Raw genomic sequence first — 118,158 nt, forward strand, 5'->3', positions numbered from 1 at the left:
TCACATCCAATGGCCCCATATGTGTTCAAAGAGCACCAGCCGCCAGCACGTGCCGCTCCACGCTCTGTTTTAAACCAGACCTATCCCTGGTTCTGGGGAAAATGAAAATTCCCGCTGGCACCCACAGGTCACATATTTTACATCCAACGCCATCGCCTCAGACAGACAGCACCAGCAAAAGACTCTCGCTGTCTGCATGTAAAGCAGCTTATGATCGGAGTAAAGCTCCAAGCAAGTGGAAGGGACACCAAGAACAATATTTCCAGACTCTCCCAGCCACGTGTTGGGCACTTTCCTCATTTGACACAAGCAGACCTCAGAGGAAGAACCTGTTTGGGTGACCAAAGCACTACCACAGTTCCTGTCACAGTGAGCGCAGATTGCCTGGCCTGTGAAATGTCCCATTTGTCTTGCTTCTGCAGAATTCCTGAGACAAAGGCCATCAGGGAGCCACACTCCATGTTGGAACTAGATTCTCTCAATAAGTTATGTTCCAAAGCTTAATCTATTGCCCATTTTCAAAAGGGATGAAGACCACAGACGCTTCCTGAGCTGCTCCATGTCCCTCAGCTTCAATAATTCTCTGTAGTGACCATCTCCCAACTGCAAAAATATGTTCCTCTCTTGCCCCCTTTCCACAAAGATCCTTGGCATCTCTCTGGGTTTGCTTTGACCTCGCTCGGGAACCCTTTACCTTTGGCACCACCTTTGCCACTGAAGAGGACTTTTTTGGGAACCTGTCAACAACCACGCATTAAGAAATCCCAGCCACCGTGCTAGTGCTCATTTTCCCACTGATTAAAAAAAACACAACAACTTTTGAAGTTGTTTTTTGTTTCTCCCGTGGAATGGGGAGGATGAGAAGGGAAAGATTTCGGAGAGCTATTACGAGCAGCCTTATTTTCATCGCTCCTATTTTAAAAGGAATTTAGTTACAAGAGATTTTTTTTCTTCCCCTAATACTTCCTTGCTTTGCTGGAAACAAAATCCCACTGTCAGCCAGAGATGAGGAAATTAAAATGAGTGCGCTATTTTTAGCATCATTAAGAAAAAAGGCAATTACATTTCTAAAATGCTATTGTTGTTTTAATAAGGTGTTACTCAGAGGGTGTTACACATTAGGGCTCTTTAAAATACTTGTGCCTTGACCATGCTCCTTTAATTATCGCATCGCCCCGGTACACATGCAAGCAGAGGAATTCTGTCACGGTATCCACTCACGCATTCTCGGCCATTCGGCTATTACGTCAAAGCAAAGCTACCGAATCATGTGCGTGTGGGGAGGGAAGGAATTGCCAGGCTGCTGGGACAGAGCTCATTTTGCTGGGTTATTTAATGCCAAGGAAGGGCAGTCAGGTTATAATCAGGTGTAATTAACACTGCCATACCCTGAATCCTCTTTACATTCGAGTCACATGACGACCTCAAGGAAATGAAAAATTCTTTCCTGCTATTGAAATGGGCAAACAACATCTCCAGCTGATCCCTCTAATGAGAAAATAACAGCTCCTGTGCAGATACCACTTCAGAAGCAGGATTTTGGCTATGCAGCTCCCTCAGGGAAAGCTCACAGGAAACCTCAAGGCCTTTGCCTGCCTTTGGGGTGTTTTGAAAAGAAAGATAATGCTTCAGGTGGAGGGCTTTGTCAAGACAAGGTCTGCATGATTCAAAGGACCAGAGGTGTGTTACGGAGCTATCTGTGGTGGTAGCTGAGGCCAGTAGTTCATCTGAAGGGGCTTGTAAGAGGGAACATCTACATTTCAGAATGCAGCCATGCCTTGTTAGTACTGGCAACAAAGAGGCCGATTACTTAATAGGCCAAGAGGTCCCATGTTCCTCCCCTCAATGTCAATATTTGAAATAAAAGGATTTTTTTTTACTTATTACCTAACATCCTTTTGATTAAAAAAAGAAAAAGAAAAAACAAACGATAACCCTACCTAGTAAAGTAATGGCAGGAAGACACATTCAGCTCCATACAATTGGGATTTGCAGCCAGCACCACAGGGGTCCAGCTGCCACAGAGATGCAGCCCTCCCTCTCTCTCTCCCTTTTTTGCATTTGTCATGCAAGTGCTTCGCAGCTGGCAGCCAGGGAGCTTAAGACTCCAATGTCTGAGGAAGCCCTTCCAGAGCTTGGAAAGCACAAAGTAGTTGGATGTGTCTGGTCTCATTTTCCCCGTGTAGGGAAGCTCGTCCTTTTAGCACGTGCTCTGGTCCCCAGTACTACCAGGAAATCTCCTACTAGACAAGTCCTTTAAAATCCATTTAGGTAAGAAATATTGTGCTTTTCTAGGGGCCCTGCCTGGGTTTCTTTTGCTGGTGAAGAGAAATCATTACCACACAAGCAAGGCTGAGTTTTTCTGGGCTACCCAGATATATTCATTACCCTTGTCTGATTTAGCAGCTTCAGGGCAATGTCCCATCCGTGCTCTGCAAAAACCAGAAAGGCGGAGGCGCTGAATCAATCTGAGCACCGGCAGCATTTGGCATTCTCCCCAGAGCTGTCTGAGCAAACAAGGCAAAGGGGAAAAAGCCCGTCCCTCCCTCTCTCCACCTGCCCAGTGACTCAGAACAACTAGAAATGGCAGCTTAACTCTCATTGCTGCCAGAACGCAGCCCGATATACCCAGCAGCCAGAGTGAGGGCACCAGAGTGCCAAGAAAGTAAGTACACTCAGCCGGTTTTGGGGGTGGGGGAAGGGATGGGGACACTCTTATCTCTATAGCAACCCCTGCCTGGTTGATCCTACTAAATGATCAGGAACACAGGCTGCTCTAAAATTAGATCTTCTAGGGGTCCCTGCCCCAGGGGCAATAACTCGGAGACAAAAGAAATAGCTCTAACTTCATTTCCCTCTACCTTCACCAGACTACTTTTGTTATCTTAGAAACTTCCAGGAAAGGAAAAAAAAAAAAACCAACCTATAAAGCTTCTGCGTTCCCCAGTGTGATAATTTGGGCAGCCTGACTGGGAGCAAGTGATAAATTCTGGTTGAAGTGATAAAGTTCCAGGTACAAAAAAAATCTGCATGTCATGTCCTGCTTGTAAAGAAATACAGAAGTTAACACGGCTGATAATGGCTCTGACATGGGCAGACAGGAGCAAGAGGCAGCTGCTTATTCAGGAAGAATTCATTTGAGAGAGTGGGGTTTGCTGGAACCAAAGATCCAATTTGCCCTGAACATCTCGGCAAATGGAATCCACGCTAGTAAAATTAACGAGAACCTGTGAAAGGGAAGCGTGTGCAGGGAAAAAGACACAGATACTCTCAGGACTGCAAAAAGCTTTCAAGAGAAACATGACAGAATTACTAGCTGAGGAGAGGAGAGGGAGGAGCAGCCGTAGGACCAGTCACAGCTAGAGGCAGCTGCAGCAGGAAGAGATGACTTTTAAGGGAAGGATGATCACAACTTGTCTGCTTGTTTTCACTCTTATTCAAATCGCTTAAATGGCTGGAGCAGGTAGGAGAGGAATTTATATCACAGACGAGTTAGAGGATCAGTACTAACCTCGGGGGAACAACTGAAATCCTAGAAAGGGCACAAAACAGGCTCTGCACCCCAAGACTGAACAAAGAGAATCCCATTACTGGAGCAGACGCTCTGCTCAGATGATGAAGACTCTGAAGACTACAGAGCATGTGGTGCTAGGACACCATTTAACCATTTGAGGAGTGCGTGCCCTAGTAGGGAACTCTGTTCCACCTCTGCGTAAAGGCTTCCATTCCCAGATCTCTGCTGAGCAAACAGACTGCTTTTAGCCTGTACTGGTATTTGACAAACAAGCAGCCTCTGGTTTTCAGCGTGCACACAGCCAATAGCCTAGAACACAATAGTTGGTTTCCAGTTACAGCAGGGAAGGCTTTAACTTATTCACAAGAACAGGATGGCGAGTCGAATAGCTTAGTAGGTTTTAGAAAGGGATTGGATGTTTGCATGGTGAAACAACATCCACAGCCGTATTAGCTAGGATAAGGGTTACAAGCTCAGCGATCCTCACGCTACGGGACAAAATGATGAGTGGCTGGGATCACAGGCAGACAAAAGCGATAGCCATTCCCTGAAGCTCCTTGCAGCAAGGTCACATGGCCATAAGCAGGCCCTGTCAGAAACCAGATAACCCATTGTGCAGTTCTAGTTGGGCTAATCCTGTGTGTCCCCAGAAAGGTCCAGAGGGGCTAGGCATGGAGTGAATCAGAGAGAAATACTTGTTTTAAAAAAAAAAAAAACCAAAAGAAGAGCTTTATTGGTATGCATCCTACAGAAACGGTTACAAGAAATGGCCTTGGATTAATCTGTCAAAGAAAACACGGAACAGCTGGGCTCTCCCTAGGAAAGCATCAGCCATGAGCAGGTTCCTTACAAAACAGGACAGTATGGAAATATACTGGAGGAAGGAGAGGGGGAAGCAGACACACGGGATTGGTGCTCTGTTCTTCAATACTGGGGCATGGGGTGATTTCAAACAATTGAGAGGAGGCCTGGTAAAAACCACTGCAAGATGTTTTCCCACAACAGAAATGGCACTTGCTTTTCACTGAGCCAGTCTCCTCCGTGTGTAAATAATTACTCACTAGGATTTTTAAAGGAAGCTGGGGTACCTACTAGCAGGGCTTCTGAAAAGAAAAAGAGATAGTAGTCCTCATTTGCTCTTTCTCATAGTTCTGATCAGGTTTCAGTCCCCATTTGAACAGTTACTCTCCAACCCCAAGTATACTACGGAACTTGTACTGTTTTAGAGAAAAATAATCTATAGGTATTCAACAATAGTGAAGTCCGGAGAAGTTCCAAGACACTCTTGCCAACCCAACAGGAGGTGTAGCCACGTATGGATAGGATCACCTCTTCTTGAAGCCATATTTCTTCCTTTCATAGAAGAGATCTGTCTTGGAACTGCCCAGGTTGACGATCTTGGGGCAACCATCTCTCTGTAAGAAGGAAAGACAATGTAAGTTAGGAGATGGACAAACAGAACAACATTATCACTTACATAGTTCTGGTAAGTTCTCAGTTCCCATGCTCCTCACTCTGTCCTCAACACATGCTTTAAACAGCTCTGCAGACAAACTACCCTCCTGTTCTGGTTACTACCAGCCAGAGAGTGGAGCAGAGAAGAGGATGGATGCCTTATTAACAGTTGCTCAGGGTGAAAAAGGAAAACAGCTCACATAACACCCACGGTTTAATGAAAAGGATGCTCAGTGTCTCAAGACTAGATTCTTTCTAAATTAGGATATGCAGGATTTATAGAGCCCAGGGAAATAACCTTTCCTCTTCTTGGCCAAAAAGAATCTTGTTGTTTTAGATGTCGCCAAGCCATTCTTGTGTTTAGGGACCCCCCATAGCTGTGACAGAAGAACTGAAGCTCAGGTTTCCTCCATCCTGGATGGACTACTGTAGAGGCTGGATGGTCATCTTGAGAGAGAACAGCTATTCAGAGCAGCTACAGAGACAAGTTCTTGTACCTGAACTCTAGTAGACAGTGAGAAAAAAGCTACAAGAAAAGCAAGAAGGGGAGCAGGGAAGATCCACCTCAGAGGTGTGGTTGCAAAGATAAATTAAAGATGCACCCTCTTGGAGTACCAGTGAACGTTTGTCCGTCAGCCACCTGAGCCCAGCACCTGCATAACTCACAAGGGCAAAATGTTGTGGCTGGCAACAGCAGCTGTGAGGAGCCCAGGAGGCAGAGGAACACATGCCCTTGGCTGTTGTGTAAGCTCAAATGGATTAGATTTAGAAAGATGTCTCTGGGCAGATGTCAGCTGCTGTAGAAACTGCACCCAAGCTGCCCCACCGACACCTGCTCCTGTTCAGGAGATGCAAGCCAGTGGGCAGGGTCTGCATAGTAGAAATAACAGAGAGAGGGTGGAAAAGAAATCATTCCTCCCCCATACACTTGCCACAACCCATCTCTAGTTACTGCCTCCTTACTTAATTTTGAACTTCAACAGTAGGACTCTTCCAAGCCTTGCCTCCCACGATCCAGGGAGTCTGTGACAGTCTTGACAGCATTATTGCAGGGCTCTATTCATTCTTCCACCTCCTCCTAAGGAGGCAGCACATAAGCATGCTCCTGGTCCCAAGAAGAGACTACTTATTGCAACTCACAGCTGTTCTGGGTGACAAGACAGGACTTTGACCCTTACTTACAGATCAAAGCGGGATGCTACAATACCTCATTCCTCCTTCCATAGAACAAATGAACCGAGAGTAACCAGGCCCTTTGCCCCGTGCCCAACAGCAGTCCACCTTCTCCCTCCATTCAAGTATTTGCTTTCCTGCTTCACTATCTTTTCTAGTCTTTCTCTGAGGATGATGAAAGTGCCGTGACTGAAACCGTGGAATGTTAGAGCTTCAGGTATAGAGCTCTGTCCATCTGCTTGTCTCATTGACACCAGCACCGGCTACCATAATTGTGACAGGCAGCACACAGCTTTTCCCATTCCAAGCACCCCACATCTGTGCCAACGCTTTTCAATCCTGCAAGTCAAACATGTCAAATTTGCTGTTTCAGATCTGCAACTCCACACCTGCAATAATTCCTAACATTCGAATTTGCTTATATAGAGCAAGTGCCTTCACCCGCAGCAGACTTCACCTCGCTTTCAAAATACTCAGTTCTTATTCTGCTTCTCCAACTCCACCTTTTCTACAATCCTCCCTTGCATAGCATCTGGATATTTCACAACTGAACCAGACACAATAAACTAAAGGTGAGCTTAGGTTATGGAAAATACCTTTTGGGAATCAATACAGAATCACAGAATGGGTTGGGTTGGAAGAGACTTTAAAGATCATCCAGTTCCAACCCCTTGACAGGGGCAGGGACACCTCCCACCAGACCAGGCAGCCCAAGGCTCCATCCAGCCTGGCCTTGAACACTTCTAGGGAAGGGGCATCCACAGATTCCCTGAGCAACTTGTGCCAGTGCCTCACCAGCCTCATTGTGAAGAATTTCTCCCTAAAGTCTAATCTAAGTCTTCCCCCTTCCAATTTAAAGCCCTTCCCCCACATGAATTCATAATTTACCAATGAATTTACCAATATGAATTGGTAAAAATAAAACCCAGCCTATTTTACTCATAACTTATCAAGGCAAGTATCTTGGTTCCAAAAGCAAGGGAACGAAACTACTGTTTCTCACAGCATTTCTAAAGTAGGAGGCAGCACCACCGTCACAGCATTTATATCCATATTTAGATACTAAGAAAGTTTCTGGTGCTGTCAGATCCAATGATTAAATCTAAATGAGGACCTGCCCCTGTCCTCGCTTTAGCTGCAGGCCTTCAGAGAAAACATAGACATTGCAGAGAATTAAGGCAGCAACTCCCTCAGCTGAGCGTGTTTGTCTAAATGAATCTGAACCATTCCCTCAGCATGTTCTCCACTGTCATTAGGGTGTGCTGGAGATGGCATTTGCAAAGCACAAACAACCTCTAACAGACACTCTTACAGCCATCAGGTCCAGATTCTTGCGATACTGCAACTGTAAGCACCATGTTTTTGCTTCCCCCTAAGGTTTTTCTAGCACTTCATTTGCAGTTGTTCACGTCCTGCACTCATCATGTTGGATATTAACAATTAACTTACAAGGGGTGAACAGCTGCCTCATTTCTCATGTGCAGAGACTATCTTTCAGCACAAGAAGATTATAAAAGGATTATAGCACTGAGTAGAGAAATAAGGGATCGTTACACCAAAAAGTGTTAGCGGAAAAAAGAGATGACTACGACACAGACCGTTCCAGACAAGCATAAAAAAAAATAAGTCGTATCTCACTGAAATTGTACAAGAAACTTTAAATTTGTAAAATACAATTAGTACAGACACTGGACACTAAGATCTAACTTTATGTCCCAACGCAAATGAAAACACAGGTGGTGATTCCATAGGCTCTACAGTACCACACGTGCCCTTGGTCAGTGGCTGATGATGGACTTGTAGTGAGGAGGTTCTCCTACCACTGCCTCCGCAGTGCCTGGAATATCTCTGACTCTGATAGAACCCAGGCTGAATGATCTCATAAGAGAACAACTTAAAGCAGTAACTCACAGCGTGTGGAGGAAGCGAACCCTGAGTGTGCAGTGCAAAGCACTCCGAGATGAAGACAGTTACAGTACCTCAAAATGCTACGATACCTCAAAATGCTTTGCAAACACAGGGAACTAACAACAGGGAAAGAAAGGTGTGAGGTAATGAAAACCAGTGCCCATATTGGTAGAGGAGCCCAAGTGTCCCATGTCCCAGCACGAACCTCTGTAGCTCCAAAGCCCTTAAAGGTAAGCTAAATAAGGACAGAACTAATTCAACAGGAGACTAAATAACAACATACATCTTTTTCCTGGATGGTGCACTCCTTGCAGTAGTAGGCATCGGACACTCCTGGGCCCCCACAGATCACACAGCGCCCTTGGTACGAGCCGTAGTTACACTCATCACATATGCGCACCAGAGTGCAGGGCCGCACATAGGAGTCACAGATCACGCATTTGCCATCACCTGCAAGCAGAGCAGAGCCTTTGGTTATAGAATGTTCTCTTCTTCACATCAAACAGGAAAAGCTTCCTAGACAAAGAACTTGCCTGTACACTCAAGGACAATACACTTGAACTGCAGAAATTCAGCTTGAAGGCATGGGGTGCAACTTTGTATTTGCATACAGACTGGAAAAGAACAGGGGCAACTAGCCTGCAATATTTGACATTTTCTATTTATTCATGTGTTCGCAATCAGAGAAGAAACCCAAAGTCACTTCTGTGATTAGCCAACACCTGCTTACATCATACTATTAACTTTTTTACTCTAGAACTTCTGAATTTTTCACTTGTGAAAAAAATGCTGGACTGACAAGACTAGCGTCCTCACCTACACAGAAGCAGCAGTGTAAGCTTCTCCAACAGTGCCACATCCACAGAAGTCTGGAGTTACTATTCTCAAAGAGATGAGATTAGCGATCGTACTCGTGGCCCCTTTAATCCTTCATCTGTGAGAAGGCCAAGGAAAGAATAAACTGGCATAAACAGCCATTTCGCAGAAGTTGCTCTTGCTTTCTCACAAGGAACCGAATGAAATTCTAGTACTTGTATCATACAGGCAAGCAGCCATCAGATGCTATTGACAGTCTCTGTTGTGTTGGACTTTATCCAGAACATTGACCTAGGGATGAAAAGCTTCATATCCTATTACCAGTTCCCAAGGCATCTAATCCTGACTCCTCCAAACAGCTCATCTAACCTGCTCTTAAATCTCCAGCACGACAACCCTCAACTACTACCAATGGCAACCTGTTTCACTGCTGAGCGCTCTTGAAAACAATCTTGCTGCCTCAGACTGTGCTTCTCCCCACTTGGCTTATTTTCATACTATATTTAAGTCAGTAACTAGTCATCTTATTTTTTCTGTTCCCCTACAAGGATCCAATGACAGCTCATAATCTTTTTTCTTCTCTCCTACAGCTGAGCACTGGCACTTGATTCTGTGTTGCCTTTTCTGCTCTAATTTTTATGTTCCCCGCTGCCACTGCCACTTCTTATTCTTCCAGAGGCTAAAGGGAACCTCTCTCAAAGTATGAAGAAGTCAGATTCCAAAAATGCACTTTTTTTCCTGCTTTGAAATGATCAGGCTGATCATTTGTATTGCAGATCACAAGGAATCAATCAAGGAATCACTGTAGCCTCAGCTACTGAAAATGCTGGTGGCACATACTCCAGAACAGCAAGCATTTGTGTGACAATCTCTTTGAGTATGCAACTTTGTGAGGACTCATTGATTTACAGCCGCAATACACAAGTAAATTTTCCTATCTCAAAGAGTGACATCAACTTCATGGTTAAAGCAAAACCAGAATCCAATCCCCAAATCCAAACTGCACGCTCTAACCACAAGACCGTATTCTCAAGCAGCTATATGTAGAAGCTATACTTACATTTTTCACAAAGTCTTCCGATTGCTGTAAGACAAGAAAAGAAGAAAAAATTTATTTGAGGCAGTAGCAGGAGAAAAATATAACTACAAGCTTGAATGTCAAATAATTATCCTTTGCTGTGAGCAGTCTTTAAAAAGAAATTAAACCACAAAAACAGTTTGAGCATAAATACGAACACATTTTACGATCATAAAATCACAGAATGGTTTGGTTCAGAAGAGACCTTAGAGATCATCCAGTTCCAACTCCCCTGCCATGAGGGTGTTGATAAACAATATATATCCTCCTGCAGACATATGCCAAAGTGTACATGCACTGTTAATGTGCAACGACACCCACTGGTTGCTCTGGGTTGGGGCAATATGCAGTTTCAATACAGGGTGGAAGATGATGTCATTGAGAGCAGTCCTGTGGAGAAGGGCTTAGGGGTGCTGGTGGATGAGAAGTTCGACATAAGCCGGCAACGTGCGCTCGCAGCCCAGAAGGCCAACCGTATCCTGGGCTGCATCAAAAGAAGTGTGGCCAGCAGGTCAAGAAAGGTCATTCTGCCCCTCTATTCCTCTCTTGTGAGATCTCATCTGGAGTACTGTGTTCAGTTCTGGAACCCTCAATGTAAGAAGGACACGGAGCTGTTGGAACAGGTCCAGAAGAGGGCTACAAAGATGATCAGAGGACTGGAGCACCACCCGTAAGAGGACGGGCTGAGAGAGCTGGGCTTGTTCAGCCTGGAGAAGAGAAAGCTTCAAAGTGACCTTCTAGTACCTGAAAGGCCTACAGGAAAGCTGGGGAGGGACTTTTTACAAAGTGATGGGACAAGAGGAGATGGCCTCAAGTTGCACCAGGGGAGGTTTGGATTGGATACGTGGAAAAGTTCTTCACCAAAAGGGTTTTCGGGCACTGGCAGTGGCTGCCCAGGATGGTGGTTGAGTCTCCGTCCCTAAAGATATTTAAAAGACAGGTTGATAAGATGCTCAAGATATGGTTTAGTAGTGGACAGGCACAGTTGGTCTCAATGATCTCCAAGGTCTTTTCCAGCCAAACATTTCTATGAGAGCAGCCCAGAGCACCCGCACCTCAGGGTGGACTCCCGGGAGCAGTGCCAGAGCCTTTCCTCATGGAGCTTCCTCTCCCTCTGCAGGGCAAAAACCACAGAAAGCCACTGAACACCAACACAACAGTGAAATTAAAACAGGGAGGGTGGGAGCATGGGAGGAGAGCATGTAATCTTGTGTAAAATTTCTCTCTCTTTATGATCTGACCTCTCATTCCTGTCCCCACATGCCCTACACTTTCATTGAGAGAGTTTTGTGTCCAGAATTACTTAATTTGCTTATTGACTGTTGTATGGAACACTGAAGCTTTGTGATTAGTTGATCACGCTGTGTACCCATGCTGGCAAGCACTTCTGTGCCACATAGGGCTGAGATTTCTGTTTTCCTCACTTAAAAAGATCATGCATTAAACCAGAACCACTCGGTTCTCCTGTTCAACACATCCATAGGTTTTACTTCAAATAATGAGCGTTTCATATGTATCCACGTCAGACTATATTTCAAAAGATACTTGCTAGTTTCAAGTGCTCTTCAGCCTCATCTGTTCCTCCTCAACAGCCAAGAATTACATCAGGACAGAAAGCTACCAATGGTCTGAACAGCCCTGTGGAAAGACTATAGCCAGCCTACTATAAAAAGAAAAGATTCTTCCAAAGGAGATAGCACTTGAAGCATTGGTGCCTGTGTGAAACTACTCGTGGCTGGTGCTCCTTGCTCAAAACTCTCTCTCCTTTCCTCTCTCTCCCTCCTCTTTCCTCTCTCTCCCTCCTCTCTCCTCCCTCTTCCTCCTCTCTCCTCCCCATCCCTCCTTTCTCCCTCTATTTCCTTCCCTCCCCCCCCACTCCCCACGGCCGGTGTCGGCTCACTCGAGGCAGCAGGAGGCCGGGACTCCCCACCCCGAGGCCCCACTCGGGACTCACCCACGCCGGCCTGTTTGCGGCAGAAGATGAGATCCGGATGGTGCTTGGCCATGGCGAGGGAGCCGCGCGCGCTCTCGCCGACAGGTCCTGGCTGCGGTGAGGGGCGGTGCCTGCAAAACTACCGACCCCAGGCGGCGAAGCCAAAGTGCGATCGCGAGAAGGGCTGCCAAAAAAAAACCCCAAACTTCTCCCACAGAGCTCCTCTATCCTTAGCCTCTATGATCCCTTCAGGTCCCGCGTGGCGGCAGGCGCCGCGCTTTTCCCTCGTGTCTGGTGCCTCCCTGTCAAGACCTGCGCGAGCCCCGCCCCCCCGCGCGCCGGAGGTGTTAAAGGGCGCCGCGTGACGCCATCGCAGCGCGACCTCATCTTTGTCAGTGAACAAAATGGCGCCGTACTGCGTCCTGGCCGCCCGGCTGCGGGTGAGCGGGGGGCGACGCTGAGGCAGAGGGAGGGAAGGAGGGAGTGCGGATAGGGAGAGCGAAAGAGTTCGCGGGGGTGGGGGCAGCGCTACGGCGGGGGTGCGTGGGGACATGGGTTGTCAGGGCCGCCACGCGCCCGGGTCCCCACTCGTGGCCGCCCTCCCTCCCACGCCCCCGTGTAGGTCAGCGCGTCCCCGTCGCGCGGCGCGGCGCCCCTGTTGCCATGGAGATGGTGATGGCGGGGCTGGTACGTGTCAGTCCGCCCCCGGGCCCAGGGCGCCTCCCGGCGGCCTCAAGGTGAGCGCAAGGTTAACGGGGCCGCCGCCACGGGGCCGGTGCCAAAGCCTGCGAGGGACACTGAGGGCGCAGGCCCCGATGGCCAGCGAAAGGCGTCCCCGGGGGCCTGCTTTTCCGTAGGATCCGGTGGTTGGGAAAGAGCTTGGAGATCATCGAGCCCAGTTGTGCCTGTTCTCTGCTGAACCACGTCCTTGAGCATCTCGTCTACCCGGCTTTTAAACACCTGGAGGGATGGGACAGCCACCTCCCTGGGCTGCTGTTCCAGTGCCCAAGAACCCTATCCAAGACCAAATTTTTCCACATATGCAATCTAAATCTCGCCTAGTGCGGCTTGAGAAGATTTACTCTCATCCTATCACTTAGGAGAAGAGACCAGCACCCATCTCACTATAATCCCCTTTCAGGCAGTTGTAGACAGCAATGAGGTCTTCTCAGGCTCCTTTTCTCCAGGCTAAACACCCCCAGCTCCCTCAGCCGCCTCTCATAAGGCTTGTGCTCCAGCCCCTTCACCAGCTTCATTGCCCTCTTAGTTCTCTTTGTTGCCCTTCTTTGCGCTCTTTTGTTCCTCTCATCTTCTCTCTCCCTTATCAGCTGCAGCAGCAGCACAAGGTGACTCCTATTGTGACCCAGTGCAAAGATAGTGCTCGCTATCTTTTGGCTACTTTGTTTCAAAATTCCTACTTTTAGTGAAAACTGAGGCCCTTGGTGAAAGAGATGCCAGAATCTGTATTATAACAGGACCTAGAAAGACTGGAAAAGCAGCTTGGATTTTATGTGCCTATGTAAAGTGCCTTTTCTAAGATGTTGGTAATGATTTTCACAGTCTTCTCTATCATGATCTCTAAAAATCAGCCTCTAATATGAGGTCACCACAGAAATTCTGTTACTTGAGACATTAAGGTGTTTAATATCTACTCAATAATAAAGGTTTAATAATCTTTTAAAGCCTGGAAAGCAAATATCAGGATACATTTTTTTATTTTTAGGGCTGCTAACGGGGATAAGGAAGCCTGTGCTCCCCTTAGTAAAGCATGTGATGCAGTCAGGCAATTTAACTTCCCAGTTTGCCATTTACGACCTTGGCCAATGTGTTCTGTTTCAAAGGAAGCTGAAGAAAGAACTTGGCTTCTAGTATTCTGGAAGTACTTTGTGAAGCTTAATTAATGTTTTGCATTACTTCCTTATTTTAGAGGTAGATGTTTTGGTAGAATCTAACATTTTAAATTTAAACAAAAGCTATAGAATAGCACTATTTCAGTTATTGTATTCATTCTTAATTCTTAATTAGTTTTTAATTTGTCATTTGGACAGAAATGACTCCTCATGAAGTGAAGAAAAATCCTTTATTAGGATAATGAATTTGTTCTCATTTTATGGTACGTCACCATAGTAATTTGCTAAAATTAATATTATATGAGGACAAACAAAGGCTGTGCTAGCACAGTGAATATGGGGAATTTAGTATTCTGGGAGGCTGTCTTCTATTATTGGACTCAGAGAACATGTTTTTCCCCCTGTGAAAGTTGGATCTTGGTGGTAATCAAACATGTTTCTGGGTGATGTCTTTAGGAGACGCCTTGGGCTTTTTTCACACAAACCGTAGCAGCCTAGAGATTAATGAATATGCGAATCACCTTGCTGGTTGCTGTGATAGGGAAGCGTTGGGCATGGCACATTTTAACTGCATTGGTCCTGCTTATCTCCCATCCTAGAACTGTTTTAAGATTGGAACTGCATAAGAAGCTTACATCTGAGGGAAATAAATTGAAATTAGCCAGGTTCGTGCTGGCTGTCATATTTAAAGGACAGTTCTCATAATAGCCTCAGGATCTTTTGCGTGCCTGTCTGAGAGATGTTTTTAATAGTGTTCCGTTTCTTTAGCCGCATTGGCTAAGGATTGATTGAATAAATGGTACTGTAAAACTAAACTATCTGAAGTACCAGGGGGTTGTCGAAGGCCTTGTAGGTAAGTACTAAAATTGTGTATGGAAGCCTTTGTATATGCTGGCAAAATGCGATGCTAGCTAGAGCTAAACTGGTCTTCAGAACCCTAATTTTGGTTGCTCTTTGGAGGTGGGTCTAGAAAATTAGACTGTGTTTACGATTTGATTATACCACACTGCTTTTTTTTAGGCTGAATTGTGGTGGATGTTGGAAACTTGGCCAGTATTTTTAGATCTGGGAAGGTGAGGAAAGGTGGTGTTTGGGTTTCAGCTAGGATTTCTACAACTTTCCCAGATAGAAGTGCACGTAGCACAGTTGCTGCTCTTTTGAACATCAACTTTTGATTACTTGACTCAGGTACCGTATTTGCTGCTAACAAGTAAGCTAGTTTCTGAATTCGGACTTCACTTGCATCTGGACTGTTCATTGTAGTGAACTAAATGTGAGACAGCTAGCTTTTTGAGATGAGCTTTTAACATCTATAGAGACAATACCGGCTTCCTTAAGGACATTTCAGAAATAATTACCCATCTAATAGGCTGGCTTTTCCATGTCTTTTAAGGAAGCTTTCATCTGCCAAAGTACTGATGGACTTGGGTGCCCTGTAACAGTTGCTGCCTTTTCTTTTACTGAAATCTGCATAAGGACACTTGGGTGCTGGGGTAACAAATTCAGTGCCACGTGAGAGGAGATCACTTGGCAGCTGTTTGCTGAGTGGTCAGTCCTGGATTTAACAGTTCCTGGATAACAGGGAAAACGTATAGATTGCTGGCTGCTTACTTCCCTTGGCTGTTGATCTCCAGGCACTTCTACTCAGTTAAAAAAAAATATCACAGAATTCCCCCAAGCCCCCTACTATTTCAGAGAGGAGTGGCAGGGAATAAAGCTGGAAATTGTTAGGCTTGTGTCTTTTCCTTAATCTTAGTTCTGCTGCCCCATTTTTGAGGATACAGTGGAGAAGGACAGGCACAGAGAATTGACAGGTGTGATCAGTGATGTATTGTAGAGTATTTATAGGAGGGATCAGACTTTTGAACCAGGCAACGTATGCTGTCGCTCATCACTGGTGGTGGATCCTTAGGCTTGATGAGTGCCAATATGAGAACGACCGTATTGAATCAAATTAATTCCCTGCAGAATAGAGGTGTGGGATGAATTTTAGATCTCAGTAGAATGAATATACTGCTCTTTTAAAGGGTGCCTTTTAAAAGTCTTATGTAGGCAAAGATTATTGTCTAGTCTTCTGAAACTGATTTGCCTTGGCAATTGTTGTCCCCCAGTCTTACTGGCCATCATAGAAACAGACCTTCAATTTTCCAGACATCTCTTGCTGATCTCCATGTCCAGACAGAATCCTACACCTCAGACATGCTTATTTCTCACCCTTTCCATTTCCAGTAGCCTCAAGCTGTGGTCAGGCAGAAGTCAACTGCTTTGTATTGCTGCTTCTGCAGTTATTATTTGAATATTTATGTAGTGGTTGAATAAATACTACATTTCATTGAGCCATTTCATGAAGGAAAAAGATAGTAGATGTGTTCAGATTTTATCTGGATTTTATCTGAGCACTTTATTTGCGCCTTTGTTGAGTGCCCTGCTTCAGATTTTTATCATAATCAGGTCCCAGGCAAGACTAGAATGCTATGAATCCTCTGCCATTGCTTTAAATTGCAGATCTGTTCTTTGCTCCGAGATATGGTGACGTTAGTGTTCAGTTCACTGGGTGACACAGAAGAACTCCATTAATCTGTTGTGTCACAGGATTAGTTTATGAGGGGTGAAGGAATTACTGTGTTAAACAAAAATACCTTTCCTGATCTGAGGAAGAGATTGTTTTTCCATGACCATTGATGAAATCAGTGTTTTTTTCCAGCCACTCCAGCAGTTGGAGACTTTCACAAGATAATGGATATCTTGTGAGATAAAGATAAACAAATAAAAGGCAGACCAAAACCACCATGGGAGTTACGTGGCTACTAGGCAAAGAGCAGCTTATGAATGCTTACCACGGAGAAGCTGGGTGGTGGTTGATTTGGTTTGGTGGAGTTTTTTTGGCTGATGGAGGAAGGAAAAGTCTCACCTCTGGCACCTGTGATACGTTCTGGAAGTTTTAAAGTGCAGCACAGTAAAATTTGATGACTGGGTTTTATTTGAACTCCTGAAGGAGCAATGCCCTCGTGTACTGCCGTGTTCACTTCATATTTTCTTTAATGAAAATGGTGTGCAGCTGCTGTAGGTCTGTACTGCTTCTACTGAAAGTTTTATATCTAATAGCTTAGGATTGTGTGGTAGGAAAGCAAAGTACATCCTGATTGGTAGTGTGCTCATCGTCTCGCTTAGATTGCCTCAACATTTTATTGTGTAAGATAATACCAAATGCTATCAAACCGACAATAAAACAAGAGACTTGGAGAAAAATTAGTAACACCATCTCATTGATCGTGAATATTTTCAGGCATTTTTTTCAATGCTGATAACAAGAAAACTGGAAAAACGTTCACAGGGAAAAAATAAAAATGCTTGAATAGATCTAAAGAATTGACTAGCACTTTTGATAAGGCAAACCCAGTGGTCTGTACTGTGATTGTGTTCTGGTTTACAGTTGTACATACAAAAGGGATATTTATTGCAATATTGCCATGATTATTAACCTGTACTGATCAAAACCCTGTAACACTAAAGTAGAGGATAAATAGAAAAGAAAAAAGAATTAAACTTGAAGTGTAACACTGGAGGGAGGAAGAATTCTGAACTCTTTACTTCAGTCTGTTTCCAGACTTCCTACTGCCAATGACTGAGACTTTCGAAGGATGCAAGAAATGCATGAGCCAAATCCTTGGAAGTTTTTATGGAGGCTGTCCTCTGACTCAGTTTTCAAAGCTTTGTGAGAGCCTTTCAACCCTAGACACTGACATGTCTCTCCTAAGTCGGGTGCTGTCAAGGTGTCTTGACACAGCCTGCCCTTCTCCCATATTCCAGGGAACTGTTTCACTGTGGAGGCTGCCAAGCGAGATCAGGCTTTTTTTTTTTAATGGCATTTTCTGCTGATGTGTTCAGCCTGCAGCATAGTTCATCTGTCCTGCTGTTAATTCACCTGTGGGGTGGGTGCACGTCTGTTCTTAGGGCAAAGGTGAGGATGCCTTTGCAAGGGCAAAGATGAATAACAAATGGATCAGCACAGCCAGGTTGGTTTGTTCAATGTGTTTGTTCCACAGCTTACCTTTCTTCAGCCATGCAATGTATCGTAAACCAGGCACGTACATCCCAGTCACTCTGGCGGGCGTTATGGCTCACTTTATGTGAAAACATAATAAGCTTTGTAACAGCATGCAGGGACGCTGCGTGGGGAATTTACGAAGGTGGAACAGACAGGTGTCTGCTCAGTCACGTACTGTCTCACCTGCCAGTCCTTCAATATAAACCCATTACCAGTGAGAAACTACAAATCTAGGGTTAGCTGGCTTTGGAAAATTCATAGATTCTTCGACACCACGGCTGTGGTATGCCAGGAGTAGAGTAAACTGCTCTTTACTTGGGGGTTATTTCAGCACTGCCTGAAAGCAGATTTCTCACTCAAAGTGTAAGGCATCTGGTACAATAAATAGAAAAGTAAAATAATTTGGTAAATGCTACCCATTCTGGGTAACCTGGTGTCTCACTGTTTCACATAATATGCAATGTTGTAATAGTCAAATGTTCATTGGGTGACTTTAAAAACATTTGCAATTTTTCTGTTCCTCAGCCTGTAAACTCCCAGGAATAACAACTGAAAACAATTGATGTGTTACAGGAATTTGCTCTGCAAAATTCTTGTGCTAATATTTTCCTTTTTCCAGCATGCCTTGAACTGTGGGATACGACGCTACCATGTTGCTCCTGTCCTGTGCCAGCGGGCCAAGGTGGCTATGAGCCACTTTGAGCCTAATGAATACATAAATTATGAAAAGCTTGAGAAGAACATCAACATTGTCCGTAAGAGGTAAGAGTGGAGAAGGTAAGGGGTCAATGTGCAGAATTTAGATCTGCAGTGATGGGAGAGGAGGAAGAAAATGTTATGGCACTCTGGCGTAGGGAATATTTGTTACGGGGAACAGCTTTGAGCAGTGCCAGTTGCAAATGTGATGAAGCATGAGTTGTAGTGTCTCCATATAGTGATTGGGCATTGTGGGAAGGGTTAAAGGTTACGAAGAAGCACTGGAACATGCAGAGAACCAGGCCAGTGCAGAGGAGGTGTTAGAAAGGACTCTGTCCTCTTTGTTTAATGCCCTCTTTGAGGAGCCTTCATATTTGCCCTTGCTCCTTTCTGGGGAAGCAGCATGTGGGTGGTGGTTGTTATAGGCTAATGCTCCTTTGCACTGTGTTTTGACAGTGAACGAATGCTCTCCTGTGTTCCACCGTAGGCGTTAGGCACGGAAAGGAGGGCTAGGAATTCATAGCCTATGTAAACATGGTGACCTTAATCTGCTGATAAAGGCTTGTGTGCCTGCTAAGGTGTCGTTCCTGCTCCACTTACCTCAGCAGTGGTTTGTATGACATGTCCTTCAGTCTCTGTGCCCTTTTTTAAATGCAGTAGCTCTCATTTCAAGTCATTGTATCTACTTAGTTACTTCTGGGAAAATCACACCACTGACACAAACAGGTTCCTCAACTGATACAGCTGCAAGATGAAAGATCCGAGGTCATGAAACTCAGCTTAGTTGTACTTGCTTACTGTGAGATCTGGCATTTGTGAATTGAGTCTGACCTCTGTCCCACCTCCACATTTGCTGTCCTGAGGTGTGACTCAAGAAATGAGCAGAATCAATGTTTCTTTTGCTGTATAGGAAGGTTATAAAGGAAAACATAAAGTGGCATGAATCCGTATACTTTAGAACTTCTTGCATGGAGCCCTTGTTTTATCCAGCTGCCAGCTGATATTTTAGTGGTGTGTTAATAGGTTTTAACAGTCTGAGCGGTACAGGGAAGCATTCTCTTATGCTTAGAAGGGCAAATGTTGAAGTACACAAGACGCAGATACTGAACTTTTTCTCCCTAGGCTTGACCGTCCCCTCACCTTGTCTGAGAAGATTGTATATGGACACCTGGACGACCCAGCGAAACAGGAGATTGAGCGGGGCAAGACCTACCTGCGCCTACGGCCAGACCGCGTGGCCATGCAGGATGCCACCGCTCAGATGGCGATGCTACAGTTCATCAGCAGTGGGCTGCCAAAAGTGGCTGTGCCTTCCACCATCCACTGTGATCACCTCATTGAAGCCCAGTCCGGTGGTGAAAAGGATCTTCGAAGAGCCAAGGTCATTAAAAGATGTAAATTCTGTCTATTTGAAGGCCTTTTTTCCAGTCAAAGGAAGACATTCCCACACACACCCACCACCTGAAAGACAGCCGTCAATTGGATATGGTGACAAATTGTCTGTGGTTGTCTCTGTAGATAGAACAGATGCAGCAAAGAAACAGAGTAAATGGATCTTTGGGTGTTTTTCAGCTGAGATTCATCCATTACGTGGTTTAAAGGACCATGACTGTAGGAAAAGCTACTCTTAATCCGTCAGTGATGGGAAGCCTGGGTCATGTGTGCGATATATGTATTCTGGAGAGTGAGGAGATACCTCACGTAAGGGAAGAGGAAAAACTGTTTCAAAGGGGAAAAAAAGAGCACAGATTATCCTAGAGAATTATGCTCTTGATACCACACTATGGCAGTGTGAAGAACTTCCTGAAGATGTCTGCATTGCACTGGTGTGTATCTTGAGGAGGGAGCAATTAACTACTTTTGTTTCCCAAACCATTTGCTAGTGATTAGCTGAAAAATGCTAACTGAAGTGTGTGCAGCTTTCAGATCTAGTGAGGGTAGGAATAAATGTGTAAAGAAGCATGGAGGATGTTTTCCATTTGGAGATGGCAATGTGAACTGATTCACTGCCTTTTTTAAATTTCATGCACACTGTTTTACCTGTTACTCCTCTGCAGGGGCTTCTGTTAAATATAGACACATTCACCTCTATCCTGCATACCACAATGCATCTGCCAAAGAAGAACACGCTCTTAGCATAGCAGGGAGGTGGGGGAAATCTTGTTATTCCAAGCGGACCTAGCCTCAGTCCACTGTCAGAGCCAGGAATTGTCCCTTGGATGTCGATGCCAACCCTTACAAACAGTGAACAGTTTGGGGAGGCTCGACTGCATTTTAAGAACTTAGTTTGTATCTATTCTCAGAAACTCCTGATGTTGAAGTAACTGCTTTTGGCGTCCTCCTTCAGGTCCCAGCAAAGCAATTCAGAATTTGAGACTTACTAAATAAGACAGTTTATTTTTTTCCTGTCACCTCCTGTCTTTCCCTTTCCCCTGTTCCTGCATTTGTTCTCTGTAGTGCAATTATATTTGCGATAGCCCTGAGCTGAGCAGAGTCTCTCCTTTGCCATCCGCTCAGTGCAGAGCAAGTAAAGGTCCTGCCTTCTTCTGATTGGGTTCTGCTTCTGCTGCTGCCAGTTGGCATACAATGAATGCTGGCAGGCTGGAGAGTGGTTTGGATCTGCTCCTGGCCCATCAGCATGCTTTGCAGGGGAGGGATGTACAAACTGAGTGAAGTGACCCGACTCACAGTGGAAAACAAGGCTTAGAGAACTGCTGCTGCCTCATGGGAAACTTCAGCAAATGTGTGCTTAGACAATTCTTCCATTATCTCCAGTTTCCCCTTTCTCTTTATTCTGAGGCGTAGCTGCATGAGAACAGTCTGTAAGAAACTCTCCTCCTAGTGCTTATCTTATCTACTCTGCCAGTCCTCTGCCAAGAATCGTCAGGACATAATAGTGTCATACTTCCTTGGTAACCGTGGTTATTCTCACAAGCAATTTTCACAGCATTGACCTCCACCAATAATGGTGGTGGTGCAGGAAGAAAGGCAGCATTGTTTGAGTCTTAAGCAGGGGATGTGGTAGAATGAGAAATGACACCCACCAACTCCCCTGGCAGTGAGCAACTTCCACTTCCATTTCTTAATCTGTAAAAATAAAGCTGAAATGCTTATCTAAAGGGTTTGAAATGCATGTAAAGCATCTGTAAAGCAAAAGGAACAGCTGGCAGAGAAGGAGGAGGGGTTAGAAGAGGAGAGGGAATGAGGTTAAAAAAAACCCCTGAGAATGCAAGAAATGAGCAGAGTATTTTTAAAAGCCCTATTGGCAGGGTTTTCCTTTAATTGTGCTGTTTCCCTTGTGTTATTTGGAATTGGAAATTAAAACAAATTCTTTAGTAGAGCTACAAGCTGGATGAAATTAAATGGCTTGTTACATCTTACTGGCAAACAGTCTTGATCCCTCTTGGTTTTAGAAGAGTGATGTGTACTTTCCTCAAACTGCTGCAAAACTGTGGAGCAAACAGGACAGGGATGGGGGGGATGAGGGTGTGTTTGAATGAGCTCTAGATATATTGAAGAACAGAATATGTAACTAATGCTATGCATTTTCCTGTGTGAACAGGACATAAACCAGGAGGTGTACAACTTTCTAGCAACTGCTGGCGCCAAGTATGGAGTGGGATTCTGGAAACCTGGGTCAGGAATCATTCACCAGGTAAAGCTTGTGTGTGTGTTTGTAGTCTTTCAACAGGCTCATTTACCTTATGGTAAAGAGAGAGCTCAAGTGTAAGCCCTTGGAGAGTTTCACCAGCTTAGGGAAACAACTTGCTTTTCTCGTGGCAGGTGAGGTTTCTTGCTTGCTTTCACAGTTCTCTTGACAGCAGTGGGTTTTCTTTAAAGGTTATTTTGGTCAAACTGTAACCTGATGTGTGATTAGGCAGTGCCAACAGCATGCCATGTGAATCACAGGAGCTTGAAATACCTTAACTGCTTGTGAGCTGGCTCCTCTCAGTAGAGATGGGACGGTAAGGTGATGCCATGAAGCTGGCTACAGAGGGCTAATGTGAATTGCTTTTCAGGGGTAAGGAAAGCGGCTTTGGAAATATGCTTTTTTTTTAGGCTTATTTTGTATGCATGTGGTTCCACGAAAACCAGGAGAGTATATGAGGACACCAAACAAAACAGCTTACTTTAAGTACTCAGAAATGGCAACGCATAATGAGTTGCTATGTGAAGTGAATAAAATGCAAAACAGTTTCCAAGTGTAAAGTTTTCTTGTTACAGCACTTGCACCTTAGAAGAACATGACTGTCTCAAGATAACTTGCCACTTAATGAGGCTCTTTGGTTTTTAAAACCAACGCTTCTGGCAGGATTTCCCTAACTTGCTCTTGATTGATTTGCTCTGTGGGTCCAGTAGACAATTTTTCATTGTTCCTCTGAGTCACAGGCAGTGAAAATTGCAGTGCAGCACAAAGCAAAAGGAGTGGAGAGGAAAACGGATGACTGGTAAGCGTCCTGTCAGCAGGAACTTGTGACAAGGTGCAGTGGAGAGCTGTGTTTTCTTAGCTGCAAAATGAGTTACTAATGTTACTTTAACTTGGTGTGACGCAACACAGAAAAGAACAGGTGAACTCCCCAAAAGGTTATGGGAACACCTCAGGTTATTTGTGCTCTGAAACCACTCCGAACATTGTCATGTGGCAATGAAGCTCCATGCTGTGGTTACCAGCTTTCTTGGGGCTGACTTTCTCCAGCTGCAGAAAATTGGGTATGTTGTATAGCTTCAGAGTCCAACTCTGGCAAAGTGAGGCCTTGAACGTGACCTTTCTTGCACAAGTATATTAATGAGAACTACAAGCAAACAAAGTAGGAACTACTAGATGAAAAACCTTCGTCTTCTCAATGAAGAACCACTTTAGTTCTGTCCAAGCTTTTCTGTAATGCACATGCTGTGAGTTCTACCCTTCCCAGAAAGGCTGTCCATAACTTTGGTATGGCACATACGCAGCAAATTCATTAGCTTGAGTTTTCTACTGTTTTACTACCATTGAAAATTCATGATTTTTCATTAAAGAACTCTTCTGTGGCTTTGCTAGTGGTTGAAGAGTCTTGCATGGAATCAGTAACAACAATAAGGGAAGGGGAACCTCTTGTCTATGGGATTAGATTTTGGTTGGCAGCATGGACTGGAGGAGCCTGTTGGTATTCTACTGCTGTGGAACCATAAGTACTCTGAAAGGTTTTGCTAGCATTGGAGAAACAAACTGGCTTGCTCAGCAGTTGATCAAGGATTTGGAAGCTCAAGGAACAGATTCTTGAGCACCAAGAAAGGTAGCACCTTAGCAAAAGCCTAAACTGGAATGAAGGGGTCTTTCAGTGAGAGAATGGAAATCACTATGCTAGGGTGAGCAAGGATTCTGGATCTGAGTCTTTGTACCTCATTCAGTCATCACATCCCCCAAAAGGAGTTTGAAACAGAAGCAAATTTACAATCCAAACCAAATTAAATTACTTCCTTGCTACTGAAATCTGCAGATAGAAACTAAATCTAATCTAAATTCTTGCTCTTGTCTTGTTTCTTGCTGTCTCCCTCTTTCCCCAACAAATAAGCAAACAAGCTGTTTTTATTTTCAGATCATTCTGGAGAACTACTCCTACCCTGGGGTTATGCTGATCGGCACAGATTCACACACCCCCAATGGAGGTGGCTTGGGAGGAGTCTGCATTGGTGTGGGTGGAGCTGATGCTGTAGATGTCATGGCAGGAATCCCTTGGGAGCTCAAATGCCCAAAGGTAGGAGCAAAAGGAATACTAATCCTCGATTTGAAGGGTGAGATACAAGATACGCAAGAAAAGTTGATTTCCAGGAACTAATAGGGCATTATATACCATCACAGTCTTGTTTGTAATTACACACTAGTTTAAACAGCAAGTCTATGATTCATTGGTAGTTTTGAGTTTGCATTTCCAGCCTTTTTATTGAGAGACAGAGAGTATAAACAAGTAGTGGTCTCCCTTTGGTTGGCTCTGTCAGTGATTTCAGCCCTTTTGCACATGCCCGGATACTTCAGGATTGTCTCTTTTTTGGTATTGTGACCACACAGATTCTTAGGAAAAATTCTGAGGAATTGTTTTGGCTGCTGAAAGGAAATGGTGTCAGTGCTTTCTTTTTTTTTCCCCCATCGATGTTGCTCAGGTGATTGGTGTAAAACTGACTGGCAAGCTTTCAGGGTGGAGTTCTCCTAAAGACGTGATCCTGAAAGTGGCTGGCATCCTCACTGTCAAGGGTGGAACGGGTGCCATCATCGAATACCATGGGCCTGGTGTGGATTCAATCTCTTGCACTGGTAAGACAGCACAGATTTCTTATCTGGAGTGGATTGTTGTTGGAGCCAAGTGTTGAGTTGTCTGTGGAAGCTGGGAAGGGAATCAGGCAAGAAGTACTAAATGTTCTCCCTTAGCCTGGCTGGGTGATAAGTACATGGCAAACTAGGAGAGTGGGAGAGAGTGGTGTGACAAGATAGCACGCCCTCTCGGTGAAAATGTGACCTTTCTTTGTTAAATCTTCTTGTGACTTTGAGAACACTGCATGGTTAATTGTGAAGAAATCCCTTAAGATTATGCATCAGGATAAGAGTAAGGATGGAGGTGTTTGGGCAAATACTTTGGGGATGGAGATGTCAGAGAGAGAGGATGACATTTTCATTTTAACCTAAAATAGGCTGTGGATAGAGGAAAGAAATTGATTGGAGGAGGTACATATGTAACAGCTGCTAAAGAAAAAGGTTTTTGGAAAAGCAGGGCAGAGGGGAGACCACAAAGCAGCGGTTTGTAACATGCAGCCTTACAGTAGCTAATTGTGGAGCATGGGTACTAAACTGAACCACCAAAAGTTGCGGTTGTCTGCAGTGATGCTAGTTAGGACCAAATTATGAGAAGCTTTCCTTCCTTTGGCTTGAAGCACACCCTTCCAGCTGGGCTCCTCCTCTCCATTAGCGTGACTTGGCTACAACTTGAAATATTTAATTTTACAAACTGAGAGCAGTTTGGCATTTTTCTTCTCTCAAATTGGAGGACTTTGAGCTGCAGTATCTGCTTCTAGCTTGTTAAATGTAAACCAGCAGCTTCTGCAGCTTCATTGCTGTGTCCTTGAAAGGCATGGGTGATCCCAGTGCTGTGAGCAGATGCTTGAGGTTTTTTTTAATTGTGTTCTGTCACTGGAAGCTTTTTATTCAACCAATTCAATTTCTTGCAAATTTCTGGTTCTTCCAGTAAAGATAAATGTGATGGTCAGAATGGGCAGGGCACTCACTGCTGGTGGCAGAAGCACTGCTCACTGCTGGAAATGTAATTGGTGCTCAGTGCAGGCAGGGAGTTCTCTGTCATCCCTTCCAGTATCTGCAAGAATCACTGTGTCTTTTAGCTGCCTTGCAGAAAAATCTGGTCACAACCACTGTATTGGTTGGACCTTGGGGGCTGAGCCAGCCGTTATGTAGTCCATGGGTCCTGTCTGCTGTGGAATTAGGTTTCTGTGGCTTAATGCCCTGATCCCTCTTAGCTTTGCTGTCTTTTCTGTGGACTGGGTTTTGGACAGTTGGGTGGTCTTGGACTTTTCCATTGACTCTGTGGTCTCTTCTCCCACTGCTTCTCTAGGAATGGCAACAATCTGCAATATGGGGGCTGAAATCGGAGCTACTACATCAATCTTCCCTTATAATGCACGGATGAAGAAATACTTGGGCAAGACTGGGCGAGCTGGTAAGAGGGTTTTGGGGATTGAAGTGGGTAGCAGCGTAGGTTCAAGTGAAGGAGTAATCTGGAAGCAGCATCCTGCAGTATCTGATGTGACTTCTGACCTTGCACAATCCCATAGTTCATCCAGTGCAAGTAAGGAGTCTTTAGATGAAGTGTATGGGGAAGTATATGGTGGACCCCCTGTATTTATCTATTCCAAGCTTTTTCTTTTCCCTCATATTTGCTGCACTTTTCAGATCTGTCTTCTTTCTTATTCCAGACATAGCTGCACTGGCAGATGAATTCCAGCAACACTTGGTACCAGACGCTGGTTGTCAGTATGACCAGGTGATAGAAATCAACCTCAGTGAGGTAAGGCTTCCTTCCTGCTGGCCATTTTGGATGAAGTGATGCGACTCTGCTTGTGTGAGTGAGGACCAAGCTGAGAGTTTGATGCGACACCCCTGTCGCTGTGCTAGAAAATAGAAAACACTCAGGTGTGCTTCACTGACAGCTCCTTCTCTGGTGTTGGTGTAGAGGAATGCTATTTAAACAGCTTCCAGTTAGACCTATGAAGGGGATTGATTTGCTGCTGTGTTTTGGTTTTTTTCTTGGCTACTGTAATTTCTGACTTTGTCACTGTTTCTTAAAGCTGAAACCGCATATCAATGGACCTTTCACACCAGACCTGGCGCACCCTGTGTCAGATATTGGTGCTGTGGCAGAAAAGGAGGGCTGGCCTGTTGATATCAGAGTTGGTGGGTAGCATTTGCTTTCCTCTTTCCTCTTTCTTCATCCTTTATGGCATAAATGTGGCTGACTTGGTTACATAGCTTGGGATCCAGTCCTTTCATTAACTGCTGTATGTCCTTTTACATTGCTGCTGTGTCAAGTCTTCATGGCCATGTGAATTTGCTGGGAAGAGTAGGAACCACCTGGGTCAGGTGTGTGGGATGAGATCTGAGATAGCTGAGGGAGGTTTAATCTCAAGAGGCAGACAAGTTTTTTTTTTCCTTCTTGGAAACTTTTGAATGATTGGGTTGACAGGAATGTTACCTGTTGAAGACCACCTTTATTAAAAGTCTGTTGCATGGATTTGTCTGTTGCAAAGATCTGTCTGGAGCACAATTGTCAGTCCTCTGAACAGTTGGCTGTTGAGCTCTCAGGACACAGTAAAGTTAGAACTTGCTGTCTTAAAGAGCAGACGTGGATGTTTATATACTCACTAGAGGGTGGTAACCTCTTGGCTGGCTTTTAAAGTGTTGCTCATCGGGGGAATGAAAAGACTGCAAATACATTGTAAAGGCCATGTTCCAGGTATGAAATGTATTATTCAATAGTGTTACAAATAGAATCGGGAGCAGCTGTAAATCAAAGAGAACTTATTTTTTTTGCTGGTTAGCACCAGGATGCCCTCAGGGGACAGTACAATATGTCCTCAAGTGGTCTTCATGCTGCAACAAAGGATCCTTTCTTTTAATCATTTCCTCCATTTCTTGCCATCTTGATTTGAAGCCTTTTCAGTGTTTCTGAAGCAGTAGTTCCCTCTGGTAATTTTCTTAACCGAATTGTAAGTAGGTGACACTGGGATCTTGTAAAACAATAACCAGACAAGCGACCATGTAGTGTTCTGACTGCAACTTCCAAAGCTGGACAAGGGATTGCTTGTGTCCACAGCAATTGCTGGGAGACTTGGCAGTGTTAGTACCTGAAACCATTTCAGATTCCACGTCAGTAGAAAAGGTAGTTGGTTGTCCCTTGATATTTCTGCTGAGAGATGGGTCCGGAAGAAGCTTCCTAGAACTGGGGCTGCAGTAATCGCCTCTGTTTCTGTCAAATGTCACAGGCTTAATCGGCAGCTGCACTAACTCCAGCTATGAGGACATGGGACGCTCTGCAGCAGTGGCAAAACAAGCACTAGCTCATGGATTGAAGTGCAAATCTAAGTTCACAATCACACCAGGCTCAGAGCAGATCCGTGCCACCATTGAAAGAGACGGTTACGTGAGTATGGCTGCTATTTACACTTCTAAATAGTAAGGGTTAAACTTTCTTCCAGACAGTACTTGGGAATCCACAGGTAAATAATGGAAACCTCTTAAACTTTGTCTTCACTTATTACTGGAGGTGCAGTTACTGATGTAGTTACCCACCTTTTGTTACTATGCCTATGAGTCCTGCCATCACCTTGACAGTGTTTTGACCTGGTATCTTTACTACCTGGGCATATAAGAACAGGATTAGAACTGGGCAGAGCTGAGTTATCAGGAACTGGGGCTCTGAGGAGGTATCAGTGTGCATAGCAAGGGATGCCTCATACTCCTGGGATTCTGTAGATGGCCATGGTTGACAAAGAGCTAGTACCCACCTGCAATCCACTTTTTTCCTTTAAGAACAGTTTAGGATGTGACCAAGCCCTTTGTCGGAAGGTGGTTTCCACTGTAGACTAAACTTAAGGCAAAAGGCTTTGAGCAACCTGGTCTAGGGGAAGGTGTCCCTGCCCATGGCAGGGGGGTTGGAACTGGATGATCTTTAAGGTCCCTTCCAACCCAAACCGTTCAATGAAAACTTTCATTTACTTAAAAGGATTGTGTCTGCAGAGGAATCCTCACCTACTTTCTCCCCTTTTCTTTGCAGAATATATTGTTTTAATAAGTTCTACTATTTAGTAAGTGTTAGATGCTGTCACAGCACGGCAGCCAAGTCTTTGTGTGGATATGTCCAGCCAATATTTACTGCCTCTTTCAACCGAGTCCACAGTCCTACATTTCCTTGATAGTTTCCTTGATAGGTGCCCTCTTATTTGGATCATTTGCTGAATGGACTAAGCAAGCGCACCCACTTGCCTGCAGTTTCACTAATTCTGTCCTTACACAGACAGGAAGTGTGAAGTGAATTAGTCAGCCCAGATACTGTCCTTCAGTCAAATATCTGCAAGTAACTGGTCTGCTCAATTTTAAGTAGAGAGAGAATTGGGAACATCGTGGCAAGTCATTCTGTGCTCTTCCCCAGTGCTAATTTATAGTTTTACTGGGATCAAACCTCATATATTTATAAAAGTGACTCAAAACTTACAAGGGCAATTTTCTCAAGCTTGGTGCTTTCTGCAAGAAGACAGGTATCCTCTTCCCCTGAAAGAGCAGCCCCACAAACTTATTCCAGACTTTCTACTAGTAACAAAGTTGTTCTCTGCCCTCAGGCACAAATCCTGCGAGATGTTGGAGGGCTGGTTCTTGCCAACGCGTGTGGGCCATGCATTGGCCAGTGGGACAGGTAAAGTGAAAGACAGACCTCTCTCCAGCTTTGTATACTGAAGTGCTCTGTGAAGCCATATTTGATTGTAAATATAACACACTGGGAATAAAAAATAAACGCTTAAAAACCCTCCGACCATAGCTGTCTGATATGCACTGGAGGAGGAGAAATGAAAGACTGCAGATTTATATTGCACCTTTAAATGAAGTTGCAGAATGGCCACTGGTCCGGTAAAAAAGGAAGAGAGATTTGTGAGATCTGTGAGAGAGTGGACTGAAGTTTGTATGGTTCTTTTAGAACAGGAAAAGTGAATTGGTCCAGCTTCAGCCACTGGAGTGGCAGGGAGGAAATTTCCAAGCAAAAGGGATGGGAGATATATTCTCATGTGGCTTTGTCACTGCTAATGGTGGGGTGTCCAGAGAATGTACTTAGCTGATTATTGTTTAGACCGTTCAACAGTGCACAACGTGGGCTATGGAAACTACTCCAGTGTTTGACTTGGTTTTGCACTGTTTTTGGGTTTGAGTCTGTGCTTAAGGGAAGAGAACAAGTATAGGTATCGATTCACATTTCCAAAAGATAGGGATTGCTACCAAAACCAAGCTGGGGGATTGTAGCAATGAGACTTCTAGAAGCAATATTTTCTTTGGATTTGATGATTGTGTTTGTTTCTTTCACAGAAAGGACATCAAGAAAGGAGAGAAAAACACGATAGTTACGTCCTACAACCGGAATTTCACAGGTCGCAATGATGCCAATCCGGAGACTCATGCATTTGTGACCTCTCCAGAGGTAAGAAACAGCCAGAGGGGAGCTGCGGAATAGGTCAGGATATTTTGCGAGCTAATTCCTCTGCCTGCAGAAGAGACCCGGTGTAGCTTGGTTTGTGGCCTGGCTGCTGGCTTTGATGCTGTTAGGCACAGGACTTCCAAATGCAGAGATGGGAGGTAGAATATGCCTTTAAATTTGTCACTTTTTCTTTCAGATTGTCACAGCCCTGTCCATTGCTGGCACACTAAAATTTAACCCTGAGACAGATTACCTGACAGGAGCAGATGGGAAGAAGTTTAAACTAGAAGCACCTGATGCAGATGAGCTGCCCAAGCTGGTAACTGCTTGGTCTGGAGACGGAGGGAGGGAAGGCTTGTCACTAGTGGTGGTTTATGTGTAGTAAGCGAACTTGAAGGCACAGACCTCTTCCTTATTGTTAAAGCTAGAATGGGTGAAGTTGCCTGTATTGGCTTGTTCTCTTTGTGTGCTGTTGGGATTGGCTGGGGCTGATGGTTTTCCTTTCTTCTCTGGAAGGAGTTTGACCCAGGCCAGGACACCTATCAGTACCCTCCCAAGGATGGCAGCGGGCAGCATGTGGATGTGAGCCCCACCAGCCAGCGCCTCCAGCTTCTTGAGCCCTTCGATAAGTGGGATGGCAAGGATCTAGAAGACATGCTGATCCTCATCAAGGTTAGGAACAAAGTGGGGAACACCAGCTATGATAGGGCTGCTCAAACAGGTGTTTGCACATCAGTTGCTAGAAGCTTTGGATGTGCTAGGAAGGGCCTTCCTTCCTTCCTTCCTTCCTTCCTTCCTTCCTTCCGTCCTTCCGTCCTTCCTTCCTTCCTTCCTTCCTTTCTTCCCTCCTTCCTTCCTTCCCTCCTTCCTTCCTTCCCTCCTTCCTTCCTTCCCTCCTTCCCTCTTTCCTTCCTTCCCTCCTTCCCTCCTTCTTATAACCAAGAGGCTTCTCTCCTTTGTGGTAGTGGTTAGCTAATACCATGAAAAACGAAGCTTGTTATACCATGTAATATGGTCTTGCCCATACCATGCAGTCTGCAGAATGTGTCCTAGTTGTTACCTGCAGCAGAAAGGTAGATGGGCTCTTTAATTGGTGTCTTTAATATCTGGCTGTTCTAAGCTGCATTTTGTCTGAATTGAGGTCGTTAGGAACTTCTCATCCATCGATATGTGTGTTCTCTTCCCATTTTATTGAGAGAGGAAGTAACTTCACAGTAGTTAAATGTTGCATTTCAGTTTCTTAAAGAAGACATGGGTTTTCTCTCACTGCCTGCAGTGAGTTAATAGGATAAAGACTTCAGTTAATACAGTGGTGTGTGCTAAAATGTAATCCTTTAGGAACTGATGTTCAAGAGCATTGCCGATTCTCGCTTGCAGAGTGTTGCATGTACTCCCTGTACTCCCAAGGACTGTGCTTGAGTTTTTGACACAGACAATTCCTTTGCAAGCACTTTGGAACTTACCAGTTGGAAACTTAGAGGAAACACTTGGCATCTTGCTGAACTACCCTAGCAGGGAAGAAAAGCTGTAGCAGGAAATGCTTGGATTTTGTACCTGAAGAACCTGCTGCCGAGGAAAGTGAGGACATGGCAGGAGGTGTCTTGGCTAAGCTAATTTTTGTAATTTACCCTTTGGAACGGGTGTTATTCCTACCCAACATGTGCAGAATGAGCATTGCGTTCTGCCTGAGAATGTCTTGATTCTGTAACACATGCAGTTCTCTTGGGCTTGTGCCTTTCAAAAGAAATGTGGGGATTCTTCAGAATAGAAAGTGTTGAGGAAGAGGGAAGTCGCTGATCCATCCTAAGGCATTCTTCTCATCTGCTACTCTTTAGGTAAAAGGGAAATGCACCACTGATCATATTTCTGCAGCTGGACCATGGCTTAAATTCCGTGGCCATCTGGACAACATCTCCAACAACCTGCTCATCGGCGCCATCAACATTGAAAATGGCAAAGCCAACTCTGTCAGGAATGCATTAACCCAGGAGTTTGGGCCAGTCCCAGACACAGCCCGTTACTACAAGGTGAGATTTTCCCCTGACGCATTTATTTTAAGAGGATGTTTACACTTTGGGCAGTCTGTGCCAAGTCTGAGGATCTCACTCTCCTGCTCTCAAGTAACAGCAGCTGTGAATTCACTCAACATTGAGGCTTTTTCTTGGGACTTAACTCTGGTGGTGGCAGTTCCTGTAGGAGAGTCTCTCCCTGCCTGCTGTGAGGAAGCAGGAGAGGAGGATCTTGTGACTCAGAAAGGACTAGAAATCATAGACCAAAGGGGAAGAACTTCACGCACTGCACACTTCACAAGGCATGGTTTACATCAGACTGCAACTAAGTCTCGCCTCCTAGAGTGTTTCACCTGTGATGGGTTTTATGTTCAAATAAATTGTAATCTTGTCATCTTCATTCTTTAAAACTTGGCTTAGAACCTCAAGATATGTCCTTTCGTCCTCTGGAGAGCTTGGCAGCGTCTCAAATTGGTTCTTCCAGTAGCCAGAAGTTAAACTTTTCCATATTGCTTCCAGAAGTAGAGCAGGGATCGTGGCTGGATCTCAAGGACATTCCTCTTCATCCTTTGTTAGTGAAGGATGCCAGTGCCCAATTCCTTTATTTCTGTCCTTCCTCAGAACCAAAGGGTAGCACTGAAATTAGATGTGTGGGTGGGTATTTATCGTTAATTGCTCACTTGAGTGACTTGCAGGAATGTAAATATGCTTCTTTTCTTCCAGAAAATGGGTATCAAATGGGCAGTTATTGGGGATGAAAACTATGGTGAGGGATCAAGCCGGGAGCATGCGGCATTGGAGCCACGCCACTTGGGGGGCAGGGTCATCATCACCAAGAGCTTTGCCAGGATCCATGGTGAGTCACACTTCCCCTGTGTTGAGTGTTAACAGGATGTATTTTGGTTGGGTGGAAGCACCAGGGCTCAATGCCTACAGCAGGAACCCCCGTCTGCTGGCAGATCACATGGTCCCATTGTCAGGAATCCTGTTACACACCTAGCTAGAGATGCCACAAACAGTGGATCTGCTGATTTTGCTCCAAAGATAGGAATTGTTGCTAGAATACTCCTCTGAGAAGCACTGGGCAGCCAGAAAGTAATCCCAATCCCTTGCAGTGTGGTGTTACAAGCATGCTTGGTGGTTTGTTCTTCACAGAAACCAATCTGAAGAAGCAGGGTCTGCTGCCTCTCACTTTCGCTGATCCAGCAGACTACAACAAGATTCATCCTGTAGACAAGCTAAGCATTGTGGGGCTGGCAGACTTCACACCTGGAAAGGTAACTGTCTGGGTGTGTGGCCATGGTGCTGGGGGGCAGGGATGTGCCACCTACTGGGTATGGGGATGACTTTTGTGGGGCCTGAAGCAGCACAGTCACCACCTGCAGGCTGCAGCTCTGCACCAGCGTGGGGCTGGACAGCAAGTCAGAATCAGAGCACATTATTCTGAATGGTTGCAAGAAATCCGTGTACAATATTCCGAATTCCTGGACTTCTTGCTTTATGCACGAGTGCTGCCTAGAAGGGACTGCATTCACACTTCTATGTTAAGACACCCTCCCCCCCAGGCTATAATTTTTCATTTTCAACCCTTTAGAAACAAGTAGGAATTTTCCTGTGAGAAGCTTTGGGTAACTTGTTCCCTTGAAAGAGAAGGGGGTAATAAAAACTGTCTCCTTCCTTTAGCCTCTGAAATGCATCATCAAGCATCCCAACGGGAGCCAAGAAACAATCATGCTTAACCACACCTTCAATGAGTCACAGATTGAGTGGTTCCAAGCTGGTAGTGCCCTCAACAGAATGAAGGAGCTGCAGCAGAAGTCAAGCTAAGAGCGCACGGTGCCCGGGTGCGCTGGACTCGATTCAGCTTTGGCATTTTCATGAAAGTGCAATTCCATGCCTACTGTTGGAATAAGTGTCTGATCAAATGTAACCATAGCTTCCTTTTTGTTATGGTACTTCCTCTTCACTGACATTATGAAAAGGGAGTGCAGCCAGGCTTACTTTTGTCTTTTAAATTCCCCAGCGCCCTTTTTTCTATTTTGGCTCAATTTCGGTTGTCCCACAGTTATTTATATTTGGAAATAACCGGCTAAGGTGGGTTTGTCTGCTCAGTTGGTTGTTTTCTGCCCATTTGTTTTACTGAAAATGGAAATAAAGAATGTGGCCATCTCTTCTGCCTTGTATTATTATATTCATAATCCTGCTCTTCAGCCCTTGCTTTCCCTGTCGCTGGGAGGGTGGGAAAGAACTTAATAGAGATAGGAGATGGTACCTGCCCAGTTCTTGTTCTGTAAATCATTGCTGTGTGCAAAAACACATGGTAAAAAAAGAGCCTTCAGCTGTCGTGGATTGTTTATCTCTTGACATTACCCTACTCCAGGCTGCACTTGTGACTCTCTCTGCCTTCCCAGTTACATTCCTGTCCAGGACAGGAGGGACACTACTGCAGCAATGACAAACTTGCAAGCAGTAAGTGATTTATGTGCTTTCCCTGCATTATGGTGCCATAAACCCGTTTCCTCAAGTGCAGCTTGCCTTCTCCACAACAGGAGACTGATGTTGAGGAGCATCTAATTGGATCAGCACCTCAGGCCATGGATCCACCACCTCACTACGCTCCCAGCAGCCCTGATGCTGTGAAACAAGCTAAGCACAACAGCTACGTCGACGTACCTGGCCTTTTTCCCTCCTTCCCAGGCACTACCCCAGCACAGCCTGTGTGGAAGCTGCTCTGGCTGCTGCAGCTCTAACTTCCATCCCGCAAATTTCCACCTGTGCAAACAGATGGGGGTTCTCTGCCAACAGTTTGATTTGACCATACCTACGTGACTGTGCGTCTCAGTGCTACTGTGCTACAGAGAGCATGCAGTAAGAACCATAGAATCGTAAGGTTGAGAAAAGTTCTGCACACAGGATTTGAGGTGTGGCCTCACCAGTGCCGAGAACAGGGGGAGAATCACTTTCCTGGTCCTGCTGGCCACACTGTTTCTCTGCAGGCCGAGATGCCATTGGCCTTCTTGGCCACCAAGGCACACCGCTGTGTGTGCTTCCTGTCTGAGCAGATGGGCCTCAGTCGCTGTGTGAACCTAAGGAATTCTAGGCTCCCTTTTAATTAGGGCAATGCACCAGGAATAAGAGTTCAGAATTAAGGGGTTCTAACGATGCTGTAAGGAAAGTGCTGGTGACTCAGGCTTTGTTTCCGCAGCTGGAGGTTAAGCAGAGCCACTATCCCAGGGAATTACAGCCCCTTCCTACCAAATGTGGCTGTCTTTGTAATTACGTGCAACATCACCCTCCTGGCAACAGGCCCTGCATAGATTTTACTCGGTTTTGTTTGCCCCTTCCCTTTCACTGCTGTCAGGGAGGGTGACGGCAATTGTTTGCTATTGGCTGTTGGAGCCGCGCAAAGTGTTAGGCTCAACACTGTCTGCCTTGAAATCCAAGTAGCTAAAACTGCAGGAGGGAAGAGTTTTCTTCCTGCTAGGCAGGAAGCTCACAGTTTCCCCACAAAACATACAGGAAGGCAGACTGTGTGGTTTTTACTATTTATTCCATTTCTGGTATTGAACGCACCCCCACAAACAAGTGTTTAGCTTGCTCAAAGCAGCCTCAGTCCGATTCAGCTTGTAATTATGTATTTTCAGTCGAACTCCTGCAAAGTTTAGCTCATTCTGCATAAATACAGCCCACCACCCCGTGAAGTGCTTCCATTCAGCACACTGAGCAGCCCGTAGCTTTCCACACTGCTTTGTCTTCACAGAACCAAGTTGCTTACTGGGTAAACTACTGTGATTCCAGTTCTTTTTTTGGCTGAGTTAAGTTCCCATTCTTAGCAGAACATTACCACACACCCCTCCCTGCCCTCTCAGCAGCAGCATTTTCCAGGTCTCTGGAATACCGCATCTCTATTAACTCTAGCCTTTGGCTGTTTCTCCTGTTTCCCATCAAAGAACTGCAAGTTTCTGCCCCTCTAGGATCAAGCTCTCAGCCCAAGGGAGTGATCCATCTTGACAGGCATTCTCTCCTGCTTTCACTCACTGAAGTCAACTCCCTTCTTAATTCAGGCAAGTAAAGACCTCCCCGGTTCTCCCTCCGGGGCAGGAGACCAAAGCTCCAGCTGAGTTTGTGCTGCTGCTCTCGAGGCTTTTTGTGCCTGTAAATTCACTTCTAAAAGACAAGAGAAGACATTTCTTGAAAGCGACTGTCTCCACCTGGCAGGTTGGAAGCTGAGGGGAAAACAGAGAATGGCAGATCTAATTTCTTATTCAGCTTCAGAGGAGCAATGAGCACCAGCAGGATCCCACAACCACCCAAACATCCACCAGTAAAGACTTTCTGCAGAGCAGGCTATGATTGCAGCTAGCTGTTTGTCCACCACGACAGGAGGCCCAGGCCGGGCTCGCTGATCGATCCCTGTTCATGGAGAGAAGAGAGCACGCAATTGTAAACAGCAGAGAGAACACAGGAATAAACACATACAAATATAAATCCTGTGGGCTCTGGATGAGGTATTCGCTTTTTTTTCCTATCAGAGCTTGCCCAGCACTTCCACAGGCTCCTTTACACCCTGTCAATGCTACACCAAGCCTTCAACACTTGAAAACTGAACACGTGCCCATTCCACCTCCTGACTGTCCCAATTCCAGCTGTGAGAAAACACAGCTTTCATCAGTTTGTCTCTTGTGTTGCACTCAGGTGGGTCTTATGCCCAAACACCACACAGGAAAGACTGTTTAGCTGCCGTGTAAATTTGATGTGGTTCTCCCAGCTCTGTACTCCTCGTAGGCTCAACTCCTATCTGCAGTTCCTGCTTTGAATCAGCCTCCTGGGGGAACTCCACACCCTCTCATGAAGCGTTTCAACAAAAACACACAGCAAACATAGTGCAACCGCAAGAACAATCTCGTTTGCCCCCTTTCCACTCCTTTCATTTTGTGACTATCTCTGCTCCCTGATCAGCTTAGAGCAATCAGTTCCTTGGGCATGGGATGCTATTTTAGACATACAATAAACCACACAGTCCACAAGGCTGTATGAACTATGCACATCGTTACCACAAGAGTGTAGGGTGCCTCTTTTTTCTGGACTTCTTCCGTGGCATTCGAAGTGGAAGCCTCTGCAGAGCTTGGTCCTGTCGGTGATGTATCAACAAACGTTTCATCCACAACTCGGAAGCGGATCTCCTCCCCAATGTCCATGTAAAGATCATGGGCCCCTTCTTCCGTCTCATATTCCCACACCCACACCTGCTCCGCTTCATCACTGGCGGCATCCAGGGTTAAGGATGGAAACAATCAATCAGCACTCAGCCTAATAGATCACTTTCTGACAGTTTTGAGAACAGACCCAATTCAAAGCCTTTTCACAACTGTTTCTCAAGCCGCAATGCACTGCCCCTGGTCACCATGGGCACAGCCCAGTGTTGGTAAAAGCCCATGATTTAAGTATCTCAGGACTATCAGCTAGGCAGGGGACTTATACAAGATGAGTCCCAGCTAGTGATTATCTTTTACCATTTTTTTGTGGTAGGGGATTAAAGTTACTTCAGCTGTATGGTTAGATAATAGCGCATCTAATTGAGCTGGCAATGCACACTTGTAGCCCAGGCAGCCAACTGCATCCTGGGCTGCACCAAGAAACGTGACCAGCAGGGAGAGGGAGGTGGTTCTGCCCTTCTATTCCTCTTTCATGAGACCCCACTATTGGATTGGAACTATTGGATTGGGTCCAGAGGGGGCCACAAAGATGAGCAGAGAGCTGGAGCACCTCTGCTATGAGGACAGGCTGAGAAAGTTGGGGTTGTTCAGCCTGGAGAAGAGAAGGCTCCTGGGAGACCTTATAGTGACCTTCCAGTACCTGAAGGGGCTACAGGAAAGCTGAGGAAGGACTTTTTACAAGGACAGTAAATGGAGTGCTAGGATGAGGGGGAATGGCTTTAAATCGGAAGGGAGAAGATTTAGATTAGACATTAGGAAGAAATTCTTCACAATGAGGGTGGTGAGGCACTGGCACAGAGAAGCTGTGAATGTTCCCTCCCTGCAAATGTTCAAGGTCAGGCTGACTGGGGCCTTGGGCAGCCTGGTCTGGTGGGAGGTGTCCCTGCGCATGGCAGAGGGGTTGGAACTGGATGATCTTTAAGGTCCCTTTCAACCCATTCTATGATTCTACCATTACTAGCATGACTTTTTAATGGGGAGCTGGAAACTTAATTGAATAAAGAAGTTCCAAACCAGCAGTTTGGAGACATTGCCAATAATTGGGAAGAGACTGGGAAGAGATGACTGATGGGCAAATGTGGCAGATAATTTTTGGGGTGACAACCACAAGGCACCCCAAAAAAACCCTCCTTGCAGCATGTGCAGAAGGAGCAAGGAATGACTTGGCATTTATTGTAATTGCATGTAAATATGTGATTACATGCATGATGAATAATGTATGGCTTTGTGTAGCTTTGTGTATAAATGAAGGCAACAAACCCGTTAAATTATGCTTGATTTGAGGGGAAAAAAAAAAAATCCAAGCACCAGGGATTTGTGCAAACCTGAATGAAGAATGTCTCTCTCGGTGATGTAGTTATTGCATTATTGCACACTGCGTAATTGATCCACATTTTGGACAATATCAGGACCTCCCATCCTGTTTCTGACTTTCCCGCTTTAAGGTTTATGCTGCTGGGCAGAGTCGGGGTTACCCCCACAAAAACAGGCCCCCAAACAAGCAAATGCCCTCACACCCAAGAGGACCTTGCCTACCACAATAACATACATCAGGCACACGGTATATCCAGACATTACATGATGTGGTAAACCCATCATTCTGTCTTCAGCAGCAGCCAAGACCAGAGGCAGGGATTACAGCGCGGTTGTTCAGGGGACACTGTCATTCATTGCTATCAGTGGGCACAATGATCCTGCAAAACCGAATAAGCGTGAGGCCTGTCTAGCTGCGATAACGGTCTGTGGGACTTGCCCAACACAACGGCTTAGCTTCTGCCGCTGAGCACCTTCATTGTTGCAGCAGTGAATGCCTGTGGGGCCAGCACTGCACAATCTTTTCAAATGAAGTAGTAAAGTTATCCAAGGTGATCAAAGGATACAACTTCGCTGGCTGCTGCAGGGATTCTGGTGGGATGACAATATCGTCAAAGAATCCAATAGAAACTGCAGAGAAAAGAATTTGATGAAGACTGAAATGATTCTTTGCAAACGATGTACCACAGCAATTCCTAAAATGCATTTCTGGACTGGTTCTCCTTCCTCTTTCAGGATGGACATGTGAGATCATGCAGGAACTATTCTTTGAGCCACAGCGCTCAATTTCAGTTGGCAGCAAAGAAACCACCCAGCTCAAAGTACAAACAGCAACAGAGGGCACAGTCTTCAGGCCTGCTGGGAAAGGAAAAGGCTGTTCGGAACAGGATTGGAAATGAAAGCGTTCCAAGAAATGAGTCAGATGCTATAGAGGTCCGCGACAGAAAAGAGCTTACAAATCACAGATGCAAAACATTCAACAGCCCCCACCTCCCCCTTGAGATTCACGATGCTGAATTTGATCAGAGTGGACACGCCAAATTCAGCATATACAGCCAAGATAATCATACTGTCCTAACTTAACAACTGAGCAGAGGAGCTCACTCACATGAAGACTCCTACAAGAAAGCAAAGCAGCTCATCAATTATGTATTCCGTGAATCTGACAGCGCTTTTGTGCTCACAAAGACATTTCTCTGCCATGCTTCCAGCTACATAAATTTGCACAGAACTACAGGGAAGATACATCAGACCAACACGAGCCAGTGCTACTGCTTTAAAAAAAAAACAAGTTCTGTTAACTGAAGCAAGAAAATAAACGCAGTCTAAGCTCCAGATGGGTTTCGCCTGGTCTACTTGGGCATGCACATGAATGACAAAAGGAAAGGGAAGCGCAGACAAAACCATCAAGAGTAGAGGAAGCTGCCAGGCTCACTCTACTAAGCTCTCTCAGATCAGAGCAGCGCTGGAGGCCAGTAACAAGTCTTTAGCCAGCCCACAGACAGCACCGTACAACCTGCAATCACAGTCCTGCAAAAGACCCAATAGCTCCATAGCTCATACGCCCCTCATGTTAGAAATTGTGGTTTACCGTGAACGCCATCCTGGCTGCAGCTTTTAATCTGTCCAATCAGAATTTCATCCAGGAAGGGATGGAAGACCACGTAGCGGAAATGCACTTAAAAGAAAATCAGACCATTAATCTTATGCCCGTGTTAGTGAACTATACTCCTTCCACAGGGTGGCAGCCATTAAAACAAAACCCCCAGCTCCTACACACCCTCTTAAATGCCTCCCCAGTTTCTTTAAGTTTCCTTACAAGCACTGATTTGACAGAAAAAGGGGAATAAAAGTTCTGAGTCCTAACTGTTGTGTACGAATGCTGATAGCAGTTGATCAGTTGATATTACCCCATCCCTGGAGGTGTTCAAGGCCAGGTTGGATGGGGCCTTGGGCAGCCTGAGCTAGTGGGAGGTGTCACTGCCCACGGCAGGGGGAGTGGAACTAAATGATCTTTAAGGTCCCTTCCAAATCAAACTATTCTACGATTCTATGATCAGCAATGTCCTGTTCTCCGCTCTTCTTTCTTGCAAGAGTTTACACTCACAGAATTAAAATGTAACATGAAGAACAAAAGCAGGGCCTCTGTTTAAGTTGTGATGAGAGCATTCCTGCACAACACTTCAATGCCAAGAAATTATACTTTCAGCTGAAATTATACTTTCTTGCAATATTTATGATCCTTTTATCTTTGTCAGCAATGCCGTATTTTCTTTAAATGAAATATTTTATATCAAATCTTATCAGAGTAGGTAAGATTCACCAACATAACCAAAGTTTTCATCCAAGTTAAATAAAATGTTTCTAACTAAGCATTTTGCATTTCTAAGAATACTATATTATGACAATCTTAGCCAAACGATGCTTATGAGCAATTTAATGTCATTCTAGTTGTCCATACTCAGTGCTCCTTTTTACCTAAAATCAGTACGTTAAGAACAGAGCTGTTACCAGACACAGTAGAGTTATCAAAGTGCTCCCTCAGATTCTGAAAGTAGGATACTTCTTTCCAAGCTCAGAGAGAACGTATTCTCTTATTTCAGTTCAAGGAGTAACTCAAAGTTAAGAAGCTGATGGCAGATTAAAACAAGCAGGAAAGCCTGACATCCTCCTTCAGCATTAGAGAAGCTTTTATTTGGAGGGAGTAAGTTCTATTAGAGTTAGTGTTTAGACAGGGGGAAACCACATACATCAGTCCAGTTCCTTTATAAAGGAAACATTTCACGTGCTCAAGCAACGCTTCCAGACTGAAAACTAAAGGTAGAAAAATGTACCTCTTTCCAGATTATTTAAATAAACTTATCTTACCTTTAAAAAAAAAAGAAAAATGAAATTTAATTTTATGCATTTACTTCCAGTTTTCGCTCACATGGGTTTGCCAAAAGTCAAAGCAGAGACATTAGTCATTCCTTATTTAAATAAAAAAGCCATTAGAAATGTGTGCTGAACCAGATCTGTCTATGTCTCAAACGAAAATGCAGCAAAACTTCCAACTAGGAAAACAGCATCAAATGCCATGCGAATGTTATATTTAGAAACATATTTCAACATTCTAGCTAGGGAAAATAAGCTCCAAAAAGAAAAAATACTAGACAAATGCAGAATTATTCTCTACGGGCAGATTTCCAATCATCTTAAATTAAATTAACCCCTTCATTATCCCACACTAATGGCTCTAATCGTAGAGCAGAGATGGACTGCTGGAGAAGGCAAAAAGGACTGGCCATTTAAAGCTGTATTTGTACTCGAAAAATGCAAAGGGAAAAGATTTTTGCCATGTTTCTCTTGCCCTCCCAAAAGGAACAGAGTTAGGGCTATGAAGGTCAGTAAGTTCCTTTAAACATACTTTCCCTAACAACTGAACTCAGTTTACATTTCCAGATCACTAACCTTCTGCAAAACCATATAACTGAGGATAAGAATATACCTTTGGTATGTGATGCACCATCTCCAGGGAATATGTAGGAATCTTCCAGCTTTGTGATATCATACAGGCAGATGCAGAGGCCAACATTGTACACAACCTGCTCAAAGAAATTAAAAAGCAATAAATCAAGCAACCCACCAGGTTAAATCAAGTTTGTACACTGCACAAACATTTTCAAAGGAAGGCAACAGAAGGACAGACTGAGAGAGTCAAGGTTGTTCAGTCTGGAAAACAGAAATTTCCAAGGAGACCTTATAGCGACCTGTCAGTAACTGAAGGGGCTACTGAAAGCTGGGGAGGGACTGTTTATAAAAGCTTGTAGTGATAGGATGGGGGGCAATGGGTATACACTGAAGAGGGAAAGATTTAGACTAGACATAAGGAGGAATTTCTTCACTATGAGGGGGTTGAGGCACTGGCACAGGTTGCCCAGGGAAGCTGTGGATGCCCCATCCCTGGAGGTGTTCAAGGCCAGGTTGGATGGGGCCTCGGGCAGCCTGGTCTGCTGGGAGGTGTCCCTGCCCATGGCAGGGAGGTGGAACTGGGTGATCTTTAAGGTCCCTTTCAACCCAAACTATTCTATAATTCTAAGGGCAGCAGGATGGAAGAGAGGCCGGTTTGGCACACTCCTTGAATGGCCTCAGCCTCAACCATGCTGCATTGTAAGGGAACCCCAAACTTATTCAAGGGTTATGGAAGGATGTGTTTTCATTGGCTCTAGAAAGGGCACTGATACAGACAGAAACCCCTGAGGCAATTGTCAGCAGAAAGAGGACTTAACTTGCCAAGACAGTTGCCCACAGACATCATTCACCAGCCCCACAGCTTGTCCAAAGACTAAACGTACATGAGATACCCTCAAAAGTTTCTAGGCTTGACTCTGTCTTAAATGATATCAGCTCCAGGCAGAGATGATAACTTTCAGTTTCTCTGTCACTTCCGAGACTGCTTCAGGGCCTACAAAATCTGAGGCACCCACCAGTCATCAGTGGACAAGGGAAGAGATTTGCTTTGTTTGTACCTGTGTGTACAATCCTCACCCCTACAGGCTGCTCTTTTGAGCTCCATTCACAAGCCACAGTTTGAGTTCTGTCCCTGCCTGGCACTGAGAGCCGTATGGTCATGACAGTCCCAGAGGCTGCGCAGGGAAACTGTGCTGTGACCTCCCGATATACGACACAACACTTTTTTACATCCTGCACCAAAGATAAGCTACTTACTACCACGCTATATTTCAAATAGTAAGCACAGACCAGGGCAACTATTAACATCTTAATCTCTCTTCCAGTATTACCGTTCTACATTGCTTGAAACAATCTTTTTTAAAATTTGCCCACTGGATGGATGAGTTTCCATCCATTTTTCAGGCTGTTTGGGATTGCTACTCTACACACAAACCAGCAACTACTCTCACTTCTCTTCCACGCTCCTCTGCCCCATGTGGAGTCTCAATATCTTCCCAACAGATCAACAGCCATTAATGAAAGACCTCTCTGAGATGATACATGGCTGTCTCTTTGCTTGCAGCCTCTGATATTTTAGTCATTGCAGATGACCTTCACATCTAAACTATTCTGACACCTCACCTACACATCTCTTTAGGTATAGGGATGTTATGATGGCCTTCACATCTCAGTTATTCCAATACCTCATCCACAAGTCTTACTAGGAACAGGGATATTATGACATCTGCATTAACCTGTACATGAGCCACACTTTACCTTATTGGCCAACTTCTTGTTTAGCTCTTCAGCAATGGATTCATTCAATTTCCTCTCAAACTGCCAGGGAGGAATCCTTACTGTGTCAGTCATCTCTACCAGAACAAACATGGTGGCAGAGAGCGTCTCTGATGAGAGAGAGAAGACACCAATACCCTCAGAAACCGAAGCATTGAAGGGGAAACCAAGACCCCAAAGAACTGAGGTGGGGTGGGCCCGGAAAGCCACTCCAGTGCCTTGCACTGAGCTAAGCAGGGCATCAGCCTGGCTATCCCAATGAGGCAGCAGGGCTGTGAGGGGAGGCGAAGAGGAAGGAGGCGGTTAAAGAAGAGGGGGGTTAAAGAGGAAGGGGAGGATTAAGAAGGAAGGAGGGGGGGTTAAGATTGAAGGGGGGGTTAAGAAGGAAGGAGGGAGTTAAGAAGGAAGGGGGAATTAAGAAGGAAGGGGCGGTTAAAGAGGAAGGGGGGTTTAAAGGGGGGGGTTAAAGAGGAGTGGGGGGGAAGGCGGTGACGCTGTCGGTGTGGGCAGAGGGGCGAGCGCAGCGCAGCGCACCAACACCCCGGGGGATAGCAGGTCGGGGACGGAGGAGCCCTCCCCGCCGTCCCGTCCCGGCAGGGCCGCAGCCGCTCCTTCACCCACATGTGACACGCGGAGCCCCCGCCGCGCGCTGCCCCGGCACTTCCGGCGTCAGGACCAATCGCCGCCGCGCGCTGCCCCGGCACTTCCGGCGCCAGGACCAATCGCCGCCGCGCCCCACAGAGGGCGGTACCTCGCTTGGCCACGCCCCACTCCCGCCCCCCTCCGCTGGGGTAGGGGGGCGGCTTCTCTGATTCGTGTCACCCGGAGAAAAACCGAAAAACCTACTGCTTAGCAGCGAAGAGGGCCTGAGGATCACGGCATCCTCTAGTTGTATTAGATTGGAAAAGACCTTTAAGATCATCGAGTCCAACCGTGCCTGTCCTCTACTACACCACATCCCCGAGCGCCTCGCCTACCTGGCTTTTCATAGAACCATAGAATCACCTGGTTGGAAAAGCCCTCTTGGATCATCGAGTCCAACCATCCCTATCTGCCACTAAATTATGTCCCTGAGCACCTCGTCTACCCGTCTTTTATACATCTCCAGGGATGGGGACTCCACCACCTCCCTGGGCAGCCTCTGCTGGTGCCTGGTGACCCCTTTCCGTGAAGAACTTTTCCTTATGTCCATTCTGAACCTCCCCTGGCTCAGCTTGAGGTTGTTCCCTCTCATCCCATTGCCTGTCACTTGGGGGAAGAGACCAACACCCACCTCTCTGTAGCCTCCTTTTAGGCAGTTGTAGAGGGCAATAAGGTCTCCCCTCAGCCTCATTTTCTCCAGGCTAAACTATCCCGGTTCCTTCAGCCGCTCCTCATAAGTGAAGGAAGAAATTATTTGCCATAAGTTGCTAACCTATTATATATTTGAATATTATGTATAGATTCTGTGATTTTAAAACTAAAATGTAGGATTAGCTTGAATAATAACTTTTAGCCAGCCTGTGCCTGGATACTTGCACTTAAGTAAGGACTTTTAGCACGGCTGCAGTTAGAAAGAATGGGAAAGAATGTGAGTGTATCTAATTAATCCAGATAACAAAGACCAGCACAACGATAAGAGAAAGAAGAACCAGCTAGGACCAGATGCTACCTTGAAGAGGTGCCCAAGGAGTCTGAGAGCATGCGCAAGAGAGGGAGTTGAAAAGTTCAGCTGTGAGAGAGACCTATGGCCTTCATCCAGAGACCCCTGAAGAAGACCCCCAGATGGCAGAGCGCATGTGTAAGGGATGAAACTTACGTAAATAAATTCCGAGATACACCTGTTCCAGGAAATGTCATGAATATGTATGCTTTGACTGTATATAGCTTTTGTGAGTGGTACTGGAAGTTGCACACACACTAGGTGGAGCGATCCCCTGCATGCCCGACGTCACATTGAAGAATACCTTACTTAATAATCAAATTGGCATTGATTATTAGGTCTGGCTACTCACAGCATCAGATTCATAGAATCACCAGGTTGGAAAAGACCTCTTAGATCATCGAATCCAACCATTCCTATCTGCCACTAAGCCATGTCCCTGACCGCCTTGTCTACCCATCTTTTAAACACCTCCAGGGATGGTGACTCAACCACCTCCCTGGGCAGCCTCTGCCAATGCCTGACAACCCTTTCCATGAAGAACTTTTCCTAATACCTAATGTAAACCTCCCTTGACACAGCTTGAGGCCGTTCCCTCTCATCCCATTGCCTGTCACTTGGGGGAAGAGACCAACACCCACCTCTCTACAACCTCCTTTCAGGCAGTGATAAGGTCTCCCCTCAGCCTCATTTTCTCCAGGCTGAACAATCCCAGTTCCCTCAGCCGTTCCTTATAAGACTTGTGCTCCAGATCTTTCACCAGCTTCATCGCTATTCTCTTCTACGTGTTTCAGTACACAAGGGGATTGTTCCGCTCACCGTGTATCCCAATGGTAGTGGGTGGCAGGGTTTCATACACTGAATTGGTATTTATGTATTATGTTTCTTGTAAAAATCATGCATATTAATCACATCCCCCAGTACTAATTATAATAGGTGTCCTCTCCATCGTGCATGCTCCCCACAGTCCTTTACTGAGTCTGAGGTCTGCAAAGCAGCACCCTGCCCTATCTCACTGGCATCTGGCCCCTTCTGAAGCTTCCATATAAGATTCGAAATAAGCATTGTCTCAACCTCCATCTTGTTTGGCTCCTGAAGTACCAGCCAGATGCCAGTGTTCTGCAGTCTCTGTGCTTTCCTATTGTTCTATTAATCAAATATCCCGATACCAAAAATGCCAGTAAGTAAACTCTCCAAAACTCATTTTTGAGATTTAGACAGCGAGCACCCTTTATCAGGCCTGGGCAATATGCGGGAGCGATCTCCTTCAATCGTGTGCAGTGAGACAAGAGCTGGGGACAGAATAGATTTCCCACTTATAGGCATGTGTATACATTTCCCCATTTATGCATATTCTATTGCTTTCCAAGGACTAATTTTAATGTTATTGTGAACCTCACAGCAGTCAAAACTCTTGCTGATTTGGAGCTGGCTCCAACTCTGCCTGACCTTGCATTTGAGATGGGGAAAGGCTACAAAAGCAGAGACACCTGTTCAACACAGATCACACTGCACACAAGACATTATCATCTCCAAAGAATCCATGCTGTCTGGAAAAACGCTGCTTGAAAGAAACCATGCTGTCAGAGGGACATTCTGCCTGACTTTCAAAAAAAAAATCCAATTACTTAGATGAAATTTAACTCTACTTTAGCTTAAATCAAAAATATTCCACTTTTTGTAATAGCAACTACTTCTTGTATCAATCACAAAAAAGAGGACCTGGCTGTTCATGAACTCCCATCATTAGATGCATTCTACATAGCAGCTCATATTGGTTTATTCAGGGGTACAACACTGTCAGCAGAGTGGGTTTGGTCACTGTACACAAGGGAAGGCCCTCAGCAGCCACGTGCCCTGTGCAGGGCTGCAACCAGCAGGAGTAGGGAGGCGATCACACCCCTGTGTTCAGTGTTCACTGGAAGAAGTACATGAAGCTGCTAGAGCATGTCCAGAGGAGGGCAATGAGGCTGGTGATGGAGCTGGAGCACAAGTCTTATGAGAGGCAGCTGAGGAAATTGGGTTTGTTTAGCTTGGAGAAGAGGAAGCTGAGGGGAGACCTTATTGCCTTCTACAACTGCCTGAAAGGAGGCTGTAGCCAGGTGGGTGTTGGTCTCTTCTCCCAAGTGACAGGCAATAGGACGAGCAGAAATGGCCACAAGTTGTGCCAGGGAAGGTTCAGATTGGATATTAGAAAAAAATTTTTACAGAAATGAGTGAATCATTGGCACAGGCTGTCCAGGGAAGTGGTTGAATCACTATGCCTGGAGGTGTTCAAAGTGTGTAGATGTGGCACTTTAGGACATGCTTTAGTAGGCACAGTGGTGTTGGGCTGATGGTTGGAATTGATCTTAGAGGTGTTTTCCAACCTCAATGATTCTATGATTCTTGTAAACATGTCAACAGGATCTCATTTGTCTTTTTAAGATAGTAGCCCTGTGAATCACCGTAGTATTTAGTAGCCAGTAGTACAGTTTTAAAAGTTAACCCTTTCAGATAAACTTCCCTCCAGCTCAGCTTACTGAGGCTTGCACATGTCCCTGTGTATTGTGAACCTGGCAGACTGCACAGAAGAAAAGATCCCACCCATAGTGTGTAGATGTGGCACTTAGGGACACGGTTTAGTAGACATGGTGCTGTTGGGCTGACCATTGGACTTGATGATGTTAGAGGTCTTTTCCAGCCTTAATGATTCCATGATTCTGTGTGAGCACCTGCCCCTCCGCCACCCCTCACCATCCACTGTATTACTCTGTCATCACTACTGGTTCACCTGAAACAATTCATAATTGCAGTTACTGCCCTTTCGTTTATCATTTTTGTAAGCTTCAGTCCCGACAGGGCAGCAGAGATCAGTGTTTGCGCCTCTCCGGGAGCCGATATTTCAGCCATTTACCTACTTATCCAGCAAACCTGGGTGCGTTATAGCCTGTTTGTGCATGAAAAGTATTTTTATAATGGTGACTGCCCAGTACTTAGATCCAGGTTATTACCAGGTACAAATTGCCATCACATAGAGCTGGAATAATTTATTCTGAGTGTTAATTAGCACTAAAACCCCATTCTTATGGCATGATTTTGCAGACCTCAGTGCCTTCTGCAGTGAGAAAAGCAGCATGAAGGTTGGTGGAAAAGAAGGGGGTGTGCCAATGTCTGAAAATTGTTGGGGAAAATGAAAGGAGGTTGTTTGAAGTATGTTTAAAAAAAGATTCGCCAGGAAAACCAAACATCTCTGGCTGACAGTGAAAACTGCACTGTCAGCGTAACAGCTTTGATGCAAGCATTAAGTGTGTCATTCCCGCCAGCAGTGCGTGGTGGTACCGTAATGAGTGTTTTAGATAAGAAATCATTAAATGTTGAGCTGTCTTGGAGCAGGAAAGGGAAAAATGAGGTTGCAAATCCCGTGGCTAGGCCTCATTAACAAGATACCTGTCTTGGCCAAGGAGTTTCTTATCTCTTTGCAATTACTCTTGTTTCACCAGGATTTGTTGAGTTGGGTTTTTCTTTTTCTATTTGGATAAACATGGTTAATCTGCACTTGTTTGGTGTGTTTGTGTTAAACTGGGGGACCAGGACCAAATTTTCCCCTGTCACCTGAGAAGAGCAGCATTTTTCTTGGAGCAGCATCTCCCGTCTCAGCAAGGAACTCTGCTGCCAATGCAGGAGACAGTACTCTGTCAGAACACCTCAACCCAAATCCCCAGTGTTTCTCACTGTTCTCGTCCTACTTCAGGGAGCCTTACAAAGGCTCCTTTCTCCTGCACTACAGTCGAGGCTGCGCTAATCTCGGCACGGCACAGTTTTACTGGCACATGTGCCAAATCCCTCGCTGTTCTGTCCTGGCCTCATGCAGGTCTGGCAGGGCAGGGTTTGACCTTTAGCTGGAGTGAAGATTTTCTGCAGGGACTCATGGCTACTTTTTCACAAAAGAGAATCATTCCTGACCCTGTCCTTCTTCTGAGGACAGGGGAAGAAATAGGAGGACGTGTAAGTTTGACACACAGAATCACAGAATGGTTGGGAGGAACCTCTGGAGATCATCTAGTCCCATCTCCCAGCTAAATCAGGTTCACCAAGAGCAGGTGAATGTGTCCAGGTGGGTTATGAATATATCCAAAGAAGAAGACTCCATAGACTCTGAGGGCAGCCTGTTCCAGTGCTCCATCACTCTTACAGTAAAGTTGTTCCTCATGTTCAGGGGGAGCTTCCTGTGTTCCAATTTGCACCCATTGCACCTTGTCCTGTCACTGGGCACCACTGAGAAGAGTCTGGCCCCATCCTCCTGACACCTGCCCCTTAGATATTTATAAGCATTTATAAGATCCAGGCTAAATACACCCAGGTTGCTCAGCCTTTCCTTATGAGAGAGGTGCTCCAGTCCCCTGATCATCTTCGTGGCCCTCCGATGGACTCTCTCCAGTAGTTCCTTGTCTGTCTTGAGCTGGAAAGCCCCGAACTGGACACTATTCCAGATGCAGCCTCACTAGGGCAGAGTAGAGGGGGAGGATAACCTCCCTCGACCTGCTGGCCACACTCTTCTTAATGCACCCCAGGATACCATTGGCCTTCTCAGCCACGAGGGCACATTGCTGGCTCATCATCAACTTGTTGTCCAGCAGGACTCCCAGGTCCTTCTCCGTAGAGCTGCTTTCTAGCTGGTCAACCTCGAACTTGTACTGGTACAGGAGATTGTTCCTTCTGAGGTGCAGAACCTGACACTTGCCTTTGCTGAACTTCATTGTGTTCCCCTCTGCCCAGCTCTCCAGCCTGTTCCAGTTTTGTTGATACTATTGACACTGTTGATATTGGCAAGGTGATCACTCTGTATACTTTTTTATATAAGAACTGTGAGGTTAAACAGGGACAGGAGTTCAGGGGAATAGCAGGTTAAATACCTGGGAGAATGTGGGAAGTGGAGAGGAGTGGATGCAGACAGGGTGGTATCACACGTCTATTACCAGCCCATCCTAGGGCCTGGAATGTTAGCTCATTTTTCATCCTTCCAATAGCCATGCCCCAATGGGGGTAGTTGGGTGCCGAATATGAAGCAGACGAATCTCCCTTCAAACCTGATTTAAAGCCCCCCCAAAACAGCTGTGTGAGCAGCAGGGCTCCGAGGCCTCACTTTGTACTGACTTGTGTCTTACGATTGGGTCTTTGGTGTCTTGTAAAGCGCAGCCACCCAAGCAAACTCTTCCAGGGTGGGGATGTGCAGAATCTCTCTCGCCTTTATCACCTCTACCATGGCCAACAAGGGCTGAATGCAGCAGGCTGTTCCTCAGTAAGGACGACAAGATTCCTTTTCTCCATGCAGCTGCAAAACTTGGATACTGCTCTGGGGAAAAGGAATTGGAATGTGTGGAGAGAAAGCTGGCGATGATGCAGTCAGATGAGCTTCATGACCTTAAGACACCAGGCTACAAACACCACCAGGGCTGAATCCAACCAGCAGTTTCTTATCCTCCACCAGTAATATCACAGGCCATGGGAAATGATTTCCAGTCTCCCTCTCTGTAGGTAACCCCCCAGACCTCAAGCACTGTGTGCCTGGACCTTCCTACACGTGATGGATGTTGCTCCCTGGATTTTCTTCCTGGAGGAATTCTGTGTTTCATAAGCACCATCTCCAATGTAAAAATATAAACCAAAGCCAAACTTTGCCCTGTAAAACCTGGGTGTTGTCTCGACTCAGCTATCAATTGCACTCCAAGTTACACTATATCTAACGCTGCAGTTAAGGAATCTTGATGTTGGAGACTGTACGAACAGCCTCATTTTGCTGAGTGATCTCTTTTTGTCTCAGTAGTACGGACAAAATGAATATCCACTAATCTGCAGCATCTTTACACACCTTTTCATACAAAACCATAAAGTCTCTCAGCAGTACTGGGGCTTTTCCAAAACTTGGGAGCATAGCTCTTAGTTGCTGGATTTTTTCTAACTTCAGCTGCTGGAATCCAGGGATCGCAGAATGGTGTTTCCATCACTCAGAGAAAATCCCAGACATTTCCCATTCTCACGATTGTACAGGAAATCTGAAAAATACTATTTGAAGTTACCTGAAGGCTCAGAAACTGGGAGGAAAATGAAAGGAACCCTCAAATTATTTTGTTCAAGATCTCCTCTGCCCCCACATCCTCATGGCTGTTGGGGAAAACTGGCTCAGGGACATTGGAGGAGGTGAGCAATTATTTGCATCCAGCCTGCTTTGGCCCTCCTTTGATTGACTCCAAAGGAATTATGTATCTTCTTACGTACAAAGTCCTCCGTGCTCCTGCCTTTGCTTCCATCTCTGCAGGCATCTCCAGCACCCCCACTCCCACTCTCTGTTTGATCAAAGCTTCCCCTCTTCTTCTTTTATCATTTTTGCATGCTTGAGACTCTCTGCCTCCTCTACTGCAGCGCATGCCCAGAGCCACCTTCCAAAGAAACTTCAGATTCCCCATGATTTTTCCGTCCAGAGCCTTTAGTGACTACATGGGAGTCAGGTTATGATGCTCATCTCCTGTGTTCAGTTTTTGTTGTTTAATACGTGCAGCTGGGCACACGGCTAACCCTGCTGTACCACAAATCAGACAAGGAAATACAGGTATTTATGATATTCAACGTACAAATGTTAAATGAACATAGAACCTCTAGGGAAGAAGAGAGCATGTCCATACCACATGTCTCCAGCATTCTTCTGGCCACCAGCTGCTTCCAGCTTACAGCCCTCCTGGGCTGGATGTGCAGAGCTGTGCCTCGGGAGAGGGCGGGCCATCTCAGGAGGAACTCAGAGTGGAGACTGAGAGCTGGCTGGGTTTCACTTTATCTTCTTTTGCAAGGCTTTGAAGGGTAGAGTGGGGAGGTGAGCCTTGTGGCATCTGTAGAGGGTGAATGGGGGTCCTGTTTTGTCGTGGAAACTGCTTGAAATGCCACAAGCAAATTGTGGTGGGCAATGGCAGAACCCACCAGCACTTGGGGTTTCAGTGCTTCTTGGTGGTCTTGCCATAGGCTGGTATCTTCTGTCTATAGAACCTTTTTTTTTGCAGTATAGTTTATTGACAGGAAAGACACAACTGCTCTGTGACCCAATCCCTCTGCCAAAGCCCCTGGGACAGCCATGGATCAACTCCCAGCGGCCTGAATGGATGGAAACAACTGGGCAGAGCAGTCACGAAACTATCTCCTGACTCTGCAACCTGCCTTGTGGCTTGCCACACAACTTGCATGCCACCCTATAGACCCGGGTGGGCTGTCAGTAGAACAACTGTAGCCCCTGCTGGTGGAACAGGTCTGGCTGGCACCAGTGCCTTCAGTGACTTGGAATGACTCAAGGAAAGAGCCATGTTTAAGAAACCAGAAGCAACCTGCAACCACCTTGTGTCAAAAGGCACTCGTGACAGCTCTTTGCAGCACTGACACTGCGCTGCGGTTGTTCAGGGTTCTTGCAAATTTTATTCCAGGATCACAGGGTAAGAGGCTGGTTTTGGCCACCCTTCTCCTCCAAAATGGAGCCAATATCACCTAAATTTCCCCCAAAGGATGTCTACCCAGCCCATTCTTAAAAACATCCAGTGATGGAGTCTCCGACACTTCCCCAGGCAATCTACTGGAGTAATTAACTGTCTGTTCTATTAGAAAGCGTTTCCTAATGTCTAGCATCAATCTTGCTCCTTGCAATTTAAACCCCATTACTCCTCACCCTATTCCCCAGTGGATGCAGCAAACGATTGATTTCCATCCTCATCACATTGCGCTGTGTACCCAAGAGAGAAAGTCTCGGGCCAAATGATGATGTTGTGTCTGCCCATGGAGATGTCTTCTGAGCATGGTCACGCTGGCAAAGGGAAAACCAGGAAAGCTCTTTGGGCTCAGGGGACTGGCATAGTGCACTGCTAGAAATTACATCCTTAGAAAGCCCCTGGGTTTGTGGCAGCTGCAAGCTCGGAGCAGGGGAATGGGATCATGGGGTGGATTTGTGGACTGTGCCCCCCCTGTGCTTCCTTGCTTTGCTGAGGGGGTGACCGCGGCACCCATGGGTGTTGGGAGCTGTGCTGGAGGTGACTACAGCACGCATGGGTGCTGGGGGTTTGGAGGCTTGGGCAGGTGGGGAGAGTGGCTGCAGCGGCACCAGTGGGACTTGAGATGGTGGGGGAAGAGATTTGACCCGTTGTGAGAGACCCCTCCTGGTCCAGACATGGCATCCTGGCACCATCTCCCCTACTGCTGCCTTCCCATCCACCCATTCCCTATCCTTACAGCCTGTGGGGCTGCCCCACTGCTTTCAGCCGTGCCACCAATGCACATCACTTTGTGAACTGGAGCAATGCGGCCCCCCGGGGCCAATCCTCAGCCTCTCCAACCTCCCTGGATAGACTCACTCCTTTCAGCCTGGCTCAGAAATGACCAGGCTGATCCCTCCCACCTGCCCGCTCCCCCTGGCCTGGCCCTGACGTCAGGAGAAGGCGTGTGGATACGTGCGTGTGTGTGTGTGTGTGTGTGCAAAGCGCACATCATACACACATCAGATACCGCAGATCCATCAGCAGGCAGCCAGCAGGCAGGCAGCCAGCCGGAGAAACACCCCCCCGGAGCCCAGAGCAAGCTGCAGGCGAGACCGCTGCTCCTCGCAAGGTAGCGGAGGAGCATTTGGCCCTGGAAGAGCACCAATGCTTTGCAGAGCGCAGCTCCAGGGAGCCTGTCACTGCTAAGGAGGTAAGGGGACACACAATGGCCATCCAGCTTGCCCGGGCCATTGTAGCTGGAGGTTAAACTTCACGCATCGCCTTTTTCTTTTAAACCTGCTTTACCCGTTCGACGGCGGAGAGGTGCAAGGGTGAAGCATGATTTCGCTCCTCCGGTTTGGTTATTCTCCACCAGCCGCAGGAACAATAACTCCTCTGGGGGTGGTGGCAGCAGCGTTGCATGTCTGCTTTGGCTGGGGGGCAAAGAGCCGGGATTTTGCCAGGGAGGGCTGAGATCAGCTGGGACGTAGCTCTCAGACTGGGGGGGGGAGGGGGATTTATAAAAGAATCTGTCTTATAAAGCAGGCTGATAATGATGGGGGCTTGAAATGGGGTTTCTTTGGGACTGGCTGCACTATTCATTCCTGCAGATGGCAAGTTAGATCCACAAAGGAGGAAGGAAGGACGTGGATGAGGACGCTCACAGCAGGTCTTTGAACAGGCACTATTCAAATTAAAAAAACCCCAAACACATAACAAAACAACCAAATCCCACAAAGTTGGTATTTGGGAGTGATGATTATGCGTATATGCTTAAAAGGTAAATCAAGCCTCCATGATGGCTTCTCCTTTTCCTTCCTCTTTGCATCTGGCAGCCTACTTGCTCTCCTCCATGGCCTCCCTGAGGAATGGGCAGCCCCACACTGGCTAAAGGAGCTTTTTATAATCAATCCATAAAGGTGACATTCATATTTTAGCGCTAAGCAGGCTGTATTGTAGGCGAGACTATCTCTCCAAAGATCCCTGGAGTTGTGAGTGTGATTGGCTTAGCTGGGGAGGGGACGCTGTCAGCGTGTATTCCCTAAAAACCGCTTGGTTTATTTTTCCTGTAGTTAATTTGTCTCAGCAAAAGGGCTTTTTAACATCCAGGCTAGGCAAGGAAATTGCTTTGCTTGGTATTTAACTCTTACCGGCATGATCCGGTAACCAAAAGAAGGCTGATGGGGTGAGGGAGGCTGAGAGGCTTTCATTAGCATCGGACAGAGACAGCATTTATAAAAACCTGCCAGACACTGAGGCTGCGAATCTCCTCTGAGGAAGGGAAGATGAAGAAACAAGCACTGCAATGGCCCCGCTTGTGGTAACCCCTGCCTGGAACCATCCTGGTTCTCCAACTGGTTCCTGCCCTTTATGGCAAACCCCTGGGAGATGCAGATTCGGGGTTTCTGCTGGCCACCGCATTGTTTGTGGGTCCCTTGGTGTGTGTATATATGCCAAACAGCTGAAAAAATGGTGGGTTTTTTGGTTTTACATTGAGCTCAGGGGACACGCTCCGGTGTCTAGAAGGGTGTATCTCTTCTCTCTTCCAGCCCATGTCTAGACAGGCTGGGTCTGGGGGGGCATCAGCCTCCCCGAGAATGGCGACAGGCCAGAACATCACCTTCCCTGCTCCATGGGGTGAGGAGATGGCTGCTGGCAGCCAGCTGTGGAGGTGGGGGTGCCTTTTTGACATACAGAGTCCTTTTCGCTACAGGGCTGGAAGGAGCAGGGAGGTAAACCTGACTTCTAAACTGGAGGCACACTGCAAGGGATGGAGAAAACATGATGGTGAGCAGCTGGTGCGGGAGCTCTCTGGAAAAGGCATCAAAGGGAAAATAACCTCTGGCTCCTTGGCTGGGGCAGAGGGAGCAATGGCACTTGGGAGCCCCAAGCTGGTGGCAGACAGCATCCCAGACAGAGATTTGCAAAGGGATGTGGCAATGTGAAAGGAAACAGCCCGTAAAGGCAACAGTGGGCTGGCTGAAGGGTTATGTCCAGAGCCAGAGCATGACAGCTGCTGGCAGAGCAGCTGCCCACCTGTCTGTCTGTCTGTTCTTAGCAGCCCAAGGGTCTTGGTGTATGGAAAGGAGCACAAAGAAGTGCTGCTGCATGGGAGGGCTGACATGCCGAGGGTGATTAGGCCAATTAAATATGTATTCCACTACTGGGCCGACGGGACACGTGAGGGTTTTTCTTCGTTGCAGCTAATGAACCGGGAGTGGCAGACAGAGGCTGGTGCCTCTTCAAAAGGCTCCTTCCCCCCTTCTTGGGGGACCTTGAAAGGTTGTTTAGTTAAACAAGGTTGCAGCTAGCACCCAAGTCAATGTGTTTGGTTTTCAAGAGAGGGAGAGAAAGGCAGTGATTTTATTTGATAAACCGCAGACCTTTCAGAGGCTGGTGATGAATGGGGTACTTGGATCTCGAGATAAAAGCTGATGTGTCTACTGCCCGTCTGCTTTAATTGGCCTGGGTTTTGTGCGTTCGCCTGTGAGCGCTCCCGACTGTCAGCTCCACTCACAAGCCTGTCCTCAGAAAAATATAACAGCAAAGCTGGCTGCCACTGCCAAAGGAAACCCCACCAGAGAGCTCTGAGGTTTCAGTTTGAGATGGTTTGTTTGGGGAGGTGGGGAAAGATGGGCAGGCTGGGGGTATTTTTTATGAAGAGCATCCTTCCAGGGAGCACTGCGCTTGGTGCTGCTTATGCACATCCTTGACTCAGAGGAACGTTCACCCCAGGGAACCCTCTGAGCAGCTGAGGGGAGATGGGGTGGAGGTCCTGCGGTGATGTTTGGGGTGTATGCTGGAAGGGTTTCCCGTGTCCCGCGACAGAGCCAGGCTGCTGCAGCCTCTGCTCGCCTCCTCAAGTGACCCAGATTTTGTCCCCACACTGTATACGTGCATGGGGTGGACACGGTGCCACGGGTGGCGTCTGCCAGGCCAGGAGAGACTGGGGTGGGGAGAGATGCTCTCAGCCCCAGCAGAGGTGACAACTGGTGATGGAGGAGAGGAGGAAAAAGCCTCCTGTCCCCCAGGTGCCCCCTCCTTGTTGCCTGCTGAGGCTGCAGTGTAGAGAAAGACAGAAGCAAGGCTGGGCAGAGGATAGTGGGGTGAAGCAGAGGGAGGGAAGAAGGACAGGAGGACAGGAAAGGCTTTGCCTTTCCTCCTCTCTGACTGGGCTGGGAGAGGAGGAAAGAGTGGCGAGGACAATCTTGCATCTACCCTGTTCTCTCAGTCTGCTTTTGCTTCGAGTTTAATTTCTTCAGTCCCTTTGTTTGCTGGGGATTTAAATGAGGTGGGAGCCTCGGAGCCCCCCTGTGGTGCTTAAGCTCCCTCTCAGCCTCAGATTCACTGGCACTGGCAAAGCTGGGCATTCAGCCCCCAGGCCCCAAGGCTGACCCACAAATCTGGGGTGCTGAGGCAAGGTACTGGATCTGGGCAGAGCGCTGCTGGCCATAAGAGCATGGGCATGGGATGGGCAGGCATCTCTGCTCGAGCCCTTGCTCCAAGCAGAAGTTAAGTGCAGTGCCTCAATTAGAGCAAACTGCTCAAGGACATGCCTGGGAGGCTGCATGCCCCCAAGGATGGAGAACCCACAGCCTCGTCATGTCCTGTCCCCATACTCGTCCCTGTGAGTGGCTGCCCCATGCAACTGCTCCCTGCCATGTTCTCCAAAGTGCCCAGGGGCAATGGTGCCCAGCTCATTCTCCCAGGTGGGACAAGCTCAGCTCAGGAGGGCAAATAGCAGCCCTAGGAGGGCTCCCTCCACTGTTGCCCTTTGGCCTCTGGAACTGCCTCCTCTCTGCTGGTGATGCCCAGCATGCTCCTTCTCCCCTCCACAGCTCATCCCCCAAACCAGTGTGGGCTGGTCCCACAGGCGAACCGAGGGCAAACCCACTCTCAGTTGCCACTTCGTCTACTCCCACCATTTTGTCCCTGCAAGCGTCCCCCTCTTGCACACCCTTCTCCTCTTATTTTTCTTTTGCCTCTGGGAAACTGCCATTTTTCCAGCCCTACACAGACCCGCCAAAGGAAGCTCTTTTTCCTGGTGCCAATCAACCCCCTCAGCATCCTAATAGTTTGCTCCAAGCATGGTTATTGAGGTTAAATACCCTCCTTTGTCCCTAATCTGGTAGGGAAACCAAAAGGCCTTGTCAGCAAAAGCATGAACAGAGGAGGTGCTCTACAATGAAGCGGTTTTCATAGTGGTGGCACCATAATGCAGGAGAGGACTGAGGGCTTCCCCCAGATCACCTCACTCCTCCAGCACAGACGCCTTCTGGGAAGGCACTGGATTCTGCAGTGATGTTTGAGGACCACAACACTTTTTGCTGCCCAAAAGCGGATGAGCTGCTCACTGGCACAGGCAGAGTAGTTGGATGGGATGCACAGAAGAGCAGCTTGGTGGCTGCCCTGGCTTTTGCGTGTCTCACTTGGGTGCTCTCTGAGCCTCTCCAAGCTCCTTGGGCATGAGGGGAAGGAGCTGCTGAGCCTGGGAATGGAGGCAGGAGATGCTGAGCCTAGTGGGCTGGGAGCTGAGCAGCCCTGGTGCAGGGTGGGCCACGGAGCAGAAGGCAGGCGTGTCCGCTCCAGTTGCTTCATGGCAGAGAGGAGCTGCTGAAGCGCATGAAGGGTTTGGTGTGAAGGCAGATGGGAGAGGCAGTTCAGAGGAGTTTGCGGCTTTGGCTGGAAGTCATCTCAGAGGGCAGGAGGAAAATGGTGGCTTCTGGCTTGGTAAGGGACTATAGTGTAGCCTCTGCCACCCAGACCTCATAGTGAAGCTTCACAGGGCTGAAAGAGGGCAGTTGCTAGAAAACAGTTAAGATGTGGATGGGCATCAAAGCGGGACTGGCAACGGTCAGGACTTGGCAATAGGCAAACCCCCTGGCAGGGGAAGCAAGCAGAGGTGGGTGAGAGGAACAGGAGTTGCCCTGTCCCCCCCCGAAACTTCATCTGCTCTAGAAACCTTTTCCCATGTCCTTGGTGCCTGCTAATTTGGGAGTGGAGGTGACCCCCTTTTGCACATCCCCCTAGGGCCTCTGCATCTCAAGGGGCCATGGATGAGTCAGAAACCAAATTAAATATTCTCTGGATTTCCCGGTGTGTGCAGGTGTTGTCCCAAAGGTGCTGCATGCCCCAGTGGGGCGGGACAGGCTGGAAGGGGTGGCGGGGAAAGGGACGGTAACACTGTGGGATGTTGGGCTCCTCAGCTTGGGACAGTAGGGAAGCCCCTAAGCCTAAGAGGTGATTTCCATGGGTGACCCCCCACCCAGCACCCCCAAAGAGCAACACCCCAAGCGGTCACTGGTGTGGGGCACCCCAAGACAGAAGCACCCTGGATCAACCACAGCGATTGATGGGAGGAGAAATGGGCAAAGCAAAAGCTTTCCGAGCAAGTGGCTGCAGAGCTGATCACACATCAGAATACTTTCCAGTTTCACACTCAGGATGGTTCAGTGAGGACAGCCTTGCCCACACATGGTCTTAGCTCCTGCTCTTGGGCAGGCACCCAGGCTGTCAAGATCCATCACCACACCTTACACATCTTCTGGCAGACAAAGGTTGTGGGGCTTCCATCCCTAGGGTCTTTAACTCCTTTCAAACCACATGATGCCAACCAAGAATTGGAGCCTGATGACTGCAGCACCAGGAGGTCCTGTTGGTGTCTTGGCTCACCTGAGGTGCACAAGGGCTGCATGTGCTGCTGGTGGCCCTACAACAGCCTCCCCTTGTCCCTTCCCCATAGGGATGCACCTGGGTGGGTAGTGAGCCACTGATTGGATCTGGGGTTGTGTCCTAAATCCCATAGCGCTGAGGAAGCCTCCAACAGTGGGGAGACCTCAGACCCCTGCCCTTGACCTACCTGTTGTCTCAGCCTTTTTTCCATCAGCCTTTTAGCAGAAATCTTGGGCTGGGGGAGATCTCAGAGGCCAGGGCTGGGGGACCAGGTGGGCTGGGTCTATGTGGGCATCCTTGCCTAAACAGTTGTGGCCTGTGGCAGCTTGTACTCAGCTGCTCCTTCTCCCACGGTGCGTGTTTTAGCAACTTCATCTCTAATATGTGGGATTGTCCTGGAAAATGAAAGATGAAACAAAACACCAGGCTCTTTCTTTCTTTTGGAACTGTTTTGCTGGAACATCCTACATTGCTCCAAGCTGGGACAGGCTTTCCAAGGCGATTCCCACTTCTGGGGGTTGGTTCTGCTCCCTCCGACGTGAAGCTGGGAGCAGAGGCAGCATTTCCTGACAGCAAATTCCCCCTGACAAAAGCCTCCCCTCTCCCCTGACTGGTAACCATCCTCCCCTTTGCTCCTCAGGTCACAGGCAGCAGACCTGCTCACCTGGGCACCCTTTCTTCCACTGCCCACTCACCCATCTCCAAAACGGAGGAACCTGCTGGCCCCACCATGTCATCGGACTCCAGCACCCCACCGACGGTGCCACCCCTCCACTCCCCCAAGTCACCAGTGTGGCCCACATTCCCCTTCCAGCGGGAGGGAAGCCGTATCTGGGAGCGGGGCAACCTCCTGCTGCGGGATCTGCCCAGCCCCCTCCCCACCAAGAGGACCAGGACCTACTCAGCGTAAGTACCTCGCACGTGGCTAATGGACTTGGGCCTGTCTGGCTGAGCCAAGCAGGGACCTCCGTCACCAGCAACACCCTTTATGCCTGGTGTGTGTTCCTCATCTCCAGCCATCTCAGTGCTTGGCATCACTGCACCCACCTGCCTAGGGTATTGTGGATAGGTACCGTGTGCTCTCCTGGGGAACACCACGTTGTTGTAGCAGACCTCTCTCATGCCACCCTCCAGGCAAGTGCCACCAGTGAGATGTTTCTCTGTCCCTTTCCTCCCACAGAACAGCACGTGCCTCCGCCGGCCCCATCTTCAAGGGTGTCTGCAAGCAGTTCTCACGCTCCCAGGGCCATGGGTTCATCACCCCTGAGAACGGCACAGAGGACATTTTTGTCCACGTTTCTGAGTAAGTCTGGGGATTGCATGGTACTGGGACACACTGGGGGAGCTGTGCTGTCATCATGGGGCCGGAGATCTGTGGGCCAGGCAGGGGATGTCTCATGGTGTGAGGATAGGACTCTACCAGTCCTCTACCCCTCATCACAGGTGGGGTTTCTTTTCCAAGGTGCAGCTGGTGGGTTAGGTGCCTTCCTTGGTGTTGGGTGGTCTGGGATGGCGATCCAGTGCTTGGCCCCAGCCCTACCACCTCTCCTTTCCTCTCCCACAGCATTGAGGGGGAGTATGTCCCAGTGGAGGGAGACGAGGTGACATACAAGATCTGCCCCATCCCTCCCAAGAACCAGAAGTTCCAGGCAGTGGAGGTTGTCCTCACCAATCTGGCACCCCATACAAAGCACGAGACGTGGTCCGGCCAGATCATCGGCTCGTAGGCGCCCAGGGAGGCGCTGCCGGCCGCTTGGCCCCGCAGCGCAAGCCTGTCCGGCCGCTCACGGGAGGCATGGGGGAAGCCAAGGTGGCGATGGGTGTGGGCTGCCCCCAAACACGCAGGCATTTGCGTTCGGTGTCTTTTATAAGGTTATGGTTTCCTTTCTCTGTGTGTGTTTGTAACTGTCTGTCAAGGGGGATGGGGGAAGCAGAGCCTTCCCCTGCCACCCCCCAGCTCTGGGGGCAGCAAAACCCCATGTCCCCTTCCTTGTTCCCAAGGCCATGGGGAGCAGGGGAACCAGTCCTACCCCATGACCCCCCGGCTGCCCTGCACTGAAGCAGATGCTGAGAGCAGGAGAGGGCCAGGGGAGGCTGGACGGGCTTGGCTTGTCCTCTTGAATCCCGCTCCATCAAGACGGACACCCCACTTACTCCTGCTGCCCACAGCACAGCAGCAGCAGGGCAATCCATGGGGCTGAGGGGGAAATGGGGCAGCATATCACTGTGCAGGGACTGGGTGGCTGAGACCCATCCCCATCACTGGCAGCTCATGGCATCTGCCTGAGCCATGTCCCTCCATCAAAAGATCTCAGGTCAGCAGTGCCACAAGGATTTGGGTGGCTTACAGAAAGAAAAAAAGCAGTTTTATGGGGCAGGCAGCTGCTGGCAGGGATGCTCAGTGTTGTGCCTCGGGTGCTGCGCCTGGGTGTGGGGCAGGGATGCACTTCGAACCTCTGTGCTCCTCACCTCCACCAAGCCAGTAACGCACTTTTCTTGGCTTGGTGGTGACGTGGTTTTGGGGGGACGGTGGCCTTCTCCTCCCCGCTCTTGATCCCCAGTCTCCCAGGGAACCCCATTCCCGTGCGCATGTGTGTATGTGTGTGTGTGCACGTCTGTAGCTTGCTGTGGGGTGAGGTGCTGAGGGGTCTGGGTAGCCTCAGCCATGGGGTGAGCATGGCTGCCCCCTCCTTGGACCCTCGGTGTAGGCAGGGTCTCGTATACAAAGCACAAACTTCGTTTTTTGTCTTCTCTGCCATCCCCTGGCCAGTTGGGCTCCCGTGGCCCTGGAAGGGATGGGGCCGAGGGCAGCAGGATAGGGATAGGGATGGTGTACACCAGGCTGGGCCTGAGCTGAACCGCAGAGGAATGGCACCTGTGCTGAAGCTCTGGGAATTATCAGCATCTAATGGGTTTATTTCAAAGCAGGGTTGTGGACAGTGGGGTGCCAGCAATCCCCCTGAGTGGAAAGCGCTGATGGAAAGGGGCACTTTCCACCTTTCTTGCCACCACTGTTGTGGTGAGGACAGGGGTCTGCTGTAAGCAGGGACAGAAGCACGGCAAGGCTGGTGCCACATGGACAGCTGGGGCCCTGGGCATCTGGGAGCATCACCACGCCCTGCCCCAGCCCAGGCTGGCATGGGGACTGCCCTGGGACCCTGCAGCCCATCTCACTGCCAACCCGAAGCCTGGCTCACCCAGGGGCCATGGTGACACCGGCTCAGGCCCCAGGTATCCCTGGGACACGCAGTCAGCTTGGCCAAGGGAAACTTTGATTGTTTTTCTCTCTTTTTTTTTTTTTTTTTTGGAAATAAACTAAAACCCTAGACTTGTTGGTGTTTCTACAACTCCGTTGTGGTTCCTGCCTGTCCAACCGTATGTCAACCTTTGTAACATTGGCAATAAACCATTAAAAGTGACTTTCCCACGAGCCCTGCTTGTCCTGCTCTTTGTGTGTGCATGCATGTGTCACAGTGGGGATGCTGGTGGCTTTCCCAGGTAAAGCACCTGGAGTGCCCAGGGATTTATCCAGATGGCAGGATAGAGTCAACCACATCCGTACACCATGTCCCGAGAAGTCCTGGGGTGCTCCAGCCTCACTCAGTGGGAGCAGACCCGGAGCCTGGGATGGAAGATTGCTGCCCAGCAGGAGGGAAGACAGGACCATGGCTGGTCTCCAGCTGCTGCAGCTTCCTGACATCTGGCTGCATTTCACTCCAGGAGAGCCTAGCACAAAGGACATGCTGCCTCCAACCACTGCATATTGTAGCTTTAGCATTATTGATTTTATTTTTTTAATATACATATATATGTATTTAAATATATTTCCTATTTAACAGTTGTTATCAGCCAGACAGGAGCCACCCATCTTGTACTGATATGGAGCCATATGGCAAGAGGGTCCCTGACGTGGGGCCTGCCACATCTGCTCGCTCACACATACACAGGGAGAAACACCCACTCACACCATGGGTACCCACTGGGAAAGGAGCATCGTGGCAAAGGGGTCTCAGGAACAGGCATGCACCATCCCCTCCGAGCAGGGCTCCCGCCCCAGCACTGTGCCCCATCTCTGCTCGCAAAAACACAGGGTAGGCAGCTGGGGCTCTCAGTGGCACTGCTTGAGCAGGGGGTTAGGACCAGATGACCTCCAGAGGTCCCTTCAACCATTCTGTGGATCTGAGACATTGGAGCTGCTCCAGCTACTTCTCATCCCTCCTCCTCATCCCTCTGGCAGGAAGGAGTCTCATGGTGCCCTCAACTAACCCAAACTTTGTATAAGACAGAGACAGGAATAAGGAAGGTTCCTGAACTTGATCCCACCCATGCACATGTGAGGCTCCTGAGCAGAGAAAGTGAAGGCTGGTGCCTCAAAGGTCATCCCTGCCTCTGCTGTGCTCATCCTGCAACTCCCCCAACCCTGATCAAGTGACACACTGCCACAGGGAGCAGCCTTGGACAGAGCCTGCTCTTCCCTTCAAATATGCAAGTCATCTCAGCCCCCAAGGCTACCACAATGCCTTGTGCCTTCAGGGTCAGGCCCTGCTCTTCACTCACCACCAAGCTTGCTAAAGATCTCACTGACTTTGATAGACTTACAGGAAAAATAAATCCCCTAAAACCCACACATAACCTGGTCCACAGTGAAACAGAGAAGGAGGAACAACAAAACACACAATTCCTCCATGAAGGTTGCAGTGTAGGGTCAAAACCAGTGGCCTGTGAGAAGGGTACCCTGCATTCAGGTTTCCCCAACAGGTCCTCTTCACCCATGCAGAAACCTTCTCTGGGTAGAAAGAGGAATTTGTGCATTTGTTGGGGATTCCTGAATGCCAGGCAGACTGCTACGCTCATGCCAATGTGACACATTACAGATCTGATGTGTGGTTCAGTTAAGAGGTGCAGTCAGGAGGAGGAGACAGCAACAAGCCAGCATTGGTCATGCAGCATCCCTGCACCCACTCAGGACTGGGCTCTGCCCATGGCAACGTGGGAGCCCTGCCCTGGGTCTAAAAGCACCAATGTATCTCGCCTGAGGAACACGGTCCCTTGGTCAAACACCGGTAGCCAGCTGAGAAACTTCTCTCTGCAGTCCAGCTACAAGGTGGTGGATGTAGAGCAATGAAACAGAAAGCAGGAACAGGAGAAAAAGGGGAGAGAAAACAGGACCAAGAGATGAGGCAGTGCCATACCAGCAGGGACTTGGTGAGAAAGACTCCTGGGCAGCAATGTGGGGGCGGCCTTCAGGAACCTCCAGCATCCTCCAGGTCTACAAACATCAGACAATTGCGCTTTGGGGAGCTACAAGCAAGACATCTCCCTGGAGGGGATCTTTGAGCTCCTCTTGAGCACAAAGTTGTGACGAGTGTCACCAGTGTGGTCACACATCCAGTGTAACTTCCAGGAATAGGAGGGCAACGTGAAGGAGAAGATAAAGGCCAAAGGAGAGATGTGGTTTTGCAGCCCATAAAGACCCAGGAGGAGAGAGGAGCAGGACACATGACAGCTGCACTGGAGAACCCGCCTCCCTAAGGGTGACCACATAAACCAAACATGTGGGATGAGATGGCGTGGAAAAGAAAGTTTGGAAAGCATTGTTGAGTGGGTACCTCCATCAGCACTAGGAACCATGTCTGGCCTGTGCTGGCCCTCTCCGAAAACATCTCTGGCAGCAGGATGGAAAGCTGAGCACTGAAAACAAAGGGGACTTGGTCTGTTATGAAATGGTAAGGTTCTACCCTGACACATCTGTGATACCTAATGGCCAAGGGAGCGTGAAGACTGTCAGGAAGCCTTCTGGACACAACTGTTCCAGAGGGTGCTCTGCACATGCCAGGTGACTGGCATCCTCCAGCCACATCAGGCAAAGTCTGACTTGAGAACTTCTGCAGAACATAGAAAATAAACTCTAAGGAGAAGGGGGTTGTAAGCTAAAGAGAGAATTAGTTTCTTCACCCACCTGAGCAAAGCTGAGAGCAGGAGCCCAGCCATTTTAAAACTGTCATTCCCAGGTCACCTATAGGAAGAGCGGCTGGAAAGCTGCCTGGCAAAGAAAGACCTGGGGGTGTTGGTCAACAGTCGGCTGAACGTGAGCCACCAGTGTGCCCAGGTGGCCAAGAAGGCCAATGACATCTTGACTTGGATCAGAAATGGTGGGGCCAGCAGGACCAGGGAAGTGATTCTGCCCCTGTACTCGGCACTGGTGAGGCCGCACCTTGAATACTGTGTTCAATTCTGGGCCCCTCGCTACAAGAAGGACGTTGAGGAGCCGGAGTGTGTCCAGAGAAGAGCAACAAAAATGGTGAAGGGACTGGAGCACAAGTCTTATGAGGAGCGTCTGAGGAGACTGGGGTTGTTTAGCCTGGAGAAGAGGAGGCTGAGGGGAGACCTTATTACTCTCCACAACTACCTAAAAGGAGGTTGCAGAGAGGTGGGTGTCGGTCTCTTCACCCAAGTGACAGGTGATAGGATAAGAGAGAATGGCCTTGAGCTGCATCAGGGGAAGTTTAGATTGGACATTAGGAAAAATTTCTTCCCTGAAGGGTCATTGGGCACTGGTACGGGCTGCCCAAGGAGGTGGTTGAGTCCCAATCCCTGGAGATGTTTAAAAGGCAGGTAAATGAAGTACTCAGGGATGTGGTTTAGTATTGGACAGATACAGTTGGAATTGATGATTTCAAAGGTCTTTTCCAACTTAATGATTCTATGAACTGGCACAGTATGGCACTGAGATGAAGGATGTACTGACCCTCTATGCTAGGATGCACAATGCTAAAAGGAGCTGAGGTCGTACCTACCTCTTCCTACCACAGGCTTGGAGCAAACAGCCTTCCTGGTCTCCTTTTGCCTCAGAGCAGCTCCAGTGAGAGTGCCTGAGGCCTCAGCAGCCCCAGCCTCCCTGGGCCAAAGTGCAAGGGGGAGAGAAAGGTGAAACGTGTTCCCTCAAGCGATAAGAGAAATAGAGCACAAAAAAGAAGAGTAGAGGGAGCAAGGGATGGATGCACACATGCTCTCATGACTGGCCCTTTCAAATGCTTTCTGACCATGAAAGCATCTGTGTCACTGCCCACCACAGACCAAACTGCGAAGAGAGAAGCTTTTCTGGAGGCGAGGAAGTCCTATGAGCGTCAGCTGTAGATGGGGAACGCTGAAGGGCTGCTCAGTGAAGGTCCCCTCTTGCACATGTACCCGTACTCACGCGTTACATCCCAACCAGCTCTGGAAAGTGGCTTTTTTCAGTCTACCCTGAGCAGATTCCTCAAACGAAGGTGCTTTTCCTGGTGGGGGGGGTGAGGGTGGGGCCAGGGCAGGGCTGCGGGGATCTGGCCGTCAGCACTCATTCGCTCTCTCTGGGAAGAAGATTTCGCGGCATCGCTGGACCGTGTCCTGGGGAGACTGGACGCTGTGTCCCACTGTGCGGGGATCGTCATAGATTTCATAATCATTCCCTCCCTGTAGGGGCATAGAAAACAGGGAAAGCATTAACATGGTCTCACCAGAGCATCCTCATCTGTGAATGTGCATCTTGCTCTGTCCTGTGAGGTGCTGCGCTGGCAGCCAGCAGCTCAGCAGGAGGGACCTGCTGGGAAGCAGCTACCAGGGCTTTGCTGGCCCAAGGAAGCAGAAGAGGTTGGGCTGGGAGCCCTGCTCCCTCCCTCTTGTCTCCCCTTTTCAGTGCCAAGAGAGGAGCATAGAAAGGATGAACAAGGTCCAAGACCAGCAAAATGTGTCCAGGAGCCTGGGGTTAACCCCTGCCCTGCCTGCGGAGGGGCTCGCAAGAAGGTGGTGTGGGCATATCTAGGAGGCAGAGGTTGCAATCAACTGGAAAAAGCTGAGTGGATGGCCAAGCTAGTCTACAGCAGCAAGGAAGCATCATCCTCCACCACTCTAAAAGGAAGGCAAAGCTGTTCCTGCTGTTGCAAAGCCCCCTCCACGGTGCTAAGGACTTGTGTTTTAGGGCTTGTGGGTTGCAAAACTTGCTGCCCTGCTACCGAGGGTGCCAGGGGGAGGAAAGCGATTCTGAGCTGGACCTCCTACCCAGCACAGTGAATCCCCATGAGCTAGCAGGCCTGCTGTCATCAGAAGCCCACTTCAAACATGCACTGCGTGAGAGCATCTCTCCCCCTCCCGCTGCTAGAGGTCTGCGTCAGCCACCGGTGGGGCCCAGGCCATGGGACCTGTGATGGAGCAGCTCCACGCAGGAGCTGTGGGGCAAGAGCAGGGCATACTCACAGGAGTGGTCTCATTCCCAAAGAAGTGGATGGTGTCAAATCTTTCATTGTCAAGCACATTGAGGCAGTAACGCTTGTCCCATCCCTCTGGGAAGACGTCAAAGCTGATCATGCCACCTGCCAGCAGAAATGAGGGCATCAGGCAATGTTGGTGGGAGCTGGCAGGGTGTGCCCCCACCCCAGGATGGGCAGGGGGAGGGAAGTGGGCTAGATGGGTGCAGAGAACTCCACCCAAACAGCAGCCAGGCACGAGCTCTGCCTTGCTGTGCCTCTCTGGCATGTGGCTATGACAGTAGGAGATGCTGTTCCTAAAACAACAGACTGGAGTGACATCAGCACGGCTCCGATGGCTGCAGGCAGGCATGCAAGCAGAAACGAGTGGGCTGCAGGGGGGGGGATGCTGGGGTGTCCTAAGAGATATAGTAAGTTTGTTGGGGAAGATTTGGGGTTACACCTTGCAGAGAGCATGTTCTGTGTCCCAACGGGGTCAACATCCTTGGTGAGTGGCACCAAGCTCTCTCCTAGGCTCCTGGTGTATGTCACTGGTCCTTCTAAAACCTCTGGGGGCTCTTGGTGCCCTGCGCACCTAAAGCAAACAGCTCAGAGGACCCAGCTGGCTATGCAGCAGGCCCCAAGCAGGGTCTGCACGCTGACCAAGGACCTTGCCATGGAGGTACCTCATCGACATGGTTGGGGCAAGACTCTGGCCTCTCACCACAAGAGTCAAGTGCAGGTTGCCAACATCTGGAGGGGTACCAAGGCAGATGGAAAAATATACAGAGGTAAAGGAGCTTTCCCAGAGAGCACACATACACACGTACATGGACACCCACAGCCACCAAGGGTTAACAAATTTCCTAGCCCTTGCTCTTAGACCAGGCAGAGTTCAGTCCAGCTGTTTTTTTGAGAGTGTGCAGAGGGAGCACCTTCTCCACCCTCTCAAGCAGCCCTGCTGCATGCACAGGCTGCAGAGCCAGTCCCTTGTCCCAGTGCCCATGCAGGTGACGTGTTACTCCCAAAACAAAGCCTATGACTTAGACCATGCTTATGTTTGGGTCTTGCTTGTAGCCAGGAAGAACAGGGATTTGAGCTGGGATGTGCCCCTCCCCACCAGATCAGGTCTCTGCTCCTGTTGGTTTCAAGAGCCCCTCCCTGCTTCGCCAGGCAATCTACTCGTCCACCAGAAATCCTGGAGTTTCATACTCTGCTTCTCCCTAAATCGTAACCCTACCTCTCGTAGAATGGGGGTGAGTAAACAGGTGCTCAAAGGGACAATCCCTGCTGGAGGAGAGACATCGATCCCTGGAGTTGTTCAAACATTCAATGTCCTGATGCCATGCTCCTCTCTTTTCTGGCTGATTGAGGTGATCCCTTTGGTTTGGGGGTCCTAAACTAACCCTCCTCAGAGTCTGAGGAGCTGGGGATGGAGCACGTGTGTCCAGCTCAGGACATAGGATTCACTAACAGACAGAATAATCTGGTCAAGGCACTTTGATAAAGACAGGAGCAAGTGCCCTAAAAGCTCAGGGATGGGGATGCCTCCAGGCTCGCAGCAGGAGCCAGCATCAGAGCAGGAGATAAACTAGGTTGCCCCCATTAAAATCCTTCCTGGTTTTATATCTAAAGCCATTTCCCTGTGAAAAAACACTGCATTGCACTGCATTCTGGCCTTTGAAACAGAGCTGTGCAACAAGAAGGAGCTCCTGATGCCAGCTGGAGAGAATAGGAAATGAAAGGGAGAAGGAGTGGTATGATGGACAGTCAGCACTGTCCCTCACATAGGCAAGGCATGGGCCTGGGTGGCAGCAGGGAGATCTCCAGGCCACCTCAGAAGCCTGTGTCCTCCATAGCCTGGGACAATGCACGCAGAGACAGCTTGGCAGAAGAGCTGATTCCAAGTGTCCCTGTTTTTGGATGCCTGACCTGAGTCACCCCTTGTTTTCTTTGTGGAGGAGCAGGCGGCCCAAAGCTGCCCCCATCTTCATGCTTTTACAAAAGAGACTCAGGCTCTTCATGGCAACTTCCCAAAGTCAGAGGAGAAAGGCCCGTTGTTCTGCTCTTGTACCCTATGCCTGTGGGGAGATGCTGGCGGGGAACATTTATTTCTCCATTATGACAAACAACACTAAAACTAACACCTAACACCTAACCCTAACACTAAAGTGTACCCCAAACCCGAACACAAACTCTAATCCTAAACCCTAACCCTGCACCCTAACACATAATCCCTAACACAATCCTAATCCTAAACTTTAACCCTAATCCTTAACTGTAACCCATAATCCCTAACCCCAAACTATAGCCCTAGACTGTAACACCAAACCATAACCACTAACCCTAACTCTAACCTCTAACCCTAACAGCTCACCCTGACCCAAAACCTAACCCTAACACTTAACCCTAACCTTAACCCTAACACCTAATCCTAACCCTAAAACCTAAACACTAACCCCTAACCCTTACACCGAACCCTAAACCCTAACCCAAAACCCTAATACTAACCCTAACCCTAAATCTAACCTTAACCCCAAACCCTAAATTCTAACTCTAGCCCACTCTTTGCAAGCACAGCCATATGACACCTTCTTATCTCACATGTCCCCACTGCTGTTTCAACCTCGCCACTTACAGTCCCTCACTTCCCTCCCTGTCCTGGCCAGACCCCTGGGATTTCTCAAGCCCCTCCTTTGGCTCATAGAATCATAGAATCAGAGCATGGTTTAGCTCGGAAATGACCTTATCCACCAGTTCCAACTCCCCCTGCCATAGCCAGGGACACTTTCTAGTGGATCAAAGTCTCATCCAACCTGACCTTGAACACCTCCAAGGATGGGGCTTCCAAGACTTCTCCGGGCAACCTGTGCCAGTGCCTCACCACCCTCACAGGAAAAAATTTCTTCCTAATATCTAACCTCAATCTCCACTCTTTCATCTGAAAACCATGACCCTTCATCTTAGCCCTGCACTCCCTGATAAAGAGGCCCTCCCCGGCTTACCTGTAGCCTCCTTTCAGTACTAGAAGCCCTCCCTGGAGGGAGACTATAAAGTCTCCCTGGATCCTTCTTTTCCCTAGGCTGTATAACCCCAGCTCACAGCTTGTCCTCACATGGGAGGTGCTCCAAGCCCTCTGATCATCTTCGTGGCCTCCTCTAGACTTGCTCTAACAGATCCACGTGCTTCCTGTGCTCAGGTTCCTCACCTTCAATAAGCTAGCTGTAAGAGCATATCTCCACCCCAGGAAGTGGCCCTGCAAAAGCCCATGGCACGAAGCTGCAAACTCTCTTCCTCTCAACAGCTCTTCCTCCAGGGAAAAAAAACGTTTCCCTCACAGCCCACCCTCCCAACAATGCCCCATGGCTGAGATACACGAGGCTCCTGTCTCTCTTACCCTACAGCATTCATAGAGAAGGCCGCATGTGCCTGGAGCTCTGCTGGCCACCCTGCTGCTGATACTTGAGCCAGGACAGACCTCCAGAGTAGGAGTAGGCTCCACAGAGCTAAATGGAATTAAGGCAGGGATAACTTTATGGGACAGAAACTCACCTGTCTGGCTGGTTCCCAGGGAGGCAAACCTGTTTATTCTCTGCTGTTGCCCTACTGCAGATGTGAACGTGATGCCCTAGTGATGACTCTCCAAGAACAGGAGCTCCCTGTGCTCTTCCTGGGGGTCTCTGCAGGAGCACAGCTCCCATAGTCACCCCACCAGTCCTCGAGAGGGAAGAGCTTGAATTCCCACTGCCCTTCTCAGCACTTTGTAGGAAACATAATAAGAGGCCAGGGAAAAGCCAGTGAAGCCCCCTCTGCTCACCTCGAGAGAAACGCAGGCCTTTGCCAGCAAACTCCCTTTGCAAGGCTGCCACAAACTTCTCCCGGATCCGCTCTTTCTGTGGAGAAGGAGGAAAGGGAAGGAAGAAGGGTTTGAATAATTCAATATTGACAGTCTACCAGAAACCACCATAAGCTGTCCGCTGAGCAATTCTGGCTTATTGCTTTGCACTCTTCCCACCAGCCCCGAGTCCCAATGTAACAGCACCTACGAGCTTTCACCAGTCCTGCCCAGCACCCACGTGACACGCCACCAACTCAGGACAGCTCCAGAAAGCTCCTGGGAAAAGCAGACCCCACCCCTTCCTTGACAGCGAAATGCAACTGCTTCAGTTTCCTAGAAGCCCAGTTCATAACTCAAAGCCTCCAATTTTGCTTAAAAAGTCTTGCAAAGTCTTGAATCATAGAATCGTAGAATCACCAGGTTGGAAAAGACATCTGAGATCATCAAGTCCAAACATACCTATCTGCCACTAAACCATATCCTTAAGTACCTCATCTACCCATCTTTTAAATACCTCTAGCGATGGGGACTCAACCACCTCCCTGGGCAGCCTTTGCCAGTGCCCGAGAACCATTTCGGTGAAGAAATTTTTTCCTAATGTCCAATCTGAACCTCCCCTGGCGCAGCTTGAGGCCATTCCCTCTTGTCCTATCACCCGTCACTTGGGAGAAGAGGCCAGCACCCACCTCTCAACAACCTCCTTTCAGGTAGTTGTAGAGAGCAATAAAGTCTCCCCTCAACCTCCTCTTCTCAAGGCTAAACCACCCCAGCTCCCTCAGCCGCTCCTCGTAAGACTTGTGCTCCAGCCCCTTCACCAGCTTCATTGCCCTTCTCTGGACACGCTCCAGAGCCTCAACATCCTTCTCATAGCAAGGGGCCCAGAACTAAACACAGTATTCAAGGTGCGGCCTCACCAGTGCTGACTACAAGTGGAGACTAACCTCCCTGGTCCTGCTGGTCACCCTGTTTCTGATACAAGCCAAGATGCCACTAGCCTTCTTGGCCACCTGGGCCACTGCTGGCTCATGTTCAGACACTGTCAACCAATACCTCCAGGTCCTTCTCCTCCAGGCAGCTTCCCAGACACTCTTCCCCCAGTCTGTAGCACTGCACGGGGTTGTTGTGCCCCAAGTGCAGGACCCAGCATTTGGCCTTGTTAAACCACAGCCCATCGATCCAGCCTGTTCAGATCCCTTTGCAGAGCCTCCCTACCCTCAAGCAGATCAACACTTCCTCCCAGCTTAGTGTCATCTGCAAACTTGCTAAGGGTACGTTCAATGCCTTCATCTAGGTAATTTATGATAAAGATATTGAACAGGACTGGACCCAGCACCGAGCCGTGGGGGACACCACTTGTGACCGGCCTCCAACTGGATTTAACTCCATTTACCACAACTCTTTGGACCCGGCCATCTAGACAGTTTTCTACCCAGGAGAGGGTGTGCCTTTCCAGGCCAGTGGCAGCCACTGAGCAGAATGCTGTGAGAAACTGTGTCAAAGACTTTGCTGAAGTCCAAGTAGACCATGTCCACAGCCTATCCTTTGTTTTGTGTTGAGAAAAGTCTCTCAACACTAAGAATCTCCCCACCTGCCAGAAACTGCCTGGGGCATGGGCCAAGAGCCCAGAGACCTGCCCAGCAGATCCGCTGTGGCACTCCCAGCCTAGAAGGCCCATTAGTTCCAGCTCTGTTGGGGCTGGGGAGTGGGAGAGAGGAGAGAACTGCTGGGCCAGCCTAGAGGGATGGCACAACCTGAGGAGTTTAGGTTTCTCTGAGGTTTTCAATGCAATTCTATCTTTGGTTAGATAGAATTAATATCTTTGGATAGATGCAATTCTATCTTTTGGTTAACGTGAATGAGGAGACACCCTGTTACAGAAGTGCCTTATTTCCTAGGGCTCTCCTACAGCACAAGGAACCCTGCTGGCCACCCCATTGCATCTGTGGTCCCCAGTGGAGCAAAGTTCTTCCTTTCACCTGTGTCTCTTGGGTTTTCTGACCTGAAGTCCTGTTTCCACTTTGCTGCATGTGTCGGCCTGGTGCACAGCCTGGAGCTGAGCTGCTTTCTCCTCAGAAAGGGGGGAAGCAAGTAAGACCTGTGATCTGCGGTGGTGCAAAAACAACAAAAGGGAGGGTGAGCCCACGTCTGGCCCTTGTACCTTGTCCAGCTCAGAGAACTCGATTCGCTCCTCTGGTGTGCAGCTCCGTCCGATGGGGGAGATGTTCAGCATCCCATTGCGAAACTCAATGAAGGTTCCTCTGTGGGTGGGCAAGAGCACAAGGTTACTGGGGCAGGGGTAGAAAAACAGACCTTTCCAGGGAAACAGCAGGTCAGTGAGGCATGCAGTCTCTGCAGGGACACAAACAGGACAGAAAGCGTGCCTGCTCATGGGTGCTTCATGCCAGGCAGACACCAGGCATCAACAGCTCTGCATAAGGTCTCCCAGGGGCTCATAAGAGACTCTAAAAGAGGAGGAATAAACAGTTTCTGTGTGCCCTGGGGACAGGCTGGAAGCAACAGGCTTAAATGAGATAAAAGGAAACATTTTCTAGTGTTGCAAGGGAGAGCTATTTCCTGGCTGGATAAACTACCTGATGGGACTGTGGCATCTCCACCCTGGAATGCTTTTAAGAAAAGACCTCTGTGGTGGGCTGAGTGGAGGTGGCAATACCCTGAGACAGTGGGATGGAACAGGCCAGTGTGACTCAATGCTGATGCCTGGAGGCAGGCTCATGAGCAACCAGGACCTCCTCATGGAACACAAATGAGGTTGGAATCACAGGGCCTTTCTATCTCCCATTTTCTCCCTGCACCTTCCACTGCATCTCTTATGTAAACTTGCAGGGGCAGGACTTACTTCCTACTTGCCACCCTCACCTTGCACTGGGATCACTACTCTGCTGCTTCCTCCATGGACTGGTTCAAAGCACTAAGCCAGCAGAAAACTGTTCCCTTCTTTTCTCTCTGCAATAAACCCAGCCAGTTTTGTTGGCTTATCACCTTGGAATAGCTCACCAAGGGGTCAGACAGGAACCAGAGGGGTTAGACAGGTACCAGAGCTGGTGGGGCAGAAAACACCTGGCAGCACTGCCAATTTAAATTTGAAATAAAACCCTTGTGGAAATACAGCTGGAACAGAGATCCCCTTCCCTGTCCAGCTGAGGAACCCTGAGCTCATTAATACTCCAATATCTACCTGAGGAGACTGAGCTCATTAGCCCTCTGATGATCCTCCCAGCCCTGTTTCCTATTTCTCTGTGGCAAAGCACTCCCCATGCTGAGTCTGGGGGAAAATCTCTCATTACAGCGAACAGACACACAAGCAGCCATGCCTGCAGGCTGGAAATAGCATCTCTGCAGGACAAGACTGGGGGAGATGTGTGTTTAAGTCCTTGCTTTATAAATCTCATAAGCCTAAATCCACAGAGGCACTTGGGAGTTGAAACTTCACTGGGTGTTGGGCAACCAGACAACAATGAGGCAATCAAACAGCCTTGAGGGTTCTGGGTCCCAGCTCACACTTCTGGGGGCATGTTCAGCCTGCAGTCCTGCTGCAAGGAGCCACTGAGCTGCCCTCACTCGTCTTCATGTTGCCACACGGTGACTCACATCAGGCAACTAATCTGCATCACAGTTTAGCAACTTTTACCAGCTTAATTTCAACCAGAAGTCTCACCTGCTTGTCTTCACCGTACAAACACAAGGAGAGAGCAGGAACAAACCAGCCGGGGCAAGAGGAGGGCAGAGCCACTGCTTTCGACAGCACTGGCTCACGCCTGATTCAAGTGTTTGTGAAACCGTGGTCTGAGGGTTTGACACTGCACCCAGACCGGTTTAACAGCAGACTGGCTCTGAAAGAGGTCCTCCTGCTCTCCCCTTCCACTTTCATGCCATCTGCTCCCACTCTCTCCTTTCTGTGGTAACAGATTGAGATAACTCTTCTTTCTTGGCAGTGGCCTAGTCTTCCTCCAGAGGAGGTGTACCAACCAAGCGCACTCTGTGGCTACTGGATCTTATGGGGGGAAGCAGACAGGAACACATGGTCAGAGCAAGGCCAGCCTTATTCCCAGTGGTGCCAAGCAACACTGGGTTAGGAACAGTGTAAAACTGTGCTCAGATGCTGCACCTCCCGTCTTAAGAGCCATTGTTCGCTTGTTTGGAAACATACAACCAATGATGCCTGATGATCTTACCAGTGACGAGCTGGTACCATTGTCCTAAATGAGATGCACGCAGTGGCTATCCTGCTTTCCAGGGAAGAAAATCCGAGGGGCAAAAGAGCAGGCGTTATCCTAAAAAATAGTGCAGACTCTCCAGAACAAAATTCCTCCTCTGTTATTTTCCCACACTGGCCAGCTCAGTGGGACAGTGATCCTACACAGATCCTCTAGACACTAAAATAAAACCTGGAGCAAGATAAGCTCAGTAGCTCACCTGCTCTTAGGAGAGCTCTGGAGCCGAGAGCTCCCTAGACCAGAGCTCCCTAGAAATCAGTGATGTGACTGTCATTACCGTTTCTTGGGCAGCTTCAGCAGCGCCATGTAGTTGAGACAGAAGTTTATTAGATCCTGCAGCAGCTCTTCCCCCAAGTGGTCCTGAATAGCCTGAAGGAGGAGAAGAGGGAGTGAGAAAGAAGCCTGACATCCCATGAAGCCCACCCAGGAATATGACCTGCAGGAGTGAGGTATTCAGATGCGGCATCTGGGGAAAAGAGGGGAGGGAGAGGGAGAGGAGCTGCTGATCTGCCCAGGGCCAGTTGCCGCTCCCTATGGCACACAGGGCACAAGGGGCTGCATGGGGATGGGGAAGGAGAACTATGGCTGCACCTGCTTGGAAACCAGCCGCCCGTTCCTGTATTGCACCGTGCCATTCTCCGCAAAGACGTAGTCAAACTTCTCGATGACTGAGGGGGGAGGAACAAAAGAGGAAACATCAGTAGTGCCTGGGAAAAGGGGCCAAAAAGACCCCTTCAGGATCGAGTGAGCCACCCTCCCAGTTCCTTAGCAGCGTGCTTTTCACATTTCCCATGCTCTGCAAATGCCACCAACCCTCCCTACTCTCAGCACAGGGACCGAGGAGATTATCTTCTGCTCACAGGTGGGGAACTGACGCATGCACGAAGAGGGAGACGACCTGACGGAGGTCACGGGCTGAATCAGTAACTGGACAAAGATAAGGGTTCCAAAATGTCAGTCTTTCAAACACGCGCGCGTTCTTCTGCGCGCTCTCTCCTCCTCTCCCCGCTCCCAGTCCCTGGTTATCTAACTCCAGCCCCTCCTGCAACCCGGACACAGCACCAGGCAGCCTCAGCAGGGATTTTCTCGGCCTTTCTCTGCTCGGGAGGCCGAGATGGAAGCGCAGCAGCCTCTCGGCATCCAGGGAAGCCAAACGCGGTGGAGGCAGCAGCGACAGCCCCGCTCGCCCTCCCAATCCATCGGGAACCCACGGAGACCCCAACACGGCACAGCAGGGAGGGAAAAACCTGCCCGGGGCTCCTCGGCAGGGTGAGAGGCTGCCAGAGCCCAGAAGGAGCTCGTCCAGCCCCGACACAGGAGCGGGCAGCGCGGGATGCCGGAGCATCCTTGCAGGGGATGAAGGAGCGCGTTGGGGATGGGATGGGAGGGGACGGGGGAGCCCCTCGGCAGCTCTTTCTCACCTTCGTCGCCTTCCCCGAGCTGCTCGGCTATCTTGGCGTAGTCGGAGCCCCCCACCACGCCGATGTGCACCCTCTGGCGGAGCTCCCGCAGGAACGCGTCCACCTCGGGCTCGATTTTCTGCGAGGGGGACCCACGGGTGAGGCTGCGGCCGCCGGCACCGGCTCCCCCCGACGCTGCCCCCCCATCTCCCGTCCCCTCGCCGTGCCCCGCTACCTGCCGGGCCGCCGTCAGGGTCCCATCCACGTCGAAAAGGCAGAGCACCCTGCCCCGAGCCGCCGCCATCGCCGCCGCTGCTGCGAGCGGGGGGCGGGACCGCGGGGGGGGAAACACACACCGGGGAGTCCTCTGTGTCCTTGTCCCCGCCTCTCCCAACGCCCCTCCGGCGAGGTTCGGATGTGGAGAGCATGGGGGGGGGGGCTTCCCGGCGCCTGCTCTTCCCTTAAACCCTTTGCTTTGGAGACCTATGGAAGGACCTGGGAAACTGGGGGGGGGGGGGGGCGGGTCAGGGAGGCTCCATCCCTGGAGGTGTTCAGGATGGGGCTTTGGGCAGCCTGATCCAGCGGGAGGTGTCCCTGCCCGTGCAGGGGGGTTGGAACTGTGTGAGCTTTAAAGTCCCTTCCAACCCAAACCATTCTGTGATCCTGGGGTTTGCCTTTGCTGTTATTCCTGCAGTGTCCCCTGTTTTTAGGGGCTGGAGCTGCTTTCTGTAAGATTTAGATTAGACATTAGGAAAAAAAATCTTCACGATGAGGGTGGTGAGGCACTGGCACAGGTTGCCCAGGGAAGCTGTGGCTGCCCCATCCCTGGAGGTGTTCAAGGCCAGGTTGGATGGGGCCTTGGGCAGCCTGGTCTGGTGGGAGGTGTCCCTGCCCATGGCAGGAGGGTTGGAACTGGATGATCTCTAAGGGCTCGTCCAACCCAAACTATTCTATTATTCTATTACTCAATGATTCTACTTGGCAAACTCAGCTCCTTGGGGTGGGGGAATGTGTTTGTCTGTGTCCTAAGGAGTGGGACAGGAGCAGCATTCGCCTCATCAGACTCCATGCCTCACCTCGCATTTCCAATAGGATGCTGTTCATAGCCAGCAGCTGAACGTGAGCCAGCAGTGTGCACAGGTGGCCAAGAAGTCCAATAGCATGCTGGCTTGGATCAGGAATGCTGTGGCCAGCAGCAGGACTAGGGACGTGATCGTGCTCCTGTATTTAGCATTGGTGAGGCTGAACCTTGAATCCTGTCTTCAGGCCCCTCACTGCAAGAAAGACGATGGGGCACTTGAGCATGTCCAGAGGAGGGCGATGAAGTTAGTGAAGGGTCTGGAGCACAAGTCTTATGAGAGAAGGCTGAGAGAACCGCGGTTGTTTAGCCTGGAGAAGAGGAGGCTGAGGGGAGACCTTATCACTGTTTACAACTGCCTGAAAGTAGAGGGTAGCGAAGTAGGTGCTGGTGTCTTCTCCAAGTAACAAGAGACAGGATGAGAGGAAATGGGCTCAAATTTTGCCAGAGGTTAAGATTAGGTATCAGGAAAAATTTCTTCACTGAAAGGGCACAGGCATGGGCTGCCCAGAGAGGTGGTTGAGTTCCTGTCCCTGGAGTGTTTAAAAGACAGGTATATCAGGTGCTCAGGGTTTAGCAATGGACATGTATGGTTTGACTCAATGGTCTCAAAGGTCTTCTCCAACCAGTTGATTCTATGATTCACTGGAGAAGTGCAGTGCTCCAGTGCAGAAGTGCTCCACCCCTCTGCATGAAGCCAAATCTATTTATTACACTAACTTTTGCATTGACCTGCTTAGCAGTTACCCCACAAGTCATTTAGGGTTTAATCAGGCCATCTGGTCAGATCATAATCACACAGCTCCATATTATCTTGCCCTGATATGTAACGGTGGACAGCCTGCCTGGCTGCTTTGTCTCACAGTAATTCCTGAATTATTTTCTGACGGCAAAAACAACCTACGTGGAACATGCGACGATTTTTGCACAGCAGTTAGCTTGGCTTCTCTCCCTGGATGGTGCTCAGTGTGCTGAGATCGGCGGGAGCTTGAGGGAGGGATTTTATGGTCTGATTGGTTTTTCTCAGTATTATTTGCTTCCAGGACATTGTGCAACCCTTTTTCCCACTTTTCTGCCAGATTCCTCTCAAAATGAAGCATTCAAGCAGCTTCACAGATTCTGGTTCATTGCTTCATTGTTTTAATTTTCCTGTTCCCACTTAATGAGAGGGGAATGTACAGAAACAATGTTAATGATTTACCTTTGTGCCATTGCCTTGGATAGGGTTTACCAAAACATCCTGAGCTACTTGCTAGGGAAGGCATTCATTGCGTTCCCTAGTTAATGTCACCAGGAAAGTAATTTCCACACCATTTCCATGTGTTGCCTCCATAAGGCAGTCTTGGATGGGTATTACAAGCGGTATTTGCCCTAGCATTGATGTTCCTGAAAACTCACAGCCTCTGGGGCCTTCTGGATCAGAGACTGGTTATGAGCTCCCACCTCTGTAAAGCTGCACTCTTATCTCAGATGTGTGGAACCTCTCAGAACAGTTTCTCAGCACCCGGCCACTTAGAAAGCAATTGAGCGCTGAATATTTAGTTCAGCTCAGGGTTATGCTCACTTACAGGGCTTGTCTGGGTGTGTTTACATATATCCCTCATCAAGTAATGTGTGGAGTCGTACTCGAAATATAAATACTTCAAAGTGTGTCTGCCATGGCATGCTGAAGAGTGAATAGAGATGCTTTCATGGATTTGGGTTTCTTGATGATCAAAGGGCTGGAGCACCTCACATGTGAGGACAGGCTGAGAGAGTTGGGGTTGTTCAGCCTGGAGAAGACCTTATAGCAGCTTTCCAGTACCTAAAGGGGCTACAGGAAATCTGGAGAGGGGCTCTTTGTCAGGGAGTGCAGGGACAAGATGAGGGGTGGCAGTTTTAAGCTGAAAGGGAGATTTAGATGAGCTATTAGGAAGGAATATTTTCCTGTGAGGGTGGAGAGGCACTGCAACAGGTTGCCCAGAGAAGTCATGGAAAGCCCATCCCTGGAGGTGTTCAAGGCCAGGCTGGAGGAAGCTTTGAGCAACCTGATCTAGAAGACAAAATGCTGCTCTCTCCTGCAGCAGAGCTATGAGCTAATGCCCAGGCCTCTCAAAAGACAGTCATGGGAGCAGATACATGGTGAACTCCAGGTGGGTCAGAAATGCAAGCCTTGACACAGTATGAGGACAAGATTTCCCACATCTACGTGGAAGAGGTATGGTGTTAGGAAAAGCCTCCTCACTCTTGTAACAGCCCATTCACTGTACTGGCACTCGCTCTTGTCATAGCCCAGGATGGCCAATTGTCTCCTGGGTGCTCCTGCCTGCAGCTTCCTTGTCTGGGAGAGACTTTCCTCCTGGCCTCTTACATTGACGTGACTCTGGACATCCCAAAGGCAGAGGCTGCTCTCCCCAGGCTCAGTTGCACCCTTGTACTGCAAGGCAGCAGTGCCACCTCAGGGCCCTTTCCAGAATTGGAAATCCTGCTAAAATATGGGTCAGTTTTCACATTTCTGCACTCCTATGAACAGTGCCGTTGGGTTTATGCTGCCAAGAGAGCTTTCCAAACCTTGAACTACCTGCTGTGCTTTCTCCAGCTTAATCCTGTCATGCTACTTTAGACTTTTTTCAAATCTTCAGGGTGCTAAGCCACTTCTCCCAGCTGCTATTTGGTATCCACTGGTGAGGACTTGTGCCACCATGGTTTCCCCCAGCATATGAGTGTCTTTCAGTGAAATGCACAGCAGCGTACAGCTATACTTGTTCCTTCATCAGGGTTAGCTCCAAGGACAGGGTCGCTGCAGCGGTTTTGGTTATTTAATACTCTGCACTTAGACCATCCTTGATATGTTCCCTTCATTGCTGCTTGGACAGGCAGCAGCTGTTGTCATGAATAAAATCTGTTGCTAGCAGGGGCAAATGCTTCATTTGAAGTTTAGAAGGTAAGTGGCAGTGAGCACTGGCTCACACTCTGTCCAGGGCTGCCGTTAAAGGTCAAGGTTTTTCTCATACGTGTCCCCACGTATTTCATGTGCGGCTGGAACTGGTCCTTGTTAGCCAGCACCACATCTGAATAACACAGCCAAAATAACGACACTCATGAATCTGTTTTAAAGCCCCTTTCTGTTCCAAGCCCTTTCCTGTATTGCACTGATGCAGACTTGCACAAACAGCGATTGTGTGGTTTACCATTTGGATGCCACCACTAAACATTCAAAAGAATGAACCAAGCAGAATTCATTTCTTCTCCAGAGCTTGGCATTTCCCCTTAGCCCACTAGCAGGGGCATGATGGGCAGTGCTCCAATAATCCTCACCACTATCCTCTCTGCAGCTTTAGAGGAACACAGGCATGAAGTCTACTTCTTAATGCTGATTTTCCTTTTCAAAGCAGTAGCATCGAGACACTGAGGAAAAGCTTAGAACCTTTCCCTATGTTTAAGGTGTGTTGGGCCTCTCCTTCAACACCACACATCGGACGTTTCATTCCCACATACTTCAACAAGCAAGGCCCATACAAAACCCATGCTGACAGAACATCGACTGTCAAACTCTCATTCACCTCATACAAGCTGTGCCAAGCCTCAGAAGAGTCGTCTTGAGAAGATACCATGGTACTTATCAGAGGAAAATTTTCCCAAATATAAATAAGAGCATTGCCTGTGACCCATTCTACCAAAAGACAGTAGCCACCTCTACTTCCAGAGGTGACGCATAGTGCAAGTCACTGGGACAGTTTTTCATCTTGCACTTTCTATTTGGGACCAGAGTGAAGATGTCGACTTCTGGGCAGCTGTGTTGAAACATCCATTCAAACAGGAAAACGTGCTGTATTTTTTATTGTAATAGAAAAAAAAACAAAACAACAAAAAACCAAAACCAAACCCACAAACAAAACATCACTTTCTGTCTAAAGACATCATTAACTTTTTTTAAATGGCACGGGGGAACCCCAGCAATACAAGATAGGATAATAAGTATGGGGAAAAGGGTTCTGATCCCTTTCAGTTCAGATTCCCTACCCCTTTGTCAATCAGCTGGCTGAAGTCCATCACCTATATACACTTAGATACACCTCTCAGTCTAGTTTATAGCCCTATGAGTAGGTACAGCTGGGTGGAACGCTGGGGGCACAGTCCTGCAGTATACACATAACCGTCTTTGGAGAAATGGGTTTCTTAAGAGGTCTACAGGGGTCAGATTACCCAGTAAGACCAAGCAAACAGGACTCCTTCCTACAGTTCTTTTGCCACAAAACACAGGGTAGGTCCAGAGCCCAGGAGACCAAATACCTTCTTGGCTACTGCAAACAGTATATGGCTGAGGGGAATTTTACCCAGTGATCCTTAAGCAGCAGCATTATCTCTGCAAAGGGGATGCTCAGGAGGGGCAAAGGCAGATTGCAAAATGCATGGGGGGGATCCTCTTCATTTTCTTTCGCACATCCTGAAAGGACGTATAAAGTCCTGAAATAGGCAGTCGAGTAGAAACCAGGCTCGAGACCTCTTTAAAATGGTGAACATACATGGGTTATCCTCATCATGCAAGAGTGTGGGGCAGAAACTGTGGCACTAGCGCTTCCACTGCAGGCAGCTGTGCCTGAAGCGGAAGTTTGCTGAAAGCGGTGCTGCTCGTGGGTACCAAACTACCATACCTAGATTTGTATCAGCTTGAGTATATCTGTTCAGCTGGGGAAGCTCCAAGATCCCTAACGTGCTACAGCATTTTGTGGCACAGTCATGTGTGTATTAAAATGAGAAACTGGTTACTCTTCATGGAATAAGTATGGGAAAAGACTGGGGGGGATATACATACTAAACAGGAAAACTAAACTATGGCTTAGCAGAAAACAAACACTTACCAATCCTTCCTTTAGGAGCACCAAAGAGAATCCATAAATGTTTTATTATAGAATGCTTTCTGCAAACAGGACACTTCCGTGGGCAAAGACTGAAAGCTTTTGTATAAGCTGATCTGTACTAACTGCTACAGCTGTCTCCAAATCCAGTCTGTCAAATGAAATGCTTACGGAGAAGTTGATGGCACAAGCAGAGAATGACAAGGGAAAAAAAAATATCTGGGCTGCAAGGGCCAGTGCTGTGCACTGAGAGCAGGTACACACAAAACCGCAGAATGGACTGACAGTACCCTATTTACACTTGTGCAGTGACTCCACAAAGTGCAGGGCAGCAGATTATTTGACATTGAATAAATCGCAGATTTCCTCCACTTCATCCCCTCAAAAATATGAGCCATTATTGCCCACACTAAGTATCTGCATGAGAAACTTATTGAACGGTATGATTCTGGGAGAAAGAGCCCAGCAGACGAAAGACATATCCTTTAGGTATGCAGGAAATTTTAAGTGCAGGAAGTTTGAGATGTAGGACCGAACTTGCAGCAATACTTTTCACAACAAAGCACTGGACAAAGGGCTATACATTTGCATAGATGCTTTTTCAGCAGCATCTGGGACGTGCAGTCCCCATTTATGGAGCATTGGCAATGTTCTGGGGGTTGTCCAATGTCTTTTCCTGTGTTCCTTCCTAAATGCAACTGCTATAAAATGGTTCAGGAAGATAGTGTATATTCATGCATGAAAAGAAATCAATGTGCCTATTCTTTCATTCCCCTGATCTTTTTCCACTGCAAATAATTGCAAAGCTATAAGAATCTTAAACTAGAAAATGCAGTATTGATACAATCTAATGTCAATCTAAGGGCAGGACTGCTTCTGAGTGTATCCCAATAAAATCAATTGTTCCATTGAAAAGTTTGATTTTGCTCTTCATTATCTTCTTTATATTTGGGGAGATCTACTACCTACTTCTCTTACACCTAAGCAGAGCCCTCTCTGCGATGTGCTTGGCTGCTTTGGAAGGGACAGCAATCCCAAAGAAAGCTGGAACTCCTACTGTGCCTGCAACTAGATACTGAAGGCAGAATTGGTCCACCTTACATTATTGTGCAGTTGCCACGCTACCCCTGCTTTACTGCACTGTAACTCTGGCTTAGTAAGAAAAAAAACCCCTACCTCTTACGCAAAGGTAAACATTTTACAATGTTCTGTCCATCTGCTGATAAGCTTATATGTAAGAACAGGAAACATTTCACTTCATTTTTCTTTCGCCTGAAATTTGTTTCCACCACTTCTGCGCATCAGACCCTGCTCTTTCAGCAGGTTCTTTCTCAAAACTCTTGCATCTAGCCTTGTGAGGCTCTTGGTAGCCCTTCAGTTCCAGTCTCCCTTCCAGCTAATCCCATTGGAAGCTTCAGCTTTTGAGTGTGACACTGACACACGGTGCAAATCGATCGCCTTTCCCACACACCTAGGCCACTGCAAATATTGTAAATCAGATGAGTTCACCTTTTTCCCCAAGCAAATAACAATGTCAATGAAATCTGCAGAAGACTAATCCTGGGATACCTTCACTTCCTAGGCTACCAACAGTTCCTTTGCCTTTTTGCTACAGACTTCAAATAACCCCATAATATAGGCAGGAACAGGAGAAAGAGATGCAAGCCTGCAAGGGATGGCTAAGACATCACCTTATTTACTCCAAGTTGCATAATCGGCCCTTGAATGTTCATGGAATGAATTCCCACTTACCAACAGAGGAGTTACTTAGAAAGTGTCAGCCTACTCGGACAAGACAGCCTTTATAAATTAGTATAATACTATTAGAAATTATAGCAATCTTTTTGGTAGCATTGTCTTACATGCACCCTGATAAATCCTCTCCCCAAGAAATTTTAAAACTTGTCTTGTAACTTCTGTAGAGTTAATTCTGATGGGAAATTATAAAATAGAAATCTGGTAGATTCATGTTTAAAAGGAAGAGGCCTGGTGAGGCTGGGCACACTGGGTCATTCCTGTTAGCTCTGTCCATTATGTCTGCTGAAGGTGTTTCCTCCGGGTGGCTGAATCTGGATGGAGTCCAGGAGGGGCCTTAAAGCTTGTCCAAAAGGTCTGAGAAAGTAAAGAAATAAACATCTCAAATAGCTTTCTTGATGAACAGCTTCTCCAAATCACTACTGAAGTACACTCACTTCCTAAAGTGCAACCAGATCAACGTTGTAGAAGCAAATTTGAAGAATAGACTTCCACTACAAACTAAAGCAAACTAATTTAACCTATTAAAGAGAGTTTACTGTTCAATAACTAAGAATCTTAAACATAATTTTATACAGGCTGGTTCTGAGTCCTAACATGCTCAGACTGCTAATGTGGTAATACTGTGTCTGAAACTCACTTTTAGCAATTCACTCTACTTAAGTGAGCAAACTAAACCCCTGTTATGCAATGCAGTGCTTCATTAAGCACCACATCAATATTAAGGACTGCTAGAAGAATAGCCTCTAGCTCCCTTATAGACAATCGTTCAACACTCACAGAACAATTTCTGTTGCAACCAGTAGCACCTGTTTCGTCTTTCAATCTGACTCACTCTGTTATTGACTTTGTCTGATTTTGAGACATCTGAAATGATAACAGTCCAGGTTAGAAGGTGTGTCCGCCACATAAAGTGGTATACCATTGTTACAAGGAATAAGATCTAACTGATGGAGCTCAAATCATCCCAGTGCAATTGTCACTGAGTTGAAAAAAAAGTTGCACTGAATTACCAGGCAGGAATTCTTAATTTCCTTTTCCACAGTCTCCATTTCCATCGAGTCCTAGCTTTAAAACTGCAGTGTTAATTTAACAATTACTTCTCCCTTGTCTCTTCACAAGCAAAACTGATACATCCACAGCAATTACCGTGCTTAGAGTAAAAGGAGTGATCTTTAGCAGATACTGGTTTCTTAAGACAAAAATAACAACTTGAACCATTTTCTGAAACTTCCTATGCTTCTCTGGTCACATAAAAAAAGACCATCACAAAATAACTAGTTTAACTTAAAGGCAGAAGAACAACTTTCTGTCTTCTTAGTAATGCCAGTGCCCATCAGCACTTGTCGAACAGCATTGTAAGAGCTGAAGTAAAGTAAAAGTAAATAGCATCCTCTCCTTAATCGTATGCTGGTTTTCCAAGAGAGCTGGTACAGTCAAATCTTTAAGGTTTAGCAAGAAGTAATTCATTACAGAAAGGGGCAGGATGCATACTCACGTGGAAAGAACTTCAGCTGGAAGGTCAGTGATGTAGGAAGGGATTTTTCTTCCTGTCAGGAACTGTGCCACTTCATTACTGAAGGTATTACAGTTATGTTCAAAGAGATTATAGGACTCTCCTCTGTGCAACACAAAAGGAATTGAAACATAAAAAGACAGACTCAGCAATAAATCTAACAAGCAGAAAAACTTACACTCCTAATGAGGAATATCTCCATACATCAGCACTTTTTTCTCCACAAAAAATTCTAAGGCAAATAGGTAAACTAGACACCAACTCACCTTCAAATTCATTGAATCTGGGTGGAAAGTGACATCTCTCGACATTACTGACTTTATACAATGTATTTTTGGAGGATAAGTGAAGTCAGGTTTCTTCAATTAAAACCACAGAAGGAAAAATAGGGGCAATGGCTACAGACTGGAAAGGGACAGATTTAAACTAGACATTAGGAGGAATTTCTTCACTGTAAGAGCGGAGAGGCAGGCACTGGCACAGGTTGTCCAGGGAAGCTGTGGATGCCCCATTCCTGGAGGTGTTCAAAGCCAGGTTGGATGGGGCCTTGGGCAGCCTGGTCTAGTGGGAGATGTCCCTGCCCATGACAGGGGCATTGGAACTGGATGATCTTTAAGGTCCCTTCCAAGCCAAATTATTCAATGAATAATGAGAAATCACAAGAATTAGGGACACTGAAATATAGTCAAGCCACTAAATGCTACTGTTGCCTGTTCTTGCAAGAAGTAGATTAGATTTTTTAACCATCAGACCTTACTTTTACTCACGTGAAAGTTGGCAGCTTTACTACGATGCTTCCTCTATGAGTCATGGGGCAAAGCACTATTTACTGAAATATTTCATATAGTGCCTTCATCTTCCCTGGTGATTGTCTTAAAGGCATTTCGGGCATGATTCCATTCTACAAAAATAGTGTAAAAGACTTTCTGGCAGAATGCTTTCCCAGCCTAGCTCAAGGATGGCACACCAGAGGGTTGCCTAGCTGGTAGGTCCTTGTGTTTCAGTGCATCAGTTCCAGTCTCATATTTAAGAGAGTACCAAACAATACACTAAGCAGACAAAGCTTGCAAGCAGGATTGGTTTCATAATACCTGCCCCTCCATTCTCCACCCCTTCCCTGAAAGGCTTTTTGTGTTACACAGATTTTATAGTACAAGCTGATACTTACCGGAACATAGATTCCCCCAAGGAGGAAAGATATTCCAGAAAAATTTCTTCTGTAACTTCAGTGTTCCCCAGGTCTACAACCGAGTCCGGAGGTCCAAGAAGCGTCCCTCCCTGTTAAAATTATCAGCCAGAAGAGAATGTTATATGGACAGACTGAATTCTTTTGAAGGACTCTGCTGAACAGAGCTATTGTGGTTTGTCCAGGCACAAAAGGAGGAACTTTTGATATGTTTGTCAAACAAAAAGCCCTACTGTCCTCTCCCATTCTGCACTGAGGTAATGAGAAATAACATGCAACTCAAATTTCAGCTTGTATACTTGGCTTTTTGTGCTGAATGCTCTAAGCTATGGCAAAATTCTGCTTTAGAAGGAAATCCCATCAGCTTTGCCTTCCCAAGAAAAGAAAGGTCTGACAAAGCACACTGAATCTTTTTTTCATCTTAAAAAGGACACCTTGAGTTGCCGAGTCTGCATGTAAAGCCTATTGATACAGAACTACACAAGGGGTCACTCTGGCAATGCAGCTGCAGAAGGTGTCTTGGATAGGTAAGACTTGACCAGCAGAAGCAATCCTCAACCTATATTTAATTGAGCTTAAAGCCACTATTCATGCTCCCTTTTCCTCAGATGCCTCAGGGAATAACGGCAAGCAGCCACATCTGCTTGAATTCAGAAGCCTCTTGCTGCTCTTCTAACAGACAGTGACTCAAGCAATTCTGATGAGGTTACCTTATCAGAAAAGTAAGTTTAACTTACTGGTGCACAGCTGGAGATTCCTCCACTGCCATAGAAGAACTCATCTTTATGGACGATTATGGAGGTGTGCCTATCACAGAAAAGAAAAAACAGGTGAAACAAAGGAAATATTTAATCTAGCACATAAATCACTGGTAAGTTTCTGTGCTCAAGGACATCGAGAAGTGAATAACTGGAAGGAAAAGTCAATGTGCTTCTGTGAGCAGGAACAGGATCTGCTGGGACATGAATGGATATGGAAGCAATGATTATCAAACCTACTGTAACCCTGTAAGTGGTTGGGAAAGAACAGGCTTAGCGAGATGCCCAAGCAAGAAGGAACATAGGAGGAGAGGGAACTTCCACAGCAGCACATGACCTCCAGCAGCCTCTTTCAGCTAAAGGGCTGAGGTTGAAGTCACAGAGACAGAGTGAGCTCTGCTACCACACTGACAGCAGTGCCTGTCTGATAGATGCTGACTGAGAAGGTATCAAACTCTCAGTGGAGATGAAAATGGATGGACAACGGTTGGGAGGTTTTTTGCCCTTTTTTTTTTTTGAAAAAAAAAACACCAAACCACAACTCTTTATATGAATTATAGCAAATTGCAAGAGGGGAGGAGACATTTTCAGTAACTGAATGTAGCCACTGCTCTTATGTGCCAGAAACCCTGATTCTGTAATACCTTCTTCCCTCCTGCTCTTTTACCCTCATATTTAATCATGCCTGCAATTAGAAGACAAAGTGCTTAGGACAAGGACAACAGCTTACTCTTGGAAAAGTGCAGAAGTGCACTAAAACACAATTACTACTACCAACATTATTTTCAGGGGGGGTATCCACCAGATTTGAATGGAGAGGTTTAACCAGCACCTGACTGTGCATCATCTCCCCGCCAGTCTGTATTCGGGAACAAAAAAATGCCTTCACTTCTCTTCAACACCAAAATGTTTTTAAGATGCGAAGCATACATAATCTCATACTGAAAATGCTTCTTATGTCACACAGTTTAACACACATTATGCAATTTAAATCTAGTCACTTACCAGATGCCATCCAGCTGTTTCCCTGTATGCAGAGAAAAGAAGAGTTATTAGCAACGCATGTTCCAGATTTCAGCCTACTTTCTGTCAGTCGCTTAGGAACTATGCTTATTATTTCACCATGACAGTAACACCAAAGATTTCATCCCAGAGTTACTTCTAAAGAAACAGAATGTCTATCTTTCAACTGAACTACTATGCCCACACTACTGCTGTACTTTTCTCTTCTTACATGCAGAGGAGGCAATGCCATCCTACCCTGCCAATGCTTACCTTCCTTGGGCTTTTGTCTACAGATCAAGAAAAGAAACCTTTACCTAAAATTAGTCTTCAGTCAGGACTGGAAAAGTTGGATTTTAAACTGATTTCATAATTGCAGGCAGTTACCCAGCACAGAATATCCAGTTCTCTTTTTCAGTAACTGACAAGAGATCTGACTTGCACACATGATCTGTGGTAATAGTCTCTATAATCTATTCCGTGGTTTCCTCCTTTCCCTCCCTTCACCTGCCCTTAAAAATTAACAGTTTTAAGTGGGAGTTGGTGGGGGGCAGAAGTGCAGGGTTGAAATGTATGCAAGTTATAAAATTGCGTGTTTTGTAGAACACAGCAGCAAAGACTTGCTTCAAGCACCATTAAACTTATAATATCATTGTGTCTCAGAGAAAAAAACACCTTCTGAAACACTTTTCCAGTTCCCTAGAAGTGGGAAACCTAAACCTCTCTGTGTTCATGGCAGGATCTCAAGGTCAAATCTCTCTTCAAAGGATTGCTAGCAGATACTGCTCAAGTCTAAATTATTTTATCAGCTGTAACCTAAAGGCTTGGTCCCTGGTTATTACCCCTTTCTAAACTTCTAGGCAGCAACAGCACGATGACAGACATGCTATGACTTTATTTTGCCAAACAAGGTGAACAACACCCAGAAAAGTAGATTTAGAACAGGAAAACTGTGGGCATACCAACATCTATTATTCTCCTGAGCCCAAGCAGTAGACTGAGTGCTCCTCTGCCATAGCTTCTGCTTGGTTGCAGCAGGATCTTGGTCCTTGCAGTCAGTCTCCAAGTAAAAGCGCTCTCCCCCAGCAGACCACTTTCCACACCACTAGACTTTATCTCCAAGCAGCACCTCTTCCAAGATGTTTTGTTGTTATTATCTAACGTCTAGATACCAGAATGGGATATGATGAACTGCTAAAATCATCTGCAGGTTTCCTAGAGCTAGACAAAAACCACTTTAGACATGATAAAAAAGGCCACCTGAACATGAGAGGCACTGTGCTCTGTTCACAAAACACTGATGGGTTAACTTTTGGCCATCAGGCTTTGCTCTGGTTTAGATACTATCTGTTCGCATCACATCAGCCACAGACCTCCCAAAGCTGGCCCCAAAGCTAGCCACAGACCTTCCTGAAGTCTGGGACATTATGTCTAGATATTATCCTCCTCCTTTAAATGCAGCCTCTGAGCTGTACTTTTTTTTTTTAATGTTTTATTCAAATGCTTGTGATATTCAGGGTTTTCTTAGCTATCTTGAGGGCCACTGCCTTCACTGACTTTAACTCAGGATTTGGCTGCATCTCTCATCACACTGTCAAGCTTTGCTTCTCCCTAGCAACTATTCCAATAGCTACCCTGCTTGTATTCCCACAGCATATGATGCTGAAAGTGCACTGTGACTGCTTTTCAAAAGCTGGAATCAGATGCTCAGAATAACAACAAATTATTCCACTCATTAAAAAAAAACCCTTGGTGAAAACGAAGCTCAGCTCAGTTGCATTGCCCTGTTCTCCGGTGATCCCCGAAGAGGAGGCACAGCATTACAAACTGGGTCCCAGTTACTGTTAACAGGGGTCTAACGCTAAATGCTAGTTTGATAGAGCAATATTTCATCCCTCAGCCTCCAGGATGCTGGCTTCGTTGCTGAAATTGTAGGGGTCACGCTTCTTCTGAGATACCTGGTGCGGTACCAGTGATGGGGTACGTGGTCCCAGTTTCACCTGTCCTGTGGAAAGACGTTCCCCAATTGTCCTTACTTAGATCAGTGCAATGGCATCAATGGCCTACAGGGAGGCAGAGACATTGCCTTTCCTTTTCTATATGCAAAGGGTCTTATTCCCTCTGGGGTATTCATCCCCTCCTAGTCCTCTGTCAGGGCTGCTCTGGCCAGTAAGTGCCAGGAGTGATGCTACTTTGAAGCAGCAGTAGCTCTTCACGAGTTCTTGGGCAAAACCAGCTTTCTGTTGTCATCATCAGGAGTGGGTAAAACCGAGGAACAAAACTGATGAGGATAATCCTTCAAGAGTTCTGAGAAAATGATGCTTATGTGTTCAAATAAGGAACGAACAATCACCACCATATTTTCTTCTCTCAAGTCCGAGGCAAAACAGGCACCGAGATAGATACCTGCTTCAGATGAGGGTCGTGCAAGAGCGGAGGCAGGGAAAAGGCTGTTGTGACAATACAGACATCAGTCAAAGCGAGCACACAGCTTTGAAGTAGGTGGACTGATCTGTCGCTACCGTGGATCCCAGCCAGGCAGCAAGCATATTCACCATCAACCCATCACACAGAAACGTAGGCATGGAGTAGGATGAAGGCCAAAAGATAGTAGCGATGATGAGAGCAGCAGAGCAGTGTGTTACAAAATCTCAGGAGCTCCCTGTAGCATTTCCTATGCTGTCACGCTCCTCCATCCTCTGGCCCTTGGTTCCACAGTATCCCCATGAGAGCTTTTGCCTTGCACTCTACAGCTGCCAGAAAGCAGTGACAGGGCAAGCTCATCAGCAACATGAGGCAGTTGGCCTGTGACAGCCCGTACTGCTTGGCTTTGCATAGTTAGTGTTCTGCATACCTGTTAATAAATTATTACACATCTGTTCTCAATAAATTACTTTGTTCCACTAGAAACCTGAACTTTATCCTTTAGGGCAGAAAAGCAAACTGTTTCGAAGGCAGCACAAGCTAGAATTGTATCTGCCCTTTTGGCTGATAAATGGAAAAAAAACATCTTAATATTTACTTTTACACACGTGTACATACATTTTTCCAGCAAACAATGATGAAAGGCTTTCCACAAAGTGGCTACTTTGCTCCTAGATTCTGTGTGCAGATAAATAGAGTTCTAGCAGATGCTGACAATGTCACAGGTGCTGCTGGGAACCTGCCAACACCTACTTGAAAAGTTCATTACAGCAAAGGCTACCACGCATTGGGCTGCTCTATCAAGATTGCAGCCAACAGATTAAGGGAGGTGACTTCTTCCCCTTGTTCGACATTTGTAAGTCCACATCTGGAGTGTCGTGTCTGCTTTTGGACCCCCCCAATACAGAAGGAACTGATATACTGTGTTGGAGTATTTGCTGTACTGAATTATAGAATCATTAAGGTTGGAAGAGACCTCCAAGATCACTCAGTCCAACCATCAGCCCAACACCACTGTGCCTACTAAACCATGTTCCAAAGTGTCGTTTTGAACACTGCCAGGGAAGGAGACTCCACCAGTTCCCTGGGCAGCCTGTTCAAATGTTTCACCACTCTTTCAGTAAAGAAATTCAAATATCCAATCTAAACCTCCCCAGAGCAACTTGAGGCCATTGAAGAGCGTCTGAGAGAACTGGTCTGTTCAGTCTCAAGAAGATAAGGCCAAGAGTCCCTGTTGCTGTCTACAACTACATAACAGGTATGGAGGAAAGGAAGCCTTGCTCTGCTCAGAGGTGTACAGTAAAAAGCAACAGGAGTTAGCTGGAAAATGGGAATTTCCCAACTCAGCAAGAGGAGGAAAATTTTGAAGGTGGTCAGACATTGGGGCAGGGGTCCAGAAAGCACGTGGTATTTCCATCCTTGGAGATACTCAGAACTCAGCTGCCCAGGACCCTGAAGAATTTCCTCTTGATGGATCTACCTTCAGCAGGACCTCCAGAGGTCCCTTTCCATCAAGACTATTCTCTGATCGTATGAACAAAACTCAAACAGAATTCAGGAAAGGGACTTTGCATTAAACTGCATTCCAGCCCTGAGAGCTCCTCTCTGGCTGCTACACATGAAGTCTGTCGCCAACAAAAGGCAGCAACTGTCAGGGCAATAACAGAACAGCTCTTGGCAAGTGAGGCTGCCCATCTTCACAAGGCTGCTCGGAAAGGTCAGTTTGTGCCAAGCACTGGTTTGATGATCTTAATGGAGCTACTGACCTGCCATTTTTGCTTGGCTCCAGTAGGACGCTAACCAGGGCGGCACTGTGGAAAACACGTGCCAGATCTGCAACACTGATGACAATAAGGCATCTACAGTAGCACTCTAGCCTCCTGCCAACAAATACAATTCCCTTCTGCCACAGGTGGATGGTGCAGAGGCAGCACACACTTCTCCAATGACAACATCATTGGGGAATCCCATGTCTAAGAAATCTGCCATTATTGGCCACATATGCATCACCCATAGACACCCAAGACCAAGAACTTCTGCTATGCTGCTGCAGTTTCTCATGCTGTCGTCATGGTTGTCGTCATCTCAACTCCAAACTGACTGGTAGACGAATAAGTCAATGGTCACCAGCTTCCGAGGAACTTGGGCAGCTCCCTTTCCTGCTGCTCAGGAAGAATATCAATGTTGTTTGTCTGGTGTATCATGTAAGAAGTTCTGCACAGACTTTCATGGATACCATCATGTTCCTTCTGAAGTTCTGCCTCTGTTGGCAATCCTCCCACATGGCTCTTGCCCTTCTCTCTAACCCAGACACTGCACAGAACAGGTGACAGCTCACAATCACTGGTACTCCTGACAAGCTCAAGTAAAGCAATCAGGGCAGCCTGAACTAAGGAATTACGTCTTGCCTTCTGCTGAACATTGTCATATATATACAACATATATTCCTTGCAGCTTGATACATGTACCAGTCCCAATGGTACAGCCCAGCAAGGATCAGCTCTACTTTGTTTCCAGAGCCAGTGGCCCAAGTGAGAGCATGAGTACAGTACTCATAGAATAATAAAACGGTTTGGGTTGGAAGGGACTTTAAAAATCATCCCGTTCCAATACCCCTGCCACGGACAGGGACACCTCCCACTGGATCAGGTTGCTCGAAACTTCCTCCAACCCAGCTTGAACACCTTCAGGGATGGGGCTTCCACAACTTCTCTAGGCAATCTGGTCCAGTGCCTCACCACCCTCACACTGAGAAAGTTCTTCCTAATAGCTCATCTAAATCTCCCCTCTTTCTGCTTAAAACCATTACCCCTCATCCTACCCCTGCACTCCCTGATAAAGAGTCCCTCCCCAGCTTTCCTGTAGGCCCCTTTAAGTACTGGAAGACCACTATAAGGTCACTCTGGAGCCTTCTCTTCTCCAGGCTGAACAACACCAACTCTCTCAATACTGCTGCAGCAGTGCTAAGGCACAAGTAGTATCCAGGCTTTGCAGCAACACTTTCCAATAAAGCTGCTTCTTGGCAGCACTGTCCAGCTTAAAAAAAAAAGAGGTCAAGCTTGCCAGGGAGCCTCCCCAAAATAATCCTACAGAGCAACAGAGTTTACGTCCTGTACTGAATTCAGCAGCCTACAGGACAGGATTGCAAATGACATCTGGCATACCAGCAGACATTATCCCATTTCATGCTCTTCCACTCATTGCCACAACACCCAAAACTCCCATGGCATGCTGCAGCGTGAGCAGAACTATAAACTGGTACCACCACCAAACCCAACACGTCTACTTATAACCTGAGGCTGTCTAGATGATAGAATCATAGAATAGTTTGGGTTGGAAGGGATCTTAAAGATCATCCAGTTCCAACCTCCCTGCCATGGGCAGGGACACCTCCCAGCAGACCAGGCTGCCTAAGGCCCCATCCAACCTGGCCTTGAACACCTCTAGGGATGGGGCATCCACAGCTTCCCTGGGCAACCTGTGCCAGTGCCTCACCACTCTCATCGTGAAGAAATTCTTCCTTATGTCTAGTCTAAATCTGCCCCTCTCCATTTTATACCATTGCCCCTCGTCCTATCGCTACAAGCCTTTGTGAACAGTTCCTCCCCAGCTTTCTCGAAGGCCCCTTTCAGGTACTGGAAGGTTGTTATAGCCTTCTCTTCTCCACGCAACAAGTCCAACTCTCTCATCTAGATAGAGATGTCTGATTCCCCAGTAATTTCTGTTTGATCTGCAAAAGCCTTTAAATTGCAGGGCTTTACCCTCAACTCAATACCTACAGCAAAGCTAATCCAAATGATGCACACACATATAATACAGAACAGGAATGTCCCAATGACATGATACTCTTTCGGGTATCTACTCTTTAGTCAGGTAAAACAGGGAAAGAGCAGATTCTGTTAAATACTTCAAAGGACAGAGGGCTGTTGAGCAGGAAAGGTCATTGCAAATTTAGATGTATACAATCGTACAACAATTAGTGGACATGGTCAAATTGCAGGGTATCAGGTGTCCCACAGTGATTGCCTGTGTGCAAGCTCAGCCTGGAGCAAACGTGAAGCGATTCAGCTTCATTTGATCTGCATCCATTAGGAGTTAATGCAAGTCAAGCTACCTAGCATTTGTCAGAGACTTGGAACGCAGACATGAAAGTTACTGCACCACATCTGCAAGCAGTTAGGGTGACAGCTTGTCAGTCTTGGAAGTGTGATCACACACCTGATCTTCTAAGTCTTTTTTTCTCTTTACTTGCTGAGCTGCCTCTATGGCTCTTCCCTGAAAATACTTACTAGAACTCAGCAGGGGATGCCAATTCAGCATAGATCTGTGTGCTTAAGCATCTCAAAGATTCCAGGTGTTTGAATGAGGCAGAGTATCATCTGGCAGGTAAACAAAGGGTTTTTTTTTTTTTTTTTATTTGCTGTTACTTTTCTTTATAACATTCATAGCTCAAATACTTTCATAAGCCAGAAACCTATGAGAAAAATACAACATACAAATGCATTAAACAATTCTTGGACCCTCAGCTTACTCACTGGAATGTCGAGAATGAAGTACTGAGATTTGTTTGTTGCACAACTGGTTCAGGAGACTGCCACTGTTCAGATGCGAAGGTATTTTGAAAGAAGCAAGCCAGCCTGTATAATTTTAGAATATAATCAAACAGGATTACTTTCATGCTTGGATTTATCTGGAAGGCCAAGCAGAGGGGAGATTAGACGCTCACCAATCTATTTTGCTGGCACAGTCAATTTGTTGATCTTGAGGGCCACAAGATGTTGCTTATTCTTGTGCATTTTAAATATAAAATGAAAGTGGTGTTTATATATTAATCCAAATTCTTAGGTTGAAGGGCAGAAGAGTTCTGAGAGATGAAAGAATTACATAATGAGATGGGCACTTAGTGTATGCCAAACAGAGCTTAAGGCCATCCATCCCTCAGCCCAAGAACAACTCCTGTTCGTGAGCTGCAAGCTAAAGAAATAATAGGAAGTTTGGTATTTTTAACACCATCTCCATGCTCTACAGTAGATATGCAAGCCTCAGTAGACCCTAAAAGGTCCCCACAAAGTAGTGAACTGGAAGCAATATAATTTGGTCAACCAGCATGGGTATTTCTAATAGTGCATTGCTTTGCGTATTGTTGCAAATTCCTTAGGCCAATCTATTAATACTCCTGCCCTTTTTGAATTGAAAATTATCCTAATTAGTCAAGCGCCTTCTCCTATGTGCTACCCAGGGTGCTCAACTGAAGCTAAAGAAAAAACAGAGAGGGAGGAGCCTGCTTCAGCTCTGTTCTCCTTGAGGTGCCTAGAGAGACCAAGAAGTAGGCTAGACTGGGGGAGGGCAATGCATTTGATTTTCATGAAATCCCTGGCAAATGCTCAGGAGCAAAGTTGAGGGATTCTCATGCTGCAGCAACTCAAAACTCTTCAGAGCAGGTGGAGGAGAAGCAAGGTAATGCAGCTGGGTCTGGAACAAGAAGAACAAAGCAGAAGGTACCTCCTTTTGGCAGTTCCCTTTTGCTCCAATTCTTTCTGGGCTGTTAAGTCCCTAGAGCTGAACACACCACTTAAAAATTTCAATCAACACATAGAATAGAATCAGAATCGTTTGGGTCAGAAGGGACCTTAAAGACAATCCAGTTCCAACTACCCTGCCACAGGCAGGGACACCTCCCACTGGTTGCTCAAAGTCCCATTCAACCTGGCCTTGAACACTTCCAGGGATGGGGCTTCCATGACTTCTCTGGGCAACCTGTGCCAGTGCCTCACCACCCTCACAGGAAAAATATCTTCCCAATCTCTAATCTAAATCTCCCCTCTTTCATCTTAAAACTGTTTCCCCTTTTCCTAGCCCTGCACTCCCTGATAAAAAAGTCACTTCCCATCATTCTTGCAGGCTTCTTTAAGTACTAGAAGGCTGCTATAAGGTCTCTCTGGAGCCTTCTCTTCTTTAGACTGGTCAACTTCTCATTTATTTATACTACACTAAACCAAAGTTGCTGTGGTAAAGTAAGCTCCTGCAAGTCACATGAACAATAACCTCAGTTACAGGGCAGGAGAACAGAATTTTGAGAGCTGCAAGACATTTTTCTTTAAGCCTGTGATGCAATGCAGTATTAATCTTCCAAAACCACTTCTCTGTCATTGGACGTCTACTTCAAAATCAGCACTGCAAGCTGAATTATCCTCTGAGTTTACCTCTCCACAGAATAAGGTGGATTATGCTTTCTGTCTTGAAAACAGGAGTCTTGTTGCATTCAGGTTAACATTTATTATTAGATCATGTAATTGCGACAGATAAATGTAGTCTCACAGACTGAGAATGGAGGAGAGAGTGAAAACAGTATCTGTAGAGAAAATGCTCACAGAGCAACAATAATTAAACATGCTGTTTCTGGTACCAAAGGCAATTGAACTACAGTATTTGGTTATGTGTACTTTAGAATAGAAATATTCACTAAAAAATTACAGGAAACTCACATAAAAGTAAGAAGAACAAAAGTAATCTGGGTAAGATGAGAGTAAACCTGCCAAGAGAGCACGACTAAGTCACTCTAAAGTCCACTATGAACAGTGCTGTATAACTCTGCCTTCCAAGCTTGTCATTCAGCCACAATAGAGAGAACTGATACTGAAAAAGTTAGGATAACTCTTAGTAGTGAGAGCTGATCCTTGAATGCTGTGCTGACATAATCCATAATACCTCTGGATCCTATTAGCACTACTGAAGACACCATGTGATAATGCTGTCACAGTGGTCAACTCATAACGGTTTCATGCTCTCCTGGCAGGGGAATCCGAGCTTCTGTTTTCAAGCATGGTAGGAATTGACTTTAGCACAATCTGTTATCACATTTGTTTCTGCTCTCTCAAACACATGTATTTCAACATAGGTGAGGTTACTGAATTATTACTCAATGCAAAAGCATTGTTTTAATCAAACTTGGCATCTATGAAAAGATTATCATAAGTAGAGATGACAAATGGAAATGACAAATGCTTAGCACTAAATCATCTAAGAAATCATTTCCTCATCAGTTTCCATGACTTTGCCTGATGATCTATAGTATATAAACCTCACCAAAATAGAAAAATAGCTATTGACCATCTGAAAGTTGACATACAGAGGTAGAATGATAGAATCACTTGGCTGGAAAGGACCTTTAAGATCATCAAGTCCAAACGTACGTGTCCACTACTAAACCGCATCCCTGAGCGCTGTCTATTGTCTTTTAAACACCTCCAGGGACAGTGACTCAACCACCTCCCTGGGCAGCCTGTGCCAGTGCCCAAGAACCCTTACAGTGAAGAATTTTTTCTCTAATATACAATCTAAACCTGCCTGGCGCAACTTGAGGCCATTTCCTCTCATCCTGTCACTTGTTAATTGGGAGAAGAGATCAGCGCCCACCTCCCTACAATCTCCTTTCAGGGAACTGTAGAGGGCAGTAAGGTCTCCCCTCAGCCTCCCTTTCTGTGGGTTAAGGGGGGGACCTCATAGCAGTTTACTGTTTCCTCACAAGGGAAAGAAGAGGAACAGCCTCGGATCTCTGGCGACCAATGATAGGACCTGAAGGAATGGCAGGAACGTGTGCTGGGGAGGTTTAGGTTGGATATTAGGAAAAGGTTCTTCACCCAGAGGGTGGTAGAACGCTGGAACAGCTTCCCAGGGAAACAGCGATGGCACCAAGCCTGACAATATTCAAGAAGCATTTGGATAATGCACTTGAACACATGGTGTGAATTTTGAGGTTGGATTCAATGATCATTGTGGGTCCCTTCCAACTCAGGTCACTCTGCAACTCTGTAAACAACCCCAGAACAGAAGTAGCAACAGTTTTTGTTGTTCTTCAAGAAAAAAAAAAATGCTGTGTGCATGAGGCAAGGGAAGCATTCTCTCCATTGCTTTACTCTTGGAAGGTTTCTAAAACACTCTGGAGGTATGACAGAGCTGAGTGTAAATGCACAGAGGATACACAACTTGAAGGAAAAAAAGGAACAAACAATTATTTGTTTTACAGAGAATCCAGCCACTGGATCCACATGAACCCAACTATTCTGCAGTTTGCATTGTCACTGCGGCCACGCAGGCCTAGTTGGCCCTGTTCCATGAACACGTCTGAGCTCAGCTGGTTACCGGGCAGTGCTAGCAAGCAATGCTTCCTGCACTGCTGAGACACGCATTCAGGTTTAGGAATTTAGCAACAAACTGTATGGCAAGCACAAAGCTTAAGTTTTTGTTTGGATAGCATAAAAAGCACCAAAATGAAGTAATGCACTAAGAGTTTTGATCTAAAAGAAGAGCTAAAAGATCCCAAGATTGACTTTGTGGGTAAGAAGAGTGCTAACAAGCCTTTGCTTGATCTATTTGAAGATTGGCGTGGAGAACATAGTGAGAACCTATTTCTGCTTAAGTGCTTGCTTGGACCAACACTTTGAAATAAGACTAGTTAAAATCCGCTCACCTCAAACAGGTGAATCATGCACACACGTAATCTGTCACTTAAGATTTGTAATTGTTAGCACACAATAAAACATGGCTGTTAACGAACTAACAGGTGAAAAATCTTACCCCCAGAGGGCTACAACAGAATTGACTCTGACCACAAAAAGTTTTGAGGTTATCCAGTGCAGGAAACACCCATCTCCCAAAGTTGTTGTTGCTGTCTGGCTAACGGAGCACATCATATATGATCTCTGTAACATTTCTTCTCAACTTAGCAAGACTATTGTTGATGTGTATGAAACCTCACCCTAAGAACTTTTGGACTTTCAGTTTAAGCTTGCAGGCGAGCACAGAATCTCCTCGTAGAATAGCTGAGGGAAGGGAATGCCGACAAACTGTAAGACAAGATTACACGAAGCCATCTGTTCAGACACTGAGCCTGTTTGGAAGTCTCATCTCACACAGACTGCTGGTCTGACACAGGCCACAGTCTACATGTAACAGCTATAAACTACTCTCTTGTTGCATTCCTAATTCATGCTCCCAAAACTTGTAGAATCATAGAATCGTTAAGGTTAAAAAAGACCTCTAAGTCCAACCATCAGCCCAACACCACTGTGCCTACTAAACCATGTCCAAATTGCCACATCTACATGCCTTTTTTAACGCCTCCCGAGAAAAAGACTCCACCACTTCCCTGGGCAGCCTGTGCCAGTGCTTCACTCTGTCAGTAAAGAAAGTTGTCCTAATAGGTGAGCTAAACCTTCCCTGGTGCAACTTGAGGCTAGTTCCTCTCATCCTATGACCTGTTTCTTGGGAGAAGAGACCAACACCCACCCCACTACAACCTCCTTTCAGGCAGTTGTAGAGAGCAACAAGGTGTCCCACTCAGCCTCCCTTCCTCCAGACCAAACCACCCCAGTTCCCTCCTCATAAGACTTGTTCTCCAGCCCCTTTACTGGATTCATTGCCCTTCTCTGGACATGCTCCAGGAGCTCAGACAAAACCTAGGTTTCCTTTGCATCCTCAGTCCAAGGCTCAGCTGAAAACACACACATGCCTGATAAAACACTCAATGAATTTTCAGCAGCTCTCTGGAAGGAGGAGGTAGGCAAGGGCACACCACACGCCATGCGGGGCACATCACACACTGTGCAGATCCCAGCCTCACCACAATATGGAGCCAGTTGAACTCAACAACCTTGGGAAGAGCAGAAGGCTTTCCTCCAGTTCATCCTAGGTGTTGGAGTAGATGAGATGTGGAGAACAGAGCTTTCCCTTGCTTTAGAAGCTAAGCAGAATCATAGAATGGTTTGGGTTGGAAGGGACCATTTCAGGTCATCTGCTCCAAACCCTTGTAGGAGCAGGGACATCTTGAACTCTACCAGGCTGCTCAGAGCCCCATCCAACCTGACCTTGAATGTTCCCAGGGATGGAGCATCCACCACCTCTCTGGGCAACCTGCATTTTTAATTACCCTCGAGTAACCAACCCCAAAATAGAAGGTTGGGAGGGGGAAGAGAGGCCAGACCCGGCTCTCCTAGAGCTGCCCCTGCTCACCCCGCGGATGTCACCGCAATGTCGCAGCCAAATCCCACTCTGTGCCCCCCAATCCGTGTCCCGGCCACCTGTCACCTGCTACCCGCGCCCTCGGGAAGCCTTCTTCTCGACGGGAGAGTGAAAGCCGCTCCCGAGGCTATGGAAGGGGTGGATTTCGGCGCCGCACCCCGGGGGAAGGTGAGCCCCAGGAGGCGGTGGGAGGGCCGGTACCGGTGCCGGTGGGGGTCTCCCCGCCGTGCTTACCAAGCATGAGCGGGCTAAGGCGCCGGGCCATGCCCTTGGACAGGTCGTACACGTAGAGCTTCACGGGGTGCAGCGCCAGCGGCTCCTCCATGGGGGCGCGGCCGCCGAGAGGCACCGGGAGCCGGTGACGGGCGCCCGCCCGGGGAAGCGGAGAGAAGGGAAAAAGGGTAACGCCGGTCCCGGGTGCAGCGGCGCCGGCCGTAAGGTGACAGAACGGAACGGAGCGGAAGGGGCGCCACGGCCTCTGCGCGTGCGCGGCAGCCGCCAACCGGGCGCACCGCCCCGGGACTACGCCGTGATGCGCTGCCGCGAGTCGGGCCGGGAGGCGGGGCTGCGGGGGGGCTGCCATTGGCTGAGGGGCGAGAGAGGGGGCGGGGATTGGGAAGATAACGCTGCCATTGGCTGAAGCGGAGAGGGGGCGTGGCTTGGAGCGAGACCGCTGCCATTGGCTGAGGGGCGAGAAAGGGGGGCGGGACTTGAGAGGAGCACCTGCCATTGGCTGAAGGAGGAGACAGGGGGCGGGGTTTGGAGAGAAACCGCTGCCATTGGCTGAGGAATGAGAGAAGAAGCAGGGCTTGGGGAGGGGCCCTGCCGTTGGATGAGGAGTGAGGGAAGGGACGGGGCTTGAAGAGAGGCCCCGACATTGGCTGAGGCGCCAGAGTGGGTGGAGCTTGGACAAGGCCCGGTTCCATTGCCTGAGGAGCGAAACCGGGGGCGGGACTTGACGAGACCCCCTACCATTGGCTGAGGAGAAGTGCCACTAGATGAAAAGCCGGAGGGGGCGGAGCTTGGGCAAGCCCCTGCTATTGGCTGAGAGCCAGGCGTCGGGGGCGGGGCTAAGAGCGGCCGCAGCTAATAGACGCGCAGAGGAGGCGGGTCTAACGAGCTGATTGGCCCTGAGCACGGTGATTGGCAGAGTGCGGGCGGGGCTGGCGGGCCGGGAGCTATGTCGGAATGGGGCTCGTTCTACCGGGGCGAGGGGACGGAGGAGGCGGAGGAGGATGGGGAGAACGAGCAGCAGGAGGGGGAGGCTGTCGGTAAGGGCCCGGCACCCCCTCCGAGAGCGCCGCGGGGGCCTCGAGGCGGCGCTTGCTAAACCTTCTCCCCCTTTTCCGTAGCGACTTCCAAGTTCTCGGGGCGGGACAGCCTGATTTTCTTGGTCGATGCCTCCAAGGCCATGTTTGAGTCCGAAGGGGACGGCGAGACGCCTTTCGAGATGACCCTGCAGGTGAGATCGCCTTCCTGCCCTTTGGTCCCAGTGTCACAGTCCGGGGCAGCTCTGGGATCGTGGAGTCATAGAATCACTCGGGTGGAAAATAGCTCTGAGATCATCGAGTCCAACCATTCCTGTCTGCCACTAAACCATATCTCTGAGCACCTCATTTGCCCGTCTTTTAAGCATCTCCAGGGCTGGGGACTCAACCACCTCCCTGTTCCAGTGCCTGATGACCCTTTCGGTGAAAAATATTTTCCTTATGTCCATTTGGTGCGGTAGTGGGAGGGGATTCATAGAATGGTTTGAGTTGGAAGGGATCTTGGAGATCATCCAGTTCCAACTCCGCAGCCACGGCCAGGGACACCTCCCACAAGATCGGGGTGCCCAAGGCCCCATCCAGCCTGGCCTTGAACACCTCCACGGGTGTGGCATCGACAGCTTCCCTGGGCAACCTGGTCCAGTGCCTCACCGCCCTCATCGTGAAGAATTTCTTCCTAATGTTTAGTCTAAATCTGCCTCTCTCCAGTTTCACCCATTCCTTCTAGTCCTGTCACTACCAGCCTTTGTAAACAGTCCCTCCCCAGCTTTCCTGTAGCCTTCTCCACGCTGAACAATCCCAACTCTCTCAGCCTGTCCTCGTATGGGAGGTGCTCCAGCCCTCTGATCGTCTTTGTAGCCCTCCTCTGGACCCATTCCAACAACTCCATATTCTTCTTATGTTGAAGATTCCAGAACTGGACACAATACTCCAGATGAGATCTCACAGGCGGGGAATAGAGAGGCAGAATCACCTCCCTCACCCTGCTGGCCATGCTTCTTAGGATGCAGCCCAGGATACAGTTGGCCTTCTGGTCTGCGAGCGCACATTGATGGCTCACGTTGAGCTTCTTATCAACCAGCACCCCCAAGGCCTTCCCTGCAGGGCTGGCACTCTGGTCCTTTCTTGTGAAATCCCACCTGGAGTGCTGTGTGCAGTTCTGGAATCCCCAACATAAGAAGGATGTGGCGTTGTTGGAACGGGTCCAGAGGAGGGCTACAAGGATGATCAGAGAGCTGGAGCACCTCCCATATGAGGACAGGCCCGAGAGAGTTGAGGTTATTCCACCTGGAGAAGAGAAGGCTCCAAGGAGGCCTTATACTGACCTTCCAGTACTAAAAGTGGCTCCAGGAAAGCTGGGAAGGGACTCTTTAATAGGGAGTGCAGTGACAGAATGATAAGTTTCTCAGCACCCAGCTGCTTAGAATGCAATTGAGTGCTGAGTATTCAGCTCAGCTCAGGACTGTGCTCACTTACAGGGCTTGTCTGGGTGTGCTTACATACATCCCTCATCAGGTAATGTGTGGAGTCTTACTGAAAATATAAATACTTCAATGTGTCTGCCATGGCATGCTGAAGAGTGAGTAGAGATGCTTTCATGGATTTGAGTTTTTTGACAATTAGAGGGCTGGAGCACCTCCCATGCAAGGACAGGCTGAGAGAGTTGGGCTTTTTCAGCCTGGAGAAGAAAAGTCTCTGGGGAGACCTTATAGCAGCTTTCCAGTACCTGAAGGGGTTATAGGAAAGCTGGGGAGGGGCTCTTTTTTTAGGGAGTGCAGTGACAGGACAAGGAGTAATGGTTTTAAGCAGAAAGAAGGGAGATTTAGATGAGCTATTAGGAAGAAATTCCTAAGTGTGAGGGCGGTGAGGTGAGGCACCAGCACACGTCGCCCAGGGAAGCTGTGGATGCCCCATCACTGGAGGTGTGGTGTTCAAGGCGAGGTTGGAGGAGGCTTTGAGCAACCTGATCCAGTGGGAGGTGTCCTGCCTGTGGCAGGGGGGTCGGAACTGGATGGTCTTTAAGGTCACTCCCAACCCAAACCATTCTATGATTCTATGGGCCATTTCCTGGTGTTGAGGGAGATGTTGGTAGAATGAGCCATCCACCCACATTCATGCTGGTGTGTTTAAGAGATGTCTGTTTCATTGATCTTGCTCATAAAAGGGGAATGGTCATGAAAAATACTAAAGGCTGTGTGGTGAGAAAAAAGCCTCTTGAAAAACAAGATCCCAAATCCTTTCTCCCATTGAAATTTACCTTAAAGCATTTGTTATGGTTCTTTGGTTTGCTAGAGCCTTGTTGCATAAACTGTATAAACCAAAGACAAAACTCCTGTATCATTACTGTAATTGATATTCTTCTTATTTTGACCTGTGTGGTTTTTTTCCAGTGCATCCGGAATGTGTATACCAGCAAAATTATTAGTAGTGACAGGGACCTGCTAAGTGTTGTGTTCTATGGCACAGAGAAGAACAAGAACGTGGCAGATTTCAAGCACATTTATGTTCTTCAGGAACTGGAAAATCCAGGTAAATGCAGTAAATTGATATGAAGGTTGTGTAGAAAGATGGAGTAAGGCAGTGCATGTAGCAGCATTGTCAGTAACTGGTCTCGCTGAAAATAGGGAGCTGTCAGGAAGCAAAAAAAATTCTTGTTAACAAGATGTGTTGTGGAGGGGGGATAAATAGATGTAGAAATTTATTGAAAGTGTAAAAACTTAGTGGGAGCTTAGCTTTTTATGTCATAGTTGGTGCAGTTGCCTTTCTTGTGTCATTCTGTTTTAATGTGGTGTTTCACTTGTTATTTACCAAACCTAAATGGATTTCAGGAGCACTCTTGAAAGCCCATCATGTGTCTGCCGCACTCCAGAGAAGTGTGTGTACATGCTGAGGCACCACAGATTCCACCTGGTGATACCACAGCATGGCTGAGGTTGGATGGGAGTTCTGGAGGTCATCTTGTCTAAATTTCCTGCTCAAGCAGGGCCAGCTACAGCAAGTTGTCCAATGTTACCTGTTTAGGGTGTTCTGACTCTTCTTTTGTTAATAAGCTTTGCAATTCTTGAATTTAGCTCTTCCATTTTCTTAGTATTACCTAGCATGTGCTTGATAACGAGTGCCAGTTGCTGAATTAGAAAAAGCAGTAGTAGAAGGGCAAAGAATGCATGCTAGCAGTGACAGATTCTCTGGCAGTGGAGAGTCTCGTGGGGGTATTTTGTTTACTAGGTTTTAATAGCAGCCTGTATCTCTGAGAAGGTTTTATTGTATTGTCTTAACTAAGGTGCAGGTTAGTGTTCTTGCTATCATGCTTTGATAGCACGGGATTCTCCTGTGCCTTGTCCTAGTTTCAGAATTAATTACGATGGGGACCTGTCAAAACTCTCTCATGTTCTTCTCCCTTTTCTGGCAGCAGGCACCTTAGGCTTCTCACTCATCCTTTTTCCTCCTCCTTCCCTGCTTGCCCTTTTCCCTCTGTTAGAGGCAGTAGCTTTGCCATCCTGATAAAGGCAGTGCAGGTGAAAGCTGGGTGTTGTTAAAAAGGAAGAGAATTGTATATTTGCTGACCCTGGAGAGCAGCATGTTCTGGGCAAGGAAGAAATATTGTAGTTAGTTGTTATGTAGTATAATAGTTCATATAATTATGAATACATATGCTATTAATTAAGTGTCAGCTGAGGAGAAGGAAATAAAACAGTAGGTGGCAGGGAGGGAAAGACATTTCGGATGAGATTTCAAGAGCATTATAGGATTTGAGTGATGGACAGAGGAACAACCTCTGCAGAATGCAATAGTTGAAAAATGAAACCTTGTCTCCCTTTGTAGAGTTATAGGAGAAAACAGAATCTCCTATTAGTTGGGAAAAAGAGTCATTGTTGGGCTGAAGTAGACCAGAGAGCTTTAAAAAGGCCATGGGTACCTACCCTGAATGCTGCTGTGCTCCACATGGTGATCTATGGGCTGCATCTGACCTCTAGGTTGTTTCTATCTGGCGTGTGGGGCAAGGGAGTGGGAGGAACTCTCCACTTCCCAATGTGACATGGAGATGCAGGATGTATTTCAGGCTCTTCTTCCCCTGGTGGTGCAGCAGTCTGTCGTGCCTCTGCAGCAGGTGCATCTGCTGACTTTCCTGCTGAGCATTTGTCCTTTCAGTGCCAAGGGTTTGAGATACTTTGATCCCTCCCTGTTTCCCTCCCACAACAGGAAGGGCCTCACATTGGTGCCAGCGCAACTCTTGGCCCCAGTTGGTGCTTTCAGGTGGTAACTGGCTTGCAATATTGCAAAGGTTAGGCTATGCTAAGCAATTTTCTCAGCCAGGTGTTGGAAGGGCACCACCACAAAGGTGCTATAGGACGTTACCCCACAGAAGCAGTCATGGTGCCAGGCCTGACAATATTCAAGAAGCATTTGTACAACACCCTCAGATACATGGTGTAAATGTTGTGGTTATTCTATGCAGGGACCTGATGATTCTTGTGGGTCCCTTCCAACTCGGGATGTTCTATGAATCTACATAGACATCAGCTGCAACGGATCTTCGGTACATGTTTATAAGAGTTTGTGGTATGTCTTTGAGTATTTCTAATGCATACAAATGCTGTTATTGCTGTCCCTAGGTGCAAAGCGTGTTCTAGAGCTGGACCAATACAGGGGTGATGAAGGACGAGTACTTTTCCGCGAGACCTTTGGCCACAATGCTGACTATTCGCTGGGTGAAGCGCTCTGGGCCTGCTCCAACCTCTTCAGTGATGTCCGAGTCAGACTGAGCCACAAACGGATCATGCTCTTCACCAACGAGGATAATCCCCATGCCAATGACAGTGCTAAAGCCAAGTTGGCCAGGACCAGAGCTTGTGATCTGAGAGACACAGGTCATTATTTTCCTCCTTTAATTTCAGACAGAATGGAAGTAATCTGCCCCTGCAGCAGATGTTAACTGCATCAGAATTGAGGAATCTTTCTGAAGCTTTCTAAGTTAGAAATTTGGTATCTCATTCAATTAGAAAATCTGTTATCCAATCTGGTATTCAGCAACTAATGCTTATTTTCTAGGATCTCTTTTTCTGCTCTGATAGTATAAATGAAGACTTGAGAGGGCTATAGAAAACAAACTCATATTTCATTTTTCCAATATTTCCAGGAAGAGAATAGTAGTACCAAATTAACACAAAAGGAAAGTTACTTTAATGATTCCGTTTTGAATTAGATGAAGAACAGCAGCCTGAACTCAGAGACTGGAGGCCAGATGCTTCATTAGTTCAGCTGCCGGCTTTAGGGAGTTCAGCAGATGTGCTGGATCTAGAAGCTGTGAAGCTTCCTTAATCCATTAGGCCTTGTCCCCTTGGGGAAGGGGACTTTCTGAACTTATTACTTCTCTCTGTGCCTAAGGTAAGGTTATGTTTTGTAGGGGCTTGTCAGAGCTGTTTCATAGACAGTGTTGTCCGCATTCTTAATTAGAGAGGGTACATTTTCTGTGTTGTGTTGTTCTGACTGAAGTTGAAGAATATCTTCTGTTTCTTTCCCTAGAAACCTTCACATCTGGTATAAACAACAGTTTGGACCTTATTGTTCTTTGGATTCTTTGCTTACATAGAGAAATCCAAGAGTGCTGAGAAATGTGCTGATGTAAGAAGAAAGCAGTTTCTGTGATCTTCCTCCTATCTCTTACTTTGTTTCTAGGTATCATCCTGGACCTGATGCACTTGAAGAAGCCTGGAGGGTTCGATATCTCGTTGTTCTACAGGGACATCATAAATGTAGCGGAGGATGAGGACCTTGGGATCCAACCTGAGGAGTCAGGGAAACTGGAACATCTCATGAAGAAAGTACGAGCAAAGGAGACAAAGAAACGGACTTTAGTCAGGTTTGTGCCAAGTTACATTACATTCAGTGGAGGCATCTGATGTTTAGACTGCTTTTCACCTCCCTTTTCTGCAATGATTGATCTACAAAGGCATCAGTGCTTACATTCCTCAATCTTAATTTCTCAGACCAAGATTGATGTTTCTTCCCTAGCTCTCAAGGATATTTGTTGGTGGTGGATGAGAAGAGTGGAGACTGGAGCTAGGCCTCCTTTTTTCCTTTGTGCCATCTCCTGTATTGACGTTGGCCAGAAATCACTATTTTTCAATAAATGACATCATTGCCAAGTAAAACACTTAACAAAAAATCTACAACATGTAAAATTATTACTTTATAGTGAAAACTAATTGAAATGAGGCTTTTCTTACTGATAATAACTTAGAAAAAGTTAATCTTAATGTGACTGGTAGGTATTTTGGCCTATTATTAAATTGTTATACGTGGCCGGTCTGTGTAGACACTTGGTGTGGGTTCACCCACTGATGGTATTTCTGATCTACTGAAAGATTAGAGATACTTACAGAGAGATTAAAGGGATCTTGACAAAGCAGATAGAAACTATTTTTGGAGCCGTGTACTCTATAACAGTTGGGTTTTTTTAATGAGTGATTTCAGAGTAGAACGATGTGGAAGCACAATAAGGGAATGAACTTCAGAGCCTGGTGGGTTTTGTATACGTCTTTAAAAAAAAAAATCCCAACTTGAGCTGCTGACACTGGCATTCTTGCTCCAGCTCACAGCTTTGTTTTCCTCTTCGAGAATATTCCCGATACTTTCTAATAATTGAGGAGGAAGAATCCCATACCAGTGATACTTTTAACAGGAGAGGAAGTAACTTTCACAGTAATTCACTGTTCTGCTCTCAGAACTTGTAGATTACCTCCAATTTAAAACCTTTACTTCTGATTTTTCACAGAATAGTTTGGGTTGGAAGGGACCTTAAAGATCATCCAGTTCCACCCCTCTGCCATGGGCAGGGACACCTCCCACTGGATCAGGCTGCCCAAGGCTCCATTCAACCTGGCCTTGAACACCTCCAGGGATGGGGCAGCTACAACTTCCCTGGGCAACGTGTGCCAGTGCCTCATCACCCTTATAGTGTAGAAATTCGTCCTATTTTTCTCTAACTTATGATTGATTATTTTTCTTCTTAAATCATGGTATTGTTTGTCTTGATGGGCTTCTTTGGGAGCATTTTGCCTTCTGCTGACATCATATTTTATTAAGTGCAAGTGGGGTGCCCCAATGTGAGCTTGTCCTGTGCTCTGCGTGAGCGTAGCCGCCCTTCAGAGTGAGAAAAGGTGGAAGAAGTATGGTAAATTCTTTGTGTTTACATCACTTTTATGACCAGAAGTAACAGCACTGCAAGAATGTTTTTGTACAAGTGAGATTATTACTCAAGTAATAGTATATTTCCAGAATATGTATCATTTTGGGGGAGGAGAATAGGAGGACATCAGAGAAGGTAAGTTATCTGAGGAAACTACTTTCTTTTGCAAAAGTGATCTTTTGGAAATCTCAAGTCTGTATCTGCTTCTCTACACAGGTTAAATCTGTACCTAAGCAAAGATCTGTCACTTGCTGTTGGTGTTTACAACCTTCTTCAAAAAGCTTATAAACCCTATCCAGTGAAGCTTTATCGAGAAACTAATGAGCCGGTTAAAACAAAAACAAGGACATTTAATGGGAAAACAGGCAGCCTGCTCCTGCCCAGTGACACAAAAAGGGCTCAGGTAACAACGTATTGATTAAGTGCCTGCTTTTTTCTGTCTCTGTGACGTGCGGGTGGATGCTGATTCTCTTGCTGCTTTTGTTTATATTTCACTTTCAAGATCAGATGCAGAAATACTTGCATCTGTGTGCTTCTGGTGATAGCCTGGTCACTTTGTAAGCTATGCAGAGTGAGAGTGGGTGGTTTCGCTGGAGTGACTGTCAAGGAAAAGCCACTGATGGAAGTGTGCTCAGGAGCACAGGTCACTTCTTTCTGTAAGGCAGAACTGGCTTGTCAGAGCCTGACCTTATCTGGTCTTGTGCTGTCACTGCTGGTATTATCTTTTGATTTGTTCGGAACAGATTTTATCCATTTTATTAAACATACAAATGTGAATCACAGGGGTGGGTTGGAGCTCTTTTCCAAACCAGTTAAAAAAAGGCATATATCTTTTTTATTTCATTACTTGCTTTGCCTCCCTGCTAGATAGTTTGGCTGATGAAGGTTTAATGTTGTGTTCTCTTTAGGCACAGCCTTATTTCAAAGCAGAATATGCAGTTGCTAGGTATATTACAAGCGCACTTGGTGTGTCTTTCCATGCTAAAGGCTCTTAAAGTTGTTGTCTTGAGATTAAATATTTAAAGTTTATTTATACTGGACATTAGTTTCTTGAAATAAAGTACAGGAGGTGAACAGGGAGTTGAGCATTACGCTTTGGTGCTTAACTTCAGCAGCTGGACTACAATATGGTTTTGTGACCTACGAGTGATGCTTCAAAGGCGTTGTTTCTTGGTCACTGTTTCTGCCAGGAGCAGCACTTGCTGAAGCAAGTGTAGGATCAGACAGGGCCTCCGAAAATACCTGATCCAACCTAGCCCAGAGAAAGGTTCACAAAACCAGATCAGGTCATTTAGGGTTTGTTTGCAACAGGTCTGAAGAACTCCAAGGATGATATGTGACAGCTTCTCTGCTCAAAGACTTAAGCATTGCCTTATAAAAGTGCCTGAGGCTGAAGTCCCAGTGGAATTTCCCTTGGGACAACCGTCACAGACTGTGACTTGCCATTTCAGTGTGCAGTAAAGAGTAGAGTTTGCTGTCTTGTCTATAACCCTCTTTTCAGCAGTGCCAAAGAGCAATTGCATCCTCCTTCCCCCTGATTTCTTTTTTATGCTGACAACACCACTATCTTCTCTTCCCTGGTTTAGACATATGGGAACCGCCAGATTGTGCTGGAGAAAGAGGAAACAGAAGAATTAAAACGGTTTGATTCTCCAGGCTTGTTTCTAATTGGCTTCAAACCACTTTCAATGCTAAAACAGCACCACCATATCAAGCCCTCTCAGTTCCTCTACCCTGAGGAGTCTTTAGTAAGTGGTAAGTAAAGATGGCAAAAGAAGATTCACTGGCTTGCAGTGTCTGACTAAAGGAGAGCCGTTACCCTAGCTTCTCCAGCTTAGCAGTTTCCTGACCACCACATCTGGTAGAACACAAAGCAAACATGTGCCCGGAAAGAGGAATATTGCAATCTGAAGTCTTAGTGTGTTACTTCTGCAAAAGGCCGTATGATGTGCTACTACTGTGATTGTCCCACCAGACCAGAAGGAGGCTTTGTAGATACCCATTTTCAACCGTATTTAATTGCTCAAATGGTAGTGCTTTCATTTCTTTCACCAGAACTCTCACTGCTGAGGCCAGGAGAGACACTAACATTGTCATTTTCAAGGGCTCCCCTTTCTAAAAGTTGCTTTTTACTTCTGGAATGTTGCAAGCACCTCAAATAAGTCACAAGTATTGGAACTGTAATATCTAGTGTCACATTCTGGGTCAAAGGAGCAAAGCTGACAATTTGATGCAGTCTTTACTTTGCAGGGAGTACAACACTATTTAATGCCTTATTGATTAAATGCTTGGAGAAGGAGGTGATGGCACTGTGCAGATACACCGCCCGCCGGAACACTCCCCCTCGCTTTGTGGCCCTGGTTCCCCAGGAGGAAGAGGTGGATGAGCAGAAAGTGCAGGTGGCCCCTCCAGGTATGAGAAGAGATGCTGCACGATTGGATGCAATCAGCACAACAGCCTGCTGTATTGTGTAAAAATATCCTTGGCACTGCTCGTGTTAAAACTGGAGAGACTGCTTTCCAACATCCCTTTTGGAAAACAGTTTTGTCATTGGAAGCATCTGATATCCAGGGCTCGGTGCTGGGTCCAGTCCTGTTCAATATCTTTATCAATGACCTGGATGAAGGGGCCAGCAGGAAAGCTGGGGAGAGGCTCTTTATCTGGGAATGCTGGGATGGGACAAGGGGTAATAATTTTAAGCTGAAAGAGGGGAGATTTAGATAAGCTATTATGAAGAAATTTTTTATTGTAAAGGTGGAGGGGTACAGGCACAGGTTGCCCAGGGAAGCTGTGGGTGCCCCATCCCTGGAGGTGTTCAAGGCCAGGTTGGATGGGGCCTTGGGCAGCCTAATCCAGGGGGAAGTGTCCCTGTCCATGGCACGGCACTGGAACCGGATGATCTTTAAGGTCTCTTCCAACCCAAACCATTTTTTGATTTGATGATAACTGTTCCCTGCTCTCTTTCTTCTGTGTAGGTTTCCACATCATTTTTCTACCATATGCAGATGACAAACGGAATATTGATTTTACAGAAAAAGTGCCAGCCAGTCAAGAGCAGGTGGACAAAATGAAAGAAATAATTCAAAAACTCCGATTCAAATACAGGTACATGGAGATAAACTGCATACAGGGTGGGTGTGTGTATGGATGGGGAAGAAAACACAACACTGTTGCTTACCTTGTTGCATATGTTGTTCAGCTGTGGTGTCCACAAGATGAGATTTTTATGCCAATTGCTTCCCTTTGCAGGAGCAAATTTTATTCTTAATTATTCTAAATACCCAGGCACCGCATGCAGAATGTAGCACGTTCTGGAGTTCTTCACAGAATTGCTCTTGTTCTCTGGGCTGTTGTCATTTGTTGCAGAGGTATCACATTTTATTGTGATTCTGGCAATCTGTTGCAGATCAGATCTGGATTGTTTAAATTAAAGTGCCTTAGAGAGAACAGTTAGGCTTTTGTCTTTATAGAAAGGATAATCTTTATGAAGTGCTTTTATAGGAGATTTTTTTTTTACTGGGTAGGTGGAAAGTAGCATAACGTAATAAGTTGAATGCCACCATCTCCATTTGTCTCACACAGCTGAGTCTCACACAGCTTCCTTATGTGTTTGATGCATGACGAGATAATGATCCAGCAGGTAAATTGAAAAGAGGAAAAGCAGTTCTTTTGTTGAGATGGATTATTACATGGCAAAGAAGGAAGTTTTACTTTGAAGTGTGTCTTGTTTGTTTTCTTGGCAGCATGTATTGACACTTTTGGGAATTCTTGACAGGCCTGATAGCTTTGAGAACCCAGTTTTGCAGCAGCACTTCAGGAATTTGGAGGCTTTGGCGCTGGATATGATGGAACCAGAACAAGCTGAAGATCTTACAAGTGAGAATTATTGGTGGGTGCGAAGGGAGGCGAGGTTGAGGGCTCTTGACTTTGCTCCAAGTCAGAGATGTGCTACCACAAACCCAAATGTCTTTTAAAAATATTTCCATTGTGTGCAGTTCCAAGATGTAGAATTTTGGATGTATCCACTCTGAAATATTGAAACCTTACTTTCTAATGTTGTCACTTTTAATCTTAAAAAAAATTGATCACATTTCCCTCCCAAATTAAGATTTAATCACGTTTTTTCTATGGTGACAAATGTTTTCTCTGATTTCCTCGTTTCAAGAGTCTAATTAATATTAATTTCAGTATGATAAAGGAGCAGAATTACTTAAGGAATTGTGCTGCTAGGAGGCAATGATACCACCTTGTGGCTGTGAGAGTTTCTGTGTAAGAACACTGTGTTGAAGGACAGAAACCTAATCCTGCAGGGGAAGTTCCTTTTTTTAAACTATGCTGTACTCTACAAATAGCATGAGAGTAACTATATGTCTCTTCTGAAGTGATACCTAACAAATAATCTAGGTTCCTGTGCTTGCTATCATTCAAATACATGACAGAAATAAACTATTCTGCCTCAAACTGCTCACAACTTTAGATAGTAACCCATTGTATTTGAAATGTCTGAGATTAGGCCTGGGTAAAAGCGCAGCCAGGTAGGAGATCTTCTACATCATCTCAACCATGTCAGTTTTGTTCTGTGCATATATTTCCTGTTCAGGCGTATGTGGAAATCAATTACATATGTATTATACAAACTCTTGATACTACCAAGGGCTGTAACTTTCTCATTGAGGAATATCCTAGGATAGGACTTTGCATTTTGCATGCTTGCCAGACACTTGCTAGTGATTATAGAAGCACAATTATATCTGGTGATGGCATCGTTTGTCCTTCCCTGTGATTGCTCTGGTTTTGAGAGGGCAAATCTTTCACTTTTACCAGTGCCAAAGGTTGAAGAGATGAACCGCAGGCTGGGCAACCTGGTGGAGGAGTTTAAGGAGTTGGTTTATCCCCCTGACTACAATCCTGAAGGGAAGGCTGTAAAGCGAAAACAAGGTAAGTAGTGACAGCGCAGACATGCAGCACGGTCCCTGTGTTCTTTGTTTAGGGGCTTCTTCATTTTCAGTTTGTCTCACAGCTTAAAGAAGCTGCTTGTGCAATAGCTCTTTACTCATCTCCACAACAAGGTGGACTTCAATCCAGCGGTGATTCTTAGAAAGTGGAGGATATAGTGGTATCCAGCTAAAGAATTGCTGGAATGAGAAACTGTAGTGAAGAAATAGAGGAATATAGGAAGAAATGTCGTTAAATCAATGCCAAATATGTATTTTATATTATTGTTTTGTCATTATTAATAACGTTGGCTTTTTTAGAATCATAGAATAGTTTGGGTTGGAAGAGACCTTAAAGATCATCTAGTTCAACCCTCATGTCATGGGCAGGGACACGTCCCACTAGCTCAGGCTGCCCGAGGCCCCATCTAACCTGGCATTGAACACCTCCAGGGATGGGGGTACAACAGAATAGTAAACTTGTTCATGCTTTCAGTTCATGTTCGTGATAAGGAAGTAGATTTTTATGCATGAGTTGTTTAGCAAGTCCAAAATAGGCATCTTTAGGGCTAAATGTCTAAGTAATGCTGAAGTTAGGTGTGTTGCTTAGGAGTCCATGAAAGTCTGCATAAAGTGGGAGTGTCAGTCAGCTGAACTCGCTGGGGAATAGTTGCATTCTCCTGTCTAGATGAGAATCTCTTAAAAGTTTCGTTTGAGGGTGCTTTCATCAGAACACCAAAGTTTCATACTTGAGTTTGAGATCATTCATATGACGTGAGTAGTGAGTGACACCTACTTCATAAAACAAAATATGGAAACTAGGTGTGTGAGCGTGTAGGTAGCTGTTAAAGTACCGAGTGCTAACAGCCATTAACCATGGTGTGTATAAGAAACATTGATGGCTTTCTAATTAAGAAGCTAATTTAAAATCTTGATGATCTAAAATTTATCTTTCCAGCTTCTGATGGTCAGACTGAGAAGAAGCCCAAGGTAGAAATCTCAAAAGATGAGCTGCGGAGTCACGTGCAGAAGGACACTCTAGGCAGGCTCACTGTGCCTGTTCTGAAGGAGGCATGCAGGATTTGCGGGTTGAAGGGTGAGGGGAGGAAGCAGGAGCTCATGAACGCGCTAACCAAATACTTTAATGAGCACTGATCAGGAGCAGAAGGCCCTGGTTGACTTCCATCTGCTTATTGTCTTTAAGTTGATGCTGTGTCTGTTTAATCTTGGAGGAGAAGGTGACAATGTTGCCGCATCTAACAGCGGAGAAACTTTTTACACTTAGTTGTGAAACATCTGTGCAAAGTTGGATTCTGTTCACAGTAGCCAAAGGCAGAAATAAATTTCCTGCTCGCTCAGGTCACCCACTGCGAGTAAACACAGTTGTGCCTTCCTTGTTTCTTAATAAAGTTATTTTGGACTTCTTATTTTGCATCACTGGCTGTGCCATCTTTGCATCATAAAGACAGCGAAACTCACAAAACAGAGTGATCTGTATTAATGACACCACATGAATTCAAGCTGCAGGTCGAGACTGTGTGCTAACAGAGGGTATAAACGTGGTGTATTGCTCTCCAAAACAGCCAGTCAGCACCTGTACTTCTTAATTGAATTGGGTTCTTTTCCATCATTGGCGTTATAAAGGTTATTGGCACATCGTAAGGGAAAAATTCCTTGCTGGGAAGCAGTAGCCACTCCTTTGGGCAAAAAGCCTGCACTTCACATGCTGCACAGCCAGGTCTTCATTTCAAATGGTAATAGGAAATGCTGGTTTAAAAAAGGAAAAAAATTGAGTCCTGTTCCCTGGAAGGCTGCAAGCACTTACCCCAGTTAAATTGCTGATGGCATAGAGTTTTTCCACCTCTAGCAAGTTGTGAGTCAGATTATTGTGCAGGCTTCACTACTGAAATCTGTGCTTTAAAAATAATAAATAGCAAGTTGTAGAGAATATCTCTTGTTACTTCCACGACTTATTTTTCTTTAATCACACTTGTGAAGGCTGCAGCCAGGGCTATGTTTTAGTTTTTAACCTTCCACGCTTGGCATGCCACACTTGGCTTGCAGTGCATGATGATTAAACCCTGTAATCATTACCCTTGCTCAAGAAAACAGTTCCAATTGTTTAGTTTAACGATAAGTTCCTTTGGGACACAAAGATAGGATGCATGAAGTATCCGTTTTAGCCTGCGTGGTGTTTTGAGGGACTCCCGTGTTTGGCACACATTTAAACTGTTGGGCAACTGATTGAACAATTAGGTCTTATATAAGTGTCATTTCTGTGCTGTAGTGTGACACGCGCCTCAGAGCCAGCTGTGAATGCTCTCTGGGCACTGTGACCACCACCCTGGCTGTGCCACCACACTGCTCCACTCCACCTCCACAGCTCCCCTCCAAAGAGCAGGTGGTCCACATTAGGCTCTGCAGTGTTGAATGAGAGCATCATTAAGGTTGGAAAAGACCTCTAAGATTCCTCTCTTTTGAGACCTCATCTGGAGTATTGTGTCCAGTTCTGGAATCCTTAACAGAAGAAGGACATGGAGCTGTTGGAACAGGTCCAGAGGAGGGCTACAAGGACAATCTAAGGGCTGGAGCATCTCCTATATGAGGACAGGCTGAGAGGGTTGAGGTTGTTCAACCTGGAGAAGGCTCCGAGGAGATCTCATACTAACATTCCAGTACCTAAAGGGACTACAAGAAAGCTGCGGAGGGACCGTTTACAAAGGCTTGTAGCGACAGGA

At 47.1% G+C, this 118,158-nt stretch overlaps 7 protein-coding genes across 9 annotated transcripts; 3 read left to right on the top strand and 4 right to left on the bottom strand.

Moving 5' to 3' along the window:
• Window positions 1–1,092: 1,092 nt before the first annotated feature.
• Window positions 1,093–12,099, bottom strand: PHF5A (PHD finger protein 5A). The gene is made up of 4 exons (XM_009556622.2): window positions 11,899–12,099; window positions 9,927–9,950; window positions 8,334–8,500; window positions 1,093–4,929 (listed from the first exon to the last, which is right to left on the bottom strand). The coding sequence occupies exons 1-4, from the start codon at window positions 11,948–11,950 to the stop codon at window positions 4,840–4,842; spliced, it is 333 nt and encodes a 110-aa protein (XP_009554917.1). The 5' UTR covers window positions 11,951–12,099; the 3' UTR covers window positions 1,093–4,839.
• Window positions 12,100–12,172: 73 nt separating this feature from the next.
• ACO2 (aconitase 2) lies at window positions 12,173–34,374 on the top strand. The gene is made up of 18 exons (XM_054065444.1): window positions 12,173–12,317; window positions 18,395–18,537; window positions 19,594–19,852; window positions 22,034–22,126; window positions 24,048–24,206; window positions 24,610–24,760; window positions 26,067–26,171; window positions 26,428–26,519; window positions 26,800–26,905; window positions 27,994–28,151; window positions 29,347–29,420; window positions 30,083–30,194; window positions 30,388–30,510; window positions 30,708–30,863; window positions 32,027–32,218; window positions 32,924–33,056; window positions 33,356–33,477; window positions 33,884–34,374. The coding sequence occupies exons 1-18, from the start codon at window positions 12,282–12,284 to the stop codon at window positions 34,025–34,027; spliced, it is 2,358 nt and encodes a 785-aa protein (XP_053921419.1). The 5' UTR covers window positions 12,173–12,281; the 3' UTR covers window positions 34,028–34,374.
• Window positions 34,375–35,720: 1,346 nt separating this feature from the next.
• POLR3H (RNA polymerase III subunit H) lies at window positions 35,721–44,637 on the bottom strand. Of its 3 annotated transcripts, none has more exons than XM_054056811.1 (7): window positions 44,578–44,637; window positions 43,939–44,066; window positions 42,218–42,314; window positions 40,322–40,408; window positions 39,297–39,360; window positions 37,255–37,462; window positions 35,721–36,613 (listed from the first exon to the last, which is right to left on the bottom strand). In XM_054056811.1, the coding sequence occupies exons 2-7, from the start codon at window positions 44,047–44,049 to the stop codon at window positions 36,560–36,562; spliced, it is 621 nt and encodes a 206-aa protein (XP_053912786.1). In that variant the 5' UTR covers window positions 44,050–44,066; window positions 44,578–44,637; the 3' UTR covers window positions 35,721–36,559. The 3 variants fall into 3 exon arrangements, with proteins under 3 accessions (XP_053912786.1, XP_053912787.1, XP_053912785.1); XM_054056812.1 differs by having other exon boundaries at window positions 43,939–44,033; window positions 44,491–44,613; XM_054056810.1 differs by having other exon boundaries at window positions 44,491–44,608.
• A 9,393-nt stretch (window positions 44,638–54,030) lies between these two features.
• CSDC2 (cold shock domain containing C2) lies at window positions 54,031–64,274 on the top strand. The gene is made up of 4 exons (XM_009556619.2): window positions 54,031–54,295; window positions 60,398–60,663; window positions 60,938–61,060; window positions 61,322–64,274. Exons 2-4 carry the CDS (start codon window positions 60,488–60,490, stop codon window positions 61,482–61,484), a joined length of 462 nt encoding a protein of 153 aa, XP_009554914.1. The 5' UTR covers window positions 54,031–54,295; window positions 60,398–60,487; the 3' UTR covers window positions 61,485–64,274.
• Window positions 64,275–66,461: 2,187 nt separating this feature from the next.
• Window positions 66,462–77,845, bottom strand: PMM1 (phosphomannomutase 1). The gene is made up of 8 exons (XM_054077629.1): window positions 77,688–77,845; window positions 77,474–77,591; window positions 76,644–76,720; window positions 76,330–76,421; window positions 73,976–74,075; window positions 71,797–71,872; window positions 67,990–68,105; window positions 66,462–67,209 (listed from the first exon to the last, which is right to left on the bottom strand). The coding sequence occupies exons 1-8, from the start codon at window positions 77,754–77,756 to the stop codon at window positions 67,087–67,089; spliced, it is 771 nt and encodes a 256-aa protein (XP_053933604.1). The 5' UTR covers window positions 77,757–77,845; the 3' UTR covers window positions 66,462–67,086.
• A 4,487-nt stretch (window positions 77,846–82,332) lies between these two features.
• DESI1 (desumoylating isopeptidase 1) lies at window positions 82,333–102,584 on the bottom strand. The gene is made up of 6 exons (XM_009556618.2): window positions 102,264–102,584; window positions 89,589–89,610; window positions 88,563–88,632; window positions 87,808–87,917; window positions 86,622–86,744; window positions 82,333–85,480 (listed from the first exon to the last, which is right to left on the bottom strand). The coding sequence occupies exons 1-6, from the start codon at window positions 102,352–102,354 to the stop codon at window positions 85,387–85,389; spliced, it is 510 nt and encodes a 169-aa protein (XP_009554913.2). The 5' UTR covers window positions 102,355–102,584; the 3' UTR covers window positions 82,333–85,386.
• A 583-nt stretch (window positions 102,585–103,167) lies between these two features.
• On the top strand, window positions 103,168–117,091 carry XRCC6 (X-ray repair cross complementing 6). The gene is made up of 12 exons (XM_009556616.2): window positions 103,168–103,300; window positions 103,382–103,491; window positions 105,688–105,826; window positions 107,911–108,165; window positions 108,974–109,157; window positions 110,703–110,889; window positions 112,073–112,241; window positions 112,737–112,898; window positions 113,462–113,591; window positions 114,262–114,362; window positions 115,311–115,424; window positions 116,379–117,091. Exons 1-12 carry the CDS (start codon window positions 103,210–103,212, stop codon window positions 116,573–116,575), a joined length of 1,839 nt encoding a protein of 612 aa, XP_009554911.2. The 5' UTR covers window positions 103,168–103,209; the 3' UTR covers window positions 116,576–117,091.
• The last annotated feature ends 1,067 nt before the right edge of the window (window positions 117,092–118,158 follow it).

The sequence above is a fragment of the Cuculus canorus genome, chromosome 1 (genome assembly GCF_017976375.1).
Source record: "Cuculus canorus isolate bCucCan1 chromosome 1, bCucCan1.pri, whole genome shotgun sequence".
NCBI classification, from domain to species: domain Eukaryota; kingdom Metazoa; phylum Chordata; class Aves; order Cuculiformes; family Cuculidae; genus Cuculus; species Cuculus canorus.

What these genes read in the sequence shown, in the direction of transcription:
- PHF5A (XM_009556622.2), bottom strand. Translation starts at nt 11,950, where the DNA reads ATGGCCAAGCACCATCCGGATCTCATCTTCTGCCGCAAACAGGCCGGC. An exon ending in CCGCAAACAGGCCGGCGTGG is followed by an intron (nt 9,951 to 11,898) that starts GTGAGTCCCGAG and finishes CTTGTCTTACAG; the next exon opens with CAATCGGAAGACTTTGTGAA. An exon ending in GCACCATCCAGGAAAAAGAT is followed by an intron (nt 4,930 to 8,333) that starts GTATGTTGTTAT and finishes TCCTTCTTACAG; the next exon opens with AGAGATGGTTGCCCCAAGAT.
- ACO2 (XM_054065444.1), top strand. Translation starts at nt 12,282, where the DNA reads ATGGCGCCGTACTGCGTCCTGGCCGCCCGGCTGCGG. An exon ending in GGGCAAGACTGGGCGAGCTG is followed by an intron (nt 26,172 to 26,427) that starts GTAAGAGGGTTT and finishes TTCTTATTCCAG; the next exon opens with ACATAGCTGCACTGGCAGAT. An exon ending in TAGAAATCAACCTCAGTGAG is followed by an intron (nt 26,520 to 26,799) that starts GTAAGGCTTCCT and finishes TGTTTCTTAAAG; the next exon opens with CTGAAACCGCATATCAATGG.
- POLR3H (XM_054056811.1), bottom strand. Translation starts at nt 44,049, where the DNA reads ATGTTTGTTCTGGTAGAGATGACTGACACAGTAAGGATTCCTCCCTGG. An exon ending in TGGTGCATCACATACCAAAG is followed by an intron (nt 40,409 to 42,217) that starts GTATATTCTTAT and finishes TTTTCTTTTAAG; the next exon opens with TGCATTTCCGCTACGTGGTC. An exon ending in AGGCACCCTACACTCTTGTG is followed by an intron (nt 36,614 to 37,254) that starts GTAACGATGTGC and finishes CTCCATGAACAG; the next exon opens with GGATCGATCAGCGAGCCCGG.
- CSDC2 (XM_009556619.2), top strand. Translation starts at nt 60,488, where the DNA reads ATGTCATCGGACTCCAGCACCCCACCGACGGTGCCACCCCTCCACTCC. An exon ending in AGGACCAGGACCTACTCAGC is followed by an intron (nt 60,664 to 60,937) that starts GTAAGTACCTCG and finishes TTCCTCCCACAG; the next exon opens with AACAGCACGTGCCTCCGCCG. An exon ending in ATTTTTGTCCACGTTTCTGA is followed by an intron (nt 61,061 to 61,321) that starts GTAAGTCTGGGG and finishes CCTCTCCCACAG; the next exon opens with CATTGAGGGGGAGTATGTCC.
- PMM1 (XM_054077629.1), bottom strand. Translation starts at nt 77,756, where the DNA reads ATGGCGGCGGCTCGGGGCAGGGTGCTCTGCCTTTTCGACGTGGATGGG. An exon ending in CTGAAGCTGCCCAAGAAACG is followed by an intron (nt 74,076 to 76,329) that starts GTAATGACAGTC and finishes GCCCACCCACAG; the next exon opens with AGGAACCTTCATTGAGTTTC. An exon ending in AGGCCTGCGTTTCTCTCGAG is followed by an intron (nt 68,106 to 71,796) that starts GTGAGCAGAGGG and finishes TTCTGCTGGCAG; the next exon opens with GTGGCATGATCAGCTTTGAC.
- DESI1 (XM_009556618.2), bottom strand. Translation starts at nt 102,354, where the DNA reads ATGGAGGAGCCGCTGGCGCTGCACCCCGTGAAGCTCTACGTGTACGAC. An exon ending in CCTTAGCCCGCTCATGCTTG is followed by an intron (nt 89,611 to 102,263) that starts GTAAGCACGGCG and finishes CTCTGCATACAG; the next exon opens with GGAAACAGCTGGATGGCATC. An exon ending in AAACAGCTGGATGGCATCTG is followed by an intron (nt 88,633 to 89,588) that starts GTAAGTGACTAG and finishes TTTCTGTGATAG; the next exon opens with GCACACCTCCATAATCGTCC.
- XRCC6 (XM_009556616.2), top strand. Translation starts at nt 103,210, where the DNA reads ATGTCGGAATGGGGCTCGTTCTACCGGGGCGAGGGGACGGAGGAGGCG. An exon ending in TTGTGATCTGAGAGACACAG is followed by an intron (nt 108,166 to 108,973) that starts GTCATTATTTTC and finishes CTTTGTTTCTAG; the next exon opens with GTATCATCCTGGACCTGATG. An exon ending in TGAGGAGTCTTTAGTAAGTG is followed by an intron (nt 112,242 to 112,736) that starts GTAAGTAAAGAT and finishes TTTACTTTGCAG; the next exon opens with GGAGTACAACACTATTTAAT.